Consider the following 103,367-nt stretch of genomic DNA (forward strand, 5'->3'; position numbering starts at 1 on the left):
AACAGGATTACAAAATAAAAGCAGAAAAAGTAGATAGTCCACGTGGGCATCACTGTCTTAGTCGCATTTTATAAAAAAGGTGTAGAAGTTGCAATTAATGGCTTCATTACAGGTTAATGCTACAATATAAGCATTAATAAGAAGAACTTTTGGGTTGCCAGATCGTGAAAAATCTATTTGACTGGTGTGTATCCTTTCTATTTGGTAATATTGCATAATAATGATGATGATGATGATAATAATAATAATGATAATATTATTATCATTATTATTATTATTAATGATAATAATAATAATGATGATAATAATGATAAAACAGGATTACAAAATAAAAGCAGAAAAAGTAGATAGTCCACGTGGGCGTCACTGTCTAAGTCGCCTTTTAAAGAAAAGAAAAAAAAGGTGTAGAAGTTGCAATCAATGGCTTTATTACAGGTTAATAAATCATCTAAATTTTTTTAGTTACAAGCATTAATAAGAAGAACTTTTGGGTTGCAAGTTTGTATAAAATCTATTTGGTGTGTATCCTTTCTATTTGGTAATGTTGCATAAAAATAATGATAATAATAATAATATTAATAATAATGATAAGAATAAGAATAAGAAGAATAAGAATAAGAATAAGAATAAGAATATTATTATTATTATTATTATTATTATTATTATTATTATTATTAATAATAATAATAATAATAATAATGATAATAACCATTATAATAAAACAGGATTACAAAATAAAAGCAGAAAAAGTAGATAGTCCACGTGGGCATCACTGTCTAAGTCGCCTTTTATAAAAAAAAGTGTATAAGTTGCAATTAATGGCTTTATTACAGGTTAATAATTCATCTACATATTTTTAGTTTAAAGCATTAGTAAGAAGAAGTTGTGGGTTGCCAGGTTGTGAGAAATCTATTTGACTGGTGTGTATCCTTTCTATTTGGTAATACTGCATAATAATGATGATAATAATAATAATAATAATAATAATAATAATAATAATAATAATAATAATGATAAAACAGGATCACAAAATAAAAGCAGAAAAAGTAGATAGACCACGTGGGCATCACTGTCTAAGTCGCCTTTTATTAAAAAAAAAGTGTATAAGTTGCAATTAATGGCTTTATTACAGGTTAATAAATCATCTACATTTTTTTAGTTACAAGCATTAATAAGAAGAACTTTTGGGTTGCCAGGTTGTGAAAAATCTATTTGACTGGTGTGTATCCTTTCTATTTGGTAATATTGCATAATAATAATGATGATGATGATGATAATAATAATAATAATAATAGTAAATGACGGTAATCTATTAAAACGTACTTTTGGGGTTCACACTTTCTAATGAACCCTTATTTAAGTCTATATTTGTATGTGTTAAAATGTTGTTAATAAATGGATTTCGGTCCAGATTTGCTGCCATTTTTTCCAGAAGAGTAAGTCGTCCATTAGAGGGTCTTCCTGGTGAATTAAAGAGCTAAAAAGTCTACATGCTCTGCTCCTCTGTTGGAGGATAAACACATAAGAGAGGATTTTTTTTTTTTACAACCTGGCAACCTGGCCACCTGAAAGTTGTTCTTGTTCTTATGAATGGATAGTAACTGATCTAGCATTAGTAAATGATTTAGGATATTAACCACTAAAGTCATTAGGTATAACTTACAAACTTTTTATAAACGGTTCCTTATCTTAAAGTGGTACTGATAAGAAAGTAAAGAACACAGCGGCTGACGGAAACATATGAAAGATTCTATCTATGATTCAAATATACATATTTTAGGAGTATATGTTCTAGAGAAATTAAATAATTGGTATAAAAGCTTGGACAAGGACAACACACAGGCCTACAGGGGTGTAGCTAATAATGGCCACCTTAAAAGATGCAGTGGGCCCCATTTTAATTTTACATTATGTTAGCCATGTATAACTCTAATTGTTACTGTTTTTGATTCTACTAGAGATATAATAGGCTACTACAAACAAGGTTATTGCACAATTTGATTTGCAGACTACTTCTGAAAAAAGAAATAACAGTCTTTCTCTAAACTTAATCATTTATTAATTCACTTTCAGTGCAGTAGTATGTCCCACAGGTCCCTACTGGTCTAAATGCTGTTTCAAATTCTAGTGGTGAAATACTGAACTCATTCATTCATTCTTTTTTCTTGGCCTAAAAATAGTCACATTTAAATATAGTGAGTTAAAAAAAACCTGTATTGCCCTATAAAATCCCACCTTGTCTAACTCGCCATTGTACAGTGTAAAAAATACCAAGGTCATGACCTCAATGATATCCGCAGCCCTGGTCCTCACCAGTCTAGTGAGCACATGTTGACCTTGTCATAATTTCCTTTTCTTGCCTCCTGTAATACAGCTAAATATTTGTATGTGGAATATTTGAGTTATAGCATCATGTTTTATTATTTCTATAACATTTTATACAGAAAGAATAAAGTTAATACAGGATGGTGCACTTACCTCAACTAATTGTTTTATGAGTCCTTATGATAAAGTGTTGAGGCGCCTGGGTTAGCTCAGTTGGTAGAGCGGGCGTCCATGTATTAAGGCTTGGTCCTGACCGCGGCGGCCTGGGTTCAAATCCGGCCTGTGGCCCTTTCCGCATCCACTCTCTCTCTCTCCCCCCTTTCAAGACTCTATCCACTGTCTTGTCATAAAAATGGAAAATGCCCCCAAAAAAATAACTTTTAAAAAAAAAAAAAAAAAAAAGAGAAAGTGTTGAAACATGTTATTTTTGAGGACTTAAAATATTAATTTATGGTTTTAACTGTAGGTCCTTTCACTCAACTCACAAGGCTAAAGCTTCTGGCTGTAGGGCCATAATATAGGCAATAAGAAAAATGTCACCTCGTGGAAAACAATGGGCCTGACAAAAAAAGCTCTATATAAAAACCTACACAGCTCTTTGCTGTGTTTTATTATTTATTATTATTATTTTTAATCATTTTACAAGTTAAATCTATATTTTGCTATAGGCCTATAATTTATGTTGGCCTATTTGATTTAAAATCTTCTATAATGTGATAGCTGTTTCGTATTGTCTTGATTTTTAGATTTTATACATCTCTTTTTTTTTTTTTTTAAACAGCCTAACTGAGTGCCTCTTGAACTGACACACAGGACTCCAGGTATGGGTTTAATAAAAACCTGAATTATCTCTTAAATTATCTATTTAACTGGTGGTGTCTCAGTAAAATGTCCATTTCGTTTTTAAAATCATGAACATATACATCTCAACAAAATGTGCAGAAACTAATCAGGCTAATTAGCACAGTCAAACTTGAGACAGAGAAAGCAGCCATGCTCAAGTGTTGTGGATGTCTATTCAACAGAACAACAGCGCCTCTTGTGGGTTGATCAGGGGAACTGCTGTTAATAAATCCATAATAAGTGATCAATCATTTCAGCAATAATGACTTACCCTGACCTTCAGTTTGAGATAGAATGAAACTTAGAGACAGAGGTTTTGTACAGACATCCCTAACGCTGCGTATCTGAGACACTAAAGGGTAAAAACGTTTGTAAAATCAGTCGAAGAGTTATTTAAACCACAGAATTTCCAATAAGCCTCTGTGCAGATTTTTCACAGCAGCCTACAATACCTCTCCAAAAGTATTTAACATTCAGCAAAGAAACATTTCAATCATTGCATTCTCTGCAGGGGCGGAAACGTTGCATTTTGTTAGGTCACATCAAGTTATCAACATATCCAAAAGAAAAATACATATAATCATTTGAAAAAATAACAAATAGACCAAGACTAAGATGTGAAAAAATGTGTAGTAAATGTTTAGCAACCTGGTGCAGATTAATTTTGATTGCAAATCGAAATCTAACAAACAAGTTGTCTATAATTATTATATATTAAAAGGGTGTATGAGTCTATATTTAAAGCTGCAGTGGGGAGAAATGGAGCAAATATGATTAAAAAAAGTTATTTTGATTAATATGGTCTCTATATCCTGACAATAGTACATGAGACAGGTAATCTGAAAAAAATAATGTGCCTCTGTGTCCTCCGGTGCTCCTAATGGCATCTGCAAGACTTCACAGACCGGAGGAAAACAACCAATCAGAGACGAGCTAGAGCCTGTCCTCTCTGAAAAGCTGTCAATCACTCACCAACTCCGATCAAATGGTCAAACTAGGCAGCGCTGATCAAATATGAATCAATGTTCTGTTACTGTAATCCCTATTTCTCTCCTCAAATGTTTTCAGAAACATCTTGTAGTGTACTGTTTAGCTGTAAAATGAGAAAGTTTGTGACCCGGCAGCCATGTTGAGATCAGTTGAGGAAATACCAAGCACCGCCCAATAGCCGGAGTACAGCCAATAGGAATGCTCAATAGGAATGCTCTCTCTCTGAAATGACCTGTGATTGGCCAAAGTCTCCCGTCACGGGCTTGATTTTTGAAATCCTGAAAACAGAGCCATGAGGAGGTGCAGAAGTCTAGTTTTCTGTCAGAACACTTGAATTACAATATGCTGAAAGGTTATTATGGACTTTTTGCCCAATGATGCCAAAAATATACTGACTACTGCAGGTTTAAGTTTATGTGATTTCTTTGATAGTTCATTTTATATTTCCATTTAATTTCGATGATGCACACATATTTATATTTCATACAATCTGTATTCCTATTTCTATTTTTCTTGTAACTTATCCATGTTTATATTTTTATAATATAATTTTTTTTGCCCAATGATGCCAAAAAAATTCGGCCTACTGCAGCTTTAATATACCATTCAATTAGTTATTTCTTTCTTTGCATGAGGTTTAAAATAGAAAACAGAAAAAACTACACAGTGTCCTTCGTGGTATTTCAGTCCCGTACTGCATTTCATTATACCTGCAATTTTATATATGTATCTTGGTACATGGGATATTAAAATAAATAAATAGAAAGTTCTCCTTTCAGAAATTACATTATTATATACTCACCAGAATGTAGTCTACAATCAATGGTGCATCTTACCCCTATAGATCCAACCAGCATTTTTTGAGGAAGTGAGATTAAAACGATTCACAAGAAGAAGAGTCGACTAACGACAAGATCTGATGATCACCAAATACTTCAGATCAATATCAAACTGCCTCAGTGTGTTTTATATTGTCATCATGACACCTGCTGAGTCAGTGGGACAGTCCGGTCCAAAAGATCCCCTTTTAAAGGATTTCCCCCTCTGCCCTTTGGGAGTCTGTGTGCGCCACTGGTGATGCTCATGTTCATCATGTCTGACACCTCATATGAAAGTGAGAGAAAGGAGTGACGCACATTATTTCACTCACAAACATCCTCAGTGGTGGTGGTGGAGGTGATAGTAGTAAAGCAAGGCAGCTTTATTTGTAGAGCACATTTCAGCAACAGGGCAATTCAAAATGCTTTACATTAACATTCAAGAACATTAAGACAAAGTGCAAACAGAACATTAAGACATAATTAAAACAGTTATAAAACATTAAAGATTAGAAAATAAAAACAAGCTAAAAATAAAAGCTAGGATAGAAGCTAAAATAGAGTATAACACACAAGAGTAGAAGCTCTAGTGCAGTATAAGATCATTATCTGGGTTAATAAAAGGCATCAACAAACAGGAACGTTTGAAGCTTTGATTTAAATGAACTCAGAGTTGGAGTTGGTCCTGCAGGTTTCTGGGAGCTTGTTCCAGATATTTGGTGCATAAAAACTGAACGCTGCTTCTTCTGCATGTTTAGATCTGACTCTGGGGACACTAAGCAGACCTGATCCACATGACCTGAGAGGTCTGGATGGTTCAGAACACAGCAGAAGATCAGACATGTATTTTGGCTTTAAACCATTTAGTGCTTTGTAGTACCGACTGCGACCACCGGGGGCGCTCACGGCTTTCTCCTGTCTTTATAAAGACCACAGAAATAAGCTTTCAGGAAGTGCAGAAGTTGTTGTGAAAGCTGACTGAGAACAAACAATCTAAAGTAAGTACGGCCATTTAGCAGGTTTATCGTTAACTATAGTGATTACAATAACCGCTTTGTTTCCTTCTGGGTGTTGTCATGGTGACACGTTGATGTCTAACAGCAGGTAACGGCACGAGAGGACTCACCTGCTTTCCCTCTCACCTGGCATTATTAAGGCTGCTAAACTAAAACATTTTATTATTTCGTCTCTGATAAAATGATCTAAAGCGATTTGGTTTCCTGTAGTGAATCATTCAGCCAGCAAAGAGACTTTTATTACGCAGAATGTAGAGGTCAGTGTTCAGTCAGTGCGAGGTTCATGCACACTGTGAGGTGTATTTAACGTTACATGCATGTAGTCCGTGTTAATGTAACATTACTGTAAGGATCGAGAACATCTAGTAGCATACTGTGTGTTAAAAAGCCTCTTCATAATGTTCATATTGTTCTTAACTGTCTTAAAGAGGTGGTAGTTCAACTTCATGGTCATGCTGGAGGTTGCAGTTTGCTGTTACTGTTTACAATATTAGACTCCATCACAATATAAGGTGCACAACATATTATATGTAAACACCTCAGTAGTTAAACAACAGCACCACAAACTACACCCTCTTTAAAACTGGACATTATAACATCCATCATAACTAGCTTTTTTTAATTTCCATTCGGTTGCTAGGGGCAACAGTTATGGCCCAAGTTTACTTCCTGTCAGCTACTGCATTAAAGGTGACATATCATACTCATTTTCAGGTTCATGCTTTTATATGGGGTTACTACTAGAACATGTTTACATGCTGTAATGTTATAAAAACACATTATTTTCCTCATGCTGTCTGCTTTAATATACCTGTATTTACCCTCTGTCTGAAACGCTCCGTTTTAGTACAGTTCAATGGAATTGCAACAGAATTGCGTTACTAGGCAACGCTTGGGTCCATGTTTACTTCCTGTCAGTTGATGTCATTCACATACACTGCAACTGGAAATGAACTGGGACCCATTTAGAATGTTTACGTTTAAAACTGTGAAATGGTCTAAATAGTGTAGATTTGTGACATCACAAATGGACAGAAATCCTGACGGCTTGTGTCAAAAGCACAATTTCTGAATACGGGCTGTGTGTATTTTTCTATATATTGAGAGCTTTGATACTTTCACAGTATTTATAAAGCACTTAAACCTGCTTTATAATATAAAAGCCATGAAAATGTCACTTTTTACAATATGGGTCCTTTAACAAACAGTGCAACAGGAAATACAAAGGGGCCCAGTAAAAGCTGTTGCCCTGGCAACAGAATAGACTGCATTCATTTTAGGTACCTGTACAAATGTATATGCTCTGCACTGTTATAGGTATATCAATATATCGTCATAAGTCTTTTGCACACTGTGGTTGGCTTTATCTGTCCAAGGGTAGAGCTCGGGCCGATACTGGATTTTTGAGGCCAATAGCAATATTGATATTTGAGACATTTTTTTAAAAGAGTTTAGACCAACATATTTAATAACTGGACATTTTACAAACTATGAAATGGCACCAATGTTTCTAAATAACCTCTTTATCAACTTTCGCCATTTTAGGCTGCAATTTCATTTTATTTAATGGCCTATATATTAATATCGACCCAGTTGGCTTCATTAAAGTTGTACTCAGCTGATTTACTACTGCACTTTGAGTTGGGGGACATGTGAGTAGGGACGTACTGGTACCGGATCGGAGATCGGGCTGATACTGACTAAAATAGCTGGATCGGGTATTGGTGACAATGGGGCCGATATATTCAATTCTATGTTTATATACTAAATACTTTATATACTGGAATTTTAATTTTAAATAACTAATTTGTTGCTGCATAAAAAAAGTTTACACTTGAATTGTAGTTCCTATTCATTTTGAAGTTCTTTTTACCAAGTTGCTGGAGTACGATTTATTGTTTTAATACAGTTCAGTAAATTTATATCTATGTATTTATCTGTTACAATTTGTTTTACAAAGTTAGGAAAGCAATATTTAAGTCAGGCCCGATGTTTCCTTACACATAAAAGAATGATCCCAGTCACTTCCAGACAAGGAGGCATACAGCTTATTAATTAAACACTGGTATCGGATCGGTACTCGGTATCGGCTGATACCCAAAACCCAGGTATCATTATCGGTATCTGGACTGAAAAGGTCGAATTGGTGCAACCCTACACGTGAGAGATGGAATAAAAAAAAGAATGGTCAAGTTTGATGCAGTACAGACCAAAATATCCAGATTTTTAGTTCCTGATATGGGTCAAGATCCAAAACAGCTGGATCCTACACATCCCATAATGCAACTCAATAGACCTTTATTAAACACTTCTTGCCTAGTAAGGATTCAATGCTATACTTTACTTTGCTGCAGCTGTGTCTGGTTTCTACTGAGTATCCCTCATGACATGATCAGGTTATTTTCTACTTTAGAAAGCTCCCTCCAGCAACACAACAGGTTTAACAGGCAGGCTAATCGGATGTGGAAATATGCAGGTCTCACTGTTAACCTCCATCACTATTCTGCTACACTGAATCCTCTTTCCTCTCTCTCTCTTTCATTAGGTGATGGCTAAACCCAGAATATCTTCCATTGATGGCAAATTAGCCGAAGAATTTGCCGTTCCCTCCCATGTCGAGGAGGTCAAAGAGAAGATGTCCGCTTTCGCCAGGCATCACGCGGACGCAGGTCGTAGGGTGGTTCTCATCACATCAGGAGGCACCAAAGTCCCCCTCGAGTCCCGCACCGTTCGCTTCCTGGATAACTTCAGCAGCGGCAGACGAGGAGCCTCCTCGGCAGAGTATTTCTTAGACTCGGGCTACGCTGTCATCTTCCTACACAGGCACCGCTCCCTCTACCCCTACGCACGCATGTTCTCCACCATAAACATGCTGGATGCCCTGAAGTTCAGCGGCGGGGAAGAAGGAGCGTCCGGTAACTCTGGCGAAGTGGTGGTTAACCGGCAGGTGCTGCCCAACATCGCCAAAGCACTGACGCGATACCAGGAAGTGAAAGAAGGCAACTTCCTTCTGCCCATCGAGTTCAGCACGTTGTCGGAGTATCTGCATCTGCTCAAAGCGGCCGCACAGGCACTCAGCACAATAGGTAACACATTAACAACTATTTACAAAGTTGTGGCTTTTATCCTGCATATCGTTCATAACTTGTTTATTCCACACTCAGGATCCAAGGGCATGTTTTACTTGGCTGCAGCGGTGTCTGATTTCTATATCCCAGCATCTGAGATGCCTGAGCACAAAATCCAGTCTTCCAACGGACCTCTTCAAGTGAGTGGAAAAAAAATAAAAATTCTGGCAAATGTACATGCAAGATTTATTTTTCCAGCCATGCAAAGCAGCACAGCTCAAGGGATGGCAATGTCAGTCTGCGCATTTAGCTCTAAGCAAGAACATCCTCAAAGAGCTGCTAGCATAGCTGTAGGCTCTGAACCTTGTTATTAATGAGAATATACTTTTTTTTCTCCCCTTCAGCTCAGCTTGAACATGGTCCCTAAGATCCTCTCCCCGCTGGTGAAGGACTGGGCGCCTCAGGCTTTCGTCATATCTTTTAAGCTGGAGACGGATGCAACCATCCTGCTGGACAAGGCTCGGCGGGCTCTGGACACCTACAGGCACCAGGCGGTGGTGGCCAACGTGCTGGACTCCAGACGGGGTTACGTGATGGTGGTGACCCCCGAGACTCAGGCCGAGCTGATCATAACCGACGAGGATGCGAAGAACAACGTGGAGATAGAGGAGAGGATAGTGAGCAACCTGACGTCAGCACACAACAAGTTCATAAGTCAACAAGGGTGTTGACAGGAATCATCTACGCTGCATGTTTTGAGTCAATGACGCCAGCTGGAAGTTGTCGTCTGTGCTCTTACCCGGTCCTGAGCTTGAGTTTGGCTGAAATTAATAGTTCCCTGTTCTGCTGACAAGTTACTGTATATTCAGTATGCTGTATGGTTGCATAACCTTAGTAACTATAAACACATCATGCTTTCCCTTGCTCTTTTAATGTGCTCTGAAACCGGGTCTCTGAGCTTATTGTGTATAACGGTATAATGGTGGGTGCAGGGTTATTATCGTAAACGGTAACTAAAACCTAAACAAAAATATGCTGTGAAAAATATTGTCGGTAAACTGAAACTAAATAAACTATATAAAACTAAACTGAAACGATATCGCCTGGGTAAAAAACTAATAAAAATAACATTAAAATGAGCTTAAATTAATTTCAGTTTTAGTTTTTTATCTATAATATATCACCACCGAAAAAAGGAGTCAGCATGAATTTCCGTCAACTCTCGTGACGTCGAACCAAAGAAACTTAACAGACTTGACCTTCCAGGAGATGGCACTATGCTACAATTGCTTCACATCAGACACTTAAGTACCACGAAGATTAAACATTATGGCCATTCCTACACAGTTCTCCAATGAAAAGGCCTGAACAAAAACAAACTAAATATATAAAAACTAAAACTTTCTGAAAAACTGAAACTAAACTAAAACTAGCAAGCACACTCTGAAAACTAACTAAAACTAAATATGTAAAAACTAAAACTGAACTAAAATTAGCAAATGCACCCTGAAAACTAAAATGAAATTGAAAAGTCAAAACTAAAGTACAATGAAAACTATAACCTTGCTCTGTACAGGGACAATATACAAGTTATTGAAAGTTTATTAAATGTTTATTCACATTGCTCAATGTGGAAACTCATTTTGATGTCTTTTGTATGACAACTACAGATGATTCAGTGACATGCTATGATGGTAGGTGTGACACACCTGAAACAAACATTTAAAAGTACAGCCCATTGGTATTTATCAATCCAGTGGATCCACTTGGCAGCATATTTTGGATTCTTGCCTGGTTACTTAAGTTTGGTGCTCTTCTTAACCCCAGCACGAATACCAGACCGCTCTCCACTGTATCTGGTCTCCTCCCGACGAACATCACGCACCTGGTGAACGTGAACAACAATGTCAACTATTGAACGTGTTTGACATATCAACATATATTCAACATACTGTATATTCTTGATTCAAACTGATGAGCCTACAGACAGTTACCTGGAAGCTTTATGACGGACTTAAAGCGAGACACTACGGGAAAAAACGTTCATGTACTGAACAATTTTGAGATTTTGGGCTATTTTGCTTTCACATGTCTTCTTTCAGACTAGTGATTAAAAAAACATCCGAAATACATTTAGGTGTTTATATTTCTACACTTTGTCTATTTATGTCTCTCCTAAATTCACCAAAAGTTGGCATTAGATAATGCCTCATTTGCATATTTAAACATAATTTCGGGAAACTTGTAATACAAAAGTAATTTTCTTAATGCAAGTAATCAACTGGGGAAGTTTCACGGTGATATGTATTGGTTAAATATGTTTACCTTATTCACCTGTAGTGTCTTCAAAATGTATAAAATTTTACAATCCATATCTTTAACGAACATTTTCTCAAGTTGATTTTTTTTTTCTCAGACTCTGAACCACTTCAGTTGCACTTACATCCACCAAACTTTCCAGTTTCATTCCTATCTATATTCTGAATGTTTCTAAAGAGCGGTTTGTTCATATATCACAACATTTTAATTCTAAAAACATGTAGAAATATTGACAGTATTTATTTATTGACAGTATTTTCTGATTTATGGAGTGATAAAAAGAGATATCGAGAAGTCCCTCTGTAAAGACATTTGACTCTAATGTGTCAACAAAATGAAACAATAATTTAGAACTTTGCTTTATCAATTGTTCAGATTCCTGTACTGGAACTGTGTGCAAATAAGCACATTTTTAATAAGAAAATGTATCATTTTCAAATTTAAACATATATTTTTAGAAAACTTGTAATACAAAAAAAGAATTGTCTTAATGTGAGTAATCAACTGGGGAAGTTTCATGGCAATATCTATTAGTTATTTTTTTTTTTACCGTATTCCCCTTGGGTGTCTCCCCTCTAACAGTGTAATAAAAATGATCACATCAACATGTGGAATACAAACCTGGCCCTTTCTGCGGATTTTGGCCCGTCTGAACTTCTCTCTGTGCTTGACTCTGGGATTACGGTCAATCTTCTTCCTCTTTGGTGTGAGCCCCTTGTTCTTGGCCATCTGTGGAAATAGCAGAGGCACATAATTAGAAAAACTGTTCAGAAATGACAAAGTTTAACATGTAATGCATGAAGTGAATACAGTGTGAGGGGCACTATATATTGATTTGTCTTCCAAAATGTGGGAATAAAATAGTCCACATACAGAGAAGACCTACGCTGCTGTAAGACTAAATTCTAAATTAAATCTTCCTTATATAATGTAAACCTGAACAAGATGATCAATTCAGCTTTGTTAGTCCAGCATAAAAGTATGGTTGCATCTGAAATTCCATATTAGCATGCTATTTAGTACGCTAAAACAGTAGGAGAGATTTTTTAGCATGTCTGAAACCGTAGTATGAAAACAATAGTTCACAACTATTTCTAATGAAATATTACAGTAAGCAAACACTGGACATTACGGCGGCATATATATCCCACAATGCAATGTGGTAGTGACGACAACGTTCATAACAGACGTTGATGGACAGCTCTGTAACATCAATAACGCTTACATTTAAGTAAGTGTAAGATTTTAATTTTCTAGGCGTATTTTTTTAATTTTTAAATTCAGACTTTGAGTCTCACAAATCGTTGCTTTGGTCACATGAGGTTGGCACGGTTTACCATGGTTACGCGTCTCCAACTGGCGTGGAGGCTCTCAGGAAGTGACGACGTAAAATTACAGTTCAGTGGGTCCGTAAAGATACGTACTACTGTTTATTAAGACAAAAGTACGTTGAACGCTAGTACACATATTGAGTATGTAGCGCGTAGTATATGATTTTGGACGCAGCATTGATCTTCCACTTATGTCCAAATAATTAAAAAATGAGGATCCATTCAGCTCTTGGCATATGATCACCTGTTCTGATGGGGTTGTGTTTATCATGAATAGTAAGTTACTCAGGGTGAGAGCATCTGACTGTAGATACTAGTATTTCAGTGTGTAAGTGGTTGTAACTCTGTACCTGGTAAGTGATTCCTCTCTTAGCATCTGGATCTTCCTCCACCTCCACCTCATCTTCATTCTCCTCCAACCTGCAACAAATTCACAGTTTATCAGATCCCCAGTTGATTTTTTGTCCCAACTGCCGTTTTGAAGACTCAAATCATACTTACTCTTCAGGTTCTGGCTCACTGCCCTTTCTCTTCAATTTCGACCGCTCCGCCACGTCTCTGTAGAAACGCAGAGCCGCTTCCTCGTCCAGGTCAGAGTCGGAGTCCTTCTCAACCTCAGGTGCAGTTTCTCCAGAAGCCTGCAAACAACGTCATCATCATCATCATTCAAGTTCCATATTAAACACCAGCAACAGATTCAAAGTGATAAAAAAAATACACAACTCTCACCTTTTCCTTCTTACTGGAGACTCTGGTCTTCTTGCCCTCTGCTGGTCTGCTGGTGGTCCCATTTGTCTCCTCACCAGACAGCAGCTTGCGAAACTGAGGTGCAAGCCGAGCATCTACTGAACTGAGTTCATTGATGAGCTGCAGACAGAGTCAGTAAGACAGATGGTTATAACTACTGTGGATGTGTGTGTTGAGGAGGTATTTCATGATCCCCTGTATCACAAGAAGTTGTATCAAAAAACAGTGACATACTAAAAGATGCAAAATGAAAGAGTATATGTGTAGTTTTCGGTAACACTTTATTTTACAGGTCCGCAAATTTCATTGTAACTAGGTGATATTTAGCAAGTGACCTATTCTAAATTTCTTTGGAATTACTGCCAAATTACCCCAATATTTACCTCAAAATGTATCAATAATTACTTTATTAGAAAACATTATTTAATAATTAATTCATTTAATTAATATAATAATACATTAAATTTATTGGCAAATAACTTATTTGAAATTTCTTAAAAAACTCCCTGAATCATTACAGTAGCTACCAGGTTACATCTGTGTAGACAATTAAGTGACACAATGGTGAGTTTTGTGCCAGATTATGAGTGTCTTCTATTAATTTTGGTTTTCCACCTCCGATGATGAGCAGCACACAGCCGCTTCTCAAGCCTAAGGGCCCTATTTTAACCGTTATATGCCATTTCAGCATATAATTATTAAATCATGTCTATAATAAAGTAATTTTCGATGAATTTTAAGGTAAATATTGGGGTAAAATGGCAGTAATTCTAAAGAAACTTTAAATAGGTTACTTGCTAATTACCATGAAATTTACAGACCTGTAAAATGAAGTGTTACCCAGTTTTCTTGACATATAGGGTGAAAATACATTCACTAACACTGTATGTTCTACTGGCAGTGTGTGTGTGTGTGTACTTACATTTCTGTAGGTGAGCAGTCTTTCAATCACTGGATGGTTGTGAGCAGGGATTCGTTTTGCTTTCAGCACCAAGTAGAAACTGATGTTTGTGCAGTAACTGTGGCAGGAAAGAATCATTAGTAGTTCAATGTAGGGCCGTGACGTGATTCTGCAACATGTCGTTACAATTTAATTACAACTTACTTGAGATACAGTTGCTGTTTTGTCTTGAGGTAGTCAGCACCCTTTGGAAAACAGGACGGAAATTATTGAGATTCAATCTAACAATAGCCTTTAACTTTCCAAAAAAAAGAAAGCTGATTATTAATCTAACTGATGTTGTGATTACAGTCATTTTAAGAACCTAATCACAGCCGTGGTAGATTTCAGTGTGAACACTCATAGAGCCCCAGGTTAAGCAGGTTATGGAAACGAATTTAGCTTTGATTATGAACAGGCTGTAGATGGAGTCTCAGCAACTGATGCTCTAAGACTGACTGTAGGTTCATCACAACGAGCGACTTCTTTCACATTTTCATTTGATACTTAAAAATATTGATTATAGCCTTTAAAATTCGGTCCGGTGACAAATTCACAGTTAGAAATCTAACTAAAATGGTAGGAGTCTCTGTATATAGAGCTGCAACAATTAATCGATTAGATGTCAACTATTAAAGGAATCGCCAACTATTTTGATAACCAATTAATCGGTTTCAGTATTTTTTTTTTTTCATTCTTTATTTTGTGACAGCAGTATAAATTATAAAACATACACTCAGGACAAAAGCAGTCTTACTTCCTCGGCTGTCCGCAGATTCTTTTTAAATTTAGTAACTTTGTACATTCTGGGAGAGGTAAAATGTGCACATACAGAGCTTGTAAAAAAAATCTCTGATTCCAGCTTCTTAAATGTGAATATTTTCTGGTTTCTTTACTCCTCTATCACAGTAAACTGAATATCTTTGAGTTGTGGACAAAACAAGACATTTGAGGACGTCATCTTGGGCTTTGGGAAACACCGATCGACATTTTTCACCACTTTCTGACATTTTATAGACCAAACAACTAATCGATTAATCACGATTACTCGACAATGAATATAATCGTTAGTTGCAGTCGTATCTATATGTATGTACGCGTATCCTCTAGCATGGCTAGGGGATGCAACTATGTCATGGCAGGTGTATTGCTCAGGACCCAAGGAAGCACAGTGTCGAGTGTGAAGTTGTTTGGATGAGCGGTTCTCGAGAAAAAGCTGCAAGCAGCAATAACACAAGTCAAGCAATCGGCCCGCAGGCATGTTTTGAACGGCCACTGCATTAGTGAAGCTAAATGCGCTCACCTTTCCTGGAGGGATCTTTCCGTCCTTGACCATCTGTACGAGGGGCTGCAGCTCATCCTTCAGCTCTTTAAGCTGCACACATACAAAATAATTCACATCAATTACATGTTGATCTGTGGTGACTAAGCAAATATCATGTTAGTGTTTTGGTTGCATGCCTGTGTTTTACCTTTGCTTTGAAGTCCTGAATAAGTTCAAGCAGCTCTGGTGACTCCTTTTTTAAAAGTTTCATTTTTTCCTTCTGGGACATCTGCTTCAGGTCTTTCACAATCCTCTCTTCTTTATCCACAGTCTTCTTTTCATCCTTCTCCTCCACTGCAAATTCCTTCATTTAGAAAACACATAAAACACTTTCTATCATCACATGTGGAATTAAAGCAGGGGTAGACCAAACGTTTTTGGCATCAAAATGAAACTAAATTCCATAATAACCTTTCAGCATATTGTAATTCAAGTGTTCTCAGAGAAAACTAGACTTCTGCACCTCCTCATGGCTCTGTTCTCAGGCTTTAAAAAATCTACTTTGGCCAATAACAGGTAATTTCAGGAAGAGCTGAACTCCGATCAAACGGTCAAACTAGGCAGCGCCGATCATATATGAATCAATATTCTGTTACTGTAATGACTATTTCTCCCCCCAAGTGTTTTCAGAAACATCTTGTAGTGTACTTTTTAGCTGTAAAATGTGTGCTCCGGCTGACGGGCGGTGCTTGGTATTTCCTCAACTGATCTCAACATGGCTGCCGGGTCACAAACTTTCTTATTTTACAGCTAAACAGTACACTACAAGATGTTTCTGAAAAGATTTGAGAAGAGAAATAGTCATTACAGTAACAGAATATTGATTCATATTTGATCAGCGCTGCCTAGTTTGACCGTTTGATTGGAGTTTGCGAGTGATTGACAGCTGCTCAGAGACGGCAAGGCTCCAGCTCGGCTCTGATTGGTTGTTTTCCTCCGGTCTGCGAAATCTTGCAGATGCCATTAGGAGCACCGGAGGACACAGAGGCACATTATTTTTTCTTCTATGATCTATTTTTTAATGATATTTGCTCTATTTCTACCCACTGCTGCTTTAACTGCAGGTGTACAGGAGAGATTTACAATAACAAAATACCTGGAAAAAGTTTAAATCATAATCCTCCTCGCTCAGATTCGCAGCTAAACGGTTTTGGACATTTTTAGCCTCTTCTTCTTCCTCTTGTTCCTCAGCTTCCAACTCGTCTTGTCTTTTCCCCTCTGTAATAATAACACAAATAAAATGTTGCATAAGCAAACATTAGCCACACAGACAACAAAACGATCATGAATTGCTCCGATAACATTGCTGGAGATAAAAGATTCTTACTGGTGGTGATGTAGTCAGAGTCATAGAACATCTTCTTCTTGGTGCCCCATGCCATTTCATTAGGAAGATCTGAGGAAGACAACAAAGTTACAGTTAAATGTAGGCTAGTAGTATGACAGTAAAAACACATCCTGGACGTGAACTAATGATTTTATGTTTACCGTCTTCTTTTTTCCCCTCTAGATCACTCTCCATGTCCGTCCCCTCATCCTCTTCCTCTTCCTCGTCATCCTCTGACTCAGAGTCGTCCAGGGCCATCACTTCCTCCTGTGAAATTCAGCTGAGCTTGAATTTGTTCTTGAGCTACATACATTTTCTGAAGCAAAATCCAAATAAACAAATAGGTCGTCACCTCATCATCCAGTTCCTCCTCGTCGCTCTCCATTTGGACACCGCTGGCGAGAAGTTTCTGTGGCAAAGAGATGCAGCAACAAAGAGTTAAGAGAAGGTAAAACAGCACCAGACACTTACCACAGAACTGCTACTGAGGTAAACTTACTGCAATCTTCTGATCGTGAAACTCATCGATTTTGTCCTTTGTGTACAGTGATGATTTCTGAAAGAGAGGAGACATGTTCAAATCAGACTGTTGAAAATAACGACCACAAAACCAAAACAGAGTTATTGTTGATGGTTGAGAGCTGCTTGTTTGATGTATAAGAATACAGATCATCAGATTATGGTTATTATAAGAAAGTAACAGGATTAGTGAAAAGTTTTCAAATTTGTCAGTTTAAACTGTTTGGCCATAATTTTCACATAACTGCTGATTGTTTTGCATCTCTAGTTCTGATTTAATACAAGAATACCAGAGTCAACAGTCAAAACGTTCTTGATATTAAAGTATTGATGAAGTGTGGAAGAAGCACCATATCAGTGATCAAAGCAGGTTCCCCTGACATACAGGAGGGATAATACTATCTAAAAAATCCCCCAAAGACTAATGTGTAGTCGATAAACATCACTCTTGTTTTTAGATCATGTAGCCCCGATAATAAAATCTATTTATAACTTTTGACTGAAAGCAGAGGGCCTTGAATTTTGGGAAATCACTTCTTACTTACTTGCCAGACAATATTGCTCGGCTCTAGATTAAGTTACATTTTTAATATGCCCTGTATCCACTAAAACATATAATAATACATTTATTTATATAGCACCTTTCAAAACAAGGTTACAAAGTGCTTTACAACAACAGCATGATAAAAGTAACTAACACCCAGAACTTAAGATCTAAACAAAATAAAATCATATAAATAGTTACAACAATGCACCATCAGTTAAGAAAAAAACATAATATAAAAGTGAGATTTAAAGGAAGGTATCATGGATACATAATAATATCATAATGATAATAATATATTATTATGAAGTTTATTCTGAAGTTTTCTTTAGGTAACAATTACTATAATCAGCATTTGTTGGATACATACAGTATAATACAAACGTATTTCTTTTGCTCTGAGTATGTTGAACCTTTCCTTTCCACTTGTGTGTGCTACTGTAGAAACTAAATAAAACCTTTAACATATTTTAAACACATTTATGTTGTGCAACTCTGTCCAACTGGAATCACACTGTACTGTATAATAATAATCATATTAATATGATTATTAATAATAATAATAATAATATTGTATATTGGTAGATTTAAAAAAAAAAAAAATGTATTCTTATTTTATTCTAACGTTTTTATCTATTCTTTTGTTATTATACTACTTATTTGCACCAACAAAACCAAAGCTAATTCCTAGTGTACACCTCTTACACCTGGCAATAAACACCATTCTGACTCTGATAACATACATCCAGGCTGTAATGGGCCTTTCTATCAGTGGTATAAAGACACACAGCAGGGACATGTCCTCTGCTGAGTCCTCTCACCTTATCAGGGACAGGCATGTTCTTGTAGGCTTCAGGGTCATTCTCATCATATCGCTCAGTCTTCTTTAGCCTTGGTATCTTGATCTTCCTGAGCAGCAACAGAGAGGAGACAGAGATTCAACCTCTGCTCTAAGACATCCAGATGTTTATATAAGTTCCTGTAGGTCCCATCTTATTAGAGACTTATTGGGACTTATTAGACAACTAAAAGGTCCCATAACACGTCCCCCCTATCTGTTAATGACCACAAGAAAAGGGAGAAAACAGTGTATGAAGGTTTGCAGTCCTTTCAGCTAACTTTAGCTAAACTCACCTTTTCTCTCGAACCATGATGAAATGAATTAAACGTGTTTGCTACACGTTAGCAAACAAAACAGAAAACTAAACTAAACAACACGTTTAAAGGCCAGTGCTGATATCTGGCGATTTAACACAAAAGAAAAGTGTAAACATGCAGCAGAGTAGAGTTGAAGCGACACATCTCCACCATGTGCTTCCGGGAGTTCTTCTTCTGCTTCTTCTCTTTAGAAGGCGGTCTCTACAGTGATGTGAGAGGTGCACACTGCCACCTGCTGGACTGGAGGGTCACGCATTGTTTTATTCAGTAGTCAGTTTTATTTGTTTTTTAGGTTAAAATCCAACAAATTACATGCAAATAACGAAAATGTGCAGAGAGAGGAAAACAATATAGGCTTATAATATAATTTTATTCTTAAAGGGGCTGTTTGTAAGAATCAGAAATGCTTGTTGACAGCGACACCTGTGGCCGTCAAGTCAACGAAAGTCAGAGTCGGGCTCGCGCTTGCTCGCTCTAAATAGACATGAACGAGCATCGCTCAAAACAGTGAGGCGACACACGTCAGCTAAAACCACAATATCACTCTATATTTCAGCTGCTTGGCAGTAATGTTAGCTGAGCAGACGGAGGTCTCTCCATGAATAAATGCTGATCCTAGTGTTGGCTTTTCCTGCTTCTGCCTCCCGACCGCGGCCGGAGGGAACAGGGGAGACACCGGAGTTTTGGTCGGAGACGATAACGTTACTCGCTGCGGAGCCCTGTCACTTCACAAGACACGGGAAACCTCTTTTGGTCTGGAGGAGCTGCAGCAGTTATTTGTGTACAAACGTCCACTGTACATTCACTAGATATTCTCAGAGCTACGAAGTCTTCTACAGTGTGTAGTGTGCGCGCATGCACGTGAGGTGGAGCGAGCTGAGTGAAAGCAATCAGAAACTCCGGCCCTGGACATCAAAGCTACGGTCTCCCCCTGCGGTCTCAAAAGTATTGGTATCAGCTTTAAAAAAACAACAACTCACTTTTAAATCGTATTGTAAACTGCACTTCAAGCCCGCCAAATCCCAGAAAACAATACTGAGGACATGACCTCCATGTCTTCACTGTTAGCTACAGGCCTTTTGGCTCCAGCTACATTGGACCTTTTACATCCTATCAGCACACACTCAACATTTTCCTTTAAAACCATTTATTTATCTCATACCTTCTTTTTCATGATATACTGTATAATGTTACATTAAGGCCAGTATGTCCTAACCTTAATACAAAAAAATAGCATCTTCTTTGTGACATTTTTTTGTCAATTTATCGGCACCATTTCCTTTTACTCCCTTGTGTACCTGTATCCAACACAAATGTAACATTTAATAAAATAGTGATTCTAAATTTCAATCAAAAGGTCCTTCTATAATTAAATTTTTCTGCGACAACCGCCCAGTGGTTAAAACAGTTAAAACCATTCACAGTGAGCAGCATTAACAGAACAATTTTATTTATTTAAACATATAAAGTCATAAAGCCTTGCATCAAACACACTGTATATACTGTACAGTGAAACATCTAATCATCAAATTCAGTGGGACATCAAATTAACAGATATAAATCCTACATATATAACAATGGTTTTATTCTCAGAGTCACAGCCTGTTTTGGGCTTAGTTTGGGTGATTAACACTGCAGATGTTGTAACCATCCGCTGCTGGCAGCTGCCTTTCCTCGGTGACAGAAGATGTCATTACAGAACATGTCGCTCCTCATTCCTGTTCTCCCTCCGTCTCGGCCAGGGACCTCCTCCAGAGTCCATAACTGGAGCTGCGAGGCCTCTCTCTGGGCAGAAAGTTTTTTGGAGTTCTGTATAATAAAGGTTTCAACTCATCGTTCCTCTTCCTCATCAGGGCGAGAGCAGGTGTCATGTGATCCGGGTCAAAGCTCTGCCATGGAAACGGGAGATTGATGATAACAAAAAAACATTAAAATGATATGCTTGAGGGCGACAAACTGAGTAAAGGATTAGAGTTCTACTTCAAGAGTACACACAAGCATATACACAGAGAAACACACACTTACACTGGCCTTAAACCTCGGCACCGGGACTCCCCTGTCATCATCTGTGTTGTGTACGCTCAGGTCCACCATGGACTGGCTCAGTTCTGACATAGCGACCTTTCCTCCTCTCTTGAGCAGTCCTGAAGTGCTCTGCTGAGGCTGAATCCTCTTCATGATGTCACTCAGAGAGCTGTAGTTCTCAGACTGCGGCATTCTCAGGATGAGTGGTTTCTGTGAGGAGAGAAATGCATCTCAGTTTTCTCAAAGCTTTTTCACACGTTTAACTCAAGTGCTTTACTACAGAGAAGGGAGGTACTTACTCTAGAAGATGGCGTCTTCTCCACTTTGGAGCGTGTTTCATTTATGCAGCTTGCTTCTTCCAAGAAGACCTCCCCCCTTGAGCGCTCTTTTCTCTTAGGAGAGGACAGTATGATCATATTGTGTATTGGTTCTTTTGCTTTGTCATCAAGTCTTGTTGTTGTTCTGTCATCTAAAGTGGTGCTCTTCTCTATGGAGAGTTGCCTGGAAATGGCTTTATTTATTATCTGTTCCACCCTGCAGGAGAAGAAAAAAAAACACATTTCATTTTGGATATGATATTTAAATAACAATTTATCCAATGTGCTTCCTTCATCTTTTGGGTGTTACCTTTTCATTCTGTCTTGAGCTGTCGGGCTGGTGGGCGAGAGCTGTGTGTTGCTATGTGAATGATCAAGATCCCTGGCAAAGATTTGCATAAAACGTTAGCAGCAAAAGACAATAGTCAATATTCTTAATCTGTATAATGTCAATATTATCTGTAACAAGACTCACTTGAAAGGTGTCGATTTAAATGGCCCATTGTTTGTCACTGGAGAGGTTTTTTCATATACCCTGTCACATGCAAAAAGAGATCAATAAAGTCATGCAAACAACCTGTAGCACAACAAAACTATGCTGTGCTAGAACTACATAGGGGAAGTTATTCAAAGAATGATAAGAAAAATAAACCATGTTTCAATATTTTGGTTTAAGTTTCAGTAAAAGGTAGATTATAGTAAAAAAAAAAAAAAAAAAAAAACCTTCTTGTGTTACATACAACAAAAGTTGTATTTGTGTAAATGGCAAAGTGAATTTAAAGGAACAGTGTGTAGCATTTCTGGAATCTATTAGCAGAAATGGAATATAATATTCATAACTATGTTTTCATTAGTGTATAATCACCTGAAACTAAGAATCGTTGTTTTTGTTAGATTAGAATGAGCCCTTCATATCTACATAGGGAGCGGGTCCTCTTCACGGAGTCCGCCATGTTGCTCCACCATGTTTCTACAGTAGCCCGGAACGGTCAAACCAAACACTGGCTCTAGAGAGAGACTTTCACGCTTTTACGTTACCTGAAGGCCACCGTAGTTCTCCGACACACTTGTGAAACTGCGGTAACGTGAGCTGCAGAGTGCAAAACCGAGGTACCGCCATCCGCAGCCTGGCTTCCGTTGCTCCTAAAGTTGTGTTATTATCGTAAGGATTGGCTCTGAGCGAGGCTCACGGCGTTACCACGGTTTTCCACTCTGTGGCTCTTAGACGCTAGATGCTACCAAATCCTACACACTGCACCTTTAAATACTGTATGCTTGGGCCAAAGACAACTTAGATTGGTTAAGTCAAGATGCTCCATGTACCTTTTCTTATCCGCAAATTGGTTTCCATTGTAAGTAAAACCCTCCATAATGGGTGTATCTCTATCCAACAGCACTTTGCTCTGCAGTGGTATTTCCTTGGCCATGATTTCCTCGTGTTGAACATGAGGACTGTCCGGGGAGCAGCGGTTTCTCTGGACAACCCCCATGGCTTCCCAGTCCAGGAGGTAATCAGCAGGTGGGGATGGAGGGTTGGTAATCTCAAACTCCGAATGTTGATGTTTTTTAAACCCGAGATCTGAGCGGTCTTTCAGCTGATGACTCATCACATCAACATGAGTACCTGCAACCCTCCATGTGTCTGGGACGGGGAGAGAAGCAGCGAAAAGGATCCTGAACTCCCTATCGAATGAGTCAACAGCCGGGCCGCCCAGAACAGTGATCAGCTGTCGGTGCAGGTGGGCGTCTGTCCACGTGAGGCTGCAGAGTGCAAAGACAGCGTGATGTTACATCACTCTCAAGTGTGTGTGATGCATATAGAAAAGACGAAAGACACGATTGCTCACCTGTAGCTGCCATGAATCACTGCCTCTAAATCCACCAGAATGAACTTGTCTTTCATTTCCCCAATCACCATTCGTCCCGTCCTCGAACAGAAGGGTTTCCCTCCAAGAACACGGACCCGCATGTTCTACCAGATCACAAGCTTAAGTTGAAACTCGAGAATGAAACATTGAAACTTGGTGTATATCCGTGATATATCCTTCATCATATACAAGGTTTGCATGTAAACAAGAGTCTACAGCCATGCTAGCAGCTCTGTGAGAGTAACATCAGCATGGTAACATGCTCACAGTGACAATGCTAACATGCTGACGATTTGCAGGTAATGTATAGGCTAATGTTTACCATGTTCACCATCATATTTCAGCATATTAGCGTGCTAATATTTGGTAATTAGGACTAAACACAAAGTACAGATGAGTCTGATGGTTTTAGTCATAAACCAAAGTATTTGACCTGATGATGGTGCTAGACGAAACATTAAAGGGGACATATCATGCTCATTATCAGGTTCATACTTGTATTTTGGGATTTTTAGGCGACTGAAAACTTTGAGCTGCTGGTGGCACCAGATCAGGAGAGCGGGGATCACCAGCGTCACTAGGGTTTGTCCTCTGGGCACCATGGACATCTGTGCCAAATTGCATGACAGCCTATCAAATGGTTGTTGAAATATTTCAGTCTGTACCAAAGAGGTGGCTTGTCAAAACAACCCTAGAGCCACACCCCATAGCATGGCTAAAAAATTGTGCATTAGATTGTTGTAGTCATGGCATACCAGTATAATTAATATTATATAATTGACTTAATTGTTCTTTTCCCCAATTATAGACGGAGAGTTCTGTTCAGTCGTGAGTCTGCGTTCATCAATTTCATGCACTGCATTCATGAAAATAAGATTGTTTTCATTTTGCTTTCAACAGAAGGCACAAACATTTCACCACTAGAAAGAAACACGGACGACACTGAATGCTGTGCAACCAGTTTAACTAAGTGGCGTTAGAAGTACATTCCTAAGATAAGAATGCCAAACTAGAAGCCGTGTATGAGATACCTCTCTAGAGTATGTATGCAGTGTGTCAAGTTTTTAATAACACTCACACTGAGATGTAACCTTTGTTAGAAAGAATTCCACAACACAACGTGTTGCTCTGTTAAACTGGTGGCACTCGGTTTTGGCAAAATAAAGCCTCTGGTTTATTCATCGCCATGTTAAACATACACAAGCGCATGGCTGCTATAGGTGTGTGCTGATTTGCAGGAGGTGACTCACCGGATGCCTGAGCCTGTTGAGCGTGTAGTTCTCTTGAATGGACCTTTGGTTCAGGATGATGTAGACAGGGACACCCCGCGAAGCAGCATTATGTAAATCGCCAATTATTGCACCGTCCGTCAATCTGTCTGTCACGATGGCAATTACCTGTGTAGTACACAAAATTGTCACTTAGCCTTGACAGGATTATTCAGAAAGTGTCTCACACAAAATGGAACCCTTCAGTCCATCGTGTTATTTACCTCGATGAAGGACTCGACAAGTAAAACTGAACAAGTATTACCAGCAAAATGTAGTAAAGTGAAGTAGCTTATGTCGGAGTGTTAACATTTATTGATGCATTAACCTTTGAGCATCATTGTAGCTGGTTGCAGCTGGTGCAGATTACTTCATGTCTTAATACTCTATAGTTTACCATTGAATAGTTTAATCTGAAGCAGTGTATTTTTAGTTTATTCTATATTTTTCAAGTAAAATCTCAAATTAAAGTCACCAAATAAATATATTGGAGCAAAAAAGTACAACATAAAAGCATTGAGTCTCAAAATGTGCCCCACCTCCACCCATATGAAAAAATGTGTTGTGTTCATGCATGAAAATCATATTTGCATACTTGGCCAGCCTTTTGCAAGTGCTGTCTGATGATCTGTCTGACTGAGGGTTCTCCCTCAGCAGGAGGATTGGTGTGGACTGTAACGCTCCCCTTTGGCACCCAGGGGCCTTTTTCAGGCCAGCCCAGCTCCAGGTCCGGGGTCGGTGCGTCAGAGTGGGAAGGGAAGTATGTGGTACAGAAGTCCTCCGTCTCTGAGCTGCCTTCCTCTCCGTTCTCCTGTCTTTGCACCCGTAGCGGGTTAAAGCGATAGTCCTGAGCCCAGCTGGTGATCTGACTGACCTCTTCAGAGGACAGGAAGCAGCCGGAGCGCTCTGTGCCCACGGAGCTGTAGAAGGCCTCCGGTCCTGCATTTAGGAGCCTCTCCACTGCTTGACGCTCCTTCTCGCAATGGAGGAACTCCGGGGAGGCCTCATTCACCGGCAGGAACACGGCATTCTCATCGAGGCTCTGCTCCTGGGAGTTCGACATGACTGCAGCCTGGCGTGTCTCTGGGAATAAGTGCTGCCTATCACAGTTCCCACTACTGACTCCTGTTGTGTGACGACGACCCAGGCCAGCTCACGTCACCCTTCCTTCTAGTTAAAGTGATTTCATTCATTCCTCTGGCAAAAAGTCACACTGTTTCCATGTTGGCAAGTGCTGCCCAGAACACATACAATATCTTGATGTTGCAAACAATCCTTTCTGGGTTCACAAGTTCAGTCCTGAGCACATTTTATTTTTCTGCAGCAGCCTCGTCCCCAACCTCATGTTGACATAAGAAACAAATCAATGAGTTCAAGTGATCAGTGTGTCTGAAAAAGACAGTTTGAACACACAAAAATCAATGTAAAACTCACCTCTTGGACAGCATGTCTCCCTTTCTCAGTATTCGGCTGCGCTCAGGAGCCGTTGATCTTCATGTGTTCCCTCCCCGGCATGTCATCTCACAACTCGTAACCCTTCCACTCCTTCATACCGGCTTTGTTCTCAGATTCCACAAATTCTGTGCAGCTGACAGACGAATCAGCTGCTCCGACACACACTCACGATCCTACTGTGCCGCTCTCTCTCTTATCTTTACAGTGGCAGCGTTTAAATCAAATTATCTTTGATATTCTGGATCCAGGTCACTTCCTAAAAGGTGTGTGAGGCGAATAATTGCCACACGTACTTTATCTAAGAGGCTGCTATTTACCTCTCAGTTTACCTTTTAGACTGGTCTAGCCTGACGGGTAGGTTTGTCTGCAAGAGTAACACGTAACACTGTATCTGACTTTCCAAGTAAGGGTGTCAAGTCACACCGGTTTCTTGTTGTTTCTTTGGAAACACCTTTAGGACCGACCATTGTGCTATGAGTTAGTTTGTTAATTGGAAAATAGTGTGAGCCTACTTTAACAAAGTAAACAATGAATGCCACAAAACAAAGAGTGGTTAAATAAGAAAGATGACACACCCTTTTCTCAACCACGGTGTTATATCAGAGGATTACTCCTGCACTGTGTTAACACAGAGAGCACTTAATACAGATTTTGCCCTTTAAATACAGGAATGCTCTCTAGTAAAGTTCACATCAACAATCAGTGTATTGCTTTTTTAATAAGTAAACAGAGATATATACACAAAATACACAAAAAACAATCATACATTAAGCACAAGTTATGCGTTCATTACCTAATATTCCTATATCAGAATCCTTCCTGTAACATATGAATATGTGTATCTTACAGCATGACTGAGATTTAGTTATCTTGATCTGGTATTGAGTGACAACATGTCTCACACCATGATGACATGATGTCCTGCATACCTTGCAGCACGGTAGGGTGGATGGATACAGAGCCAGAAAGTAAACAGAATTGTATCATTTAAAGAGATATTTCCTTCTCAGTCATCATTTCCTCGTGTGCGCTTAGTACTGTTAATTGTAAAGTGATTAGCACTTATTAGTTTTTTTTCCATCCTTTCTGGTTTTGGCTCACTGCTTCTTGCGCAGGTGGACGTAGAGGACTCCACTGACCAGGAGGAGAGGGACACACAGCCACGCCAGGATGAAGCAGTAGCCGAAGCGTCCTTTGCTCAGATCTCTGGAGTCACTTAAGATCTCCTTTCTGTGGAAGGTGAAGATGAGGCAGGCAGCGAAGGCTGCTAAACCTGCAAGAGGGACACATTAAAAAAGTTTGAGTTCAGATCCCCTTATCTCTTCACAGTCATACTGTACATTTTCATGGTATGCATATATTTAACTAAATTAATGAGGATGCCTACGTAAATATTACGTAAAACTTTAAAAAAACGTTTTCTTCCTGTCAACAAATACCAATCTGCCGCCTGTAGCACTCAGCCTCAAGCCCATTAGCTTCTACTGAAGATGTAAATCTTTAGAAATGGGCCAAAAATATATGGTTTCATTTTTTTTTAAAAGGCTGCAAAATTTTCTAGCTGGGCACTATAAGTTTTATCAAATGTAACTGATACAAGAGTAAATGGGGCATTTGTTGAGGACTATTTTCAGCTGCAGATTAATACACATTTGGTGCTCTAATGAGTATTTACTGCCAGCCCGTACTCATTCCCAGGGTGTAAGTTAGCAACACTTTGTCACACCCATCGGCGTCAGATACCAACGCCCAAAGTACCATTTAGCACCTGTATGAGATGCACCAGGCTTTCAAGTAACCTCAATGTAAACCCATCCGCAGCAACAGTAAACGCTCAGAGAAAGTGCTCCGAGAGGGTGATGACGTAATTTAAAAAGCAAAAGAGACACACAGGGTAGGCGGGGGGGGGGGGGTGGCCGATGGGTCCAGCAACACAAGTGTGTTACGTTTCACTTTCATGTTACAATCTTTAATTTTATTTTCACTGACAACATTTTATGTGGCTTATGGAATAAGACTTCAAAACACCTGCAAAGGCCTGACAGAGGCCTGTGAAGTAGAAGAGTCCTCCTCTGGACATGGTGAACAGCTGACCGAGGAAAACCAGGAAGGAGATGGAGGAGAAGACCACGGAGAGGACCATGAGGGCCTGGACAGACTGCAGCCAGTCTGGAAGAGCAGAGTGTAAGACACTTACTCACAAGTCACAAGCAAAACACTATGCAAAACATGAATAAACAAACCAGCATGCACATATATGCAGGCAAGGACACAGACAAAAAAAACAAAACGTACCACTTTCATTGGTAGCAGCACACATCCAGGTGTTTGTGGCATTATCATGGAAGCAGTTATACCAGAGGTCTGTGATTTCCATTTCATCCCATATCCACCAGGACTGCAGAGAGAGAGAGAGAGATTATTCGATCAGATTTCAGGGACAGTTTCTCAGAATGGCATCAGGGCCACAGCCAGGGTTTTGAAATTAGTGAGGTCCAGAAATATTTATCTTTTAACGGATAATATTAAGTGGGGGGTCTGGGATCACTACACAACACTTAATTTCCTGCATTCTGGTGAATTTTTCTCCATCAATTTATGATGGAAATGTCTTTATTAATGTAAAGGAAAACACAAAATTAAGGCGACAATTAAAAAAAATATAAATGACAATATAAAGCTGGCATTCTGTATTCCTTTTGATTATTTCCCCTAGATCAACCATTTTCATTTAATGTTACCTCTGCTGAGTTAACACACCTGTAGGCATGATTTACTTTTCTTCCTCTTTTGTGTCTTTCGTGTGGGGAAGTAACCTCTTTAAATGTGCGTGTGGCACCTATTCACAGTCAATAGCAGCCTACATTAATTAATTTCAGTTAATATATAAACCTCTGGACTTTAATAGCTCATATGTATTTCAGTAAGACTTCTGCTCATGTTCAAAACTTTGTGCACATTCAAAACATGTTCCACATATCTGTGTTCTCTGAGAGGTTGTAATAAAGTTGCAGTATTTTGAGAAAATAGTAATAGTAATATTACAACAGTTAAGTTGCAATTTAATGAGAATAAAGTCATAATATAAAAATATATATATATATATATATATAAAAATCTACCAGCACAGGGCACAGTGCACAAAACCACAGTTAGTATCCGTGCAGCATTTTTGTGTTTGTGAAGAAAGACAACATCAGTTAAGACATCATGTGTCTCACCTTCTCCAGGGTGGCGATGAGGAGCATGGCCAAGGTGACCAGATGCAGCACGGTTAGGAATATGAGCAGGAAGACCATGGCTGCTCGGAGATGAGGGAAGAGTCTGGTATCCTGAATAAAAACAATGTTATTTTGATTATAGGATAGGATGGGGTCATTTGTGTTAATACTGGTGGCTCCACATAGTACCAAACAGCTCTGTAGTCAGATTTCTGAAGGCCTGAGACAGTGGACTCTCTGTCTGCCTCTGGAGGAAGCACTTTCATATCATGCATCTTAACATCTGCACTGACAATCTCTGCCCATTTACCAGACGGACAGACAGACAGACAGACAGACAGACAGACAGAGAGGGGGTTTTCTCTTTCTGCCAACAGAGCTGGTCGTCTCTGAGGAACACATCATAACATCAGCTCCCTGTAACCGTTGTAAACAAGCATGTAATCTGAAACCCAACGGTCTGACATACTGCTGTGTACTTTTTATGAATCTGATCACAAGCTGTATACCTACAGTATAAAGGATGACAATCTGGCATTACACTTCAGGTTCAATATGAAAAACCTACAAACGTTTTCCCTATCCTTCATCTTTTCAAACACAATGATCCACACCCAAGAAAGCTTTTAGAAAAAGGCTTGATTCAAGTCAAATGGCAAAGACTCTGGATAATGACTAATGGATGACTCAATAATTCGATTCACTTTTTCCAGAGATATTTTGGAGAACCAAAAAGGGGAAGTCACAATTAAGTAAGATTTGTTCCTTTTTGTTTTCAGTTCCCCTAGATATAGTCATAAATAAATAAAGACAGAATTTGCATCGTGCCCTACTTACATACAGTACAAACTAAATAAGGAATTAAACTTAAACATGAATATAGTGTTGTGTGCTGTTTTCCTACTACATTATTAGGGCTGTGTATTGGCAAGAATCTGGAGATATGATACGTTACAGGGGTTACGATTCAATATCTTGCGATTTTTTTAATCTAATTTTAGGAAAACTGTCATAGTATAAAGAACACACCACCATATGCATACAATCTGGGTGAAATAAGTTTACTTTTTTATGCATTTATTACAGTCCCTGTAACATCCAACATCATAGCATTACTTTGAGAGGGCACAAACACTGAGAGGGCACATCTCTTTGCAAATGAAATAAAGTATTGACTGAGTTAATCTTTGCATGTAAACTATTAATTAAAAATCGAGACATTTCGAGATATTTTCTTACACCCCTATACATTATAGGTGGCTATTTTTATTTTTTTTAAATCAAAAGTTACAAGTGCTAAATGTAGACTTTTCCTTTTCCTGAATGACCTTCCCTCAACTCTGCAGTGCACTTTAAGGACTGGGTACCTTGCAGATGTTTGTCTTTCCCACACCAGCTCTGTCCATAGAGGGAAACCACTGTTGCTATTAGATTGTAGACAATTCAGAGAGGCATGTGTTTGATTACATGCTACTACATCTGGTTTACGTAACAGTTTGAGGTAACCACCACAGCCACAGAGAGAACGAAAATAATGACCACAGAAATAGCAAGCACTGTAAAAGAACAGAAAAGCATCCTTACAAACGTTAAATCTTTAAGGGCTCTTTTCTTTTAGCATTTCATCACATTTGGGTGTGACCTGCATCTCATGAGGTAATAGTTACATCATACTAAACTGTAAATCCAGGAATAACGTTTCTGTTGAATCCAAGATGAAGTTCTTACCCTTCAGCTTCAGTGCCTCACACCAGCTCTGTCCATAGAGGGAAACCACTGCCCGTTGTTGTTATCCTCCCTCTGTGCTCTTTCCGTCCTCACAGACGTTTCAGCTCCCAAACTTGGAAAGAAGAGGAATGTGGGCTTAGATGTAGGAGGAGTTCTCAACACCCATTTCCTCTAAAGTTTCACTGCCCTCCCCCTCAAATCTGTGGTCTGGACCAACTCAGCACCAAAAGTGACATTCCCGTAAACCTGCATAAACACAGAACATTTCCTCAAAAGCTGTCAAAAGTCCAATCTGCATTAAAATTCGGAACAAAATATGATGAGGTAATGTATGCTTAAATCCATTATTTAGACTCTACCGAAGGACAAATCAAATCACACAGCTGAAACACATTTGTGGGCTGGCAATGGTTACATTTTGCATTATTAAAGCCACACTTTTGTGCCAGTGCTGCACATGAACTCATGCTGTTCAATGCAGTTTGGCATGAAGACCACCACCATGGTTTTTCCAGAGTGAGGTGATTGAAAGGCAGGAAGTCAGGACTGATTACTGCCCACTTTAAACTGTAAATGGGCAGGAAATCTCAGACCACCCAAGACACAACACACAGTGATTAATCCTAAATGTAATCCCAAGGGAGTATATAGATAGAACATAGATATTCTGTTTCATTAAAGGTCCAGTGTGTAAGATTTAGAGGGATTTAATGGCTGAAATGGAATATAATATTCATAATGTTTTCATTAGTGTATAATCACCTGAAACTTAGAATCGTTGTGTTTTCGTTAGCTTAGAATGAGTCCTTTATATCTACATAGGGAGCAGGTCCTCTTCACAGAGTCCGCCATGTTTCTACAGTAGCCCAGAACGGACAAACTACACACTCGCTCTAGAGAGAGACTGTTACATTACCCGAAGCCACCGTAGTTCTCCGACACGTCAGCCACTGTCTGAATTTCATTGCTCCTAAAGTAGGCGAGGCGAAGGTCCTGAAAGATACCACAGCGTAACCTTGTTTTTCCACTCGTGGATCCCGTTACCTTGGAGAGGGAGGAGTGACTGGAGGGGTACTCAGTTGGTTGCAATCTGTAACCACACCACTAGATGCCTCCAAGTCCTACACACTAGTCCTTGAAATGACACTAGTCCTTGAATTTACTTTTTTTGTCCCACCAGGGTAGGAAATTTATCTCACAAAGAAGACCATACACACAGTAAAAGCAATACAATATAAACATTAATACACAATACACATCATAAATCATTAACATGCCACATAACTGTACCGTTGCTGGTTTCATTCCAGTCGGTGATCTTTGTTGCATGTCATGCCCGCCTTTTCAACTATCCAATAAAGATGAAAATGCACCCCCCCTAAAAAGCTCCCTGCGGGGTATATTCTAATGCTGTTTGTTCTTTATATTGATTGTACTTACAGATAAGTTTAATTGCGCACCATAACTATTTATTACACACCTGTGTTGAATACTCGACTCTGATTGGTCAATCACGGCGTTCTACGGTCTTTTATTTCTTTATAGCAGAACGTTGCTATGTATAACAGACAGTTGCTATGGGCACAGTTCTGATGTCGGACTCTGTAGGATAATTTTTGTGTCAAATTATTGATTAGCCGTGTAATAAGCAGGATAATGTACAGCGAGCCAGTCATTGTTGTGAAAGAATCCCCTTCAGGGCGATGAGAGAACCCTGCGCTTCGCGTCGGGGTGCTACATCGCCCTGTCGGGGTTTCTTTCACAACGATGACTGGCTCGCTGTACATTATCCTTTACTTATATTACCATTTGTATAATGAACACAGTTTGTAAACACATTACTGGCAGCTGCAGCAACAATGGATGCCTATTTAAAAATGATGAGTAATATTTCTTTAATTAATCAGTAAGCTATGGTGAAGTATTCAGATCCTTTATTTAAGTAAAAGTAGCAATACCACACTGTAAAACTCCCCATAACAAGTAGCAGTCCAGCATTAAAAATGTTACTCAAGTAATTGTATTAGCAAAATGTACTTGAAGTATCACAAGTAAATGTACTCAATGCAAGAAAAAATGACCACTGTGAGTGAAATATTATAAATTATTATGAATATTGCATAAAATATTTTTTTAATTGTCACTTTACTGTTGTAGCCATATAGGTGGTGCTAATATTACAGTTTTGTATACAGTATGTTTTTCGTGTTAAGGGCTCCTAAATTGGTACACAATATGTCAGGGATCCCCATTTGATATGATTTCATTTCAGGGACCTCCATCTGAGAAGATTATGGTTGTTGGATATGATTAAGACCAGATTTCTATAGTTGTCAATTTTCATGACTCTTATTACTCACATTGGGCTCACTTCTATAGTGAATTAAAGGGGGCTTGGGGGACCCCCTGAAACTCCCTCAAAGACCCCTGGGGGTCCCCAGATCCCTGGTTGAATCTAGATCAACAATACATGCACAATCACAGGTTTTGTACATAAAATCTTAATTTTTAAAGTAACTATATAACTGTCTAGACTAAAATATACAAAATATACATAGTTATACAAGTACAATCGTGTGAAATGCTTTTTGCTGGGAAGCTCCATTAAAATAATAAGTTATATTACAATTATAAAAGGAAATACTTTGTATAAAGGCATATTAAGAACATGTACATATCAGGAAGTATGAATGTACATATATAAGAAATACTTTGTACAAGGCATATTAAGAACATATACAGTATAAGATATACTATATAAATTAAGAATTTGAGATACTCAAGGAAAGTAAGTACCTCAAATTTATAATAGGACTTGAGTAAAAGCAATTAGTTAGAGGTATCCCATCAGTTTACTCTATGAATAAAAATAATAAGTTATATTACAATTGTAAAAGGAAATACTTTGTACAAGGCATATTAAGAACATATACAGTATATACAGTATAAGATATACTATATAAATTAAGAATTTGAGATACTCAAGTAAAGTAAGTACCTCAAATTTATAATAGGACTTGAGTAAAAGCATTTAGTTACCTTCCATCACTGCCACTGATAGAGGTATCCCTCAGTTTACTCTAAGAAATGGATTCTTACACAAAGTATCGTTTTTACCGAGGTTTTCCAGTGACTTTAAACTACTCACACTGTTAACTGTCCCACAAGACCCCTTCAGGGACGCGCGGACAGCCCTCTATCACAGTTACAAGTAGTACCAGAACCTCCCACCACCACTTATATCCCAACCACAGACACTGATACTTTACTACACATCCCTCAGCCTCAGCACACAGCACGTTTACACTCTTTTGTCGCTGGTTTGGACGTGAAAATCTCGACTATCTGTATATTAAATCCCCAGAGTCAGTGTGGAGTTGCGTTGCTGCTTGTTACGCACCGTTATATTGACCGTCGGAGCCGTGACGTCGCAGCGCTGTCCCCGAGCCAGAGAGAGCTGATCTTCAGTCCATGTCGGGACTTCTTCAGAAACACATTAAGGCTGAGATGTGATTGTAAACTGCAGAAGAAAAGTTGTTTCACATCGCAGGACACATGGACCAACCAGAGGTAACGTACCAAACACATACTCTCCGTTTCGTTCAGCGTTAAACCCTGAAGCTTCAGCTACAATTTACCCTTTACATGTTCTCCCTTTTGTCCCACCTCCTTAAGTAACGTCCAGGTTGAAAACATCATCTTAGTTCACACTGTATCACACAACAGTATCACCAGCTTGTTCCAGCTCTACTAGTTATATTCTCTGTTTTACATGTATCTGTCTGTACAACTCCATCAACTGGAAATGCTGCAGATGTCTTGTGCACCATGCAATACACATTCTCCTACAGATGTGCATCCTTTGCATCTTTGGAAACTTTGGGGATACAGATAAATTAAAGTGCTGTGTTTCAGCAAAGTGTGGCTGCAGAGTGATTCTAATGACTGAGCGTTAAAGTGGCAGTAAGCAGAATGTTTTTGGCATCATCTGGCAAAACTTCCATAATAACCTTTCAGCATATTGTAATCCAAGTGTTCTGAGAGAAAATCAGACTTCTGCTCCTCCTCATGGCTCTGTTTTCAGGCTTTAAAACATCTAGCCCCACAGGTCATTTCATTGAGCGAAAGCGTTCCTATTGGCTCTGCTCCGGTCATGTGACCAGAACTTGGCGTTCCTTCACCAGATTTCACGAGATTTCAGCGTCATGAACTTTCTCATTTTACAGCTAAACCGTGCACTACAAGATGATTCTGAAAACATCTGAGGAGAGAAATAGGCATTAACGTAACAGAATATTGATTCATATTTGATCAGCGCTGTCTAGTTTGACCGTTTGGTCAGAGTTCGTGAGTGATTGACAGCCGGCTCTCATAGACAGCAGATGGACAGCGGACCTCAAATCAGCTCCGACTGATTGTTTTCCCCCGGTCTGTGAAATCTTGCAGATGCCGTTAGAAGCACCGGAGGACACAGAGGCACATGATTTTTTTCAGGTTACCTGTTTCAGGTACTACTGTCACGATATTGCTACCGTTTTATAAGAATAACTTTTTTTAATCATATTTGCTCCAATCTCGCCTACTTCAGCTTTAAGGGGTTAACGTTAACACAGTTATTCCCACCACAGACACACAAGGAAGAGACACATTGGCAATGTCAGCTGTCTCCACAGAAACAAACAGCTGTTCCCCAGAATGTGCAAACAACTTTAGCCACAGCCAAGAGAAGTGTTATCAGTTATCTCACTCTAGTTCAGAGCTGGAGAGCTTTCATTGATAAAAAAAAAAAGATTATTTTGACAAGCCTCTCGTCATCTTGAGATGTAACATGTAAGCATCACTCTCAGGAAAAAAACACAAGGTTGATAATAACTAGGGCTGTCAAAGTTGAAGCGGGCTCAGTTTTAAAGCTGGAGCGAAGATCCTGGCCTCATATGAAACTAGAAAACCTAATGAATTCATTGGTACCAACCAGGTCATACTAGCTTGTCGCGAAGGAGTTTGAATAACACTCCAAACTTTAAATTTTGGTGAGGAAAAACTGTCATGGCCATTTTCAAAGGGGTCCCTTGACCTCTGACCTCAAGATATGTGAATGTAAATAGGTTCTATGGGTACCCACGAGTCTCCCCTTTACAGACATGCCCACTTTATGATAATCACATGCAGTTTGGGGGCAAGTCATAGTCAAGTCAGCACACTGACACACTGACAGCTGTTGTTGCCTGTTGGGCTTGAGCTTACATATTTTTTATGCTAAATGCAGTACCTGTGAGGGTTTCTGGACAATATTTGTCATTGTTTTGTGTTCTTAACGGATTTCCAATAATAGATATATACATACATTTTCATAAAGCAAGCGTATTTGCCCACTCCCATGTTGATAAGAGTATTAAATACTTGACAAATCTCCCTTTAAGGTACATTTTGAACAGATAAAAAATTAATTTGCAATTAATCATGGACAATCATGCAATTAATCACCATTAAATATTTTAATCGATTGACAGCCCTAATGATTATCTAATATTATCTTAAAACCAGGGTCTTGAATTAAGGTTTTTCCTCACCTGCCTTTGTGGCAGATCACTTAACATTTCTACCGGCCACTCAGTTTTTCTGTTCTGTCTGCCTTCTGAAATCTATGTAGAACGATTTAGATTTCTAAACACTGAGTCAGTGGTATCAGACAGCGGAAATATGGAATATATCATGTAGCCTTAATCCCTGACTATTTTAAATTTAGGAATTGCTTTTGAAAAATAATATTTCCAAATATAAGGAAAACATATCTGCCATGGTGGCATGTGACCTGAAATCGTTACCTGCCACAGCCAACATTTACCCTTCTATTTGGCAGGTGCTAATTTCATTCTCTGCCTACAACTTTGTTTAGCCCATGTATTTTAGTCTTGTAGCATCATCAGTTTCTCTAAGTGAACTGAAGTTGCAGGGTGAGATTAAAAACAATACATCTATTTATAATGATATCCTAACCACACAGTAAAATTACATAATGGGAACATTAGAAACCGATTGTAAATATGTAATTCAGTTTCTCCTCCAACAATGCAAGTAGTCGGACACGGTAAGCCCTTTTCTAAGTATGAGACAAGGTGGTTTGTCTGTGACCATATCCACATATCACCATCTCTAGGAGGAGCTGCAGCAGATCGCCTTATGGCTCAGTGAGGAGGGACTCACTCCTGACGCCCCTAAAGAGGCTCAGCTGTGTTTACTATGGAGTGCCCTCGAGCGCACAAGAAGCTGTCTGAACAGTGTGTCGTGGGACCTGGACACCCAGCGCTCACAACACTTAGCAGAGATGGCAGAGGTAAGTTATCACTGCTGAATTACCAGTGACATCAGAAATTGTCAAGAAGAGCAAGAGTGAGTGAAAATCTGTGTCGGCCTTCTGTCTGTCTGTCTGTAAGGTACGCAAGTCCTTGGAGCAGATCCGAATCTTTACAGAGCACAAAGACGTTTTGGCTCAGGAGATACAAGATGAGAACGATCAGCTCAAGGACCAGCTGCGACACATAATATCCCTTCAAGGTTGGACAGTTTTACCTGTACACTACCTACCTACACATAAGAATAATCCAACAGCAAGAGCAGTAGTGACAACATTCAAACTTCTGGATCTGCACTATGACAAAGTCTTTTAGTCTTATCATCCAATAGATTATTAGTAGAGATTTTGAGAATATACTGCAGGTATTTTTGTCTCCTACACTGAAGACTTTCTTCTCTTTTTCCGGTATAATTCACAATTTTTTTTTCAGTAACACAAGCCATGTTAGCTGTCATATCTCATTGGACAATGTCATTGTTGTAGTTAGCCTCGTCGGCACTATCTCATCCACTGTGTCCCGGATGGTTACATAGAAAAGCTCAGAGAGGCGACTGTGTGCTGCTCTTTAATAGTTTAGGTTATTATAGTAAACTAAAACTGAAACTAAAACGAAAATAAGCAGTGACAAATATTTTTAGTAAACTATATCCTTTAAGAAAAACTAAAACTAAACTCAAACTAATATTGCTTGGGTAAAAACTAATAAAAATAACATTAAAATTAACATAAAATCATTTCAGTTTTAGATTTTTTTAGCTATAATATATCACCAACGAAAAAAAGAGACAGCATGAATTTCCATCAACTCATGTGACATTGAACCACAGAAACTGAACGAACTTGACCTCCCAGGAGATGGCGCTATGTCGCAATCGCTTCACTAAAGTAGCGCGAAGATTAAACAGCCATTCCTAGACAGTTCTCCAAACATGTATTTTGTACATATATAGTTACATTCTTCTGAAATATTATACCTGGCCCTAACCAAAACAACCAAAAACTACTGTAAAACTAAAGCTAAATATTAGAGCTGTCAATCCATTAAAATATTTACTCACGATAAAGTGATCATGATGGCCAATAGTTAATCACGATTAATCGCACATTAATTACACATTTTTTATCTTTTCAAAATGTACCTTAAAGGAAGATTTGTAAAGTATTTAATACTCTTATCAACATGGGAGTATCAAATATGCTTGCTTTATGTAAATACAGTATATGTAAATATATATTATTGGAAATCAATTAACAACACAAAACAATGACAAATATTGTCCAGAAACCCTCACAGGTACTGCATTTAGCATAAAACAATATGCTAACTCAAGCCCAACAGGCAACAACAGCTGTCAGTGTGTCAGTGTGCTGACTTGACTATGACTTGCCCCAAACTGCATGTGATTATCATAAAGTGGGCATGTCTGTAAAGGGGAGACTTGTGAGTAAAATGGCCATGCCAGTTTTCTTCCTCGCCAAAATTTTGGAGTGTTATGTAACCTCCTTCGTGACGAGCTTGTATGGCATGATTGGTACCAATGGATTCGTTAAATTTTCTAGTTTCATATGATGCCAGTATCTTCTCTCTTGAAAACTGAGCCAGCTACGACCTAAAAATCGCAAGTTGCATTAATGTGTTAAAGAAATTGTGGCGTTAAAACTATAACGTCAACACGTTATTATCACGTTAACTTTGAAAGCCCTTCTAAATATATAAAAACTAAACCTTTCTGAAAAACTGAAACTAAAACAAAACTAGCAAACACACTGTGAAAACCAACTAAAACTAAACTAAAATGAAAATCGAAAAGTCAAAAATAAAATCAAAACAAATTGAAAATTCAAAACTATTATAATTTTGTTAAGCACGAGGCAGCAAGGAATAGGACTAAAATGCAGAAAATAGGGCAGAAAGGAACAGCGCAGAGATTCACTGATAAAATGAAGGTACGTAAGCTTACTGGTATGGGTAGAAAGTCTGAACAGAAGTAACTCAGAGTCCACAGCTAACAGGGATTGGGCAGGGTACAGAGTGTAGGCAGACAGAGTCCGGCTCCAGGTAACAGGATGCATGTTGCACGATTCAGGGGCTGGAACACAACAGCACAACATTGACAATCTGGTGGGGAATGAGTGGAAATGGGCCAGTTACAATTATCAGGTGAATCAGAGAGTCAGGTGAGGGCATCTGGTGGATGGATGGGGAATGGCAGTGCAGAGGTCTGGGGAAGTAGGAATGTGGCTGAAGGGAGGGACAGAAAGGCAGAATGGGCAGAACAGGACTGAGGCAGATGTTGTGATATCAACCAACCAGTTAGTCTTCATGCCTGAAGAACACAAGCCATGTTGGCAAAGCTGACTTAAACTGACTGCCTGCACGATTATGGCCAAAATGATAATCACGACTATTTTGATCAATATTGAGATCACAATTATTCATTGATTTTAGTGGCAAAATATTTGTATTGTTTATTTATATCACATTTAAATAAACAGAGCAGTGATTTCACTTCCATGCTGTGCTACATTCCTGCTAATTGTACAAATCTTTGCATCAAATTAAGACTGGTCCTTATTCACAGTGTATCTCCTAGAAGCAAAATAATATTGTACCAAAACATTTTACCCCAAATTAGATTAACAGAGCGCTGCTTTCACTTTCCACTAATTAACAAATCTTTGCATCAAAATAAGACTGTTCTTTGCCTGAATTAAGTGCTTTTTTCAGTAATATAGAGTATATCACTCTTCTGCTCTGCTGTAGGGTGTGACAGCTGCCCAAAAGTGAGGCCAAAACATCTGGATCGCCCACTGGTTGCTAGCTGTTACTTTAGGAAGCGCTTGATTTGATGTGCAGCAGAGTTTTCTATGACCAAAACATTTTAGACGTCAATATCACAGTCGGTCATGTTCATTTAATGGTGGGAAGCCAAAATCGTGACCACGATTAATATTCAATTGATTGTGCAGCCCTACCTTCTTGAGACGAGGCTTCAGACACCTCCTAGTCCAGAGATTTTAAAGCATTATAAATCCTACTATGTCACCATTCTCTGTTGTGATAGATTCCCAGATCAGCGAGGTGGCTAAGATGCTGTACCAGCAGGGTCTCACAGAGTTGATCCACAGCAGCCCCAGTGAGCAGGTGGCCTACCTGCTGGTAGAGAGAGCCTCCTTAATGGAGACGAGTGAGGATCCGAACAATCTGACGGGTGACGGAAACACAGCCAGGCCGCTGGGGACTGAAGCCCAGGCGCTGAACACCAGTGCACAACAGGTTGGAGGACCATTATTTTCATTTTTAACACACATACATTTCTCTGTGGGCAAAGGACTTATTCCATTATTCTGTGATCTAATGTAATTCCACAGTCTTCCCACAAGGGGGCACCGCCACGTCACGGCCAGAGCCCATGGAAGAGACTCTTTGGACTCCACAAAGCTTCACAGAGCAAACATACTTTTATTCCTGTATGTCCTTTTATCTACAGTAATGTTTCTGCATCCCATACTAACAAAACACTAAAAAACTGAATGCAGGTCTTTTGTAAAATCAGGGACGATCAGCCACGCTGACTTTATTTTGTGCATCCCAAGGTGCACGCTTGAATATGAGGATCTCTCTGCATGTTTTCCATTCAAAACTTCTGTTCAGCAGCATCCACATTAACTGCAACCTCTGTTTTTTGTTCCAGTGTTATTAAGCTCTAGCTCAAGGCTAAGGAACTTTGCATGGCAGAAGAAATTCAAGATGCTACACCGCTGATGCATCTTGATCCAATGCACTTCTCAAGGTCTCTTGTCTGTTCTTGCATGCATTTATGAACGTTTCTTGTTTGTATTCATCGGTTCTCTTCATAGTGCGGCAATCACTTTAATCATGGTCAGTTGCTCTTTCCCTCTCTCTTCAGGCTGAGGCCAGGCATTTGGCTGGCCAGGCAAGCAGCGTGGAGAGGGAATGTTCCCGTCTGGAGCGGGACCTGGAGGAGGGCTCCCGCCGGCTGGCCATGGCCCACAACGAGATGCGGCGTTTGACCGATGAGCTGGAGTCCGCTCATTTGACCCAAAGAGCTTATGGTGAGATACAGTATGCTGTATTAATCAGCTACTTACAAGCAGACTGTGTCATTCTCAAAGAGATTTGTAAGTAGACTGCTGTCACCACTATCTCAGCGTTTCCTCTACTTTCTTTTATCATTAAATCAGCTCTGCTAGAAAAGAAAACATCACAAACTTTCAGCACAATCCTTAATAAATATTGTATATTTACGAGCATTGTGAAGTTATTTCCCCATCATACAATATCCAAACAGACTCTGAACTGAAACTGAAGTTACCACCAACTTCCACTGCTTTAAACTGAAGAGGAAACATCTGTGTTTTTTAGAGCCTGAGCTGCAGGCAGCACAGCAGGAGGTAGAGCAACTCAGGCAGGAAGTACAAAAACTGAAGAAATATGGTGAGATTTCTATTTCATGTGTATTCTTTAAGCTGTTTCCAAAGAATTGCCGTATGTTATTGAGCTTACATTGGGTGTAAAAAGAAGAAAAGATCTGTGCTAGAGTCCCCACACAGCTCCGATTCATCTATTTTGTATACTTGCTTATCCAGGAGGTTATTTCAGGATGCACAGGGTGAGAGGCAAAGAACACCCCGGACATGGCACCAGTCTGTTACACATGTAAACAAACACCGTCACACTCATATTAAGACAATTTCCAGTTTCCATTTCACGTAACCTGCAGGGGCCAGATGTATAAACGATGTGTATGCACAAAAACCCATTGCGTACACCTTTTTCCACACGTAAACTGGTATTTGATGTATGTGGTATGTAAGTAGTTTTGTTTATGTTAGTACCCGTGGGAGCAGAAATGAAGCTTGTGCATATGCACCCAGCTCCACAATGATTAATGATTTTTATGCATCTGGCCCCAGGTCTTCTTGTTGTGGTAGGAAACCCACACTAACAGTGGGTGAATATGCAAACTGCACACGAAAACAAACGCCCACCTGACTGAGCCACCTCGCTGCCCTAGATCTGATCTGCACAAAAACATTTACATTTTTTTGTTTAATCATATAAAAAAGCACTAAAAAAATAAATAAAAAATAACTTAAATTATCAGTTTGTATTTTTAGTATGCAACATGTTAGAATACTCACAATCGACCAACATTTCACAGACAAGAATGCGTGATAACAGTGAAATGCTTTAACATGTATTATCTGTAATCTCATGAGTGCGTTATCTGACTTTACTTTAAAAGAAATGGTGGAACTGCGAAAGGCCAAAGAGCTGAACGATCGTCTGGACCTTGAGATCAGAGCCTTGAGGAGCCGGGTACGCACCCTGGATGCTGAGAAAGGCTCTCTGCAGCAGACGGTAAGATACCAGCTGGAATAAGGTATTTTATCAGTAAACATTATGCTGAGATAACACCACATCAAGAATTTCTATTTTCACATTTTTTTTTTGCAGCAGACTTTTGAGCTCCAGTAACAGAATAAACTTACATTTATAGTTCTGATAGGAACCACGTCACATTATACGAGGGGTGGAACAAACTCCTAATTTTGCACTCATTTTGCAGATAAAGGCAGATATTTCAGTCTACCTTATTTCAGATTGTGGGCCCATATTAAAAGTGGAGGTAAATCATACTTTTAGGAGAGTGTGTGAGATGTGCATGTTGTAAAGCACACTTACTGCACAAAGAGCATAGTTGAGTGCTGTTGCCCTTTTCTACTGTATGTTTATGAGTCTAATTCAGGCAATATCACTGTCAAAGTAGTCAAACCCTTGTTCTTTGGTCCCGTACGCTTGTTAGCGCACTACCCATGATGACCAAACAATGGACCGATTGTTTAGAGATAATTCATTGTGTTTTAGCTGTTTGTTTAGCACAGTGTCTGTTCAGTGTGTACTGTATGGTGTAGACATACATCAATTCACTGATTGGGTACCATCCAGCAGATGCTGCGGTTTAACCACACGGCTTTCCTGTTTGCTCAACAAGCAAATGGGAAGTAGTATACAAACAACACCCTTATTTCTAGATTAGCTTCTGAGGAAGTCAATATTTGAAAATGAAATTATAAATGTTGGCTGTGGTCTGAGACACATAATTGCATTTTTGGTTTTATTTGTGTTTTTTATTGTTTTTGTAAAGTATTTTTTTTCTCAAGTGTCCTACAAATGTGTGCCACTGGTGTAGATACAGAAAAAATGACATTTTAGTGTAATCATGTTACGGCACTGTAGATGTGCTAGTTGATTAATTGATCAACAGAAAATGAATTGGCAACAATTTTGATAATTGATTCATTTCTTTCAAGCAAAAATTACCAAAATTAGCTGTTTCCAGCTTCTCAAATGGGAACATTCGTTTAGTTTCTTTGATTTAGTTTTTTTAAACAATATAGGTAATATTTTGGGGTTTTGGACTGATGGTTGAATATGTCAATTTGGGCTATGGGAAATTGTAATGGGCATTTTCACTACTTTCTGATATGTCATAGACCAAATGATTAATTGATTAATCCAGAAAATAATCAGCAGATGAATGAGTAATGAAAATGAGTTGCAGCTCTACCGTACTGTATGTGTATTAGTCTAAGGTGGTGTCTCAGCAGGAGAAGGTGGAGCGGCTGGAGTCGGCCCTGCAGGAGCAGCAGCAGCTCCTCACTGTGCAGGTTCAGGCCAGCCGGGCTGAAGTAAGCCTCATTGTTTCACTGTGAAAACAAATAGCTGTTTTAGATGTTCAACAGCTACAATATAGTCTGTTCAAAGTCAAGTACTGATGAAAATCACATTTAACATTTAGAGACTCTTTATTTTTATGCTGTCAGTACAGCACATTATCCAGCAACAGTTATAAATTCAAAGTATCTCGTCTATAAAATCTTTCCACTCAGCCGAAATCTAATGTAGCAATAATCTGCTGCTATAAACGTAGGCAGGTTTTACAGGGCAACAATACTTTCTATTTATTGTCCTGTTAGATGTCTCATGAATGTGGTCTCATAAACCCTGGTCAGAGACACAGATGCGGTGTATGACACATTTTAATATGTGTTTTTTATATTTTTTTCCCAGGTGGTTTCTCTGCAGAGGGAGGTGCAGCGTCTGGAGAAGCAGCAGCAGCTGGTTCATGCGAACCAGACAAATGACTTAGCTAAAGTAAGGCTGCATTCTCACCACATCAGGCGATGCGGTGATTCGCCGCAGAATTGTGCGCCGTTGTGCAGTAGGAGAATGACTCAATGGCCCTTTCACTGCGATAACTAACATCTTTTGTCACCGCAGCATGACATGAGGTTGGGTTTCTCCAAAATTTGATTCTGTTTCTACTTTTACTTTTTAGCCGCAGGCCATATGAACTAACCCCATTCAAAATGAATTGGAGGAATTGCGTTTTTGCCGCACCAGCGGATGTGGTATGAATACAGCCTAAGTCCCTCTACACAGTACCCTGAGAATTACATCTGACACTGAAGCAGTCAGTCTTTTAACACTGAGCCGAATGTAACTCGGTGTCAAACAGCTACAGATCTTTATCACTATCACCATTATTTGTATGTAATTTAATGCCAGTTAAATGAAGAACACGATGAACCGCACACAGACCAGTTGGTGTCTAATTTCTAATAAATCACCAGTAAAAACCTCTTGTTCCTCAAAATCATTCAAAATGAGAACACCCAATAGATGCTTGTGCATGTTCGTGTTGAAAAAGTACCTTCTTGTTTCTCTTTTTTTTTTTTTTTTTTAGTCTCAAGCAGAAGAGCTGTCACAGAGTAACCAGACCTGCAGAAACTTACAGGAAGAACTCACTGCTCAGAAAAGATGCCTTTTGGAAAAGGAGGAAACAGTGAGTACATACAAATAGCATCAGATTGCAAACTAATAGAAGTCAGCATGGATTGTTTGTACTGTATGGCTTTCAAACACACAACAACTTGGCCCCGACTGCTCCATTTCAGCTCTCTCCCAAACAAATAAACTGATTACGTATGACGAAACTACCATCAGATGTCTCTTAATGATTATGAAGCATCCTCCAAGTGTTGTAAATCCAATCCCTTGGAGTAAGTCCTGAATATTTACCTAATTGTCTCTACGCCACTGACACTTTTTAATTTGTACAGTTTAACTTACCAGTGCACCGCGCTGTATATCACTTTAAGCCATCGATAACTTGAAATGTCAGTATAAGATATAGAATAGAATGAGACTGAAGACTAAATCACTGTATGTTTGGTGGCTGATGTGTGACAGAGTTTTTGTGTTAAATGATGTAGAGGTATTTGTTCTCTACTTTGTATGAAAATGTGTAAAAAATCTTGAGAAAACTGAATTATTTCAGTTTGAGTGCAGTCAAGTTGAAAGATATGGATTATTGGCACATCATCACCTATTGGACGCTTTGGTGCTTGTGTACTCCCATCAGTCAAACCTCTAGAATGTGAACTTTGTGCTGAGACAGACGTTTGGTAACTACATCCACGTGCATAATGTTTCTCAGGTGGTGTCTCTGCAGAGGGAGGTGGAGCGGCTGGAGTCGGCCCTGCAGGAGCAGCAACAGCAGCTCCTCACTGTGCAGGTTCAGGCCTACCACGCTAATGAGTTAGCTAAAGTACGTCTCACCGTACATATCCTTGGGCATTACATGAGTAGATTACATTTAGCTTTTACTGCTATCACCAAGTCAAACAGAGCAGAGCTGAATCAAACAGCAATTTGGTTCAATACAGTTTTTGGTAAACCTTCATGTGCATGACTCGGTCTTATTCTTGTAAACACAGTAGTCAAACACATCAGTATCAACAAACTTGACTCTATACATTTTCGGTTGATACATGTCTGAATGTTGATCTTGTTGTGTTTGCAGTCCCAGGCAACTGAATTGATTCAGAGCAATGAGATCTGCAGAGAGTTACAAAATAAGCTCAGCGCTCAGTCGAGATGTCTTTTGGAGACGGAGTCAGAAGTGAGTGACTGGAATTATTAAAAGATTATTGATAATTACATTAAAGGTGCTAAATGCGAGATTGTGAGCATTTCTATTGCTACACATGGCTCTCAACATGTGAAGGCTGAGCTGGCAACTAGCAGCTAACGGTGCTGACAGTGAAAACAACGGCAACGGCGCTGACAGAGCTAACAGTTTTGCTCTACACAGCAAATAGTTGTTTGCTGCTATATTAATGTTCTGGATATCGTGTAGAGCACCTTTAAAGATGAATGAATTAACTGATTATTTTTTAAGAGAAATGGACTACAGTGGTCTTTGTTTCCTATAACGCAATGTCAAAACTTTCTCTTATCCTTTCAGATACATTCCCTAAAGCAGCAGCTGGATACTTCCCATAATGACCTGGACAATCTTGTATCTACCATCTGCACCAAAGAAAACAATCTTCAGGATCAAAAGTAGGACATTTTACCTCCCTATACACTATCCAGCAGCTACTGTGTGTGCATGCCACCTCTCAGCGTCGTAGTAACACGTAGGTTAGTGAAGGTTTCTGTGTGTGTTTGAAGGCTGTGGAACCAAAAAGAGCAACAGTGTGAAAACACTCACTGTCAGCTGAAAGCTGATAAAGAGCTACAGACACAACTACAGCTGCTGCAGAACAAGGAAAACACTCTGCGTAAGGTAATTTCTTATCTATTTGAATATACTAGAGAATTGGTAATTCATTGTAGGACTGTCGACCAGCACTAAAGGGCAAAAACATATTGCCACCCATATTGCAGACAAAGCTATGTTCAAATCAATTAAAGTGAATGTGCCAGCTTGAGTTGTATAATGTATTACATGTACTCACTGTAACCTGTAATTATCGTCTCAGCTGATGTCTGTACTTTTGAACCGCAGAAGTGTCCTGATTATCAAGAAGCAGCGAAGACTCTGTTGGCCACCCAAGATGAGTGCGAGACACTCAAGAAGGAGATCTGTGAAACTCTTAAATGCCTCGACAAAGAGCGGAGGTAACAATATTGCCGTCAGCTGAAAAAATTCAACCCTGACAAACTACAAAGCCCAGTATAAGGCTCGATGAGACTGTGATTTTTGATTTTAGGTGATTGGTGATTTTAGCCAATAAGATATGTATGTGTGAACAAACACCAAAGACTTTCCTTCATCCTGTAGAGGACATTGAAAACTTTGACATTGATGGTAACATATGACAATGTCCCTTCATAGCACAATATAATAATAATATATGTTGTATGGCTTTCTTTTGCCACAGCTAAATCAACATTTAATATAATAACAAGTAGAGGTGCAACGATTAATCGATTAGCTGTCAACTATTTTGATAATCGATTCAATAATTTTTCAAGAAATAAAAGTAAAAATTCTCTGATTCCAGCTTCTTAAATTTGAATATTTTCTGGTTTCTTTACTCCTCTATGACAGTAAACTGAATATCTTTGAGTTGTGGACAAAACAAGACATTTGAGGACGTCATCTTGGGCTTTGGGAAACACTGATCGACATTTTTTAACATTTTATAGACCAGACAACTAATCGATTAATCAAGAAAATAAGGAACAGATTAATCGTCAATGAAAATAATCGTTAGAAGATAGAAATACAATTATTATGAATTAATTCTGTTTCTATGGTTGCAGCCATATTAACAAGTAATGTGTCATTTTGGTCCATCTCCTTACAGTAAATACCACGAAATGAAAGAAAAGCACAAGGTGAAACTGTGTCGAGCCAAACAGAAATGTGATGATGAAACGACATGGCGCGACGAGAAGATAAAACATCTAGAGCGAGAGCTGTCCTTGTGTTCCCATTCAGTAGCAAAGGTAAATCTGCAGCTTGATCCTACTTCAATCAATCCATGTTTGAGGTGTGGATGCTGGGTTTCAGTAATATGTTGTGATGGTGCTTTTGAATCAGTGGTAATGCTGAAAGTCCTCAGGAAACGCTGATTCATAGTGAAATTCCTGTATTGACGCATAAAGTTGATTATATGAAAATGGGTGATGAATTGAAGGAATTCAAATTGTTTTTCATTTGCAGGAAAAAGAGCTCACCATAAGCATTACTGAGGAAAATGAGAAACTACTTGTTGAGAGGAGAAGGCTACTACAGCAGCTAAATGAGGAGGAGCACAGCAAGAAAGACAGTCATCTAACAGCTTCTCTGTCCAAATGCAGGTACTTAACTTACACAGTCAGCACTTAACTGCATTAGCTGATTACTGCACATTTATCTAACGCGTGTTCATTGACGAAGAAGAGATGTTTGTTTCCATCTCAAGGGTGGATTTTCTCGAGATGGAAAACAAGAAACTAGGAAACAAAATACTCCACATGTCCCATCAGCTCGCTGTCCTGGAACGCAGCCTGCAAAACATGCAGTCACTCCACTTTGCCGAGGTACTGGCACTGTTTCCTTCCAAATTATACACAGGCTGTCATCTGGAGATGCTGCTGTTATTGCTGTAGTTTAGACAGTGTAAAAGCTACTTTAAATCAATTGCCCTCTTAACTAGGGACACGACTACAAGTCTACAGACAGTAGACTTGTAGTCTACTAGCAACTATGAGGCTGTACTGAGACACGGCAGTGCTTTGAGTTTAATGCCAACGTCAGCTCGCTAACGTGCTCACAATGATAATGCTAACATGCTGATGTTTACCATGTTCACCAATTTAGTTTGGCCTGTTAGCATCTGTATTTATGTGTGATAAACATTCAGTTCTTTAGTTAAAGGTACAGTGTGTAGGATTTGGCGGCATCAAGTGGACTGAGTACCCCTCCGCTCACTCTGCGGTAACGTGAGCCGCCAGGTGCAAAACCGTGGTAACGCCGTTCGCCTCGCTCAGAGGTCATCCTTGTCGTAATATCACTACTTTAGGAGCAACAGAAGTCAGACGGCGGCTGGCGGTACCACGGTTTTGCACTCTGAGGCTCACGTTGCCGCAGTTTCACAAGCGTGTCGGAGAACTACGGTGGCCTTCAAGTAACGTAAAAACGCAAAAGTCTCTCTCTAGAGCCAGTGAGTCAGGACCCGCTCCCTATGTAGATATGAAGGACTCATTTTAAGCTAACGAAAACACAATAATTCTCAGTTTCAGGTGATTATAAAATAGAAACATAGTTATTGTATTATATTATATTTCTGCTAATAGATCCTCCCTAATGTTACACACTGTTCCTTTAAAATATAAAAAGGGGTGAGACCATTTAAGCGTTTATTTCTGCCTAATCTTTTTCGGACTTATATTATTTATTCAGAATTTGCTATATTTGTTAACTGTTCATTAGTCTTGTTTTGTTTTTCTTATTATTTTTGTAAAATGTTTGAAATAAATCTAATCGGATCTAAATTTTGTTAATTAGCACTAAACACAAAGTACAGCTGAGGCTCATGGGAGTACTATTAGTTTTGCAAGTATTTGGTCATAAGCCAAAGGATTGGAAACAGTTTGTATGCTAATATTAGCATTAGCATGTTATAACGCACTCACATTCAGTACGTTAGCATGATAACATGCTAAATTACCATTAATCTCAAAGTAAAACTCACACGGACAGAGATTAATTTAAGTAATTACAGAAGTATCCTGTCGTTAACTGAGGTGTTGAACAAGGCTCAGGAGGTCACTACAGTTATTATGTTTCATCATCTGGGGTCCATAACTTTCGGCACCAGATTAAATGTCAATCCATCCGATGATTGTTGAGATACCAAAGTGTTTAGACTGATACTGACTGACCACGTTGCTGTTCCTGGAGCCTCACCTCCACCGCTGTTGGATACAGTCAAATAGAGAAAGACCAATTTATTCCTGAAATGGTATAATATTAATATTAACATTTGTTTTGTTTTATTAGGAGCTGAAGAAAACATCTAATATTATGCAAGTTTATAAATCCCTCCCTGTGCAAACTTCGAGGTAAGTCTGATCTAGTTTCAGAATTTAAGCAAAACCTGTTTGCTGGCAAAATAAAACACCATTAAATGAACTTTGATTGCCTCCCCAGTGTGACGAAACCTGAGCTGTGTGAAATTCAGGGCTTATTAGACGATCCTCAGAGCAAGCAGACGGACGTAGCTTCCTCCCCCCACTGTTTCATCTCTGGGCCCCCGTCTCGATCGGCAGAGATGGGCTACCTGAATCTGACCTCCGCTCAGGGACGCCCAGACCCCTCAGCTCCACCGGCCGCCATCAGCAGCTCAGACAGTTTGTGTTCCTGAGATTTTCTGTCTGTCTGCAACATAAATATACTGTACAGAAATTATTTTATTTGTAATTAAATGAAATTAATAAACAAAATAGCAGAAGAATTTCCCTTTCTCTTCCCTTTTGATTTAATTCTCATGTTCATACTGAACACAACAAATGTGAAAACTTAGCAACAGTTTCTTCTGTAAAATAGTTGGAATATTTCTATTTAAAATAAATCCAAATCTTTTAACTATTCCAAATCCAGACTTGTCTTAAGGCCTTATAACCTGACCTGACCTAATTTAAAATGCTTACATTTCCTGTCAGTAGGTGAACACAACCCACACAAACATGTGACAGTTTCCATCATGAGGTTCAGCGTTGCACACTTTCCTTTCTTCCTTTGCAACGAACCAAAACGAGCTGTTTTGCACGGCGCTCTGTGGCCAATGGAGATGGTGAAACCACAGAATTTATCGTAGCAAGTGTTCGTTCTAAACTGGCCTTAGGCGCTACAGTTCTGCAGCGTTAAATAAAATGTACTTTTATTATGAAAGTGCACAAAATGTCATTTTTGTTTTGATTGCAGTGGCTGGTTGCCTGTTGTATTTGTTGACATTTAAACTAAATCATATGACTCAACAGTCATTTGACCAGTTGGCCTTTTGGTCTGTTTTACCCACTAAGACATCTGAATAGACAGAAGCTACATCTCAAAAGATTTCCAATTTAAGCAGTCCGTTCTGAATTAAGTGCTCACAGGTAAATCGGTTGGATGTTACAGCCGTTTGTCAGTAATAGCTTCACACTTTACCTCCATTTCAAACTATCATGCATACACAATATTTAAACATTTAGTAAAATGTATAAGAATAGACCCAGTTTTATAAAAAATCTAACATAACATTTACAACACCAGAAATACAGACCGAACTAGATCATCTAGATTATTGTCGCTTTACCAGAGTCTCTCAAGTGCAGCCAGGGCAACTTGTTGTACAAAGCAAAAGGGACTTCCTGCAATACATTTTGATGAGGTCGGACCACCTGCAACACAGCTGCAGAGAGGTAGAACAATTAGACTTTAACGTGTATGTTAAGAGCTTACTGTACTATTGAATTATTTAAATTAAATAAATGCATTTGTCCTTTAAAAAAAGAAGAAAGAAACATCTCTTGGACAAGGTGCCTAAGGATATTATATTATTATAATTATTATTATATATTTCTCCTCACAAATTTGTATTTTATTAACACAGCTTTCAAATAATTGTATTGTAAATCTTTATAAAAACAAACAAGTATTTTCCCTGCAGCAAAGCAGCTCATGCAGCAGTAAACGCGTCACAACTTGCACAAAAATGTAGCCTGGAAGAAGGCCCACCCATATAATACATCTGGGTGGGAAATCTGTAATGGCCTGCACACACCGTTTGCAAGGTTGGGATACAAAATACATTACATATGTACATCTTACAGACGTCAGCTGCGTCGATTAATTTAAAGCTCTCTTGAGTGAAACTGGTGCAAAGTGACCAAAAACATTTTTTCACAACTTTCCCTATTGATCAAACTCTAAGGATCAGTCAATACAACGAATTCAATTCAAAGCTCTGGCTTCTACCCAAGCTTTACAGTTTGCTTTGCAGAGTTCAAAATGAAATGAAATTTGGGCAGCTTGTCCCGTATCAGGTCCTCCATCTCAATAAACAAAAGATTAAAGTGGTTTCTCTTTTCATGCGTTCTTCTTCTTCTTCTTCAGAAACTGACAAGACGATATGAAGCCCACTACATCCGGCACAACATCTTTGAGAAAACAAACTGTCTTGACTGTAGTTACGGTATAGATGTAGTTACTATATTTGGTCTTTACTCCATTTAATCTTCATTTCTGAATAACTAAAGGCTCCATTGACCTAAAGCTGCTCTATTGTTAGACATTGTGTCAAGTCAACAAATGTTCAAATGTTTTCAGAAACATCTTGTAGTGTACTGTTTGGCTGTAAAATGAGAACGTTTACTCCGGCTCGTGGGCGGTGCTTGGTAATTCCTCAACTGGTCTCAACATGTCGGTCGGGTCACAAACTTTCTCATTTTACAGCTAAACAGTACACTATAAGATGTTTCTGAAAAGAATTGAGGTGAGAAATAGGCATTACAGTAACAGAATACTGATTCACACATGATTTTTTTTCAGATTACCTGTCTCATGCACTACTGTCAGGATATAGTAGAACATTTTATAAAAATAACTTTTTTTTAAATCATATTTGCTCCAATTCTACCCACCGCTGCTTTAGTGTCTCACTGACATCCTGAATATTACATATCCATCTTAAGACATTGAACTCAACATCAACACTGTGGATACAGATAACGAAGAGCAGCACGTTGCTTACTGTTAATTCAGAGGAAACAACCTGTTGAAATGAATTACTTATGTCACTGCAACTTCAGGGTCAATAAGTATTATCCACTAAAAAAGGAGGAATTGGGAAACTGACACACATAAATATAACTTTCATCAGCCAGAACAGACAGTCAAACATTTCAAAATGAATATACATATACAGTATGTTATGAAATGCAACAAAGACTTTGATATTCTCATGTGGCTGCATAAAATGTAACTATGCAAGTGCTACTTTTCAGCACACATATTTTCACGAAAACATTGACAATGAAGCAAGGGCGGCATTTGCATAGATTTACCTAGAGTCCTGGATAACAAAATTCTCTGGCAGGGCAGGCGGTCAGGGAAAGATGTTGTCACTCCTTTAGGAAAATCCACACTGGCAGATGTGCACATAAAAGAGCCAGGGAGCATGAGAACCTGAGGGTGTACTGCTTTTCAGGTAGTTTTCATGCCATTTATTAAATACTGGAGGTGATTTTACAGCACGCTACTCTTTGCGAAGTGTATCATAATGTTTCGGCGCCCACAGCAGTCGTTTGACTCGTATGTCGCTCCTGTAGCCGATACTGGTGTCCCAGCAGTACTCCGGAGACAGCACCTTGCTCGGCTTGTGAAGCCACATGTACTTGTTGAGGTGGCTCTCGTCGTGCCACAGAGCCTCCACGTTATTCTGTTTATCCTCCATGATGGTCTGATAGCATGCCTCAGTCAACGCTTTCACGCTCTTCCACGAGCCTCCGAAGATGGCAGCGTGGTAGTAGAAATCCCCGGTCTGCATGTACGCCCTGGACTTTGGGTTACGGTCGTAGGTGAACAGGCTCTGCGGGAGGTGGTAGTAGTGGGCGTGGAGCAGAGCCACAGAGTCTCCCAGAGTCTCCGAGCCAAATCTCCCAGTAAACACCTGATCCACATCGAAGCAGAAGACGTGCGTGCAGTGGTGGCGAATATCGAACTCTATGACATCCGATATGGTCTTCATTCGCATCATAGAGATGTCCTGCCACCTGGAGCTCTTCTCCACTCTGATGACCTTTAAACTGCGCTGAGGGGCGAGCTTGACGTCCGGTACCTTCTCTGGCAGGTCCGTAAATACATAATACGTTACAGGCAGACCCAACATAAAGTGATGCTCTGATGAGTTCAGGAAGGTCTCGAGGTAAGCTTCCAGGTACCTGTGGTGGAAGTGGAGACAAGAACAACATTTACATCTTAATAGTTACCAGTTAAACATAAATGAAATAGCAGTTGGTAGATCAGGATTTATTCACGTTATTACAGTATTATTGTGAAAACAAACCTGCCGACAGCAAACACCGTCAGAGCCACAGAGGACCCTTCCCTCTTGTACGCCTGGTCGTAAAGGTCAGGGTCAAACATCCCTTCCCAGATGATGGGAGCTTTCCAAGATGTACACGTTTGCACGTCAGATCTGGACCTGAAATATAAGACGCAGTTGTAGTTTGCAATATTAGGATTCAAATAAATACATTGACATTAAAGAGGACCTATTGTGCTTTTTTCCTTTCCTTTAGTTTGTTATATATATTTTTTTGTGCATGTAAAAGGTCTGCAAAGTCACAAAGTCCGGGCCAAAGGGAGTTACTCTCCCCCCACAGAAACACTGCTCCTGAACTGCCTCAAACACCTCGCTTGAAGTCCCGCCTTTTCTTCTGCAACGTGGTGATGTCACCAAGTAACACACTTTGCCGGAGCAGCTGGTTTGGCACGGCCACACACAAAGCTAGTTAGAGCGGAGCTGGAGTGGAGTCCGAAGAGTTTGGTTCGGTTGACCAATCACAACAGAGTGGGCCAGCTGACCAATCAGAGCAGACTGGGCTTTTCGGGAGGGAAGGGGGGAAGGAGCTCAAACAGAGCGTCTCAGGCTTCATCCACACTAATATGTTTCCGTTTTAAAACGAAAACGATCTCCGCCCAGACAAGCATTTTAGGGCTGCTATAGATTAATCTCCTTCCATACTACCACGCCTGATCACATGACTGTTCACGTACACTGGGCATGCGCGTGCCGGTGTAAACCGAAAGCAGCGCTGAACACAGGACTTGATAGAAAGCGCTCGAATAATACCTTGCCCCCTGCACATGTAGGCAGTAGTATTTGTAATTGCTATTAATAAGTAATTGTTATTGCAGATTCGTCATGAGGTTTCATCACAGCAGCACTACAGTTAATCTCACATCCAAAATGCACTAATGCAACCAAAGCACTTTATACACACACACACACATCTCTCTCTCTCTCTCACATCAACTCCACTACCAGAGCATGTGTGTCTCCCAACAAGAATGTTTTCTTTACGACTGCGGTTGAGATGAACTCAGCGTTGAGAAATGTCTGTAACCAAAAATAAAACGACAAAAAGGAAAAAAAAGTATTTTCTATAATTAACTGTGGCAAAGTAACCCGGAACACAACGACCTAAAAACACTAACAAACTGCAGCATTACAGTTCAACTATAAACTTTGAAGTAGATTTTGTCTATTTGCATAAGCATCTATTTGCATGAGTCAAGACTCCACTCCTTTATGTCATGGGTTGTGCTACCTTACTGTACACATGACAAGAATTCTGCAGTCAGTATGCGTCATTATCCTGAACTTAAGTAATTCCAGTAAATGCAATACAAAACTATTTCACCGATTGGTTTGTTCACTTTCCTTTTTCTCCATTTAAAATCTGCTCGTGAGTGAAATCATCTCTAATCTTTGGTTTTAAAGTAAAACATGTATATACTCTGCCTTCTGTGCAACAGCTTTACTTGTCACTGTTGTCTCTGAGTGACTAGTTGTGTTAATGTGTGCACAATGGTCTGTAAATACACAGCACACAAAGCCGACGTTTAGTCCACGCTGCCTGCTGTTGAGATGACTGTGTGGAGAGTTTTGAAAAAGGGAACTTTTTTTGTCCGGTAAAATGAAACGGTCCTATTTTGAATATCATTCATCTCGATCGAGATAAACTGCACCACACCCCAGAAAGTGGACATGATAAGACAGAGGCAGCAAGAGGCGGTGACGAAAAGTTACGGTCATGTGGGACACTCTTCAGTAGTCTTCTTAGACTTTACAGGAAGTAGCCACATCCTGTTAGATCTGATGTGTCTGACATTGTATTCTATCCTTCATTTTCTACAAAACATGTTGTTTGTTGGCGGACATCAAGTCCTGCTTAAAGCTTGAGAAAATCAGATACTCGCTTCAATATTCACATGGGAAATTTATGAAAGCTTGGGGCCCTTTTTTAGATACATTCCAGACACTATAAGTACTTGATTACTAAGTGCAGCTCGACTTCATCCAGGGTCTGAAATTTAACTTTTTTCACTGCCTGGCATAGTGGCAGGAAAGTATTTTTTTTTGTCTGCCACTCAGAAATTTGATCTGCCACTTTTGAAATCTATGCGCTAAATAAAGGAATGACATTTTAGATCTGATGTCATTCAACGTTCAATATATTTTACATTAAAAAATATTTATATACACAGTATATACAGTACATGGTAAATTACAGTCTTCGAATTACACCTTGGAGGGAGGTTAGTGTACACAGTACTGTACTTTGTTATTGTCATCTGTAGTGGTTATTTGCAAAAAAACACACAATTCAAATGATTATGATTATTCAAATATTTGCTTTGATAAAAAAAAATATTGGCAAGCTGCTTAGAGCTAGTGTTGGGAAGTTCAACAGGTCATAGAGTCAGAGTGATGTGATCAAATACATTTCAATCTATATTTCTTGATATGATGTAATACTTTCACTAGTTTTATTTATTTGTATTATATTAATATTTAGATATTTTCTCACATTGTGAATAGGGATGCACCATACGCTTTTTTCATTCCCAATAGCGATACCTGGCCTTTGGGTACCAGCCGATAACAAGTACCAATCTGATACCAGTGTTTAATTAATAAGCTGTATGCCTCACTGTGTGGAAGTGACTGGGATAATTATTTTATGTGTAAGGCAACATCAGGCTTGATTTAAACATTGCTTTCTTAACTTTGTAAAACAAAATGTAACAAATTCATACATAGATATAAATTTATCTGAATTATTTATCATTAAAATAATAAATCGTACACCAGTAACTTGGCAAATAATCTTCAAAATTAACAGGAATTACAATTCAGGTGTAAACCTTTTTAATGCAGCAACAAATTGGTCAAAACTTAAACAGAAATTAAAAAATCCAATATATAATATATGTAGTATATAAACATAGAATTAAATTGAATAGATCGGCCCCATTGTCACCGATATCCGATCCAAGTATTTGAGTCAGTATCGGCCCGATATCCGATCCGGCATCGGTGCATCCCTAATTGTGAAGGGTAACCTGATTTTCTTTCAGTACACTGTATCAACCTCATCAGCCTTATATACTGTAAATATACATTTTGGGGCTGCAACTATTCATTATCGATTAAGCTGCCCATCCTCTTCTCAGTTAATTGATTGATTTATTTAGTCTTTAAAATGTCCTAACACCCAAAGTGATCTTCAACCAGCTTGTTTTTCCTCAACAACATAAAAATATTAAGTTTACTTTAGGGAAATACAATAATAAAATCTATGAAGCGGTGATGCTGAAACGAGAGCATGTTTGGGATTTTTGCTTTATAAATGATTTAAAAAGAGTTAATCGATTATCTAAAGTTGCCAATTATGTTTTAGCCGATCTACTAATCGTTTCAGCTCAACTACATTTATTAACTCTTTCTATTATGTTTTTCACAAGAAAACACACATGTTGGTACTAAAGGCTAAGCACATTAAAAACATTAAATATCGCAGGATTATACACGGCGAGTTTGTAATGTGGTGTTTTGTCACAATCGTTATCAAAAGGGTTTTTCCCCCCAACTGAGCTGTAATCCAAACAGGTGCATTTAGAACGAAAATATAAAATCAAAGAAAAAAGATTTACATCATGAAGTATGAATCATGAATTCCATATGCAGTGCAAGCACTAACAGCAACCAGTAAACTCACTGCGTACACGCCACTTCATCTCAGCACTTTCTTATTCAGAAAGTGGATAAACCACCAGGCCACCAGCTTTTTAGTTGTTGTTGCTTTATGACTGATGTGATTAAACCTGCAGCTTCTCAACACGTCAAACAAATCCTAGGTTGCTTGGACTTCTCTCAAGATGGAAACACTTAAGAAGGGGCTTTAGAGGAGGTTTTCGTGTTTCCAGTCATGAGTAATTAGCGGCATCACGACTATCTGACTGTGCAGCTAAAACGTAAGATGTTAATGGTCTTACCGAAGGTTGAGGGTGGCGTCCACACTGTTGTCCAGAGACAGCATCTTTGCACTTTTCAAAGAGCATTTCTCCATCGGCAAGAGGCCTATAAAAAGTCTGCCATAAAAAACAAAATATAGAACCGAATTTTAATAACGTAATGTTTGAATTTAGGCTTATTAATTGATCTAGTATGTGGTGTCTTAAAGACTCACCTCACAGATGGAGATATTATGTACAAGACACAGAGCGTGATTGGAATGCAAAGCACACATTTCAAAACACTCTTCATCTTCTGAACATGTCTGCGGGGAAAAAAAGTCAAAGACAGTCAGATTAAAGAGTAAACGCTGAATATTAATTCAGCAAAGCTGTGTGGCACAGTAGCCTAAACAATAATATTTTTTTAAAGATGTTAGATTACCGCATTGTTGGAAAACGCTGGCGTCCAACCTCAGTAGACCATGAACTCTCTTGTTGAAGAAAGTGAAGGCAGCTGTAGGTTCATGGATGAAACGGCAACTCTGAGAAAAGAGAAGGAGGCGTTACACCTTTTCTAAATGATTCTACGTACAAGCTCGTTGCTTCAAATACGCCCACCGAGGTACGGCCGAGTATCCTTTGACAGTTTTAGATATAAGAGGTGATATGATACCTGAGTTTTTGTATTAATTCCAACATTATACTTTTTTCATTACCTTAAAGATACCAAAGAAATTCTTAGTGGACTAACATTAGTTTGATTTTGTCGACTAATTGATTAGTTGATTTAATTGACAGATCTGTAAAACTGAGTTTCTCCACAAAGAATCACACAAAAGCACCACTTGTGTTTAGCAGAGATGTGCTCATATAACTTTCTCAGAAATAAGTCATCAGTATGAAAAAGCATAAAAACGACTAATCCACTAAAGAAATCTTAGTCGACTAGTCCGGTGATTCTCAACGTGGGGTCCAGGGACCCCCAGGGGACAGTAGCACTCTGTCAGGGGGTCCGCGGAATAATTTGCTATAAATTATAAAATTGTGCTGTATCATTAAAAAGTGCATATCTACTGATGGGGACCATTCGTGCCAATAAAACAAGCATATGTCCATTACTCCCAACCATGTTAGCTTTAGGCCAATAGAAACTCTGATGTGACTGTGACAGACAGCAATGAGTTCATTATTTTTAAGCACGTCAGTTTCAAAGATCTGTATTTATTAGGACTATGCCAGTCTTGCTACTGTTCATTTTTCTGAAAGCTTTTAAGATCAAATTACTTGATATTATAAATGTTGTCAAGCTGAGTCCAAATGCAAGTTGAATAAAATTAACCTCTTTTAAACCTGCAGTAGGCAGAATGGTTTTGGCATCATTGGGCAAAAATTCCATAATAACCTTTCAGCGTATTATAATTCAAGTGTTCTGAGAGAAAACTAGACTTCTGCACCTCCTCATGGCTCTGTATTCAGGCTTTAGAAAATCTAGCCCGTGACGGGAGACCTTGGCCAATCACAGGTCATTTCATTGAGAGAGCGTTCCTATTGGCTGTTCATTCAACGGAGGCAGCAAATCACTCACAAACTCCGATCAAACGGTCAAACTAGGCAGCGCTGATCAAATATTAATCAATATTCTGTTACTGTAATGCCTATTTCTCTCCTCAAATGTTTTCAGAAACATCTTGTAGTGTACTGTTTAGCTGTAAAACGCTGCCTAGTTTGACCGTTTGCTCAGAATCCGTGAGTGATTGACAGCTGCTCAGAGACGGCAGACTCCAGCTTGGCTCTGATTGGTTGTTTTCCTCCGGTCTGTGAAATCTTGCAGATGCCATTAAAAGCACCGGAGGACACAGAAGAACATGTTTTTTTTTCAGATTACCTGTTTCCTGTACTACTGTCAGGATATAGTGACCATTTTATAAAAATATATTTTTTTTAAATCATATTTGCTCTATTTCTACCCACTGCTGCTTTAATGTATTAACATTCAATAGCATTGCACATTTCCTCACTGTGGGACTAATAAAGGATTATCTCACCTGATCTTAATCACTATGAAACCGGTCTGAAGTATTCAGGTTGAAAAGTTTTAGACGACAAATAGTTACGATGGCAAGACGACAATGTACAAATGGTACAAATGGTAGTGAACATTATACTTGATCGGTCTTACGATTATGAGGGGGTCCTTGGAAAATGTTTTTCGGCTGTAAGGGGTCCCTGGCCCCAAAATGTTTGAGAACCTGGACTAACGGACTAAGAGGAGGGCAGATCCTAAGCATCAATGTATTTGACTGGTGGTAAACTTGCAGAATAAAACTCTTTTTTTCCCCTTTTAAATGCATTGTTGGGTTTTACTTTCCTCTTATGTGTGCTCCAGCAGCTAATCATTATTTTCCTTATCGATTAATCTGCTGATTAGATTAAATTGGCAACTTGTTTTGTTTATAAAATATAAGAAAATAGTGAAAAAATGCCCTTTATAATTAAAAACCAACAATCCAAAACAAAATAATATTCTGTTATTTATCATAAATAACAAAGAACGTCAGCAAAACCTCACATTTGAGCAGATCGAAGCAGATAATATTTGGCAACACCTATGCTGGAGGTGTTAAGACTCAGATATGATAAAGTGTTTCAACTCTATTGTGAAACTCTGTTGGAGCAACAAGAGAAATCAGGTTGTTTCAGGAAGATGTCAGTATAAATAACCTAATCTCTAATTCACAATCAGACTAAACTGCTATAATAAACTGCTGGCAGTGCTGACAGATGTATGCACTTTGGTCAGCTCATGTTGTTTTAAATGTGCTATAGAAATACATTTGACTTGACTTTAAAGTGACACAAAGAGGTGACTTACCTGTGCCCTTTCAGCCAGTTACATCCATAACTCATCCAACAAACATGTTCCGACGCGATGTGGTACACTGGAAACCAGTTTTGTGTGTCCTCGGGTTTAAAGTGGAAAAGTAGTGTCTTCTTTCTTCTTAGCAAAGGGAGGGTCTCTGCACAAAGGCCTCCTCAGGCCTGACGTCACTTTACAGGTGAGAATCAGCTTTACGCAAGTGGGTTTGGTCTACTGTAGCACACCTGGAGCTTCTTATGATCACACTAACGACCACTGCTGGTTACCAGTAGTCATGTCAATGTGCCCACAGATAGAGACACACCTTTACCCTTTCTTTCTGTTCTTTTCTTTGTTTTTTGCAGAAGTCCCCTGAGTGTTGACAGATAAGGAAGAAGTGTCATCCAAAAAGAAAAGAGAAACAATCAGATGAAAAAAGAAAAATGTAAGATGAATCAGTTTAAAAATGGCACCAAGAAACAAATCTTCCAATTAAAAACCTGAAGGATAATTTATAATAATCAACACACCTGAGGACGACGCGCGACTAAAAAAGCGCATGCAGCTCCTCTCGCTCGTGAGGATCATGAAGCTGTGCGGGTGCGTTTCCAATGTCTTGAGTGCACGAGCCTGCTGTCCACACCCACGACGGAGACACGCCCTTTATGTGATGATTATCAGTAACTCATCACATGGAGTTTTGGATCATTTGTTGTGCGCTCATATGTGAGAAAAAAAACAGTTTACAAAGTGACACAAATGAATAAAAATCAGTGAAAAACACCAATAAAAACTCTCAGTTCTCTTTCACCTGTTATCTACTACACTGTAAAAAAAAGTTTTTTCAAGAAATTTTACAATTTTTGTCTGTATTTCAAAATTACATAAATTTTATTTTAAAAATGACATGTTTCATTTGTGATTTTATATGTAAATGGTCTTACAGTATTTTTTGTAATCACAATCGTAATTATCTGTATTTAAGCTTTTCTTGATCATTTTTAAAGATAATTATTCAGTTTTTTAGAGTTTTATGACTCTATTTTAACAATTAATTTATGTTAGAAGAAAAGGATTTCATGGAATTCTACAAATATTTCTTGTAAAAATATAGACTTTTTTTGCAAAACTTCTGAGAGTTAATATAAATTTGGGCTTTTGCAACGTAAAATTACATGTTTCATTTGTGATTTAAATGTAAATGGTCTTAGATTTACGATGTATAACTATTCTAACAATAATGTTTTTTTGTGTGTGACTGAGGGACGCCTGTGATTACAAAAAGATACTGTAAATCTAAGACCATTTACATATAAATCACAAATGAAACATTTAATTTTTACATTTTTTTCTGTCATTTTGAAATACAGACAAAAAATTTAAAATTTCTTGAAAAAAAACTGTAAAAAAAAGACTTTTTTGTTAAAAGTAAAATATTTCTTGTAAAATTACAGTAGTAAAGGCTAATTATATAAAGATAATTACTGTTTTATTTTTTTTACAGTTTTTTTTTATGTTAAATAACGGACAGTATTTTTCCAGACATTTTCTGGCGCCCCTGCTGCCTGAAAACTTCTGTTTTTTTACACCTTTTTTTTTTACAGTGTACTACACTACATTAGAAGGAATTGTCTTCTACTTAGTATGACAGCTGTAGTCATATATACAGTAGATTCACAGATTAATATTTTACATACAGAACACATAGTAAGCTTAGAAATCATAATATATCATTATAAATCTTACCCACAATATATAAAGTAGTGGTCTGTAATGTAATACAGTAATTAGTGTAACAGCTCTGAAAGGGACCTTTCTAAGTACATTTAGCTGATGATTGAACATGTACTTTTATTCAAGTGAATTTATGAGTGTTGTACTTTAACTTGTAACTGAGTGCACTGTTAAGAATTTCCCAGTAAAGTAACAGTAAAGAACTGGCAGCAGGGTTTCCTTTATGGTTACTGTAAAATTAACATTATTATACTGTTGCTGAAATGTACAGCTTTGTACTGTTAATGAGAAATACAGTTTGAACTGTTTTTTTTTATTAATTTCACAGTATTTTACAGTTAATTTACTGTTTAAAGATACATTATATAGCTGTTTTTCACCTTTCTTTTACATTATCTTACTGATTTGTTTTAATGCACTATTTAGGTTGTATTTTTTACATACAATTTAATAAACATTATTTTTTGCCTAGATGAATAGACTTAGCAGGTTACAGACATAGGAATAGTCACACTAAATACAATTAAAGGCACTTGTGAGGAAAAAGGTTATAATAGACTTGTTGACACTTTTCCCAAAATGTGTGTCTCTAGCTGGCTACAAGCACAGAATGCAAACCAGAACAACATGTGAGTGAAGAACAATAAAGCTAATTCACTGATTTTACATCATGTACAATGTACAAGCCTCACATGTGCAGATCAGGTCCCAGAATTAAACAAATACTGCATGAAACTGTTACGGATGATACTTTAGACAGTTGATCAACAGTAAAGTGCTGTTTTTTAAGAATGCATTATAGTTCAGTTAAATTTAATTTAACAGATTTTCTTTTGTATTAACAGTAAAACACTGTTTTTAGCAATAACAGGTTAATACTGTTGAAATCCTGCTGTAAATTAACAGCAATTGTTTACAGTGTGCTATTCATGTATCATGGTAGAAAATCTGAATAATTGTTCCACCACTGCAGTACAGTACTCACATACATGTAAATAAAGCAACATATTTCTAAGATGTTAACACTGACATGTTTGAGCATCACAACTGCACACTTTAATTCCCTCTCACATTTACTTACTGATGAGGACCAAAGCCAGCCAGCAGCCGGTCAGCTGTGTAAGGGTTAGCATGTCAACATGCCTGTATCTGATCTGATCTGAGGTCTGCCTGAAGTCACCCTGTCTTTATGAGTCCCAGTAGATGGGTTTGGGTTTTTTTTGTGGGAAGGTGTGGCAACTGCACAATACGATGAAAGCTTTTTGATAGCTCAATGATGTGATATGTGATATCAAAACTGAATCGTTGCTCACATTAATGTAGGAAAAATGAGGTGATTGATTTCCATGGTAATGCAGTTGGAGTGCAGATTGAGTTGAAATGCCTGCACTATGTTGCCTCAGAACAATAACACCACCGAGCTCACTGGATCACACCGCTCAAGTTTCAACAGTCTTCTCATGGGTACCCACAAGTCTCCCCTTTTTACAGACATGGGGTTTTGTTGTTTTTGTGTTTTCCTTTACATAAATAAAGACGTTTCCACCATAACCTGATGCAGAAAAGGCAAAGATTGGTGCATACAAATTTACCCGAATGCAGGAAATGAAGTGTTTGACGCTTAATATTTCCTGAAGGACGACCCACAGACCCCCGCTTCATTCATTTAAATAGCTGTCCTCGGGCAAATACATGTGCATGTGATTATCATAAAGTGGGTATGTGTGTAAAGGGGAGACTCGCGGGTACCCATAGAAGAAGAAGAAGAAGAAGAAGAAGAAGAAGAAGAAGAAGAAGAAGAAGAAGAATAAGAAGAAGAAGAAGAAAGGCACTTTATTAATCCCAGAGGGGAAATTACATTTTTTCACTGAGCTGAGGTCAGAGGTCATGGGACCTCTTTGAAAATGGACACGACAGTGTTCCCTTGCCAACATTTAGCCTAATTTTGGAGCGTTAGTCAACCTCCTTTCAGACAAGCTTGAGATTTCTCCAGATTGTATAAACATCAAATCATCCAAAATTTCACATAAAAAGCAAAGATTAGAGAAAACTCTATAAATATAAATTTGTGTTTAAGAACTTAGTTTTTTCTTCTTTCTCATCTTTCTTTCTCACAACCCCTCAGATTTATCTTGTGACCCTTTGAAGGGGCCCGACCCCTAGGTTGGGAACCACCGGCCTGAACAACCTACTGTATATAATATATATTTAAAACTATAGCTTCACCTCCAGCAGCTACAACAGTAAAATGCTGCTTACACAATGATGAACTAGAATGGCACTCGAAGGGCGCAGACCTCCGCCAAGCTGCCCGAGTATGACTGCTCCCCACCCCCCCACCTCTCCGTGCAGCTTACGCCATCATCCACGTGTATTTTGTTTATGTTGAGATCAGCTGCACGTAGCGGAGCATCGTAAAACACTTCATTCAAACCAGACAGAACCAAAATAAAACTCACCTAAACCGTCGTCGTTACTCTTTCCAACAATCACCAAGTGTGCTTTGGTCGAACTCAACTGAAATTTCACCGAGTTTAATGTGAAAAAATGCCAAATCCACAGGTGTCCCCCTCCCTCCCTCCACCCTCAGCTCTCTCTCTGTCCCTCTCTCTGCAGGCAGAAGGAAAGAGGCAGGGTGACGCGTCATGAACGCGTCATCAGTTACACTGCTCATGTCCTAAAGCCTGTGGTGTTAATGCACAGGCTGACCGGAAATATTAAAAAAAGATATTCCTGAATCCGGATCATGATCCGGATTGCCACCCAAATCTAATAGATGTCCATGGTAATGCAGTTAGAGTGCAGATTGAGTTGAAGCACCACTATGTTGCCTCAGAACATTAACACCACTGAGCTGGGTCACACCGCTGAAGTTTCAACAGTCTGCAAATGGACTCTCATATCACATGGCAGCTAATGGAAACGGCTGTTTGAAAGGAAAATAAGAACACATTAAGGAAAATTTGACACCACAGAATGGTTTGCTGTGACGCTAAGTACATGCAGAGTGACATGTAGTAATAATGATAATTGATATAGCACTGTTCAAGAACAAGTTGCAAAGTGATTTGCAAAGACATTAAACCAAACAATACCAGATAAAAGTGGGATGAAATCATGAAATAAGATTCAAAATACCAAATGAGGTTAGGTAATAGCATTTTATGCCTTTGTTTGTTTTGTCTTTCAGGCCATTAGTGGTGAAACTTTCCTGTACATTTGCCTTTGCTCTGTGGTCATTTGTACGTGTGGTTATAAACAGTTTTTTTAATTTATTTTTTTATCTTTTCATAGAAATGTTTTCTGATTCACCAACATATTCAGACCCACAGACAACATGACAGACACGGACTAGAAATAAACGGAAATGCGTGTTTTATCAAAGGAGTTTGTGGCCTTGGTTTCAACTGTTCACCCACGTTCCTGTTTGTGGTTTACTACTATAGTCAGTTTTCAAATCCTTTAGATAAAAGTACCGATACCAAAATGTAAAAATACTGCATTACAAGTAAAAGTATAAAATACTGCTTAAGTAAAAGTATAGAATCAGCTAAATTTCTTTAAAGTATTAAAAGTAAAAGTACTCGTTTAACTGAAAATTGGCCCTTGTGACTGATAGAATAAAATACATTATTAACACTGATGCATCAACGTGTAAGTAGCGTTTTACCAGTGTGGCTGCTCTACTGTAGGTGGCGGCAGGTTCATAGTTAGGTTGTTTAATCCAGAGGTTCCCAACCTAGGGGTCGGGCCCGTCACTAACTGAATACCCCTCTGCTCACCGTCCCTTTCCAAGCGTGTCGGAGAACTACGGTGGCCTTCAGGTAACGTAAAAACGTGAAAGGCTCACTCTAGAGTCAGTGTTTGGTTTGTCCGTTCTGGGCTACTGTAGAAACATGGCGGACTGGCGTGAAGAGGACCCGCTCCCTATGTAGATATGAAGGGCTCAATCTAAGATAACATAACACAATTTTTATTTTCAGGTTATTATACACTAATGAAAACATAGTTATGAATATTAAATTACATTTACTGCTAAAAGATCCCCCGAAATGTTACACACTGATGATTTAAAGGGGAAATCTCTTTTTGGTACAATTCATAGACTTCTGAAATGTGACAAGAGGCCCCAACCAGTCAGTGTTTTCACAAGCCAAAAAGGTTGCGAACCACTGGTTTAATACTTAATGCATTGTATATCATAAGATCAGGATATGTTTTTATGTTAAATTTTAATCTGAAAAGTAACTAAAGCTGTGACATAAATGTAGTAGGGTCTAAGTGTAAAGTAACATTAAGTGAAAATAGTGAAAGTACAGTATAGGCTATAAGTACCTCAAAATTGTACTGAAGCACAGTACTTGAGTAAATGTACATTCACAGAGTATATTCAAGTTCTTTTAGTCTCTCCCAACTCCTGAGAACAATATCTAAGCTGCTAAATGCTCCACTGTGTTCAACGTTATTACAGACATGTTTAGTTCAAAACGCCCTTTTGTGTTTTGTGTAATTTTTCCCGGAGATTTTATTTCACGGAATTTTTTATTCCATAAAGCCACTTTGGGGCTCCACACATTACAGGCTGCAGTCTGTGGAGGTTGTAGGAGGCTCTTTGTTGCAGCCTCAACCGTTTAATCAAACTGAATCTCCTCTAATGCACCAGAAGACATTTTATCTCACAAACACATGGCTTCATGTAGACGGCGGTTTGTTTATCTCTGGTGTCACTGTATCACTTGACGCAGCTGCTTCCTTCCTCTTTCGCTTGTACTCGCTCTTTACTGAAAACGACTGAAACATTATCCTCGTGTAAAGAACAAGACCTGTGCAAAGTCTACAGCTTTGAATCAAATCCTTCACATCTTCCTGGGTAGTTTGTGTAGCATGAATAGAGCAACCCAACACCTGTAGCACCATAGAGAGGGTTTAATGAGGCATTTTATTCATCGGTATGCAGAGAGAAAGCCCTTTATCTTGTTATGTTGTTAATCTTGTTTTGCAGTATAATCACTTTATTGGGATCATTTCCTAGAGAGGAAAACAAAAAAAAGCTTTTCACCATTACTTGTAATTATAGTTATTTATTATAAAACAGGTTGACAGTTAATATAGTTTATGTACAGTATATATCATGCTATGAAATAAAAGGCAAATGTAAAGTGATAAAACAACGACGTGGACCCTACAGTTGTAACAAAGTTAAGGCTTATATGCATATAAAATGGCAACATTTTCATTCATAAAATGATGGCAAAATGAGTTTTCAATGAATTGTGATGTTTCAGTTGTGCATTATAGCTGAAAACCAGAAAGGTAAACTCATTATTAATGTTTTCCAGGAAAGCAACACATCTGTCTGTGTGGTGGCGTAACATTTCAGTCTTGCCATGACATTTATTAATTTGCACACCCAAAGTTTGCATGATGCAATTTAATATTAACACAATAATCATAAATATTGTGGTGAATTTGGCACAATAAATGCATATAAATGATCATATTTTCAGGGTGTTTTGACTGTTACTCTGTACTCACAGAAAGCAGAAGCTCTCACAAGATTCAGTTCAGTTTTTGTGTGCGTTTTTTTTGTCCCTTTTTTCAAACACTTTATAACCGTTCTTATATTTTAAGGAACCTAAAGCACTTTGTAAACTTGACCAGATTAAACTCGAGGACTGCCTCGAGCATATTTTATAACATTACAAAATATATGTAAAAGAAAACATATTAATATATACTAATTATGAGTCACACATCCTGGTCAGGGTCAAAATTACTGTAATAAAACTGTGTGGGCATTGTGGCCACATGAAAGGTGAGACATTGCAAACACTGACATAAAAAGTGGCACGATATACATGAATACACGTTATAGAAGCATTCACCTTTATGTTCACTTGGCCACTCAGCTAACGGAAGACTATTTCTGATGCAAATATATTTTTCTTTGCAAAGACTTGAGTAAAGAAAGTAATGGACCATATAAAAAAAGACAATGTAATCTTGTTATAACACAAAAAAAAGTTTAAAAAGATTTCCCATGTACTGTAGCTGCCCGGAGCAATACTTGGTATTTTTTTTCTTCTGTGAAGTCACATAGAAAAAGACGTTTTTAGGCCTGTCATTTCCTGGCCTGAAAGTGCTGAGAAGTCATCTTTGGATGTCCCCGATAATACTATCTGGTCAGCAAGAAAGGAAAGGAGGATATACTCGTTAAAAGAGCACCTCTTCACTAGATACTTGTACAATCTGGCACATTTTTGGAACCTGTTTATGGGTTCAAAGTCCATCAGAGGATGCTGATATCACAGGAAACGTCTCTGATTGGAGGGCAGGAGGCGGGTGAGGAGCTCAGATGAGGGAGATCCGTATAGGGATGGCGGGAGACTCTGTCCTGTGCTGGGGGGAGTGATGGGACACCACATGTTCCACCATTGTGTGTTTGGACATGTGTTTTATAAGGTATGTCTCCTGGGGGAAAAAAACAACAAGAAATAATCAACACATTTAGACATTTCTCTCCGCAGTCAGTTCAGATTTTAACATTTAACTTGACTTCTAACTCACCGACGTGTACGCCCTGCCGCACAAGCTGCAGCAGTAGGCCTTGGCGTTTTTGATTGCGTGTGCAGACATGTGGATCTGCAGCGAGGCAGAGTCTGAATAGGCACGGTAACAGTTGGAACATTTGAAGGGCTTGTCTTTGTTGTGCTGCCTCTGGTGAGACTTAAGCAGGGGGAGGAAAAACACACAGAAACTGAGTCACCTTCATGCAGCTTTGTGAAGGGCGTTGCCTCAGCGCAAGATCGGAGCCGTAAAACAATCGGCAAAATGAAATAATTCAGTGTTTACCTGCAGATTAGATAGCTGAGTAAAAGCTTTTTCACACCCTGGATGGGCGCATTTGTACGGCCGATCGCCTGTGTGGATTCTAAAACAGGAAAAATTATGTAAATATTAACCAACGGAAACTTTTTGACAAAAACAGGTCAGACAGGAAGTACATACAAGAAAAACTAATCTACTCGTGACATCTGCCAAAAATATTTCCTTGTGCAAAATTCTCATAACAACCAAATCTAAATCAATCTCTTCTTTGAAATTATATTTCCTGTTTGTGGTTTTTCTCCATGTTTAACACTATTTAAAGTGTATTTTGTCGTTGTTTATTCAGTTTGCATGTGTGCAGACTCAGAGTATCAAAAGCTCTCCAGCAGAGAGTAAACAAGGAGGACAAAGGAGTCACCTTGATGACTACAGCACCTCCTCTACACTCTGCGTGCTCCTCCTCAACTGACAGGACTGGACACAACAACACGGAACATCAGTTCCTAACACAAGGTAACGCTATTTTAAAGGGTCACTTCACACAAATTACAAAAAATATATATCATGTTTAAGGTTACATTTTCTCATGTGATGCAATCATTTCTACCATTTTGTTTGTGGTGCTAACAGCCTGAGCTTCTTTTCTTTTTTAAATTAAAGCTAGGGTTGGTAATCTTAAGAAACCAGCAAGAGTACACTAGATTTAAAAAAATTATCCAACCGAAAAACCCAGCCCAGTGTTGACAACTCTTTTCCAATGAAAGTAGCAGCACTAGCTCCAAAAGCCCCCTAAATCTAGTGAGAAAGTTGTCAAGTCGACAACACTGACAGCCCGTCCCTTCAGGCCTCCGTCCGAAGCAACATAAACATATTGAACGTAAACAACAAACATGGCTATTGTTAGTACTCACAGCTGTCAAGCTAGCAGCTAGTGGAAGACTCCGGTGACGCACAGTGAGCGCACGGACGGAGTGCACGCAGGCCGAATGAAAGGATTGGACGGGTTTATTACAGTCCTGCGACAGCCACAGATAACCGATTTTTTTCTTTTTTTTGGTCAGAACCTTGGATTTATTGATTGCTGTCAGGATGTAATGAGAATTTCAACAGATATATCAAAAATGTTTTTGAAGAAGATTAGCAACTCTAGCTTTAAAGGATAAGTTTGTAATTTTTCAAGCCTGTCTTAAAGGCTGCAGGTGCAGGTGTTTTCTTGCTGTAATCATTCCTTTCGTTCATACTGGCCATTAAAAGGTTAATTCCTAATGCTCTTCCAATGTAAGTGATTTCTACTGCATCACTTCCAATTTAAGTGATGCTGGTGATGCCGTGCAATGGATTAAAAAGTTTATCTGAAGCCTATATGAGAACATCTATGTACATAAATAAGGTAAGATAAAACTCGGGAAATCGTGCAGCAGTGAGCTGCTGACTGCTTTTTAAAGACATATCTGAAAAATTGTGAAACTTCCCTTTCATAGTATGAGCCAACATGCAAGCAATCTAGAAGAATCTCTTTCAAAGATCATAGATTCATTTTTTTTGCACATCTGGCTTTATGGATAATACTAAGTTGTTTATTGCATAGTCAATTCTACTGTTTAGAGACATTGTCTCTGTTAAATGGATTAATGGGAGATATTTAAGACTGTAACCAAACCAACATGTCTTCCCAAAACACATTTTGAATATATATACAGTCAAAAAATGTGGTCAGCTGTTTCAATATTGTCTTTATAAAAACACAGTTTTTATGTTTAACATTAAACCTTTCATTAAGAAGCTCATCAGAAGGGTAAATGTGACATTGTCTTCTGGGACAGATCACACTGTCAGCAGTTTTCACAGACAATATTTCTTAAGTGCACGAGTTTCTAGGAAAACTACTCATTGTGATATATATCATAAAATCTAAACTATCTCTATAGTTACAGCTGAAATCTTTAGAGGGAAGTGAAAGGGGTGTAGAAAAAGGTTCTTTTGTACTTCTGCAATTTGGTTGAACGGACCCTTAGTATGAGGAACTACCTGATTTAAGGAACAAATTATCCCCAGTGTATTAAATGAATAATTTTGACTACATCATATTCCAGCACAGCTTACTATGTACTTTATGAAACAGCACATTATAGTGGGCTGCTCCAGCTAAGAAGACTGTTATGAACGCTGCACAACAGCTTTGATGAAGAAAAATAACATGACAAAATGTCATGGGATCAGACCTGGTGTGCTGCTGCAGATGGGAGAGCTGGCGAAAACATTTCTCACAGTAGGAGCAGCGGTAAGGTTTGATGCCCAGGTGTATGCGCAGGTGCTGCGCCAGGTACGATGCGTTCGCAAACGACTTAGTGCAGTGAGGACACTTGTGGGCCTTCGCCTCTGTGTGCGTTTTGGAGTGGATCTGCATGTCGGACTTGGAGAAGAAGGTCAGCGGACAAACTTTACACCTGTATGAAGAACACGGCGACACAGACAGAAGACACACGTGAGGGACACGCACACAGAGAGAGCACATGTATACGTTTCATGCTGCTGAATTGCAGATTTGTCCTCATTATTGAGAAAGACCATGTGGGGTGAGGGCGATTTTAGCAGTTTGCGATTGCTTCCTCTTTGCACATTGGTTCACACAGGAAACCTGTCTGTCTGTGTCTCTCAGTGGTGAAAAGTACAGTCACTAAGTACATTTAGTAAGTTATTTCTTGAGGTGCTTGTACCTTACTAAAGTATTTCCACTTTATGTTACTTTAAATTTCTACTTTAAACTTTTTACTCCATAATATTTACATAACATCTATAGTTATTAGATACGCTGCAGATACATACAGTATATACAAAACACGGGATCAGTTCATAATAATTTACTACATACTGCAATACACTGTATAGCATAGTGAGTTCTTTTACTTTTGATATTTAAATAGATTTACCTGCTAATGCATGTATTTTTACTCAAGCCTACTGCTTTTTTTTGGTCAGCAGGTAAGCAGAAACAAGCCTTAAACCCAACACTGACATGCCATCACCTTTTTGTGTTGATATGGGGAACAAACAGTTGCCTATTTACACATCCAGCAGATACAGAGCAACATTTACATTCATTTGGAGTCTGTTTATGGCCAACTGGCGAATGTAAGCCCAATATTTGTTAGCTCTGTTTTTAGTCTCTACCAGCCCCTGAGGTAAATATCTGTCTCTTGAGCTGCTAAATGCTCCACTAAGTTCACCAGCTACTTGCTAACTGTGTCTGGCTGCCGTTTGGTGCCGAGCAGGTTGTGGAAAGTGGCTCCTTAGAGCTTTTACACTGAACGAAGCTGCCTGCTGTGGCTGGAAGAACAAAACAACTGCAGAGTCAGGTGCTAATTCTCTGTGGGGTTCGTCACTAGGAGCGACTCCATTCACCTCAGACAGTCATTTTAATCATTGTTATTTTTAAATTATTAGTCATAGCTGCTTTAAGTAGCATTTTTAATACAAAACTTTTACTTCTCATGGAGTATTTTTGCATAGCTTTCTTGCATTTCTACTTGTACCCAAGTAAGGAATACTTCCCTAACCGGAGTCTCAGTTTGGTAAATATCTGGGAAACTCCAGCTAAAGCTGAGTCACATGTAAACTGTGAGGACGAGAGAAAAATCCATAAAGACGCTGACAGTTCTCATCCTTAATTTCCTCTGCTTGAGACCTCTGGGAGGCATGATAGGGTGCCTTTGGGAACCAAATGTATTTTTCCCACAGTAACAGCTTTTTTCCTGGCTCAGAATGGATCTTTGGGGTGTGACTATGCATGAAAGTAAAAGCAATGAGTCATTGTTATACAGCCCAGCTGTATATAAACTGGAAAAACAAAGTTCGGAAACTTGTGTTTGGTGGATTATTTCTCTTTAGTTACAATGCTAATTGGCATTGTATTTTACATCGTTGGAAAGCCTGTTTATTTACCTTCACAATGATGTCCCACTTGTTAGGATCATGCATTTGTGGGATGAGCAGCACAGCTGATTATGTGGGTAGCGCCCAAGAAAAATTTGCCAAAATGCTCTAAACAGTGTATTCTCATAAGGCTACCAGGAAGCCTGCAAGGACTGCCCTTCACCGTCAGGCCCGTTTGCGCTGGTGTCGACAACACAGACAATGGAACCTGAACATGTGGGGGAATGTCATGTTCAGTGATGAGTCCAGGTTCTGTCTGCCAAAGTTGGATGGCAGGGTCAAAGTATGGAGACGACGCGGAGAACGCTATGGTGATTGTTGCACCGATGGAGTAACAGCTTTTGGTGGGGGCAGTGTCATGGTGTGGGGCGGCATCTCCCTCACTGGCAAAACAAGGCTTGTCATCATTGAAGGCCATCTCTATGCAGGGAGATATCAGGATGAGATTCTGCAGCCAGTGGCGATCCCATATCTCCACAATCTGGCACCTAACTTCATCCTCCAAGATGACAACGCTCGCCCGCACAGAGCCAGGGTTATCACAGACTACCTCCACAATGTGGGAGTAGAGAGAATGGAACGGCCTGCCAAGAGTCCAGACCTCAACCCAATTCAACACTTGTAGGATCAGGTTGGGTGTGCTGTATGTGTTAGAGTGACCAACACAACCTTGTTGGCTGACCTGCAACGAATCCTGGTTGAGGAATGGAACACCATCCCACAGCAACGTGTGACCAGGTTGGTGACCAGCATGAGGAGGAGGTGCCAGGCTGTTGTGGCTGCGTATGGATCTTCCACCGCTACTGAGGCTCCTGACGGTGTATTAAATAAATAAAGTATAAAATAGCCAATATGTCTTGTTTGTTCCTTGTTACTGATAGAGAGTTCAATCATCCAATCCACCAAACAACTCAAAACAAGAGTGAACACCAACAGGAGAATACACTGTTTACCATTGACAGAGCATTTTGGCAAATTTTTCTTGGGCGCTACCCACATAATCAGCTGTGCTGCTCATCCCACAAATGCATGATCCTTACAAGTTGGACATCATTGCGAAGGTAAATAAACAGGCTTTCCAATGATGTAAAATACAATGCCAATTAGCATTGTAACAACAGAGAAATAATCCACCAAACACAAGTTTCCGAACTTTGTTTTTCCAGTATATATATATATATATATATATATATATATATAAACACACGTTTTTTTGCTATGATCCTTCAAATGTGGTTATCAAACAAAAGATATGTAATGGTGGAAGGATATTTCACAGTTTAACAATAAACTTTATTGTCAAAAATGCACTTAACCAGTAAACTTCACTGGGATTAAATTATTATAAATAACTATAAATACAAAAGTATGTCCAGTCATTAAAGGTCAGGTGTTCAGAGAGATGGAAAAGAGAAAATGAGAGACCATTTCCTGACCTCTTCCGCCACTGGGAGCATGCGTAGTAGTTGGTTTACATACTTTAACCTCAGCAAGACAACCGCAGCAAGACGGTTTATTGACTTCCCAAAAGCTGAGTAGTGTAATAGTGATGGGAAGGAACGGCCCACATTTCACAATCATGCCTGCCTAGTCCAGAGTGCTGGACTGAGAAGTTCATGTTCCCAAATGCAAATGTTACTTTTTGTTAGTGTCTATAACATAGTGTGTCTCTTCAGAACATGATGGCTTACGTTGGTAGTTGTCATTTATGTGCTGGTTTATAGTTTTAACCGTTAGTGAGGTGGCTGTAACAGAGAAAACAGAATTGCATTTATTAATTCCCCAATTCTTGTCACTTTGGTGCTATGAATTTGCTTTGTCACTAGCTAAAACATCTTTGGGCGGTGACAAAAACTTCCCTGCATTATCTTATTTTGTGTATTCATATTTGATACTTTGTTTTAGACATGTTATTTATATTTTTCACCAGTGGACTGTGTTCTGTTACCCTACTTGTTCTACACATTACATGTTTATGGGCTGCTTTAAGGTTTTGGTGACCTGAGACAATTTTCCAGTCTGGTGGACACTAATTTAAATTCTATTAAAAGAAATGTTATTGGTCTTGCAAATCATTATTTTCCTCCTTTTTTAGGAATACAGAGGGAGATTTGAAACCTGCTGTATCTACTGTACTCCTAGTTAACCTAAAAAACAATTGTGAGCCACGAGTCGGAGGCACTGCAACTTGGTTATCTAGATCTAGATAAGCCCTTTCTTACCTGTAGGTTTTTCCCGGTTTGGTAGTGATGGTGACACAGTCGTTGCCTGAGGCTAGGATTGGGTAGGGCACCACCAAAAGAGACGACCCATTCTCTGCTTTGATCCTCTTACGCCCCCGTTCCTCCTTTGGAGGAGGGCCGAGGAGTCCCACGAGGCCCCCGTTGTTTTTCCCAGGCTCCATCCCGTGGCTGCAGGCTAAGCCTGAGATGAGGTGAGGTGTAGGAGCTCCGCCCAGCCGGCTGTGGCTGCTCGAGTTGGGTGTGGTGGGGGTGATGATCTCTGAGGTGTTGAGGTTGCCCGTTCTGGATGCCAGCGCCACACCTAATGGGTGCAAAAGTGAGGACAAGTTATCATCAAATTGCCAATTAATATGAAAAGGGCTACAGTCATGCAAACACAGACAAACTGTGACAACATGGACAAACAATGGCCATATGGTAGGATGGTTAGCAAACACTGATATTTGCAGTGTTTGTAGCTGTGTTTGCAAAGCAACTTAAAGTTAAAGTCAGTCTCCATAAAGTGTTAACATTATTCTTAGTCTATACGTACAGCACAGAGAGAGGTCCAAATGTCCCAACATTATTTCCAGAACTAATGATGAATGAAACCCAACAAACCGCAGACCTGAGTAGGAGTAGGACAACAGGTAGTACCAACTGTGCAAACTGTGGTTACCTGAGACGTGGTTCGTCCTGGAGGGATCTATAAGTTGACGCAGATGCCAGTCTTCCCATAATCCTCTGGCTTTTATAGCTGCCTTATCGTCCAGATTCAAGTTTACATCCCCCAGAATCCGACCTGGTAAAAATGTGCAGGAAAATTCACGTTTAAAAAATACATACATCTTTCATCAACCTGATCAACCTGAGTGTCTTAATGCCAACAATGTACAGCTGGTATAAAGACACTGAACTAAAGTTTAATTTAGGTCATCATACAGCAACATAAACAGTCTTAACCTTTGTGTTTCGTTGACATTGACTTTACCTCCTTATGTGTAAAAACAAGAGTGACACGCAGCAAAGTCGGATGCAAAGTTATCACATTGTGGTTTATGGTCACCAGAGCGTTCAAAAGCTCATTGCGTTTAACCGTGATGTAGAGACGCCAAACGGAACTAATGTGTAACTTCCTGTGGCAGATTTCTGAAACATGTCATGTGTTGAAAAAACTGTTAAGAGCCACGAAGTCACAACGTGATAAAACAATGTTGAGCTGTTAAAGAGGGTAAGAGGACACTGAGAGAAAGCTGAACCAACTCATCCAACTAACTGATGCAGGATAGATACACTTCTTGCATATCAGTAAAAAGCAGTCGTGGAATGTAAATTACATTTTCTCAAGTGATTAAGTACAAATTCGAGGTACTTGTACTTTACTTGAGTATTTCCATTTTGATGTAACTTTGCACTTCTACTCCACAACATCTCAGAGACAAACATTGTACTTTTTACTCCACTACATTTGTCTGACAGCTTTAGTTACTAGTTATAATTTTTGAATGAAAACAATATATCTCCAAATTTTATGACTTTGAATTATAACTTAGTTTGATAAACTGAAGGGTGACGTTCATTTATGGGTTGAGAAAATTCTCCTACTTCTTAAGCTTAAAATAAACTATTTAAAAAGCCTGTTGGATCAGCAGGACAACGCATCGTCACAAAGTTGACAAGTTGACTTTTTAGATATAGTATGTGGTTCTCACAGGAGAGCGGCGCGCTGATGATTTGATAGACCATAATGCATTGCTGTAGATTAAACTACTCAACAGTATACAAAGTAGTTAAAACATGTACAGGAGTAAAATGCAACAAACACATTAAAGCAGCAGTAATATCAATCCAATAACATCATACTTGGTTTTGAAGGGAGGACTTTTACTTGTAGTGGAGCACTTTAACAGTGTGGTATTAGTACTTTTACTTAAGTACAGGATCTGAGTATGTCCTCCACCACTGGTAAAGTGTGAGGACTGGGGAGGCAGGTGAGGAGGCAGGTGAGGAGTACCTGTGACGGAGCTGGAGGCGGGGCGGGCGTGCAGGGCGATGTCAGGCTGAGACGGGCTGTGGCTGTGGAGAACCTGCATCTGGTGAGTTTTGGACATCCCATGCTGGCCGCCATCGGCCTGGATGGGGGGAGCCAGTAAGGGCTGTTGGGACGGGGCTGAGGCAGCGGGCAGATGTTGCGGTCGGATCTTCTCTGCCATCAGCTGCTCCTTGATTTTATTGATCAAGACTAGGTTATCCAGCTGACAGCCAGAAAACAACATTTGTGACAAGAGAACAGTCATCAGTTGAGTCAGTGTTAGTGTATGAGGCGATAGTTCCCTCTAGAGGCTGATAAGTGATATTGCACCCAAAACTTCCTTAATGTAAACATCTCAACAATTTAACACGGTGTTAAACAAGTGGTTCCCAACCTTTTTTGTCTTGTGATATCTTAAAATGAAGCAATGTCCACTTGTGACTGACTTTATGGACTCTTTCTTTTTCTGATTTCTCTAATTTGAGAGAGATATCCACTTTTTCGCAAGAAAAAAAGCTCAAATTAGTGAAAAGTAAAGAAAAAAACAACAATTTTCTGTGATGGATTGTTTTAATTCTGTTGTAGTGGCACCTTGCTCTAAACCGTCCTTGCCACTTCTAGCAGGATGTAAAGGTTTCTGACTCACGTAGCCTACCATGTCCAACTTCCACCTGCCTTCTGCAGACACTCACTTCTTGATCAGCTTAAAAGATGAGGCTCGTATAGTGAGTGAAATGTTTAAACCACGAAAATTAAAACAAACAAAAATATTTCCATATGACAAATCTTGGACTATCAAAAACTGACCAATTCCGCTGGAAAAATAACTGAATCTGTGATCTGTGTGAGTCAGAAACATTTACATCCTGCTAGAAGTGGCGAGGATGGGTTAGAGCAAGCTGCCACTACAAAAAGTCAGAAAAATTGTTGCTCCCCATCCTGCTCCACTGAAGCCTAACTAGCATTAACCATACTTAAAGGGACACGCCCACATTGTTCAATAGCAGGACGACTTGAGGAGCACATCTTAACAGGGAAAAACACACATCATTGAGTCTATATAGATCAAAGCCCGTTCTATTACATGACTAACTGACCTCAATTCTAAAGTATGTCAAACATTTTTAATAGCATAACACAATGTACTTTTTAAATGATAATCAAATGCAAAAAACTGTAAATAATACAATATGGCTCTCACAACTGTATATCCATTTAATCATCTGTGACCTCTCAGATTAACCCTGGGACCCCTTGGAGGGCCCTGAACCCCAGGTTGAGAAACACTGCTTTAAAGGAATAGTTTGACATTTTGAAAAATGTGCTTATTTGTGTTTTGCTGACATTTCAACGATAAGATTTCATGCCTGTACACTAACTGTGTAGCTAGAGCCAGCAGCCAGTTAGTTTAGCTTAACGGGGGAAACAGCTAGCCTGACAGTCCAAAGGTAAAAAAAATGCCCCCTACCAGCCAAAAGCGTGTCTAAAGAGATGGCACAATTAACACACCTTAAATTAATGCAATATAATTGGCTGATGCGAACCTATAATCCCAGAAAAGCTCAATAAATACAATAGTGCTATACCTGATATATGTATCAAGGATGTAAAGGAAAAAGGTACACTTTTCCACTGTCTTTGGCAGTGTACTCACATAACAAAGTTCTGGGAAGAAGTGAACAAGTGTATCCAGGACATATTATCCATACAAATACCTCTAGACCCAAAGCTTTTTATACTAGGTTTATATCCAGCTATTCATAACATGAGAATGAGACAACACATTTGTTTTAGATATAGGGCTGTTATTGGCCAAAAGAGTTATTGCTCTATCATGGATAAGGGTTGGTAGGCAGAGTGTGGGTAAATGGATTTCTGAAATATCTACAACTCTGCCCTTAGAAAAAAAGTACATATACTATCAGGGGTAATCACTCACTCTTTCACAACATCTGGGCTCCCTTCATATGTTATCTAGAGATGACAAACTTAGCCCATATGAAGCACTTGGGGATAACCCACTGCAACGGCCAAATCTGCCACGGTGTATTTCCAATATTTATACATTAATATGTACTTAAACTGAAGTGTATTACCCGAATACAATCCTCAACCAATACTCTTTTTTAAGGTGGTGTGGGGTGGATTGTGTACTGGATATTTTGTCCAGGTGTCCTGTATTTTTGTGCTTTTGTGTAAATACGCAAACTGGTATGTGTGTGTGTGTATATATATTTGTCTGTGTTTCGTTGTTGTTAAAGGGATAATTTGGGTGTTTTTTAAGTGGAGTTGTATGATGTACTTGCATGCATAGTCAGTGTATCAGTGTATTACCTCGCAGAACACAGGAGTTGCTGCTCTACCGCTGCCTCGGTACAATAACACAAACAAACAAACCAACCGATCGAGGCAGCGGTAGACCAGCAACTCCTGTGTTCTGCGAGGTAAAATTAAATTTTTTTCCAATGGAGTCTGGTTGCTTTGGCAAGAGCACAGATAATGGTTTCAGTTCCCCGTCTGAAACATAGACTGTATAGCTGTCTGACAGCGAGGCAAAACCAGCGGAAATATTTTAAATATAACGTACTATTAAAGTGATTTTTTTTATGTGAGACTTTCTTTTAGGTGGCTAAAATACGTTTTGCTGCCGGCCCCGTCCACAGACTATGGATACATAACTCATACAACCCCACTTCAAAACACCAGAACTATCCCTTTAAAATCAATAAAGACATTGTTGGAAAAAAAACAACAACAACAAACCTTTACATAGAAAATGTACAATACAATGATTTTACTGCTTAAGGTTAACTTGCATAAATTAGTGTGAATAGCGGAGTCACTCACCTGGCCGGGCATGGTAGGAGGTGGAGGCCAAAAATAGGGGTTGTTAAAGCGAGGTTCAGCCATCCTGAAATAAACACACAAGGGTCATAAACAAGGTGAGGGCAGCTTCTCTGTCAATCAGTGAAACATGTATCGAGAACATATTTGTAGTCAGACTGGTAAGAAAATGCTTCTCAATCTTTTTTGTCTTGGGACCTCTGAAACAAAGAATGTTTACTTGTGACTCCTCATCACTGGTTGAATAGGTGAGTGATTTTCTGTTCTTGCTCTAATCTTTAATGTTCAGAGTCGTAATTTAGACACAAAAAGGCAAAGATTCGAGGAAGCTTTGAATCATCTTACAGGTTTATTTAGTTTGTTTATCCCAGGTTGAGAATCACTGTTGTAAGATATTCCTAAAAACTGCCTCCTTGAATTGATGTGAAGATCTATTGTCAGCGTACAAAACAGTGGTTAAAACTTGTGCCAGTTACTCTCCACCCAAGCACCAGCTGACTGTTTGACGTGATATTTTGCGATAACTTGTCTTGTGACGGTGTATTTTCAAAGACATTCTGTGTTAGTTCTCCTTCTCTTTCTCAAAAGTGCAAGAGGAGACCTTGTGCTTTTACACGATGCTTCATCAGAGGAGGACGTTCAAGTGAGTGATGCGGTTTTTTCTTGGGATTTCCAACCACAAGACTTTGAGATGGGCATGCTGCCTGAGAGATAGGCTCTCACATGATTACAACAGCTAGTTAGGGTACTCTCTGAAAAAACGGTTATCAGAGAAAACAGAGACGTTAAAAGTGATGTGGCTCAGATCCTAATCTGTCACTGTCTGTCTCCTCCTCGACACATGGGGCCCCGACGGGTTAAGAGTCTGGTGTGGAAACAGGAGAAACGTTGCACAGTCTCACCTCAGAGTACAGCGAGACCTGAATGACATAGTCAAAAGCTGAGAGGTCAGTAATCCAACTGAATATCACGAACATGGAATAACTAGAATGAGGATGCTGCACAGAAAACCACACTGATTTGTAAGTGACACAGTAGTTACATTTTTCTAAGAGCATGACATTTCTAAGGGGTTGCAATTAAGCACATTGCTTTCCCACTCTGTGTGTTTGGCCAGATGGACAGAAACCTTTACGACAGAGAGAGAGCTGCTTGCTGCTGAAGTTTTGATCAGAGGGTTTTTCTTTCCATAGCGTCTCCTCTCAACCTCGTATGAAGTTTCTTTTTTTAAAACATTTTGCATTGCGTGCTTTGGCACACTTCACCATTCCTAAGTCTGTTTGGCTTAGCGGAGGCATAACACAGTCCATCTCTGTGAGCCAAGAGAAACAAAAACGATACGTTCAGGGGTACGAGCGTACAGCAAACCCCACAGAATATTTCTCTAATGATGCCAGTGGGGATCAGTTTCACTTCCTGGAGGCTTTGTGCCTCCGGGGAGCAGGCTCAGGAGTTCGGCGGCTGCTGGACATCTTTGTGTCACTTCTTGAAACGACACGCTTCACACAGACATTTTTTTTTTTAATGACAGCAAGGTACTGTATATGACTGACAGATCCTGTGTATACATTCATACTGTATGTTGGTGTATGCCCACTTAAGGCCTTACAGAGTCCTTTCAATCAACCTGTAGAGTCAGGTCTAGACTGCATTGCTTACTTTAGTACTACTTGTGCCACTTTTGCCAGAATAGTTTTATGTTTTTTGCATAAATGCAGCTGAGTTCCTACACGGTTTAAATATTTATGCCTGCATGTAACAGGGTTTGAAGTATTTCCAGGAGGTAGGAAAAAGATTATGTTCAGTATTTCTGATGCAGGTGCATTAGAGCGGAGGAGTTAAAAAAAGCTGCAAATCACTGGTATTTTCATTGTTTGTTAATATGCACATTACTTTCTTGGTGGATAGGTTATTTGTTTTGTCAACAAAATGTCAGAAAATAGTGAAAAAATGGCCATTATAATATCCAAGTGCCCAAGGTGATGTATTCAAAAGTATTGTTTTGTCAGACCAACAGTCTAAAACCCAACAATTTTCAGTTTACTATAATATATGACAAAGAAAAGCATCACATTTTCACATTTAAGAAGCTGGAAGAAAAGGATTGTTTGGGCTTTTTGCTTGAAAAATGACTGAAACTATTAATTCATTATCAAAACAGTTGCTTATTGTTTATGGATCAACTCTGCTGCTCTTTCCTTCAAGACATTTATTGAATGAAAACATCAAACTTTTGATCCCTTTTTTACAGAGGTTTTCATCATTACAAAGTCATTAATCTGGTGTGCTGTAGAAGTAATGGTACTTTCTCAGAAGTCACCCTTTATAAGGGGTTGTAATTTGTAACTGATGGTTAGTAATCATTTACTAATGTTTTATAGATCAGTTAAGCCATCAACTTTTGGGTTGTCAGGTTGTAAAAACTCTCTTGAACCAAAATCTACCCACTTAAAGTACAACTGCAGATCTGTGATGGCTTAAAACACCCTTTATTAATGACTTATTAACATTTATAACTGGAGACTTGATGGCTTTTTGTAAAGTGCAAAATCCACAGGCATTTATAAATGGATTACCAACATATATAACTGCATTATTACCTCCCTTAAAAGATAAATATCAATCAAGGCAACCCAAAATATCAAATGAATTGCTTATAACTGATCTATAAAGTAGGGCTGCACAATTAAAGGGACTATTTGTAACTTTTTAAGCATATAAATGTAGCGGGTCGCCACACATGCGCGTTCGCATATGCATGCTCGCGTGTTGCTGGAGCCTCGTCTCCGCTGCCTGCTCTCCTTCACTCAGAATGCGCGCGCGTCCTCGCTGTCTCGCTCCACCTCTAGACGTGAACGCGCGCTCACTCCACACTGCAGAAGAGTTGGTTTAGCTCCGAGAATATCTAGTGAATGTAGAGTGGACGTTTGTGCAGAAATAAATGCTGCAGTTCCTCCAGACCAACAGAGCTTTCCCATGTCTTGTGAAGTGACGGAGCTCTTCAGAGAGGTACGTTACCCTCTCATCACCGACCGGGTGCCGGTGTCTCCCTGCTCTCTCCGGCTGCGGGCGGAGAGAGCAGGGAGACACGCTGCAGAGCCCCGCTGCATTAGCCTGCGCTGAGGCAGGAAAAGCCAACACTAAGATCAGATCTAAATCATGTTCATGGAGAGACCTTCGTCTGGTCAGCTAACATTACTGCCAAGCAGCTGAAATATAGAGCGATATTGTGCTTTTAGCTGACGTGTGTCGCCTCACTTTTTTGTGCGATGCTCGTTCAGGTATATTTAGAGCGAGCAAGCGCGAGCCCGACGCTGACTTTCGTTGATTTCACGGCCACAGGTGTCGCTGTTAAGAAGCATTTCTGAAAGTTACAAATAGTCCCTTTAATTGAATATTTATCGCGATCACGATTTTAGATTCCCACAAATAATTGAACATGATCGCCTGCGATATTGATGTTTAAAATGTGCGGTCTGCTCATAGAAAATTGCTGCATATCAAATCAAGCGCTTCATAAATTACTAGCCGGTGATCAAGATGTTTTGGCTTCACTTTTGGGGATAGATATTATCTACACAACCAATGTGTTTATGATTAAATTGAGAGTATAAAAATGTTTATCTAGCTCTTAACGTTGCTTATTTTGCTCTCAAAATGCATCAAATTGAAGCATTTAACTTTAAATTGTATCTAACAAAAGGGTAGCATGAATATTTTTTCATATTTGGCATATATATAGCAGAAAACATGCAATGTCAGTTTTTTCCAACATTGTGCAGCCCTAAATGTACATTAGCAAGAATGTAGCACAGCATGGAAGTGACAAGAGTGCTCTGTTTATTTTAATGTGAAAGTGCAATAAAAAAATGTCGTCGACATAAAATCAATGAATAATCGTGATAAATAATCGTGATATCAATATTGATCAAAAATAATCGTGATTATTTTTTTATCCATAATCGTGCAGCTCTACTATAAAACATTAATACATAATTTATTAATCAATAAAAGCAACTTATAAACCCTTATAAAAGGATATTACAAAGTGATACTTTAGTAATATAAGACCCCTCTCAGGCTACATGCTGTTAATTCTGTAATAACAGTCTGTTAGTATTAATATATTAGTAGAAGAATCTATATCTTTTTTCATATTGGCATATATATATATATAACAGAAAAAATGTAGTTTTTTCCAATATTGTGCAGCCCTAAATGTACATTAGCAAGAATGTAGCACAGCATGGAAGTGAAAACAGTGCTGTTTATTTTAATGTAAAAGTGCAATAAAAATGTTGTAAATGAATAATCGTGATAAATAATCGCGATATCAATATTGATCAAAATAATCGTGATTTTTTTTATCCTTAATCATGCAGCTCTACTATAAATCATTTATTAATAAATAAAAGCAATTTATAAACCCGTATAAAGGATATTAGAAAATTATACTTTAGTAGTAAAAGACCCTCTCAGGCTACATGCTGTTAATTCTGTAATAGCCGTCTGTTAGTATTAATATAATAGAAGAGGAATCTATATCTGTGCTACTATAAAGCAATAACAAATCATTTATTAATCAATACAATCAACTTATAAACCCTTATAAAAGGATATTAGAAAGTGATACTTAATATAATTATACTATACTATATACTATACTATATTATACTACATATTATATAGTAATATAAGATCCCTCTCAGGCTACATGCTGTTAATTCTGTAGTAACTGTCTGTTAGTATTAATATAATAGAAGAGGAATCTATATCTGTGCTCTCTTACATGTATGGGTGCTATAATAATAATCCTGAGTCAAGTGTCACCACAATAACGTGCACAGTCTTTTGCAAACTATTTGTGAATCTGAATATGTCAGCCTCAGTGTAATAAAACAGGTCATTATACTGTTAGAAGTTCATCTCTGCAACTAAAGTTAGGGTGAACTTTTTGTCCTTTTTCTTTGTACCTCCCTGGGCTAAATTATTCCTCCGTTAAAAAGGCAACAGACTCAGATGTTTTAGATGTTATAAAGGTGATGATGAAGAGCTGGGAAGGAGAGCATCATCTCCTCCAGAGAGAGAGAGAGAGAGAGAGAGACACAGAGAGAGACATGATCCTCTCCCTCCGCCGCCTCTCCCACATTCTCAGACAGTTTATTAAAAAATTTCAGACAAAAGGAAAACAAAAATGGCAGCCCTGTCTTATTTTTATAAGCACTGGACGCCATATTCTGCAGATCTGCGACTATTATAAAGAGATAATTCAGCCCAGAGATGAGCTGAGACGCTGTGGCGACATGTTGTGCGTATTTGCATTAAAGCGTCCAGAATGATTGTTTACTTTGATTCAGGTTTGAATAGCCCGGCTCGAGGAGGAGAGCAGGAAAAAAAAAAAAAAAAAGAAAAAAAGCCTGACACTTCCTACAACAATCATCATCATCATCATGCCCACAGAGAGCTGTGCAGCTTGCTTGAGCTATAAAAACACCATGCAGATGTGAACACAAAGCCTTTATGTGCACGACGAGATTTGATCACATCTGCAGCTGCAAAACGCTGCTTTTTTTACATGCAACTTTTGCATGACTTAAAACAGAAAACGGTGACGAAGGAAGCGACACACGGAGAGACAGAGAGAGAGGTTGTTGTTGTGTGAAAGAGCAACAAAAAGAGGAAGAGATTTAGCATCGATCGGCCAACATACCTGAACCAGCGAGGAGCAGAGAAATATCTTATAAAAGGATTAGACTCTCTTCTTTCTTTCTTTCTGCCTTGCTCTCCTCAGTCGGACTTCAAACCTTCCGGGTCGCCTGCTGTTCACTTCTGGGTGCTGCAGGCGTCTCAAAACACAACGAGCTCAAACTGATTTTTTAACCCATTTTCTGCATTGCTTTCTCACTCAAAACGGTGGCTTTTTGTTGCAGCTGTTAGATGAAACACATGCATATGGGTGGGAGGTTCATATTTAACATGTTCTTTCCTGCACAGTGACTGTTGTGGGGTTCATGTTAGTGCATGAGCGAGGCTTTCTCTTGCAGTGTGCATCATCACTATAAGACAATAGTCTCAAATTGCACACAGATCAGGCTGCTGTAGCTCCACTATTAGACGTGCATAGTGAGGATAGCTATTAAAAGCTGTCTGTCTGTCAGTCTCAGGTCACAATGGTCATGTACAGTAAGTATAATCCGCTCAGCAGCAGCAGCAGCAGCATGACAGGCTGCTAATATGCTCTGTGCTTAGCTCAGCAGGAGATGGCACTGCTGCCACAAAGCTGGAGAGCTTCTTCAGCTAGTGGTGATCATGTTGGCTCAAAGTATGAGGAGATATAAATGATGAGCCCTCACTTTTTACATGCCAAACATGAGACTTTGCTTAACACACATGGTGCTCAGGTTAAAACAAAAAAACAACAAAATCTTATTATTAAAAGGGACCATGTGTGACATTTCGGGGGTATGTATTAACAGAAATGGAATTTAATATTATTAAGTACAAGATTTAAGCCCTTTATTGTCATTGTGTAGTAAAACGAAACCAGATTGTGACAATCCCATAGGTGCTAATGAAAAGACAGTACAATAAAAAAAGAGATTGTGCAATATAAATACAAAAAACACAAAAGATAATATAAAATATAAAAATACAATATGTATATTGATGAGATGACAGTTTTGCCAGATTAGCAGATAATGATATAATTATTGCACAGCATCATATCATTATTGCACAGAGTGATCAGCATGTTATTGCACTTATCCGTAACAGTAGGTTTACAGTATTTACATTGCAAACGTGACGCAAACGTGACCAACGTGTTATTGCACATTTACATTGCACGTGTTCAACTCAGACAGAGGAGACATCAGAGTTCGTTTTCATTAGTGTATAATCACTTGAAACTAAGAATGTTTTTGTTAGCTTAGAATGAGCCCTTCATATCTACATATGGAGCGGGTCGCTAAATTACAAATCCTGCCATAACGAAGAAGCCCGCCCTACTCTGCCCGTGATTGGCTCGTAATCACTGTTCTTTTTGGTTGGATTTGTTAGGTTTATGCACGAGGAGTGATATTGGTTAGGGTATGGGTACGAATATCATGGCGAGCCAATCCGAAGCACAGGAGGGCGGGTTATGCCTTCGCTATAGTAGGATTCGTAATATCGCCAGCGGGCCCTCTTCATGGAGTCCGTCATGTTGCAGAGAACGGACACACCAAACACTGGCTCTAGAGAGAGCCTTTCATGTTTTTACGTTCCCCGAAGGCCACCGTAGTTCTCCGACATGCTTGTGAAAATGTGGTAACGTAAGACGCAGAGCACAAAACCGTCGTACCACCAGCCACCGTCTGACTTCTGTTGCTCCTACAGTAGTGTTATTATGGTAAGGATGGCCTCTGAGCGAGGTGAACAGCGTTACCTTGGTTTTGCACTCGGTGGCTCATAATACCACAGTCTCGAAAGGGAAGAGGAGGTACTCTGCTAGTTGCAATCTGCAACCACACCACTAGATGCCGCCAAATCCTACACTACACTGCACTTTGAGATGATCTTGTATTTAAAATAATTGGATTAGACACTCAATTGCCAATTTTGAGGCTTTTGTGAGTTTGTGGTGCTGTTGAGTTTTATTGTATATAATATTTTGTCCACTTGTATCACTAAGGATGAGCAAAATATTACAAACACCCCATTGAGTAGCTTTCATGCTCCAACCTGAAGGCTCCATCTTTGTCAAGTTATCATACGTGTTTGCTGCCTAATGTGTATCGAAAACGCTTTATTGATAAAATTTTTATGTAAGAATAATTTAAAAAGAAAATAATACATCCACAGAGCTTTTAGAAAGGTGCATAATAAAGTATGGCTTTTCCTTGAAAAAATATTATTAATCTTAATCATTTAAAATATTTTGACGGATCCAAAATTAATGTTTTGTTTATCTCTGTGGAAAATATCAGACATTCGGCTTCCACTTCTAACATGGCTTGTGAGCCAATAGTATAACAATCTTAGTGTCACGTGGAATCTCTGGGTCGTCAGTGATCAAGTTGACAGCTAGTGTGGAAAAAAACGGCGCCGCACGTACACACACCTAATGTAGGCCTATGTTGCAAAATGACTTCATTACTCCACCACGAAAGATTCATCACTTGACATGACTGTCTGCCTGAGTCTCACTCATAGTCTGTATATAGTCTATGAGTGAGACTTGACTCAACTCAACCATTCAATATGCAGATTGTGTAACAAACTGGCAACCATTTGTTGTGAAGTGAATGCAATGGAACGGAGGAGGAAGAATGCGGTATCTAAGGCCTGTACTACAAAGTGAGTTCAACATACCTAGGGTATCTTATCGTTATCTGGCTTAACTAACCCAAACAAACGAGATCCCGCTAAACGGTCCTACGACTGTGGTTATCAACTCAGTAAATCAACCCAGGGTTTCTCAATTTGGCTATGAGCGCGTTCACATGACAGGGGCGGTGTTTGCAACATAGGACCAATCACAAACATGGACAAGTCTACTGTCAGCAGAGCGGCACATTTTTACAAACTATATAATATAAGACACATACAAAGAAGTTAAACACATAATCCAGAATAAAAGTAACTCAGTTGAGGCTGCCAAATGCAGGAAGGACAGCTGGCAAAAGAAAAAAATTACCTATGTGTGAATGCGTAAATTTACAGATCTATTAATTTAACGGAATAGGCTACTCAAAAGTCAGATATAATCGTCTAGATTGGGCAGTGATATATAAATAGCTTTCAAACTAAAATGGATGAGTATATTACTGTAGGCTAAATTATGCCATTTGGTAATGGTATGGGGTGTAGGACTATGACTGTGAAACAGAATGGGAGCAAGTAAAAAAATAAATATAAAAACATAATTCAAAGCGGTAAACACCCACAGCATACAGCCAGTTGTCTTTTCTGCATTTATCAGTTTAAATTGTGTTGCTTTGAGCCTGGATTATGACTTAAACTTCTTCGTATTTGTGTGATATTATCATATGATCTGCGCAACGAGCTCTGATTGGTCAGTCGGCAGAGCTTTTATACAAATGATCTCTTATCTGGAACATAACCTGCTCCAGAGCAGGTTAGGTAAGTTACCATGTTGATCTACCTCGGTAAGAAGTGAACCACCGGCGTAGGACAGAAAACCCCGAGTTAACCCTGAAGTTACCTCGCTAACCCAAAATACTGCTTCATAGTACAGGCCTCTGGTGACAGAATGGTATCAATGTTATCAATTTCACCGTTAACATTACCACAAAAAATAGCCTCCAAAATCATAATAAAGTTGAATTAACAGCTGCCTACAACAGTTTCAGCAAAAACAAAACATTAAAATTAAGGCTAGACTTCATTGGATAAGCCTATAAACTGCCAACTGAGTGTAGACAGTAACAACTTTTTTATGTAATTTGATCGTCAGCGTAACAATTGACCCTGTTTTTATCATGTATATGTTTCTGAGGAGGTCACGTTTTGTTGAACCCCGCACACATGGCTGCTTATACCTGCGTCATCTTTACCATACATGGTGTTTGCACACGCACATACAAAGTAACACACACACATTCAAATTTATGTTTACCTATTCATAGGAAATGCAAAACTCCACATGACTCTGTCTCATAGCTTAGACGTGAGACAGACTGAGGATACAAAAAAGGATGATTAGAGAGATAGAGCAGAAATTGAGTGCAGCAGGACTCACTTCTACAGACCCAGACGCCTGCAGTTTACATTCATACTGTTAACTTGTATTTATTAGATGTTTCAAACCCTACAATATAGACACAATTAAAGTGTTTGAAACTAACTTCTCTGCTGCAGCTTCTTAAGAGCTTAAACATGATCAGATGAAGCAATTACTTAGACTAAAAGCCAGAACAATCTGTTATGTGTTTTCCCCAACAAAAAAAGATGACACGTCATTGCTTTCTTTTAGCTTTATCTGACTATACTTTGCACAACTTCCTGCTGAAAAAATTTCAAAAAAACCTGATAAGAAAATGTGATTCACAAACCTCTTCTTTGTATCAGCAGAACACATAGACAGGTCTATGAGCCTCCTGTTTTTCAAAAAGCAGTCTCATGACTATTTAGTGGCTTTTTCTAGAGATTTTGATCGTATTACACGATCTTCCTCAGCAGATGAAGTTTGTAGATGTTCAGTTTTTTTTCTTCTTTTGGAGCATTTTTGGGACGTCTCGTCCTTGTTGTCTTGAAAGGTGAGTTTCAGATTTCATCCTTGACCTCGTTAACACCTACAAGGTCCATTTATTTCTGGGGCTTTTGATTGATCGTATCATACTCCTCTAGAATGGAATCGATTGGTACCAACCATGTCATGCTAGCTTGTCGAGAAGGAGGTTAAATAACGTTCCAAACTTGCGCCAAATTTCGTCGACGAAAAACTGCCATGGCCAGTTTGGGGAAAAGTCATAGTCAAGACAGCACACTCACACACTGACAGCTGTTGTTGCCTGCTGGGCTTGAGTTTGCCATGTTGTGATTTGAGCATATTTTTTATGCTAAATGCAGTACCTGTGAGGGTTTCTGGACAATATTTGTCATTGTTTTGTTTTGTTAATTTACTTCCAATAATAAATATCTACATACATTTGCATAAAACAGCATATTTGCCCACTCCCATGTTGATAAGAGTATTAAATGCTTGATAAATCTTCCTTTAAGGTACATTTTGAACGGATAAAAAAAGTGTGATTAATTTGCGATTGTTCGCGATTAACTATAAACAATCGTGATTAATCGCGATTAAATATTTTAATCGATTGACAGCTCTCGTTTTAAAGTCTTCAAATGGAAAAAGAGATTTTAACATGAATGTTTTTTCGCATCTCATTCCATCTGTGAGGAGCATCGTGTTTCAAACCAGTTACTTTCCAAGCTTGTTTTGAACTCAAGTTACAACTAAATTAAAATGTTTTGTGATCTGACATTTAGATGTAATCGGAGAACAGATAATGAGGCAGTTCTCCCAGGAGAACCTTATAGATACATAATGTACAATGCAACTAAATAAGAACACACCAGTGGTTCAGTCTATAGGTGGACAAGGCAGACCACCCGAGCATACAAAGAGCAATGGTGCGTAAGGGCTTTAAAACTCGTAATAAATCTCAGTGCTCCATGGAAGATAGTATCCAGCGAGCGTAGGCTCTGAGAAGTTGCATGCATGTATATAACATCGCCGTAGTCCAGCACAGACATAAAGGTGGCAGAGACAAGTCTTTTTTTGGCCTCGAAGGAAAAGCAAGAGTTATTTCTAAAATAAAAACCCAATTTCAACTTATATTGAGATTCAAACTCAATTTCAGAGCCCTGGAAAGTGGTGGCAGGTGGGAGATTCAGTGGCTTAGATTTTGCATTTGTGAACAGCATGAGTTTTGTTTTGTCAGCATTTAAAACAAGTTTTAATCCACACAGGGTGCTTTGTACAGTATTAAAAGCGAGCTGTAGCTGACAGAGAGCCTGGTCTGGTGAAGACGCAGAGCAGTAAATCACAGTGTCATCGGCATAAAAGTGGAATTTTACATCGGGAACATTTTGACCAAGACTATTGATATATATATAATAAAAAGAACTGGTCCCAGGGCTGATCCCTGTGGCACACCCTTAGTTACATTGAGGGAGCTGGAAGTGATGCCTTCTGCCTGCACACACTGACATCTGCCTGATAAATAGTTACCAAACCAAAGGACAGTTTGTTCTGACAGTCCTTCACTGCAGTCTTTGTATTAAAATTGTGTGATCTACAGTGTCAAAAGCCTTGGATAAATCGATAAAAAGGGCTGCACAATGTTGCTTGTCGTCTAAAGACTCAATAAAATAATTTAATACTTTTAGGGCTGCTGTTGCTGTGCTGTGTTTTTTCCTAAAACCAGATTGAAAATCAGATAAGATATTGTTAGTCAATAAAAACTTCACTCACAAGAGATTCCAGACCTTGACCAGGACAGACAGCTTGGAAATGGGCCTATAGTTGTTTAGGACAGTCGGGTCACCACCTTTCAGCAGAGGTGGTACAAAAACAGATTTCCATATATGGGGAATTTCATTTGTATCCAGGGAGAGATTAAAAAGATGTGTCAATGTTGGTGGGGTAAAATCAGCTGCTAGCTTTAAAAAGTAAGGCTCCAAATTATCGGGACCTGCCGATTTTCTGGTGTCTAACAGGTTCGTGTCTTTACGAACCTGTGACACTGTAGCCGGGTTAAAATTAAAGGTTCAACCCACTGTAACATGACTGTCAGAGCAAACCGTTGAAGAGTTTCCATGAGCAATATTCAGAGAGTCGAACAAGGAAGTGCTCATTAAACCAACCAAGCATTTTGGTCTTATCAGAGATTTTAAGAGACTCCTTAACAATGCATGGGGGAAGCTCTATACCATTGTTATTACCATCTAGAGATTTAATAGTTTTCCAAAATGTCAAGGGTTTGTTTCGATTGGTTAAAGTTTTAGTGAGGAAATGAGCACGTTTGGCTTTTCTTACTGCAACTGCGCATGCATTACGGAGTTGCCTGAAGAGCAGCCAGTCTGAGTCAAGACTTGTTCTCCTGGCTTTTGCCCATGCCACATTGCGCTCATGAAGTAAACTGGATAAATCTGGGGAGAACCATGCATTGTTTCGACCTTTTGCTCAGTACTTTCTGAGGGGGGCATGCTTGTCAACAATTTCAATAAAACCATCATAAAAGAATTTCCAGGCGGTTTCAATATCAGCAATAAGGCTAGTTTTTCCACCAGTCAAAGTAAAACAGATCATGAAAAAATACTTGTTCTGTAAAATGTTTCATGTCATGATGCGTGTCATGTCATGTCATGATGCGTGGCTTGGTTTTGGGAAACTTTTGTATGCATGTCATTTCATGTCATGATGCGTGGCTTGGTTTTGGGGAACTTTTGTATTTCTAACTGCGGCAACTACACAGTGGTCACTAATGTTATTTGCAAAAACAGATGCAGCTGTGTATTTATAAGGAACATTAGTTAGGATAAGGTCAATCGGAGATGATTTTTCCGGACATTTCAAATTAAATATGATTATCCTACTTGTCTATCCTGGAAATTAAAGCGATCATCATCATAATTTATGAATCATAAGCGATGGGAAATAGCATTTTAATAGGGTCTGAGGTTAAAATGAAGCATTTAAAAGCATGAAAGGAATATATTGTTATGTGTTATGTGATCTAGAGTCTAATCCTGCTTCATGAAACACCCTGCATGTGTGTATTTGCTGTAACCTTTGAAATAACATACTGTAGTTTGAACAAGGTGGGTGTAAAGCAGGAATGTTTGTACATTCTCCGTGTAAATGAAACATCTTTTATGCAGCGTATCCTTCACTGATGTCAACAAGTTTATTTTGGCACACACGCAGACATGCACTTTGCATCTCTCACTGTTAGTTAGTTAGTTAGTTGTTAGACAGGTTTTCTTGTCTGTACAAACATTGCCACACCCTCTGAGGCGCACATGTTCTCTCACCTCCACACAGGCCAGGTGCAGCAGGGAGCACAGGAGGGGGGGGGAGGCGAGGGTGGAGGAGGGGGTCATTATCCCCATGAGGGCGGAGCAACAGGGGGAGGAGAAGACAACGGATGAAACATTTGAAGCTCATATTGACATGCTGCTCTGAAGGCTCCTGTGAGTCCAGGTAAGAACTAATGAAATTCACAGCAGTTTTTGATCTAGATTCATAGTTTCCTGTTACACTGAGTTGGAATTTCCACACTGTAGACATGTGATAAGAGATTATGGAATAGTTTTGACAGGTTGAGCCAGTCTGATTGTACAGTATCATGGCCAGGAGGTGGACATATTTACAGTCACATCACAGCAACAGAGTCTGTCTGTAAATTTGCACTTGCATACACATTACTGAGGAGTTTCATGGCATTTGTGTATTCATTGCTGGTGTTAAATATTACTTTCTGAAATTATTTTAGATATATCATGTTGACAGAGGAGGACAGGTGAACTTATTTTGTTGAGTTTGCTCATTTTTGATCGACTGTGAACAGCTGTCTGGTCCAGGGTTCACTACTAATGTAAACAACAAAAATATTGATCTGCAGCCATGGGGCAGAGAGATTCACTGACTTGTGTAATGATCATGTAAAAACGTTATATACGGATATATCTAACATTGTTGGGGGGTTTACTAACAGCAGAGTGCCTGGCATTCCTGAGCTTCTCCACCCCGAGGCAAAAAGAAAACCAGTATTTCGATACGTTGACCTGCGTGTATGTGTTGTGTTGTTGCAGCCATGGATGGTGTGTTGGAAGGAGCGGCAGTGTTGTGTGTGTGCAAACTGGCCTGCAGTCTCCTCTTCCTGCCCTCATTGGCTGCCTCCTACAGTCCCGTCAGCTTCTGCTGCTGCTGCCTCCTGGTCTTCACCGACTTCCTGGTCACAGGTGAGCAACAGCACATGACAGGGTGTACTGGTCACCACGGTGCTCTGCTCTGGCTGCTCCCAGTCTGACATACCCACACAGATGAGCTCAGGAGCTTCACCAACACCACCTGTAATGTTCAAAAAGAATTTCAATAGGATGTTGTTTAACTAGTAATTACAGTATATCAAAGTGGATATTGTTACAATATTTTTTCATTCAAGACATTAGATGTGAAACAATTAGCTGATACATTTACTTGTGGAGGATTTGCTAGTTTTCTTTGTCCTATGTGATAAACTGAATATCTTTGGGTTTCTTTGAATATTGGCTGGACAAAACCAGTAATTTGAACAAATTGTGATGGGCATTTGTCCCCATTTTCTGACATTTTGGAAACCAAATGATTATTCAGTTGATAATGAAAATAATCATTTCAGTGAAGTAGGAGACATCATTGTGTCCAGACGTCCAACTTTTGAAATGAGCAATACTTGCATATTCACAGATTCTGGATTTTTCAAAGAAGGAGAAGGAGTAGATGCAATTTTAGGAATTTCTGACATTTTTTGTCTGAAAAAATACACATCAGACATAAATTAATATTCCAAGCAGAGTATTTTGTATATAAAAAAAAAGGGGAGAGTCCAAGGCACTCTTCCGTGTTCAGCTCAATCTGAACATGTACCAACATTGTTTTTAGCATTTCATCATGAAATAGCCATTTGTATAAAGGCTTTTTATTTTTTGCCAGAAGAGTGCTTTGGACTCCCCCTTTTTTGAACCTTTGTGTATCCCACCAAAGAGCACCTTCATCACACTGATTTGAACTTCCGCTCACTTTGGACCTTTTCCCTTTTTGAAGAGTATTATGTATCTCTTAATACATGTCTTCAGGGGATCTTTCATTTCATTTTTTTTTTTTAATTAGCTGAGCAGCTCCACCATCTATGCACATATTCTCTAATCCAATCCAGTCACCTAACTCACTGACAATTTGTTATCTTTTTTTCCTCCCACAGTATTTCTGAGTTTCATTTGCATCTTTGAATCCTGGCAAACTGAGCTGACCCCACTGGGTGATATCATTGCCCTGCGCTTCCTGCTTTTTCTCAGCCACACATACGGTGTGGTGCTGCTCCTGACCACACCTCTGATTGCAGTGGAAACTCTGACCAGACTGCTATGGCCTCACTCTGTTGTCGCTCACAGGACAGTGAGCCAAACGGCGGGCTCTGATGGACAACGTTATGTTTGGGAGGTAACTGCGGAAGAAGAGGAGGATAGTAAAGACAACAAAGACAAAGAAAAGAGGTTGTCTCGTCATGCTGTCAGCTACCTCTGCTGCCTGTCAGTGTGGGTCCTCGTCGCCCTCGATGTCAGGTGGCAATGGAAGCGGGAGGAGGTGTGGACTGTTGTCTGTTTGCACACAACCAACTCCCTCATCAGATGTTTGCCCACCCTGTTCAGCCCCATGTCCACCACTCTAAATCCCTGCTGGGGTATGGCCTTCCTCTCCCTCCTCCTGCTCCTCCTGACCACGAGCACAGGTCTGCTCAGTCGACTCTGGGCCCCTGCAAGGACACACACAGAGAAAAATGGAGTTAACAATAACGGCGACAGTTGCTGGCAAGACATCGTTCCAGCACTGTCTGCGCCCTCCAAGCCTCCAAACCCTGAGCCAGCACAGTGTGTTGACCCAGGGAAAACAGAGAGCAGCTGCACCGTTCACAGAGCGTATTCCTGGAACAGCGTGCAGATGTCGGTGCATCACCATGGAGACTTTGTCCTCAACTCCCCAGAGTGTTTGTCTGCAGCGAGAGGACGACAGGAGCACGAAAGGGCAAAGAAAGGTATACCTCTGACATTTATCACGGAGGAACATGTGGACTCACAGTGCAGGAGCCAAAGTGGGTGGCGACAGTGGGCTTTTCCCTGCCCAGGGGTGAATGTAATGATCGGGTTCATGGGTGTGTTCTCCATCTTTGTGCTGCCTCTACACCTCAGTGTGAACATTCTTCTGATCAGGACTATAGAGACTCTGCTGGAGCGGTGTATCAAATCTTTGATTTCATCTGCAGCAAACACAAGCAACGCTTCCACCTCTCACAATGAAACACTTGTATAAAACCAGACTGGTGAGAGGCAAAAGTGGACCCTGATTGGAGGCTATATGCGACACGATCACTGGATTAATATTTCATGTGTACACAGCAAGTCAACCTGTCAACACTGACTTGAATAGAGTGTAAATAAGAATTCATGAACAGCTATTCACATGTGAGGAATAATATGTGGAAACTGCCGAAAGGTGCAGGTTGAGGCGTGTTTGCTAGTAACTAAACCACCTGACTGAAACAGACGGCTGGAAGGCCCATTTTTATTGTTCAGAGCCGTAAGATCTGCAGCGATTTGTCATTACACAATGGGTTATAGAATGAGCCTCTCCAGCGTAAATATGACTAATCCAGGGGCAAACAGTGTTTTGAAAGAAGTAATATGAAGTGTGCTGATGCTGCGTCACATAAACCCTGCATAAAGCAATGTATAAATAAATACTGAGTGACTTGAGGGTGTACCACAGATGTTCCTTTTCTTTGTAGCTTTGTCTCTGTTCTTAAATTGGCTGGTATCAAAGGATTGTACTACTCCTCAGGGGTGAAAAGTCATTTAAGGCACTTGTACTTTACTTGAGTATTTCCATTTATACTACTGCTCCACTACATTTCAGGTAAAAATGTTCCAACTTTTTACTATACTATACTATACTATATACTATATATACTATTTATTTGACTAAATACTTTTAAGCTTAAGAGTATACATTAAAAAAAACATATGCACCTATAAAATACAAAGCATTGTTAAATATTAAACCAGTGGTTTGTGACAAAAAAGCAGTGTCTATTTGGGGCCCCTTGTCACGTCTCAGATGCCTATTAGTTTTTAATAGTTCCACCAAAGACAGATTTCTCCTCTGTACCTCTCAGATAGTTTCATTTAAATACCCATTTGAGGCCAACAGAGGTCAATTATCCAATATTTCAGAAAGATCAGAGTCAAGCAGAATTAATCATCTCATGACCACCTCGAAATTGATCTTGTTGAACCCATACATAGCCTACAGATTGATAAACTACATAAATGTATACCCTATAAAATAACGTTACTAAAGTAGTTAAAACTAGCTCCATCTCAGTCAGCTAGAACAATGAAGTGCTGCTTACACATTGATGCACCAGTATTATTGATCTAATATTGTAATATATAATAGTCACAGTGGCATTTTGTCTGCATAACAAGTAACATTATTGCCACTTTTTGTCCTTATTTACCGGTAATAACATTTTGAGAGAGCTGGACACTTGAGAACTTGTAACACTTATTGCTGTATTGGTAACGATACTTTTACCCACAGCTAAAGTTTAGAGAAACAGTAATATGCTTTCTTAATGAGAGTTAGCTAGCTAGCTAGATAAGAAGGTTGACACTAGCTAACTAGATGAGAAGGTTGACACTAGCTAACTAGATGAGAAGGTTGACACTAGATAACTAGATGAGAAGGTTGACACTAGATAGCTAGATGAGAAGGTTGATACTAGCTAGATGAGAAGGTTGACACTAGCTAACTAGATGAGAAGGTTGACACTAGATAGCTAGATGAGAAGGTTGATACTAACTAGATGAGAAGGTTGACACTAAATAGCTAGATGAGAAGGTTGACACTAGCTAACTAGATGAGAAGGTTGACACTAGATAGCTAGATGAGAAGGTTGATACTAGCTAGATGAGAAGGTTGACACTAGATAACTAGATGAGAAGGTTGACACTAGCTAGCTAGATGAGAAGGTTGACACTAGATAGCTAGATGAGAAGGTTGACACTAGCTAACTAGATGAGAAGGTTGACACTAGATAGCTAGATGAGAAGGTTGACACTAGATAGCTAGATGAGAAGGTTGATACTAACTAGATGAGAAGGTTGACACTAGCTAGCTAGATGAGAAGGTTGACACTAGATAGCTAGATGAGAAGGTTGACACTAGATAGCTAGATGAGAAGGTTGATACTAACTAGATGAGAAGGTTGACACTAGCTAACTAGATGAGAAGGTTGACACTAGCTAACTAGATGAGAAGGTTGACACTAGCTAACTAGATGAGAAGGTTGACACTAGCTAGCTAGATGAGAAGGTTGACACTAGCTAACTAGATGAGAAGGTTGACACTAGCTAGCTAGATGAGAAGGTTGACACTAGCTAGCTAGATGAGAAGGTTGACACTAGCTAGCTAGATGAGAAGGTTGACACTAGCTAACTAGATGAGAAGGTTGACACTAGCTAGCTAGATGAGAAGGTTGACACTAGATAGCTAGATGAGAAGGTTGACACTAGCTAACTAGATGAGAAGGTTGACACTAGATAGCTAGATGAGAAGGTTGACACTAGCTAACTAGATGAGAAGGTTGACACTAGCTAGCTAGATGAGAAGGTTGACACTAGATAGCTAGATGAGAAGGTTGATACTAACTAGATGAGAAGGTTGACACTAGCTAGCTAGATGAGAAGGTTGATACTAGCTAGCTAGATGAGAAGGTTGACACTAGCTAGCTAGATGAGAAGGTTGACACTAACTAGATGAGAAGGTTGACACTAGCTAGCTAGATGAGAAGGCTGACACGAGCTAACTAGGTGAGAAGGTTGACACTAGCTAGCTAGATGAGAAGGTGGACACGAGCTAACTAGGTGAGAAGGTTGACACTAGCTAGGTAGATGAGAAGGTGGACACCTGCTAACTAGATGAGAAGGTGGACACTAGCTACCTAGATGAGAAGGTTGACACTAGCTAGGTAGATGAGAAGGTTGACACTAGCTAGATAGATGAGAAGGTGGACACCTGCTAACTAGATGAGAAGGTTGACACTAGCTAGGTAGATGAGAAGGTGGACACCTGCTAACTAGATGAGAAGGTTGACACTAGCTAGGTAAATGAGAAGGTTGACACTAGATAGCTAGATGAGAAGGTTGACACTAGCTAGGTAGATGAGAAGGTTGACACTAGCTAGGTAGATGAGAAGGTTGACACTAGCTAGGTAGATGAGAAGGTTGACACTAGCTAACTAGATGAGAAGGTTGACACTAGCTAGGTAGATGAGAAGGTTGACACTAGCTACCTAGATGAGAAGGTTGACACTAGCTAGCTAGATGAGAAGGTTGACGCTAGCTAGGTAGATGAGAAGGTTGACACTAGCTAACTAGATGAGAAGGTTGACACTAGCTACCTAGATGAGAAGGTTGACACTAGCTAGCTAGATGAGAAGGTTGACACTAGCTGCCTAGATGAGAAGGTTGACACTAGCTACCTAGATGAGAAGGTTGACACTAGCTAGCTAGATGAGAAGGTTGACACTAGCTAGCTAGATGAGAAGGTTGACACTAGCTACCTAGATGAGAAGGTTGACACTAGCTAGCTAGATGAGAAGGTTGACACTAGCTACCTAGATGAGAAGGTTGACACTAGCTAGCTAGATGAGAAGGTTGACACTAGCTTCCTAGATGAGAAGGTTGACACTAGCTACCTAGATGAGAAGGTTGACACTAGCTAGCTAGATGAGAAGGTTGACACTAGCTTCCTAGATGAGAAGGTTGACACTAGCTACCTAGATGAGAAGGTTGACACTAGCTAGCTAGATGAGAAGGTTGACACTAGCTTCCTAGATGAGAAGGTTGACACTAGCTAACTAGATGAGAAGGTTGACACTAGCTAACTAGATGAGAAGGTTGACACTAGCTAGCTAGATGAGAAGGTTGACACTAGCTAACTAGATGAGAAGGTTGACACTAGCTAGATGAGAAGGTTGACACTAGATAGCTAGATGAGAAGGTTGACACTAGCTAACTAGATGAGAAGGTTGATACTAGCTAGCTAGATGAGAAGGTTGACACTAGCTAGCTAGATGAGAAGGTTGACACTAGCTTCCTAGATGAGAAGGTTGACACTAGCTACCTAGATGAGAAGGTTGACACTAGCTAGCTAGATGAGAAGGTTGACACTAGCTAACTAGATGAGAAGGTTGACACTAGCTAACTAGATGAGAAGGTTGACACTAGCTAGCTAGATGAGAAGGTTGACACTAGCTAACTAGATGAGAAGGTTGACACTAGCTAGATGAGAAGGTTGACACTAGATAGCTAGATGAGAAGGTTGACACTAGCTAACTAGATGAGAAGGTTGATACTAGCTAGCTAGATGAGAAGGTTGACACTAGCTAACTAGATGAGAAGGTTGACACTAGCTAGCTAGATGAGAAGGTTGACACTAGCTAACTAGATGAGAAGGTTGATACTAGCTAGCTAGATGAGAAGGTTGACACTAGCTAACTAGATGAGAAGGTTGACACTAGCTAACTAGATGAGAAGGTTGATACTAGCTAGATGAGAAGGTTGACACTAGCTAGATGAGAAGGTTGACACTAGCTAGATGAGAAGGTTGGCACTAGCTACCTAGATGAGAAGGTTGACACTAGCTACCTAGATGAGAAGGTTGACACTAGCTAACTAGATGAGAAGGTTGATACTAGCTAGATGAGAAGGTTGACACTAGCTAACTAGATGAGAAGGTTGACACTAGCTAGATGAGAAGGTTGACACTAGCTAACTAGATGAGAAGGTTGACACTAGATAGCTAGATGAGAAGGTTGGCACTAGCTACCTAGATGAGAAGGTTGACACTAGATAGCTAGATGAGAAGGTTGACACTAGCTAACTAGATGAGAAGGTTGACACTAGATAGCTAGATGAGAAGGTTGACACTAGCTAACTAGATGAGAAGGTTGACACTAGATAGCTAGATGAGAAGGTTGATACTAGCTTGATGAGAAGGTTGACACTAGCTAACTAGATGAGAAGGTTGACACTAGATAGCTAGATGAGAAGGTTGACACTAGATAACTAGATGAGAAGGTTGACACTAGCTAGCTAGATGAGAAGGTTGACACTAGATAGCTAGATGAGAAGGTTGACACTAGCTAACTAGATGAGAAGGTTGACACTAGATAGCTAGATGAGAAGGTTGACACTAGATAGCTAGATGAGAAGGTTGACACTAGATAACTAGATGAGAAGGTTGACACTAGCTACCTAGATGAGAAGGTTGACACTAGCTAGCTAGATGAGAAGGTTGACACTAGCTAGCTAGATGAGAAGGTTGACACTAGCTACCTAGATGAGAAGGTTGACACTAGCTAGCTAGATGAGAAGGTTGACACTAGATAGCTAGATGAGAAGGTTGACACTAGCTAGCTAGATGAGAAGGTTGACACTAGATAACTAGATGAGAAGGTTGACACTAGCTACCTAGATGAGAAGGTTGACACTAGCTAACTAGATGTGAAGAAAAAAAACTAGCTACATACTGGGCAGGCGGTGACTTCCGCTCTGCTGGTTGCCTGGCAACCGCAATGAAGAGATGTGTATAATTAGTGAGCTTTAGAGGTGGCTGTTGTCTTTGGACACAGCATTTCTAATTTTTATGCTAACCCTTACCAAAAAGAAGATATTCAGGTGTGCTATACTTATTTTAAACTTAAAATAAGAGAGTGTACTTTTTATGTATTATCAGAAATATACTTAACAAAAGTATACTGAAGTATACTTGGCTCATACTGACAAGTACACAGAAAAGTCTAAGTATACTTGGCTTAATACTTGTACTTAATCTTTTGAACAAGAAGAAATAGTATAAAAACTACTAAACTAGTAGTTTACTGAAAGTATACTTTAAAGTGCACTCTCATAAACTAGAAAGCGGGCTACCAGTATAAAACTAGTAAACCATCAGTACAATACTTACACTTAAAGTATACTGTTATAAACTAAAAAGTGGGCCTATTTAGTCCCAAGAAGTATTGAAAGTAAACTAAACTGGAAAATAAAAGTTCGGAAACTTGTGTTGAGGCTTCCTGGTAGCCTTATGAGAATACACTGTTTACCATTGGCAGAGCATTTTGGCAAATTTTTCTTGGGCGCTACCCACATAATCAGCTGTGCTGCTCATCCCACAAATGCATGATCCTTACAAGTTG

The 103,367-nt window shown here is 39.2% G+C and overlaps 8 protein-coding genes across 18 annotated transcripts; 3 read left to right on the top strand and 5 right to left on the bottom strand.

The window, feature by feature from the left end:
• Nucleotides 1-5,830: 5,830 nt before the first annotated feature.
• ppcs (phosphopantothenoylcysteine synthetase) lies at nt 5,831-10,148 on the top strand. The gene is made up of 4 exons (XM_037777236.1): nt 5,831-5,974; nt 8,538-9,078; nt 9,157-9,260; nt 9,465-10,148. The coding sequence occupies exons 2-4, from the start codon at nt 8,541-8,543 to the stop codon at nt 9,789-9,791; spliced, it is 969 nt and encodes a 322-aa protein (XP_037633164.1). The 5' UTR covers nt 5,831-5,974; nt 8,538-8,540; the 3' UTR covers nt 9,792-10,148.
• Nucleotides 10,149-10,653: 505 nt separating this feature from the next.
• On the bottom strand, nt 10,654-19,464 carry utp3 (UTP3 small subunit processome component). Its single transcript, XM_037777224.1, has 16 exons — nt 19,246-19,464; nt 18,933-19,020; nt 17,548-17,604; nt 17,401-17,457; nt 17,210-17,315; nt 17,049-17,117; nt 16,818-16,939; nt 15,870-16,025; nt 15,701-15,772; nt 14,563-14,603; nt 14,380-14,476; nt 13,440-13,577; nt 13,212-13,348; nt 13,061-13,130; nt 12,001-12,108; nt 10,654-10,945 (listed from the first exon to the last, which is right to left on the bottom strand). The coding sequence occupies exons 1-16, from the start codon at nt 19,260-19,262 to the stop codon at nt 10,856-10,858; spliced, it is 1,425 nt and encodes a 474-aa protein (XP_037633152.1). The 5' UTR covers nt 19,263-19,464; the 3' UTR covers nt 10,654-10,855.
• A 1,238-nt stretch (nt 19,465-20,702) lies between these two features.
• Nucleotides 20,703-26,465, bottom strand: fam83e (family with sequence similarity 83 member E). Its single transcript, XM_037786317.1, has 10 exons — nt 26,182-26,465; nt 25,343-26,087; nt 24,730-24,876; nt 23,459-23,583; nt 22,935-23,372; nt 22,087-22,146; nt 21,922-21,993; nt 21,594-21,828; nt 21,295-21,504; nt 20,703-21,158 (listed from the first exon to the last, which is right to left on the bottom strand). Exons 2-10 carry the CDS (start codon nt 25,808-25,810, stop codon nt 20,982-20,984), a joined length of 1,932 nt encoding a protein of 643 aa, XP_037642245.1. The 5' UTR covers nt 25,811-26,087; nt 26,182-26,465; the 3' UTR covers nt 20,703-20,981.
• A 435-nt stretch (nt 26,466-26,900) lies between these two features.
• On the bottom strand, nt 26,901-31,510 carry si:dkey-264d12.4 (epithelial membrane protein 3). 2 transcript variants are annotated; one of them, XM_037789473.1, is made up of 5 exons: nt 31,152-31,510; nt 29,424-29,534; nt 28,498-28,600; nt 28,231-28,371; nt 26,901-27,475 (listed from the first exon to the last, which is right to left on the bottom strand). In XM_037789473.1, the coding sequence occupies exons 2-5, from the start codon at nt 29,499-29,501 to the stop codon at nt 27,300-27,302; spliced, it is 498 nt and encodes a 165-aa protein (XP_037645401.1). In that variant the 5' UTR covers nt 29,502-29,534; nt 31,152-31,510; the 3' UTR covers nt 26,901-27,299. The 2 variants fall into 2 exon arrangements, with proteins under 2 accessions (XP_037645401.1, XP_037645478.1); XM_037789550.1 differs by lacking the exon at nt 31,152-31,510 and adding an exon at nt 31,008-31,097.
• Nucleotides 31,511-34,362: 2,852 nt separating this feature from the next.
• On the top strand, nt 34,363-50,829 carry si:dkey-264d12.5 (coiled-coil domain-containing protein 30). Of its 2 annotated transcripts, XM_037777139.1 has the most exons (21): nt 34,363-34,721; nt 37,309-37,485; nt 37,586-37,706; nt 40,572-40,783; nt 40,879-40,977; nt 41,418-41,583; nt 41,894-41,965; nt 42,777-42,892; nt 44,128-44,223; nt 44,606-44,689; nt 45,282-45,380; nt 46,035-46,145; nt 46,401-46,499; nt 46,845-46,942; nt 47,054-47,168; nt 47,391-47,503; nt 48,196-48,337; nt 48,555-48,691; nt 48,796-48,913; nt 50,376-50,437; nt 50,526-50,829. In XM_037777139.1, the coding sequence occupies exons 1-21, from the start codon at nt 34,707-34,709 to the stop codon at nt 50,737-50,739; spliced, it is 2,466 nt and encodes an 821-aa protein (XP_037633067.1). In that variant the 5' UTR covers nt 34,363-34,706; the 3' UTR covers nt 50,740-50,829. The 2 variants fall into 2 exon arrangements, with proteins under 2 accessions (XP_037633067.1, XP_037633075.1); XM_037777147.1 differs by lacking the exons at nt 44,606-44,689; nt 45,282-45,380.
• A 2,140-nt stretch (nt 50,830-52,969) lies between these two features.
• On the bottom strand, nt 52,970-61,905 carry LOC119492602 (alpha-1,3-galactosyltransferase 2-like). Of its 7 annotated transcripts, none has more exons than XM_037777179.1 (6): nt 61,770-61,905; nt 61,255-61,611; nt 58,616-58,705; nt 58,422-58,520; nt 54,424-54,561; nt 52,970-54,298 (listed from the first exon to the last, which is right to left on the bottom strand). In XM_037777179.1, the coding sequence occupies exons 2-6, from the start codon at nt 61,287-61,289 to the stop codon at nt 53,614-53,616; spliced, it is 1,047 nt and encodes a 348-aa protein (XP_037633107.1). In that variant the 5' UTR covers nt 61,290-61,611; nt 61,770-61,905; the 3' UTR covers nt 52,970-53,613. The 7 variants fall into 7 exon arrangements, with proteins under 7 accessions (XP_037633107.1, XP_037633099.1, XP_037633130.1 ...); XM_037777171.1 differs by having other exon boundaries at nt 61,255-61,311; nt 61,348-61,878; XM_037777202.1 differs by adding an exon at nt 58,825-58,924 and having other exon boundaries at nt 58,422-58,517; nt 61,255-61,878.
• A 6,139-nt stretch (nt 61,906-68,044) lies between these two features.
• znf362a (zinc finger protein 362a) lies at nt 68,045-86,688 on the bottom strand. 2 transcript variants are annotated; one of them, XM_037781652.1, is made up of 9 exons: nt 86,543-86,688; nt 80,836-80,899; nt 77,971-78,178; nt 76,636-76,758; nt 75,957-76,278; nt 72,024-72,248; nt 69,826-69,904; nt 69,541-69,699; nt 68,045-69,444 (listed from the first exon to the last, which is right to left on the bottom strand). In XM_037781652.1, the coding sequence occupies exons 2-9, from the start codon at nt 80,896-80,898 to the stop codon at nt 69,325-69,327; spliced, it is 1,299 nt and encodes a 432-aa protein (XP_037637580.1). In that variant the 5' UTR covers nt 80,899; nt 86,543-86,688; the 3' UTR covers nt 68,045-69,324. The 2 variants fall into 2 exon arrangements, with proteins under 2 accessions (XP_037637580.1, XP_037637578.1); XM_037781650.1 differs by having other exon boundaries at nt 77,971-78,211; nt 86,543-86,687.
• LOC119495306 lies at nt 70,210-97,864 on the top strand. 2 transcript variants are annotated; one of them, XM_037781673.1, is made up of 4 exons: nt 70,210-70,314; nt 94,388-94,546; nt 95,158-95,307; nt 96,309-97,864. In XM_037781673.1, the coding sequence occupies exons 3-4, from the start codon at nt 95,160-95,162 to the stop codon at nt 97,412-97,414; spliced, it is 1,254 nt and encodes a 417-aa protein (XP_037637601.1). In that variant the 5' UTR covers nt 70,210-70,314; nt 94,388-94,546; nt 95,158-95,159; the 3' UTR covers nt 97,415-97,864. The 2 variants fall into 2 exon arrangements, with proteins under 2 accessions (XP_037637601.1, XP_037637591.1); XM_037781663.1 differs by lacking the exons at nt 70,210-70,314; nt 94,388-94,546 and having other exon boundaries at nt 94,568-95,307.
• The last annotated feature ends 5,503 nt before the right edge of the window (nt 97,865-103,367 follow it).

Source organism: Sebastes umbrosus, chromosome 1, assembly GCF_015220745.1.
Source record: "Sebastes umbrosus isolate fSebUmb1 chromosome 1, fSebUmb1.pri, whole genome shotgun sequence".
NCBI classification, from domain to species: Eukaryota; Metazoa; Chordata; class Actinopteri; order Perciformes; family Sebastidae; genus Sebastes; species Sebastes umbrosus.

Bases quoted from the DNA above. Each gene is read 5' to 3' on its own strand.
- si:dkey-264d12.5 (XM_037777139.1), top strand. The intron at 46,943-47,053 runs GTAGGACATTTT...GTGTGTTTGAAG, and splicing joins AACAATCTTCAGGATCAAAA to GCTGTGGAACCAAAAAGAGC. The intron at 48,914-50,375 runs GTACTGGCACTG...TTGTTTTATTAG, and splicing joins AGTCACTCCACTTTGCCGAG to GAGCTGAAGAAAACATCTAA.
- LOC119495306 (XM_037781663.1), top strand. From the start codon at position 95,139: ATGTGTTGTGTTGTTGCAGCCATGGATGGTGTGTTGGAAGGAGCGGCA. The intron at 95,308-96,308 runs GTGAGCAACAGC...TTCCTCCCACAG, and splicing joins CACCGACTTCCTGGTCACAG to TATTTCTGAGTTTCATTTGC.
- si:dkey-264d12.4 (XM_037789473.1), bottom strand. From the start codon at position 29,501: ATGGTCTTCCTGCTCATATTCCTAACCGTGCTGCATCTGGTCACCTTG. The intron at 28,601-29,423 runs GTGAGACACATG...CTCTCTCTGCAG, and splicing joins TCATCGCCACCCTGGAGAAG to TCCTGGTGGATATGGGATGA. The intron at 28,372-28,497 runs GTACGTTTTGTT...CTGCTCTTCCAG, and splicing joins TGCTGCTACCAATGAAAGTG to ACTGGCTGCAGTCTGTCCAG.
- LOC119492602 (XM_037777179.1), bottom strand. From the start codon at position 61,289: ATGAGTTATGGATGTAACTGGCTGAAAGGGCACAG. The intron at 58,521-58,615 runs GTGAGTCTTTAA...TGTTTTTTATGG, and splicing joins ATAATATCTCCATCTGTGAG to CAGACTTTTTATAGGCCTCT. The intron at 54,562-58,421 runs GTAAGACCATTA...CTTATATTTCAG, and splicing joins GACGCCACCCTCAACCTTCG to GTCCAGATCTGACGTGCAAA.
- znf362a (XM_037781650.1), bottom strand. From the start codon at position 80,898: ATGGCTGAACCTCGCTTTAACAACCCCTATTTTTGGCCTCCACCTCCT. The intron at 76,759-77,970 runs GTACTCCTCACC...CATTTTTACCAG, and splicing joins CGCCTCCAGCTCCGTCACAG to GTCGGATTCTGGGGGATGTA. The intron at 69,905-72,023 runs GTCTGATCCCAT...TTCCTGTTTTAG, and splicing joins CATCTGCAGCAGCACACCAG to AATCCACACAGGCGATCGGC.
- fam83e (XM_037786317.1), bottom strand. From the start codon at position 25,810: ATGTCGAACTCCCAGGAGCAGAGCCTCGATGAGAATGCCGTGTTCCTG. The intron at 23,584-24,729 runs GTGAGTCACCTC...GTGATCTGGTAG, and splicing joins TCAACAGGCTCAGGCATCCG to AACATGCGGGTCCGTGTTCT. The intron at 21,505-21,593 runs GTAAGTACCTCC...CTCTCCTCACAG, and splicing joins AGAAGACGCCATCTTCTAGA to AAACCACTCATCCTGAGAAT.
- utp3 (XM_037777224.1), bottom strand. The intron at 13,578-14,379 runs GTAAGTACACAC...CTCTGTCTGCAG, and splicing joins GACTGCTCACCTACAGAAAT to CTCATCAATGAACTCAGTTC. The intron at 13,131-13,211 runs GTAAGTATGATT...AATTTGTTGCAG, and splicing joins AGTGAGCCAGAACCTGAAGA to GTTGGAGGAGAATGAAGATG.
- ppcs (XM_037777236.1), top strand. From the start codon at position 8,541: ATGGCTAAACCCAGAATATCTTCCATTGATGGCAAATTAGCCGAAGAA. The intron at 9,079-9,156 runs GTAACACATTAA...TTCCACACTCAG, and splicing joins ACAGGCACTCAGCACAATAG to GATCCAAGGGCATGTTTTAC. The intron at 9,261-9,464 runs GTGAGTGGAAAA...TCTCCCCTTCAG, and splicing joins CTTCCAACGGACCTCTTCAA to CTCAGCTTGAACATGGTCCC.